This window comes from Pyrus communis, chromosome 3 (assembly GCF_041283825.1).
Source record: "Pyrus communis isolate YQ-2024b chromosome 3, ASM4128382v1, whole genome shotgun sequence".
Lineage (NCBI taxonomy): Eukaryota > Viridiplantae > Streptophyta > Magnoliopsida > Rosales > Rosaceae > Pyrus > Pyrus communis.
In genome coordinates, this window is record NC_142567.1 from 24498480 (window position 1) to 24642658 (window position 144179).

Genomic DNA, 144179 nt, shown 5'->3' on the forward strand with positions numbered 1-144179 from the left:
TAAGTTCTGTTATGTGCATCGAGTAGAAAAGGACTTAAAATTTAGTGTAACTTCAGTATGTTTGCCTAAACAGCAAATGAAAACAGAATGAAAACTAAAACTAGAAACAAAATGTAATTATTTTATGATGAAGTTACAAACATTCACAAAAGTAAAATCTAGGCTGATGGGCCGAGCTTCATAATTTGAAATGTAAATTAACTGGAAATGTAAAGAAAGTAGTAAAACTTAGCAAAATTCAGGTTATGAGGGACAAGATAATGCTAGAGGAGTCCACCGAGATCACTAGTGTTGGATTGGATTTAGTACAAAATATGCACCTCAAAGAGGAAATCAGGGTGGTTGGAATTGCACATCCACCGAATCATACCACGGATTGGCAGAGCTGTGAAAGTTTTAGATCTTAAGGATCATAGGCAGTGTTTACTTTGAAGAAAGGCTTTGAGATTGTAGTTGAATAACTAAGAGAGTTTTTGCTGAATAGCAATTGAGTTTATGTTGAAAAGAAGTTGGGTTGATTAATTGAAGAATCACTCATTTAACGATAGAGATTGTATTTGACGAAGGTCCAGAGCTTGAATGCCTCTGTCTCTATTTATAGGCAGGGGAGAAGAGTAACCTCGATCATATTACTGAGATAGATCAGGGTATATCGGTTATTTGACGGGGACATGGACTGTAATTCGTGGCGGGTGACCTTCAATTGTGCTTGAGGCGGTTAGCATGATCGCGATAGTAATATCAATGTGTCGATTGACGTGTACGTAGGCATTTAAGGGGCAAGATATTTTTGGGCTCTGGTTGCCTACAAGGCACATGCGCTTTGGGAAGGAACTTGTCCGAGCCCTCAGATGGGTCAAAGTCAAATAAGGTAGCCGTCGAGCCCCAATTTTAGACTTTGAAGTTGATAGGTTGAAATAGTGCGAATTTTGCTTAAATAAAAATAAACAGGTCTCATAGCAGACCTTATTTTAAGGTGGAATGATAATCTAGTTGTAAAATTGTTAAAAGAATTCCAAAAAAACATGTGTCAAATTATAAGTGCCTCGATACACGACTGATGTAGCGTAGCAAATACACCTAAGATTCCTCAAGGTTTATCATTGCTTTTCATGTTTTTTTTATCTTTTCAAAATTAGATATTTATCATCGCTTTCTGTACCCATTATTTGTCCAAAAAAAATGCCTACCTCTAATACTTCTACATGTGTATGCATACTCAACACCTACTTAGGCTTTGTTTGGTACGTCGGATAACACATCAGATAGGACTAATAATGCGAAGTACAGTGTTTGGTGTCCGTTTGTATTAAATAGCCACCAGATTAAATAATTCGGGCCCACCTCCTTTATACAGTAAACACCCGTTTCCTTATCCCCTCTAAAAGCACAGTACAATTTAATCGGAACACACTCTCGCTCTCTCCCTCTTGAGAACGCACTCTCGCTCTCTTCTTCCTCTCCAGACGGTACAAGAAAATCTCTTGGTCTCTCCTTCCTCTTCAAACGCACCACTCCCAGGTTTGTCTTCTCATTCTTATTCTTCTTCCTAGGTTCCACCCCTCCCTCTGTTCTTCCCCCTCCTTCTACTTTTCTTGCAATTTTCTTTCAATTGTTTGAATCTAGTTATTGTTTTCTCTGTAATTATGCAATTGATTATGTAATTTTGTGTTTTAATTAGAATTTTCGAATTTTAGGGTTTGTTGTTGGGGTCGAATTAGAGTTTGTTGGGGTCGAATTTTGGCACGAGAATTGTGCTAAAAAAATGAGCTGCTTCCATATCATTATTCTGCAAATTCTTATGTGGGTTTTCTTTGATTTGAGATTTGGTTAGTGGGATTTCGTCGAATTTTCAAGATTTTGTCTTTCGATTTTTTGTTGAGTGACTGATGCATGGTGAAAGTTTGCTTTGATTTAGCTATTATGTGTTTATTGTTGATATGATGTTAAAATAATTGAGTAATTAAATGAGTGGTCAAACGTTAATGGTAAAAAAATTTGAACTGAAATGCTCAGGTGAACAAGATTAGTAATGGGCAAATGGGATATTATACAAAATTTGTGCAGATTATTAACTCTAAAGGTTACTCTGTACTTGATGGGCAAGCTGCAAGATTGTCAAGAGCGGTTAAATAGAAGAAGAGATAATGTGGGCCAAAAGGAAGTGATTAAAGTGTGTTATATGGTATCTGTTTACATGTTAAAGTCGTTAGGCTGCATATGTTGGGGACTTAGTATGTTATATGGTGTTTGTACCATACTTGACCAATCCCAAAACTACTAAGCACCGGTCAACATCATACCGTCAAGGATCCACAAGACTTTTCCTCCAACCAGGAGGCCAATCACAACACGACACATGTCGGTATCAGAGGCCAATCACAGCGCAACACGTGTCAATATCAGAGGCCAATCCAACACGACACGTGTCAATATCAAAACAAAGCTAGAAACTCTCTTCTATAAAAGAGGATCATTCTCCCACAATAATCCCTAATGTCATTTATACTAAACTATTCACTAGAACTCACTAAAAGAGAGCTTGAACCTATGTATTTATGTAAACCCTTCACAACTAATGAAAACTCCTCTACTCCGTGGACGTAGCCAATCTGGGTGAACCACGTAGATCTTGTGTTATTTGCTTCCCTGTCTCTATTCATTTACATACTTATCCACACTAATGACCAGAGTAACCTAGCAAAGGTCACAAACTTGACACTTTCTGTTGTACCAAAGTCCTCGTCGATTTTGTGCATCAACATTTGGCGCCGTCTGTGGGAATCGCACTTATTCCTACTCTCTCCAGTTTTGTCAAACTGGTTTCCACCATTCGTACACTTTTTTTCGACCAGGAACCCCTCCCAACATGGGGAGTGAAGGGAGCCACAACATGCAGAACGACACCCTCCTCGTACTTAGTGCGAAGCAACGAAAGAAGTTTACTCTTCAGGCTAAAGTCGATAAGCTAGAGGCTCAGAACAACAAGATAGCGATAAAGAATGAGATCCTCCAGAAGCAGTATGAGAAGCTATTCGAGATGCTCCATGAAGCTAGGCATACTCAAACACACGAACTCATCGCCCTTGGGGAAGTTAACCACCACCTGGGCGCCCTCCAACATAGGGGATCACCTCCCTTCAACATGGATATCCCTAATGGGGAACGAGTTACTCATCAAGGTGTTGATCAACATTAGTCCTCTCTCAACCCAACTGCTTCGACCCGAAGCAGGAGAAGTGGAGGAAGGCACCTTCTTGCAGAATGAATAGAATGATCAAAAGCCGTTTATCGCGACTGTCGGGACTTCCTAAGGCAACGTCGAGAGAACCCCATCCACATAAGCTCAGAGGTCAATGACCCAAGGGTTTCTGAAAGATTCGGTCATCTCCTATGCCCCAAGCCAACAGCCAATCTAGGGAATAAGCGACATGTCCTAGAGGAATATGAAGATACGGGGGACTCAGGGGCGTTTCGACAGGCTCGCCCAGGAAGTCAGTACGGTGAGTCCAAAGAAAAATATCATGCCCTTGAACAAGCTTTCCTACTTCCAAGAGGATATGAAGACTTACGGAAGATGTTGGAAATGTGCCCTAAAACCAATCATATGATGATACTTTACGGACATTTCACAATGTTAAACTAATCTAGTTTAATATTAAGGGCAAACATTATTGTTTGAGCCGTCTCATATAAATGTTATATGCTTAAACGATAAGTCCAAGGAATATGTGATTGGGAGAATGCGATCTAAAGAAGTTAGATTCATGAGACCATTCTTTCGTAGATACATCCTAAACGTTCCTGATCATAGGATTGTCAATTGGGCATTGACAGTCCGTTAAGATCAGTACGTGCTATGTCTTCTCTCAGGGAGAGTGACTAGTCTCGAGTCATTGGTGTGTGTGACATCAAGACAAGCATGTAAGTGCTCAATAGAGAATGAGTTCACTGAACACGATCAACGAAGAGTTCTCATATTCATGTCACATGAGAACTCATGGTTGGGATAATGCAAATTAGTCTTTTGACCTGAGGCATCACAGTTGTCTTGTGGTTAGGTCCTTAATCTTTGATTATGTCAAAGTCACTCCATCAGGAGGGTGTCCACGACATCGTTGGGGTTAAGCCACTTAGCCATGGAGGCAAGTGAATGCGCAACAAGGGATCTCTAACCTTCAAACTGTTTGAGGGAGAATACTCTATGATATGATTTAGAATCTCTGGCCAGAGTATGAATGAGATGTTGGAATGCGTTCCAGATCACATTCAAGGTAATCATATAAGCACAAGATTCACATTGGATAGTAGACATGAATAAACTATCAAACCAAACAATGTGGTCAAGAGTATTGTATTAGAGAAAGACCGTATTGCATTTGTAATCCTAAAACTGAATAGGTTCTCCACCTCTTTTGATTAGCTTGGGTAACCATGACATGCTGCTAGGCGTCAACCATGGTTTGTGGAAGCCCTAAAAGTGTATTATCACTAACGGGAGAATTGAAAGTAAGTTTCAATTCACAATCGATTTGAAAGAGTTTGAATCGCCCACTGCCTCGTTAAAAGGAACCTAATGGATCGTACACCGTGTAAGGTAGAGATTGAAGATTCAACGGAGATGAGTAAGAATAATTAAATGGTTTAATTATTTATGGCAAGGATTAATTAATATGATTATTAATCAAACGAATAAGTTCGTTAAAAGACCTCGGGATAGTTTTGGACCTTAAGGCCCAATGGGCTTCGAACGTCAAGTCCATTGACTTAAGTTGTATGACAACTTAATGAATAATGATTCACAAAGGCCCAAATAGCCCAATAAATCCCATATGGCCGGCCATTTAGAGGAGGGTAGTGAACTTGGCTTAATTGCAAGTTTGCCACTCCATTGTGAGGTGGTATAAAGACATCTTTATAGCCATTTCATCCTTAGGGTTTTCTTAGGAGTAAAGATGAGAACAAAAACCTCCCTTTGCTCTCAAAGAGGCCGGCCACCCTAGAGGAAAACATCTAGCAATCTTACTTCCTCTAGGTCACTCATTTCTTCTACAATATGCCTTGGTGTGGAGACTTAGAGGTTCTCAATTTTGGGAACTTGGAGAAACCTTTTCATCCATCCAAATCCATGGATCTAAGATGCAAGGAATGAAGGCCCTCTCTTTGGGTGATTAGCCTTTGCTTATGCAAAGAGGAATCTACAAAGGTATTGATTTCTCAACTCACTTCGTTTTGAGTTGAGTCTTGGTTCACCTATCTACTAGGCTTTGAAGTTCATGGGTTAAGTTTTGTTTTTAAGTGCATATAAACATGATTCCGCCTTTTAATTGTTAATTGCATGTTGTTGATGTTGCTCAAATGAACTTGTTTTTCACAAATTTTCCTTCAAGTGGTATCAAGAGCCTAAGTCTAGTAGTTGGTGAATCCTTTTGGGTTTTGTAGTTCATAGTTTGTGATTTGAATGTTGTAATTGTTACAAGCTTTATTCTTGCTTCTTTGAATGTAAATTTTGTTAGAAAATTTGCCATCTCAAATGTTGTAGATGTAGTTCATATGAGCATGAATTTTGGAGCTAAATTTTGGTGCCATGTTTTTGGGGAAATTCGGCCAAATCCAAAGGGTGGATTTTTGGGTTCTTGTTTGACTTGTTAAAAGTGTTTTAAAGTGACTTTTGGAACCTCTATGTACCCTAGTATGGTTGTATGTTATTTCCCTTAAGTTTGAGTGGTTTTGGTATGTTTTTGGGTGAAGAATGTTCATGGAGCTCTTATGGGTTTTCATGGATGTTCTTCATTGTTCTTGATATGTTCTTGCCAAGAACAAAAGGTTTGGTGTTTTGATTCAAAGTTTTGATTTATTTCATAAAGTTTTTGTTTTGAAATATTTCTTATGTTTAAATATCTTAGATATTTGTTTTGAAAAATTAAAGAAATTTTAGTGGGTAGGTGTGTAATGATTTATTCCATTTCACCCACCCCACTTACAAAAACTTTGAAATTTTTTTTAATACTTTGCTTCAATGGCCGGCCACCCTACTCAATTAGGGTCCTTGTGGGGCTTTTATGCAATTACATAAAGTTTTGATACTTTTGTGTATTTGTAGTTTGACCCAAAAGTTTACGTTTTTACGTAAAGGTCCAACATCACTAAAAGGACAAATTGTTTTGCTCCTTTAATGAAGTTTTAGCTTTTGTGGAAATTTTTGGGTTCTAGTTGTAATTACATGAAGTAGTGAACTTTTGTGTTTTTACAAAGTGACCCCAAAAGTTTTTGTTTTAACATAGTGACCCAAATTGTTGTGGTCATTGTTTTTGGCCCAAAACAAAATGAGAACAAAAATTGTTTTGTCTCTTTAAATGAGAATTGGATTTTCATTTCATTTAGCTCTATTTAAATCAATTCTATGGATACAAAAACCAAATGAAAATGTTGCATTCAAGTTTAATTAGTTAAAGCGTTAATTAATTAAAGAAAGGGTGATTATGAACCTAAGCCTACTATAATTGAGCTATGTGAAAGGCCGTTTCAAATTTGTTTGAACCATGGGAATGTGTAGATTAAATTTTGGTTGTAATTTGATATGATCAATTGTTGTAAAAGAGTATAAGCTCTTCTTTACTTTAAAGTAATTTGATTTGATCAATTGTTGTAAAAGAGCATAAGCTCTTATTTACTTTGAAGTACTCCTTTCTTGTTTTATTCGATATGCATGAAATTGGAGTAGTTGGGTCCAACGCCCAATAAGACAACACACCTTAATGTGATTAAACACGTAACTAAAATCAATCACCATCCCTAGACCGAGATTCAACACTAGGCTCGTGTTGAATCGAATCAAAGGTTCATAGTCATCCTAAGGCCCTAAGGCAACTATATAGTCCATCAATGAATGCAAATCTTATGTTAGTAGTACCATATAGTCTTGCTTTAAAAACCGTTTTAAAAGCATAGTGGGAGTATTATATACTACTAAATCAATCATATGGACCAATAGTTGTAATAGGACCAAAATGTTTTAATTGGATTAAAATGTATGTTTATATGTGATGAGACCTAAAACCCTCAACAAACCATTATTAAGTTGATAAGCGAGAGATGCTTTGAATATCTCTTCGTGGCCTTCCACCGTGGTGGGCTCCAATCGTTTGTGACTTGTACACCGGCTTCACCCTATCATGGGGGAGTACAAAGTGCATGCTTACACTCAGGAGGAGTCCATAAACATATGATGAGGTAAGTGTAGGCAACGAGGATGGCCGATATCATATCATTGTGAGGCTATTCTTGAACCCCTTCATGAACTAAGCATGGTGGGAATAACTTAACTAAGTGCAATGGTGCTGATATCGTATCATCGTGAGGCCACATTCTCTAGAGGCCAAACTAGATGGGTAATTACAAGAGTTGTAAATGAGTAAAGTGTTATTCTCTCATCATTATTTTTGCTAACCGATATCGTATCATCGTGAGGTGGGCTTGGTAATGGTGAGTCTCCCATACCCCGCTAAGAGTTCAACAAAACTCTCGAATTCCGATGAGGGATATGGAATTTGCTAAAAATAGTGGGTGGTGCTATTTTGATTTAAAGACCCGGATCAAATAGCTTAAAATCAATCAATTTATATTCGTTATGTATTTGTTTACCAATATATTTGCAAAACGCTATCCAAAACTTGACAAAGAAAAACCGAACGCTTTAGTTTCCGAACTTGGTACCACAATCCCATAGATTGTCTTGAATGGATTGTAAAAGTGCCTAAGTAGTCTCATCCTCACAATCTTCCTATTGATAATGTATCAATGGAAGAACATGTTAGATAAGTCTACCATGAAGAGGACAATGCAAACTCTAGTGCTTGTCTCTTTGTTACACGAACAAGGAACTTGAGAAGTAAGCACAAGGGTATGGACACTTTATGTGCCATGATTCTTTACTTACAAATTGTTGTATGAAGAAATGAGAGTTGCCTTGAACAACTCTTGAAAGTTTGTAATTATGTTGAGAACATAATGGTTGGTTGACAAAAATAGTCCATCAACATGGACTTATGATGATTTTGAATCATTGAATGTTGAAGTGTCAAAACACTTAACGAGACGGAAACTAGGCAAGGACTTCACCTTTGTGTCCCTATCCTAATGGTTCACTAAGTTTATTGTAAACTATATAGTGAACAATAACCGCACGCTCTCCAAATCGTTTGATGTGTATAACACATTTGAAATAAGTTTCAAGAGAGATAGTGGGAGTTTAGGGACCATGACTATTGTAGTCAAAAGGGAAGTCAAATGAAGAAGGCAAAATAACTCCAAGGGAACAAACTTTCTTTATGAAAGGATGGACATTGGAAGGGGTATTTGCAAGAAATGTCTTGCAAGTGTGAAGAACACACCTTTCGAAGGTGTTGTAAAATGTTCTTGAATAATTCAAAACAGTTGGTTCTTCTACTTGAATACATGATTCTATATTAGCAACTATGTTTTACAATTGTTGTAAAAGTGTGCTAATAAAAAGTAGAAGATTAATGAGAGAAGAGAAAGTACTTCACATTCGGAAAGTGAATAAAATATAGATCCCTGCGAAAGCGGATTGTACTTACTTCCTCATATGAACTACCAAAGAAATTGGAAAATACTAAAGATTGTCTTTACATTCCAATTTTAAGGAACTTAAATCCGTCACTATAGTAGAGATGGATAAATGTTTTGTTTGACAAAACATTGTTCTTTATTAATCAATAATTAGATTATTGTAATTTAATTGGTTGTCTCTATAGTAGAGATGATGTGGTAGTTTAACTGTTTAGAATACGATGATGCTTAAAACCCAAAAGGTTGCAAGGTAGTGACTAATCCCAACTGAGTTGTGATACCTCTAAAACATAAGTTACGAGTTGGTCATAGATGGATGCTTTGGATCGTTAGATCCGGATCCAATACCTTCTTGTTAAAATTGTATAGAGGCGAAATGTTTGAATCTTTATTCTTTTGGAAAGAAGAAAGAATCACAAAGTTGTTGAGGTTAATTCACTTAGATATTAGTGGCACTTGTCCACAACATAATACTACTCATGCTGTATGACATTCACCGAAGATCACTCTCGGTTGGACTATAGTTTATTTTGAATAAACACAAGTCCGAATACTTTGCAAAAGGTTTCAAAGAATTCAAGAAATGTAAGTAGATGAGTAAGACATCTAAAGTATTTACCTCCTTAGATTTGATCCAAGGAAAGATAACACTTTAGATGAGTTTCCTTGAAAGATATCAAGGAAAATAGCATCATAAGATAATGAATTTCTCCATTAGGAGAAGAACGAACTTGAATAAAATTTAGTTCGTTGGATGTTATCTATTACCCATATATAGGATATATATATACTTCTAAAACAATATGATTGTCAATTAGAAGATCTTCCAAAATTTTCATAACTCCATAAGATGTAGTTGGAAAGAAAGACAAATCTTAAACATGTTAAGATTTGGGGTTGTGTGCTAATAAGCAATATTTGTTTGATATGATCAACAAATATAACAACCTAGTTCCTACACCACAAGCTCCAAGGTAGTCGAGAAGGATTTATAAATCGTCTCAGTTGAATGGTTTGAACTTTATGACTATGTCATAGAGTTACACCTCTTAATTCGAAAGAAATAAGAATGAAAATCCTTATGACTACACTTAGTGGGAGCTATAAGCATCTTATCAGAAAAAGGATCAAATCGTTTGATTTCTCATAAAGATGTAAATGAATCTTTTGTTTACTAGGTTTACAAAAGATTAGTGGGAGTTAATCATATTCCTAAATTTGAATATATATACATGATATATATTAATTTTGAAAATGAAAGGAATTCTTCATCGTTAAAGTTATGACTTTAAACATTCTATAATGATAGAATGTATATGGGAGATATAGTCTATGGGATGGAAATCTATAATGATATATTTCAAGATATAATTGGATTATATCAATCCCTAAAATAGACAAGAGATGCTAGGAAGTTTCTCATATGATGATAAACTTCAATTAGAATGACAATTCTAGTGAGACTAGGAAGTTGTTCTTCTCAAAGGGAATGTACCCTTTGACTCCCAAAGAAATAATGCGTAAATAGAATCCTTTATGCATACGCAGAAAGGTGATTTATGTATTTCATATTGTATGAAAACATTGATATAAGTTGTACCTAGAACGGTACAAGATGATATCAATGCGCCAGGATCAGAACCATGGCAACTGTCAAGTGAATCCTTAGGTATTTAAGAAATACTAAGGATGGATTCCTCAAGAATGAGGAAGAATTAGAGTAACGTAATGGAAGCGTAAATGTATTAGATTATGAATCTAATCCATCATAGAATATCTCTTCATTATGAATGAAGTGATAATGAGATATCTCTTTATTATGACTAAAGAGATATTTGGGTGGAAACGTTAAAAGTAATGACTTTAATGTGTTCCATCATGTATGCAAAATATATTGCCATATAGAAGCTTACAACATTGTTGTTTGGATGGGAAAGTTCATTTATGAACTTTCCATTCGGTTCCAACCAGAAAGTGTATGACACTAATGGGGCGATAGCTCAAGCCAGGGAATCAAGGTCTCATCAAGGTCCGAACTCAAATGAGAGACTGAACCACATGATTGAGAATCATGTATAATGGTGATGTCGTTATTCTCAAGGTTGCTTCTATGGATAACATATAGATATCCATTGTTTAGGCCTACTACTCAGCCATTTATGAAATGAATTACAGAAGAGGTATCATCACTGATGACTAAGCTGATTGGCTCTAGTGCAAGTGGGAGATTGTTGGAAATGTGCCCTAAAACCAATCATATGATGATACTTTACGGACATTTCACAATGTTAAACTAATCTAGTTTAATATTAAGGGCAAACATTATTGTTTGAGCCGTCTCATATAAATGTTATATGCTTAAACGATAAGTCCAAGGAATATGTGATTGGGAGAATGCGATCTAAAGAAGTTAGATTCATGAGACCATTCTTTCGTAGACACATCCTAAACGTTCCTGATCATAGGATTGTCAATTGGGCATTGACAGTCCGTTAAGATCAGGTGGTGCTATGTCTTCTCTCAGGGAGAGTGACTAGTCTCGAGTCATTGGTGTGTGTGACATCAAGACAAGCATGTAGGTGCTCAATAGAGAATGAGTTCACTGAACACGATCAACGAAGAGTTCTCGTATTCATGTAACATGAGAACTCATGGTTGGGATAATGCAAATTAGTTTTTTGACCTGAGGCACACAGTTGTCTTGTGGTTAGGTCCTTAATCTTTGATTATGTCAAAGTCACTCCATCAGGAGGGTGTCCACGGCATCGTTGGGGTTAAGCCACTTAGCCATGGAGGCAAGTGAATGCGCAACAAGGGATCTCTAACCTTCAAACTGTTTGAGGGAGAATACTCTATGATATGATTTAGAATCTCTGGCCAGAGTATGAATGAGATGTTGGAATGCGTTCCAGATCACATTCAAGGTAATCATATAAGCACAAGATTCACATTGGATAGTAGACATGAATAAACTATCAAACCAAACAATGTGGTCAAGAGTATTGTATTAGAGAAAGACCGTATTGCATTTGTAATCCTAAAACTGAATAGGTTCTCCACCTCTTTTGATTAGCTTGGGTAACCATGACATGCTGCTAGGCGTCAACCATGGTTTGTGGAAGTCCTAAAAGTGTATTATCACTAACGGGAGAATTGAAAGTAAGTTTCAATTCACAATCGATTTGAAAGAGTTTGAATCGCCCACTGCCTCGTTAAAAGGAACCTAATGGATCGTACACCGTGTAAGGTAGAGATTGAAGATTCAACGGAGATGAGTAAGAATAATTAAATGGTTTAATTATTTATGGCAAGGATTAATTAATATGATTATTAATCAAACGAATAAGTTCGTTAAAAGACCTCGGGATAGTTTTGGACCTTAAGGCCCAATGGGCTTCGAACGTCAAGTCCATTGACTTAAGTTGTATGACAACTTAATGAATAATGATTCACAAAGGCCCAAATAGCCCAATAAATCCCATATGGCCGGCCATTTAGAGGAGGGTAGTGAACTTGGCTTAATTGCAAGTTTGCCACTCCATTGTGAGGTGGTATAAAGACATCTTTATAGCCATTTCATCCTTAGGGTTTTCTTAGGAGTAAAGATGAGAACAAAAACCTCCCTTTGCTCTCAAAGAGGCCGGCCACCCTAGAGGAAAACATCTAGCAATCTTACTTCCTCTAGGTCACTCATTTCTTCTACAATATGCCTTGGTGTGGAGACTTAGAGGTTCTCAATTTTGGGAACTTGGAGAAACCTTTTCATCCATCCAAATCCATGGATCTAAGATGCAAGGAATGAAGGCCCTCTCTTTGGGTGATTAGCCTTTGCTTATGCAAAGAGGAATCTACAAAGGTATTGATTTCTCAACTCACTTCGTTTTGAGTTGAGTCTTGGTTCACCTATCTACTAGGCTTTGAAGTTCATGGGTTAAGTTTTGTTTTTAAGTGCATATAAACATGATTCCGCCTTTTAATTGTTAATTGCATGTTGTTGATGTTGCTCAAATGAACTTGTTTTTCACAAATTTTCCTTCAGAAGAATGATCCAGCAGTAACTGACCCCACTTAGGACCCCCTTGTTCTACAACTCCTTGAGGAAGTAAACAAGTTGAAGGCCAAACGTCAGGTTGAAATACCTGACTGGAACCAACCTAGGCCTGGCCCTCTTACAAAGAGGATCCTCGACACCCCCTCCAAGCAAAGACAAAGCAGAAGCTTGGCTTACAACTCTACACTGGAAGGGAGGACCCGGTTGAACACCTTAACCTCTTTGAGTCCACCATGGCATACCAGATGCACACCGACGAAAAACGATGTCTTCTCTTCCCCTCTACCTTCTCTAGCAGAGCTCTGAATTAGTATTGCCGTCTTCCACCTAAGACAGTGGACTCATTTAAGGAACTGAGGAAACTATTTGTCTCTCAACACATCTTCCAGAAAGATCGCTTACATTCCGCAGAGACATTATTCGCCAGAAGCCGAACGAGTCACTACGAAAGTATGCCGGCTGTTTCAGCCATGAGTATTCTTACTGCGCTGAGGCAGATGACAAGACCGCCCTCAAAGCCTTCACGGTAAGCCTACGTGATTGTTTCTTCAAGTACATGATCAATACCAATACTTGGAAGACTTACTCTGGGGTAATGGCATATCCTTACAACCACGTCTCCACCGAAGCAAGGACATACCAAGGGAACCCCCATATGGTTAACCCCTATCAACAAGTGGGAAGTGGAAGTCAAGTTTTACCAAGTGAGGAGATCTTGGCCATTCAGACACCCATTGCATCATCTCCTGCCTCATTTAGCTACTCGCTAAGTCATCAAACGTATTTGTCTCTTAGTAAGAGGAAGAATTTTTACTCTCAGCAAGCCTATTACAATAAGAGGGATAAAAGTTCGTATCAAGACAACCAGGGGTGAACGTACCGTTGACTATTATGACTATGGGGCCAAGCATCACTTTTTCAAAGTGGAAGACTGGGTACTGAAGGAAATGCTATTATAAGAAGGCATACACATTACAAATGTTTTGACTCTCAACGACTTGAGATCTTTTGTCACACAAGCCATTCGGCAAATATTTAAAGAATGGGGAATTCAGACAACTTCTTTTGAGTTTTTTGCATTCCTAGCACTAGAACACTTGGTATACGCTGACCTACCCTTATACTCCAACTCAGAGCTTCAACATGCGTACTTTGACACAAAGTATGTGATACTAAGTGTTACAACTAACATGGTTCACATATTGAAAGCATGGATCCCTTCATGCATAGCAAAACATTCATAAGCATCACTCATGTCAATCAACATAAACATCATACATTCCAACACATTCATACATAAACATCATACATTCAACACATCCATACATAAGCCAACTGTGCTTCGAAAGGGTTCAACATATTTTGTGTCATTCGACACTTGCTACAATGTGCCTCGACACCTCGTCCTTATTCTCACCAACCAAGTGATGAAATGTGAAGAAAGAACTCATCTTCATGCCACCAATGAGGTGATTAAATGTACAACCTGTACTCTCCTTCATGCCACCAACCAGGTGATAAAATGTACAACATGTACTCTAATATCATTTGGCAACTTGCCACTCATACCACCAACCAAGTGAAGAAGGAACTTATTTTCATGCCACCAAACAGGTGATGAAGTGTACAACTCTTACTCCCCTTCATGCCACCAACCAAGTGATGAAATGTACAACCCGTACTCTAATATCATTTGGCAACTTGCCACTCATGCCACCAACCAAGTGAAGAAGGAACTCATCTTCGTGCTACTAATCAGGTGATGAAATGTACAACCCGTACTCTAACATCATTTGGTAACTTGCCACTCATGCCACCAACCAAGTGAAGAAGGAACTCATCTTCGTGCCACCAACCAGGTGATGAAAGGTGATAAAGGAACTCACATTCGTACCACTAACCAAGTGATGAAAGCAACTCACCATTCATTCCACCAACCAGAAGACGAGTGGTACAACTTGTACATGTGAACTCCTAGCATTCATAAATAATCAAAAACCCTCAAGCTTTACAACTCAACTAGGGGAGCACTTATGCCTAACAAGAGTTATAGTCACCAACAAAGTCTTCTTGCAAGCCAACAACGGCTTCAGTGCATGGTATACGAAGATCAAGCTCTTCAACCCTCTTACATCTGCTTCAGACATTTCTCCTCTGTAACAATGCAAACACTATAGCTCGTAGAAAGCTTCACACACTCTTGATCAAGATTGTTCGAAGCAAATGCAATCTATATGGTTCATCCAAATCTTCGACTACTACAAGGTGTGACTTGCATCACAATCTCTTGCGCAACAGTGCGGAAGCAAAATTTGTATATGTTGTCTCTCTTCCACAAAATTTGTATATGTTGTCCCTCCCACATTTTCAAATTTCTAATTCCTCCCCCCCCCCCCCCCCACAAAAAAAAAAAAAAAAAAATTGGGAAATTCAACAGCTTCAACAAGTGAATGGCAACTACAATTCTCAAAAGCTTCACACACTCTTTATCAAGATACTGTGAAGCAAAATCAATTTATGGTGCCCAACAAAGCTTCAACACCAAAACTTCACCTACAAAGGTTCAACTCTTAACTACAAAGCTTTAACACAAAAGCTTTAACACCAAAACTTCACCTACAAAGCTTCAACTACAAAGCTTCAACACAAAAGCTTCACACACTCTTGATCAAGATAGTTTGAAGTAAAATCAATTTATGGTGCCCAACAAAGTTTCAACACAAAAGCTTCACCTACAAAGTTTCAACATCAAACAAAGCTTCAACAACAAAGCTTCAACATCAAACAAAGCTTCATCAATGAAGAGCAACTACAATTCTCAAAAGCTTCACACGCTCTTGATCAAGATATTGTGAAGCAAAAGCAATTTATGGTGCCCAACAAAGTTTCAACCCAAAAGCTTCACCTACAAAACTTCACCTACAAAACTTCAATACAAAAGTTTCACCTACAAAGGTTCAACTCTCAACTACATACAAAAGCTTTACCTACAAAACTTCAACACAAAAGTTTCACCTACAAAATTTCAACATCAAACAAAGCTTCATCAATGGAGAGCAACTACAATTCTCAAAAGCTTCACACACTCTTGATCAAGATAGTGTGAAGCAAAATCAATTCATGGTGCCCAACAAAGCTTCAACCTCAAAGCTTCACCTACAAAACTTCAACACAAAAGCTTCATCAAACAAAGCTTCATCAATGGAAAGCAACTACAATTCTCAAAAGCTTCACACATTTTTTATCAAGATAGTGTGAAGTAAAATCAATTTATGGTGCCCAACAAAGCTTCAACACAAAAGCTTCACCTAAAAAGTTTCAATATCAAACAAAGCTTCAACAACAAAGCTTCAACATCAAACAAAGCTTCATCAATGGAGAGCAACTACAATTCTCAAAGGCTTCACACACTCTTGATCAAGATAGTGTGAAGCAAAATCAATTTATGGTGCCCAACAAAGCTTCACCCCAAAAGCTTCACCTACAAAGCTTCAATACAAAAGCTTCACCTTTAATATAAAAGTTTCACCTACAAAGCTTCAACTCTCAACTACACACAAAAGCTTCACCTACAAAGCTTCAACACAAAAGCTTCACCTACAAAGTTTCAACATAAGAACTTTACCTACAAAGTTTTCAACACAAAAGCTTCACGTACAAAGTTTCAACACAAGAGCTTCACCTACAAAGTTTCAATACAAAAGCTTCACTTACAAAGCTTCAATACAAAAGTTTCACCTACAAAGCTTCAATACAAAATCTTCAACACCAAAACTTCACCTACAAAACTTCAACATCAAAACTTCACCCAAAAAAAAGAAAAACATTTTCGAAAATTCAAAAAATCGAAAATTCAAAAAAAAAAAATTAAAGAAAGAATGAAAGAAATGAGCCTAAGCCTCCCTTTCTTTGGGCCTAACAACTTTAATACCAAATATATATGAAGGAGGAGTTTTGGGCAACCACTTAGAAAGGAAAATGGTGAAGTTTTGTTTGGAAAATTGCCTACTAGCAAGACACCTCCCTCGACCGGAGACTTGGGGGACTCCTACCATATACCACTACACCTTGGTACTCAGAAATTTTGCGACTACTCAGTGCCTTGGATTTTTCAAGTCCCCAACCGAGAAGTTTTCCTCACTCAAGAAATTAAGGGAGCACTACTTCAACCTACAGGGTCCACCCACGAAATTTCAACATGCAAACTTCAACAAAATAAAAAATCCAAGCTTGGCATCATTGTTCTAATTGAAGAGATCGAGAAGACTCAACAACCTTTTGCTAACACCGTTGTCGAAGAACAAAGCTTCGCCATACCACATCTACTACTTTGTCAAACAGCAAAAGTATCCCATATCATCAGGATCGAACATACTTCAGGTTTGACGGACTTGTTTTGACCCTTAAATTCTGGAGTCGGCTCACTCCTTTGGAGGAAACCAGAAAACCCTCCAGTCCAGTTCAAGAATACACCTGTGGAAAGTCAAGTACAACAAAGCACGTGCCAATTCGTCCGTCTTCTCCAAAAACAAGAGTACCTCATATCATCTCTTCTCCCTATTTCTTTCCTTGTTGCTGAATGAGAGACAGGGAGAATGAGTACAATCAGCCGAAACCCAAGATCAACCTACCGATCTGAGACTGATTGCTTCGAACCCTGATTGTTTACCTTGTCTGTCACCTCCTTCGGCAAATCTCCTCGCTTAGAGACTTGGAGGACTCCTACTATATGGTTTGTATCGCACTTGACCAAACCCGAAACTACAAGTAAGCTTCAAATGAAAATGATACACTACCTTGTGCGTCAACGCCAACTAAAGATACCACTCCTGGATGAAGGAAAAGTACTTCCAAGAGAAGATGCCATATCTATTTACAGGACAAAGAAGGCAAGTGAAGGCGACACCACACACTCGGTACTTAGAAGTTTCGTGATTACTCAATGGCTTGAATCTTGCAAGTCCCCAACCAAGGAGCTTCCTTCACTCGGGAACTTAGGGGAGCATTGTTTGTACCATACTTGGCCAATCCCGAAACTACTAAGCACCGGTCAACAACATACCGTCAAGGATCCACAAGACTTTTCTTCCAACCAGGAGGCCAATCACAACACGACACATGTTGGTATCAGAGGCCAATCACAGCACAACACGTGTCGATATCAAAGGCCAATCACAACACGACACAAATCAATGTCAGAACAAAGCTAGAAACTCTCTTCTATAAAAGGGGATCATTCTCCCACAATACTCCCTAATGTCATTTATACTAAACTATTCACTAGAACTCACTAAAAGAGAGCTTGAACCTATGTATTTGTGTAAACCCTTCACAACTAATGAGAATTCCTCTACTCCGTGGACGTAACCAATCTGGGTGAACCACATACATCTTGTGTTATTTGCTTCCATGTCTCTATTCATTTACATACTTATCCACACTAATGACCAGAGCAACCTAGCGAAAGTCACAAACTTGACACTTTCTGTTGTACCAAAGTCCCCGCCGATTTTGTGCATCAACATATGGAATATCTTGTATTTGATGCTTGTACAAAATTGTTGTGTTTTTTGTGGTAGTATTTTCTCATAAGTTTTATATGTTAACTGAGAATAACACACTGTCTTGGTTCATTTTTCTGTTTGTAACAGAAGCTATAAGCTTCTGTGAAGGAAATGCTGGCTAGTTTCACTTCAGTGGTGTGTTGATCCTTCTATCGCACTTACTTCAGTGGTTTGTAACTGAAGCTTTGTCTTCGTTTTGTTGTTTGTCTTGTTAGGCATTCAAATCTTTTTCCTTGCTTTTTTAGTTATTTTATTCATTGCATTTATCAGATTTTTAGTGGGGTTGTCTTGGTTTTGTTGGTTAAATTTCTCTTATTGGTTGTTTGGACTTAATGTTTGCAATATTAATGCATCTGGCCTTTATGATTGCAGGAAATATTTGTTTTGTTGATGCTCCCTGTGTTTGTTGGTGTTTAAGGAGAAAGCAAAGCAGAGGGAAGAGTTTGCAAAGCAGCAGCATGCATATATTTTGGCTATCTGGACAAACTCTTTCTTACTGAAACCAACTTGCATTTATATATTTTATGAACTTGGATATGTGGTTGGATTAATCTATATAACATAATGACTGTAGTTGTATTTTGTGAACCTTCTTTTATGTTATTGGAAAATATTTTGAATATGAAGATTTGTCAAATTTTTTTCCCTTGTCCTATCTGGTTCAATATCAAACACATTATAAATAATACGGTCATTAGTCCGATACTGCACCAAATGCCCAACTAATTTAGTCAGTACTATCTGGTGGCTATTTATCCTATCCGACAGAAATAGTCAGTACAGTCCGAGCTGCCAAACTAGGCCTTAATCCCAAAACTTAACGTTTTATCTAATATTGGAGGTAGGCATCGTTTTGGAACAGAAGATTTGAAGCCGTAGCGTAGTAGAAGACCATTAATTCTTGACAAAATGTAGTTCTTTTCTTAGGTAGTCAGCTTAACAATTTGGAGTCTCCTTATTCATTTTTGTCAATGGATTAAGAATCAGAGTTTGTAATCAGTTTCTTTTTCCTCATCCTTTGATTTGTTATTAACATTTCATTCATCCAGGATTCTAACTTCTTTAAAAACAAAAAAATCTTGTAGGCAGAAAGAGACCCTACTCCTCTCCACCGTGCTGCAAAGCTGTTAATCAATTCTCAGATGGAGGATGGTGGATTCCCTCAGCAGGTTGCGTACCGCTTTCTACACCTAGTTTTCAGAAGAAAGTTAAATAAATAAAAAAATACACTAATATTGAATAGTGATGCTTAATATAGCTTCCATTAATTTTTTCAGAAAATGGCTTCCTTTGTATGCAATCGGAAATTAATGGGAGAAGAAGAACAATATCATCCCTACAGAACACATAATTAACCTTTTATTTAACTTCGATTTTCATGTTCGCAGGAAATGACAGGTACTTTCTTTAAGGGTGGCATGTTACACTATGCAGCATATTGCAATACTTTCCCCTTGATGGCGCTTGCAGAATACTGCATGCATGCTCCGCTGCAGTCCAAAGGCGTTTAGTACAACCCAAGATCAATAAATCATGATTCATGACTGATATAACGAAGCAAATAAACTTGTAAGAACAGTCTGCATGATGCTTGAGTGTGTAACAGTTTGATAAGGGTAATTCTATTTAATAAGCTTGTGCATTAAACATTGGATGATTTGAGCTGGGTAGCTACCTTAATTTGTGATTTCGTGTTGTTGGATTATTGTTTGTCTCAACGACGTTTGGCTTTGTGTTCCCCTTGTCTATATTTTGTTTTTATTTTAATAAGATAGGGGATGATCGCTGGCCCATCCTTTAGGGAAAAAAGAAAAAAAACCTCCTCAAGGAATTGCGTCCTTTGCTTGCTGAGTTTTAGGGCTGTTCAAGTTGAAATTCGTCCGATTTCTGAGTTTTTTATAAGTTTCTGATTTATTAAGACTAGAAATAAAAATAATATCACGATAGTTTGGTTGAGAAATTTTGAAATAGTAGAGTTTGATACAAGATCTTTAGAAAATATTATTCTGCATAATGAAGAACTATTTCTCATTGCTCAAACAATTTTGAACTAGCCGAGAAAGAAACAAGGCTCCGCATAAGTAATTCTTTTGGTATTCTTTATAAGGAAAATTAATGAAAAAAGTTTGAAAACTTTGAGTTTTAACAATAAAGACAAAATAAAGGATAAAGTGAATAGTATCAAGGTTGACTTTTTAGTGTAAAAATATGATTTTTCGTTAAAATGAACAGTACGATGAGCTTTTCATTAAAGTTCCATTCTTTATATGGTTTCTATTTCCTTGATGTTGAAGTACCATAACGTTTTAATTATGGGTAGTATTATTCACACTCTCAATTTTTAATCATCGGATCGAATGAGTTGAAGAAAATCAATGGTAAACACTTAACGAAGGTGTGTGAGAGGTAAAAAAAAATGTGTGTTAATAGCACTCTCCCTAATTAGGTTTTTTTTATCACAAATTGTTGGTCCTAGAAATTGACCTACACCTTCAAGATGATCCTTAAAATTGAAAATCGATCAATGTACTCCATAAAAATAGGTATCAGTCAGAAATTTTGACCGAATTGTAACGGAATGACCATATTGATTTGTGACACCTATTTTCAAAAACTACATTTATCGATTATCAATTTCAGGGTTCATTTAATAGTGTTAGTCAATTTCAAAGATCATTTATAATAAAAACTTGTTTTAATTAATTAGCTTTATAGTTCTATTTATGTCGGTCACTTTTTAACTACTTGAAGCCACCAGTCCCTGTCCAGACACGATTGATCCAAAGATCAATTCCTATCCTTATTTGAGAATTAATTTGTTAAATTTTGATTTGGATAGTATCTTAATTATGATTAGGGAACTGCTTCTGCTTTTGTCTTTATCCATTTAGAATTGTAATGGTTATACTTCGCTGTGTACAAGTGAAGAAACTGGTGCTATTGCCCTTTGAGAATTGTAATGATCATCCTCTTGTACATTTATTATAAATTTGGGTACTGTCGATAAATATTTCAAGATATATTTCTCTCTCTTTTTCTCACTCACTACGCATGATGACTGAGTACGTGATGAGGAAGAAATTAGGAAAAGATATTCTCCGAATAAGAAATATATTTTTTTTCCCTGTAAAAATCATGGTTTTATTTTTTTTTCGACCTACCAGAAAATTTGGGGATTACAGATGGAGCCGATGTTTTCCAAGACAAGACACATCTATATATATTTAGATCAGGTTCTCTAAGAAAAGGAATCTTCATTTTTTTTTAAATGATGATTAGTTGTGGGTTCACATCACATCGAACTTCAAACCATTTATTTTTCAAGTTACACCTTATAAATCATCATTACAAAATATTAACTATCGGAAATATTTGAGTCATCTAATTGAGTTCAAAGAAATTGACAAATATTATGTTCGAAAAAATATTAAAATTTTATCGTGTCAATTAAATGGACAAATTGTTTCGGATTGATTTGAATTTTTATATAGATAATATATGAATCGACACTTACAAGAATAGATGGTTAAAATTATTGAAATTCGATATAAAATGAGTCTGACAACTAATTCCATTTTTTAAGAAATGGAAATCCTTTCTAAACAAGGCATGTATTGAGATAACGATGACCTTCACTTTAACATAATCGGATCCCCTCCTGACCCAAATAAACAGAACCTAAGAATCAAAAGATCCGGATAGTTAAAATTTGATTCAACGGTTACAATTATTATAATTTGTAGAGGGTCCTTGTTTGTAACCGTTTGATCAAATTTCAACGGTCTGAATTATTTGCTCAAGAAGCTTATTTTATTTGGGTCTAGAGGGATCCGGTTCCACTTTAACAATAATAGTTAACCAGAATGTTTAGGTACGTAGAATTGGGTCAAATGGACTTGTCTTATGGAAGAAAATTCGTCAGTGTATACTGTATACCATGACAAAAGTTTTTAAAAACAAAAGAAAGTCAAAGGTGCAAACATGTGATGTTTACTTTTGAGTACCTAAATTGTCAACAGGATCCTCTTTGTTTAGTAGTTATCATAGCATTTTAGATCTCAACTGTTCTATGACTGGTGTCTCACATGGTAACAGCATCAATAGACGTATGGTACTGAGATGATTTTATAAAAAATAGGTATAAAAAATTTGAACTAAAAAATATGTTTGGTAAACATTTAAAAACAGCTTATTTTTATAATTTTGGATGAAAAAAAACTGAAAATGTGAAGCAACAAAAATGAGCTTTAAAAAAAAAAGCTGAAAATGTTAAGCAACATAAGTATTGGATTATATGTTGAATGTTGGATTATGATTTCTTGTTAAACGTTAGATTATGATTTCTTGTTAAACGTTGGATTATATGTTTAAGATAAAGTTTATAAATAATTTTCTTTTAAAAATAAAGTATATTTAGTAATTTACTTTTATTTGTTAAGAAAATTAAATTAATGGCATATCTAGTATTATATCATTTTTATCATTTCACACAGTCACAGCTGTTTCACATAAAAGTTTACCAAACACTATAATATTACTTTTTTTTTTCTTTTTTCCAAAAACACTTTTACAAAAAATTTTACCAAACACTATGCTGCTCTATTTCACAAGTGCTTATTCTCACAACATATCAGAAGCAGTTTTTTTTTAAAGCACAACAATATCAAACTAGCGCTATGTGCTACATCGATAAGCTAGGGTAACAATTGGTGACTATTATTAATGTGTTTTTCACAAATTACAGTTCGCTGTTGCTCATTCATTAACCGAAGTTGAATATACATCAATCGTTCGTCCACGTAAGCATGTGTAAACAACGTATTGGCTTAGACAATTACTCTGTGATAGTGTTTATCTTGATAAGCTTCCATTGCTTTGGAGTGACAACATTTATACATTTGCTCTTGTTTCCAACCATATTTTTCACAAAAGAACGAAACACAGTGAACTGTATATCCATTTCAGTAGAGAACTAATTCAAATAAAAAGAGGATTTGGTTATCCATCATGTTGCCAGTTCAAATAAAATTTATATATACTAAAACCCAAACTCAAATGTTACTGTTCATTAACAGTAAAGTGACGAAGATACCCTCAAAATAAGAGTGATGATAAACCCACCTCATCTCACGGTCTTATTTCTTCACCCACCTTGTAATAAAAAATTTAATACCAAATTTATTCTCTTGTAAAATTAAATCTAAAACCAAAGAAAAGAAAAACCTATGCTCTCTAGGTTGACAGGTTTGTTCTTCCCTATCTTCTAGAACAACCCACCCCTGTAAATGTTCAAAAAATAAAGTCCCCAATACCTTTGGCCATTTTAATTTGATCTATTTGTTTTTGTTGTTAGTACCAGCAAATAGCCTTGAAAACTAGGATAAAGGCTTGTCTGTCCACAATCCACAATCCACGTACCGATTATTGTGGGAGGCGCAGATGAAGTGGAACACGGTGTTCTCGGGGCAGGTGGCATGCTGGAGGATGGAGAAGACGCCGAGAATTGTGTAAAATGTATTGTATAGATGTGATCCTCGTTGTGCATCTTAATCAATTGAATCGTGTCTTTGTAGATTTTGTTTTATTCAATAAAAATAAAAATAAAAAGAATTTCAATATACAGGTTATTCTAGGAATAATAGTTGGTGGGAAGATTACATTTCAAGTTTTTAACATTTTGTGGTTGGTAGGATTATAATGTGGACGGGGAAATAAGACATTAGGTGGGTCTAGTGGCATTCCAAAATAATTGTTTCATATCTCTTTATCTCGGCTTCTGTACAGTGAAAGTGCAGTCTTGCCCTTTCGATTCCTCCATCATCGGAGGATGTTTTGGCTCTAGTTATTCTGGATCTTTCGTTTGGTTTCGGCTATTCTCTCTCACGTATCTCCAATTCCTTTGTTTTTCGCCGTTCGTTTTTCTCCGCCTTGACTTCTGTTTTCTTCATCGTCTTGCGTCGTTGTTGAAAATATTGACCGTTTTCCTTAGTTGTTCTTCGATTAGTAGTAAGGGTTGTTAATTTCTCTGCTTTTTTGGTTTGATTCCAATAATTTTTTTCTTGCTACTGGAGGTTGTTAAGCTTCCTTGAAAATCTGCATCTTTGCATTTCTTATGTGCTTTGTGTTTGTGGTTCTATATGGTTTGATGACCTCTTCTGAGAGGCTAGAGGTTTCTTGAGCATTGCTTTTTTCAAACAAGTAGTAAAAAGTACCACAAATATTGCTTTTGAATGTTTTAATTTTTAAACACTAATTGAATTTGTTGGGGACTTTATGCAGGCATCTAATTGGAGGAGGATGCTCGAGTTCGTCTTCTGATTCTCACGAAGATAAAGAAAAGTTCCAGGAAAAATCTTGGTAGTTCTGGTGAGAATTTTACACCTATAGGCTCTCAGCTAAAAACCCAATGCTGGTAAGAATTCTGGTATTTCTGATGTAATATTATCATTGTTTTATGAGTACAAGAGGGTTTTCTAATGCAACTGTTTTTCTTTAACGAATGGTTAGGTGATTATCCATTTGTTCTCCAACCTGGAAATGGTCAGAAATCAGAATGGCGAAAAATGAGGGAGAAAGGTGCTTTGTTGCTGGAAAAACTACTGAACCAGTAGAACTTTCCTCGGTTCTTCAATTCAATTCGAATAATTTTTTTCACCCAGAAACGCTATCGTTTCCTGGTGAGTTTTATAGCTTTCTCAGTGTGGGTGTTTCAATTTCGTTTATGTGATTTTGGATTTGCAAATTTGTTTTCTGTTCAAATTTCCTTTTGTGATTTTGGAGGGTTTTGTTTATCGATTATCTCACTCAGCTCTCTTTCTCACTTTTCTGCTAGATGTCAATGTTTTCAAAAGGAGTAATGCTACTATTCATATGTTTTTGTACATATTTTTATACTATCGTAGCTAGTATTTAATGTAGACAATCATATTATTTGAATTAATCAGATGTTTAAATTGAATTCATTATTTAATAAACTAATAATTAATAAAAACTAATTACTTAAATGATAATTGTGGAATACTAAAAATTTTGCTCTTTCTATTTTTTAAATTTTGTAAAGTTTTCAAATGAACCTCAAATGTTATTTAAATTAATATATAACGAATAACATTATTCTTTCAAAAGTGGTCCAAAACTTATCACTTTTCTTATAGATGTCAATGTTTTCATAAGTGCCAGAAAGCAGAGTGTGACAGAAGGCACAGTGTGACGGCCGTGACAGCCTTCTTCCCAGCCGAAGGCTCTGTGTGTGTGTGAGCATACAAATGTAGACTTGTGTGAAATTGCCAAAAGTTGAAGTGAGGATAATTCTTTACCGTCTTAATCTTTATATTATTTCATGCTTTTTTATTTGAACGATCACAGTTAAATTATATCAACATCTTTATTGATTTTTTTATAAAGATAATAAGATAAAAAATAATTTGTGAGATGAAGAGATAGAAGGGGATAAGAATAGAAAGATAGAAAATCCTCTTAAGATGAAGATTTTTGTTCACCTTTCTTTTTATGTTTTTGCGTGTATTAATCTTTGTGTTTTACATTGCAGGCATCATTTTCCAATTATTGTTGCCTATTCAATTTATTTGATTCATAAACATTAGTGGACATTTATATTATTGGACTATCTGTCATAGGAAAATTGTTGTCCGGCAGAAACTACTTAAATAAACTCACATCTAATCTTTTTGGCATTCGTAAAAAAACCAATCTGCAATCTTTTTTCTATGTAAAAATCTTCTTAATGTTTTCAAAATAAATAATATTAATCTTTTATATTTTTCAGACAATCTTTCATATAATTTTTGATCCCGTAACAACGCATGGGTACCAATTTTTAGTAAATACTAAAGGGCTCCATTTTCCCTAGTTATTATGTTTGCGCAAACAAGCTCATGCTACAAAACCCTAACATGAGGTTGAGGGAGCTTTATCATTCAGCTTTTCTCTCTTCTCTCTCACTTCATATATTAATTTTTTGAGTTTACTTTATGGAGATTGCATATTCGATTGAACTGAATCAAATCTTACACTCAAATAAAACAAAATACTACTATAGGTGAGAGAAAAAAAAAAAGAAAAGTATGCCTACACAGTAGGATTAGTGACAACATAATCAATATATTGTTACCTTAAAAAGTTTACTTAGTCAATCTTCTATTTTTTTGTATTGCCAGTGTATAGTTAACCCAAATTTAAGATATAAAAATTACAAAATAGAATAATATATATATAATAAATATTATCTATTTTATATCTAATTGAGAGTTGCGACCGAGGGTCTAGGTGAGTTAGGCGGATCCGTAGGTAGATTTATGCGTCTTTTCTTAATTTTCAAACGCTAGCGCTTAGAGCAACTCCACCGTGGTGGATTGCTCGGGGGACAGGCTAGAGAAAAGGGCCCGAGGCCTTGTGGATTTGCTCCAGCGTGAAGGAGTCCGAGTGGAGGTGGAGGCCCGAGCTCAGGGCCTGTGAAGAATTGCCAGCCCGAGAGCCCAAGTGGATGTGACGCCAGCCTGGTGTCAGGCCCTTTTTTTATTTTTTTTTCATCAGGCGCGTGCACCCTACTCGCGTGTGGGGATGTGTCGCCCGACATAATTTCAGAAAAGTTAGCCCACTTTTCAGAACTTAAATGTTACCGTTGGAAGCCACATGGCTTCCTACAGTCCGTTCAATCTCAACGACTCTTTAATTTGGACCGTTCGATCTCAACGGTAAAAAAAATAATAAAAAATTTATTTAATATCAACCGTTCGATCTGAGATCGACGATTGATATTAATATGCTTTATAAATAAAAAAATAAAAGAAAAAATAGTTTTAAAATTAAAAAAAGTTATCGTTGTGACACATGGCACAATCTGGAGTGTTGGAATTCAAATTTTTTTTATATCCAATGGCAGAGATTAATTAGTTGAATAAAAATTTAAAAAAAATTATAAAAAATTCGAAAAAAAATCTGAATTTTTTTTTTTAAAATTGTTTTTACTTTTCTATAAATACCTTCTCATTATCATCTACCTTACACCACAATTTCATATTTTCTCAACTACTTTCAATCACATTCCTTTCTTTCTTTCTCTCAAAGTTTCAATCCATTTTTTTTCAACAAAATGACTACTGATGCAGGTACGAATTGGTCACTTCTTGAAGATGTTGCGTTGTGTACTAGCTGGGTTGAAGTTACTCATAGTTTGCTTACAGGTAATGAGATGCAGTTGCGAGAAATGTGGAGTCTTATTCATACCAATTATCTTGAGAAAATTGGTGGGAAAAGAACCAAAGAATCGATGTCCAGTCGTTGGAAATTACTTAGCCAATCGTTTAGTACGTGGAGAGACGCATTGGCACAAGCTAGTACTAATATTCAAAGTGGGGAAAATTACTTGGATCAGGTAACAATATATTATTTATTTGTTTGTACTATACCCAAATTTACATTATAATTATTTGTTTGTATTATTTATTTGTTACCTACTTAAATTATAATTATTTGTTTGTATTATTTATTTGTTACCTATTTTCATTATAATTATTTCTTCTCCCACATTGTGTAGAAACTTCAAGCACAAGCTTGGTACGGTGCCAAAACCAAAAGCAAAAATAAATCATTCAATCGGTGGGGAATGTTGGAATATTGTCAAAGATTGTCCTAAATTTAGAGTTGTGCCTATCGGTCCAGAAGTTTTCATGAACATCACCCCTCTACACTCTACACCCAATCATGGTTCGCATGTTCATGAAGATGATGCAGAAGAAGTGCCCGAAACGCCATTCCCTGAACAAGCGTCGGGTTCGACCCGTTATCCAATTAGGCCTCAAGGTAAGAAGGCTTCAAAGAGAAAAGGGAGTGTTTCCAAGAATGATTATGCAAAGTTCATGGAAGAACTTGCTCGCCAAGGTGAATTGACTTTGGCGAGGGAAATGGCGAAATATGATGCTGATAAGGCTAGAGATGACGCAAAAGCTGCAGCTATTGAGAGAGAATTTCATGCTAATGAGAGAGAAAGAGAGCTATTTAGGCAAGAAAGGGAACATGTTAGAGAAGAAAAATAGGCTCAACGATATTGTGAGATTATGAACACGCCTTTAGAAGGGAAGTCTCCAAATTCTAAATTTTTTTGGCAGTCAGAGAAAGCGGACGTGGTGCGAATGAGGCGTGCAAGAGAAGCGAGAGCAAGCCAAGATGGTCCTAGCGCCACAAGAGAAGATCATCCTAGCACCACAAATTGGTTAAGTGATGATGAATAGAGTAGTTTTTGTAATCGGAGCCCATAATTTTCCAATCACTTTGGATTGTAATTTATTATTTATTGAATATAGTACTTTATGTTTTTTTCCAATTTATTGAATGTTTATTCAAATGAATTTGGTAAGTTATTTATACTAAGAGAATATTTATTCAAATGACAAAAACACACCAAATAAAATTACATAAGCATACCGAATAATAAAAAACTCACTAAAGCTGAACTAAAAAAATTACATAAACATACCAAATAATAAAACACACCAAATAAAATTACATAAACATACCAAATAACAAAAAACACACTAAATGAACTTAATTATCTTCAGCTTGTTTCAATGCCCGTTGGTGCTCTATCAAGTCATTTTGCAGGGCATTGCGCATGTCTGGCATTTGAAATGCAGTATATCGTTGAATGACTCTTTCATTGTAACGTCCATCCCTTTGTAATGGTTCATGTTGCACGGGCTCATCGGTAGCATCATGAGCACAAAATATACGTGTTCTTGAATTGTTCATCGTGTCTGGCTCATATTCATCAACGACTTCATAATCATACTCATCTTCCACAATCATGTTGTGATGAATGATGCACGTCATCATGATAGATCAAAGCGACTCTACATCAAACAATCCTGGCAGCACCCCTGACGATCGCCCAGCGAGCTTGGAGGATACTGAAACAACGCTCCACATTCTTCTTGCACCCCTCTTGACAGCTTGCAAAGTGTTTTTCCTTTGCACTTTACGGACGTGGCACTGTTTTGACAAATGTTGACCACCTTGGGTAAATGCCGTCAGCTAGGTAGTATGGCCCGTTGTACATACGTCCGTTGACCTCATACGTGACTTTTAGTGCCTTTCCTTGCAGGACATCGTTGAACACTGGGGATTGGGCAAGGACGTTGAGGTCATTTTGAGCTCCCGGAACCCCGAAAAAGGCTTGCCAAATCCATGTATCAAAAGATGTCATCGCCTCCAAAATGATACTTTTTGCTCATTTTCTGTCCCCATAAGCACCTTGCCATGCATTTGGACAGTTTTTCCATGTCCGGTGCATACAATCAATGCTTCCAATCATCCCAGGAAAACCACGCATCTCGGCCTTCTTCAGAAGCCTTTGCAAGTCCATGTTTGTAGGTTTCCGGAGGTACTCTGCGGTGTAGATAGATTCGATTACTTCGCAAAACCTCATCAAGGACTCAAGAATGGTTGATTTCCCCATCCTCGTTATCTCATCCACTTGGTCTGTAAATGCTCCATATGCAAGCATCCGCAAGGCGGCAGTAATTTTTTGCTGAGGAAGGAAACCCATAGCACCAAAAACATCATTCTTTTGCACAAAGTAAGAATCATGGTTGCAAACAGCAATCACGATTTTGTTGAACAAATGTCGTTCCATTCTAAAATGATGTCTAAAGTACGTATCAGGGAATGCATTATTACGGACAAAATAATCGTCCAAGAGTTCCGTACCTCGTCGTTGCCTGCTTCTATCAAGGTTTCCGGAACGACTGGGCTTGCAGATCCAAGGCACAGCTTGGATGACTCGACGGGAATGTAAGGCTCTGCCTATTCTTGCTTCGTCATCTCTCCTTCTACGCTTTTCATCCTCATCCCTCTTATTTTTTGCCACCTGGAGATTGAACATTCCTTCTGATTGGTTAAACAATTCTTCCTCTTCTTGATCGAGTTCCCACATCATCCTTGAGGAAGAAGAATACATTGTAAGAAAGAAGCAAAAACTATGAATAATGATAGAGATTTTTGTGAAGAAGGAAACAGAAACTATGAATAATGATAGAGATCTTGAGAAAATTGGTGTGAGATTTGTGAGGATGGATGGTGGATTATATAGAGGATTCAGAAAGGATTAGGTTGTAGATAATGCCACATGGCATGTCGTCATTCGTTAAAAATCTGATGGAAATCTATCCTCAAAGATTGTAAACAGATTATGACACATGGCGCGACGTGATTAGTTAATAATCTTATCAGAAATCCATCACCAATAATTGTATTTTTGGATAATGACACGTGGCATGCCGACATTCGTTAAAAATCTGATGGAAATCTATCCTCAAAGATTGTAAACAGATTATGACACGTGGCGCGATGTGATTGGTTAATAATCTTATCAAAAATCCATCACCAATAATTGTATTTTCTGATAATGACACGTGGCGTAACGAGTACGATTAAAAATCTTATTGGAAATCCATCCCCAATAATTGTCTTTTCGAATTTTATGACAAGTGGTGCAATGAGAACAATTAAAAATCTTATCCGAAATTACAAATAAAATTATTTTGTATTATTTAATAATACTTCGGATAATGACACGTGGCGCAACGAGAACGATTAAAAATCTTATTCGAAATTACAATTAAAATTATTTTGTATTATTTAATAATACTTAAGTTAATGACAAATGGCGTAACGAGAACGATTAAAAATCTTATCCGAAATTACAATTAAAATTATTTTGTATTATTTTATAAATAAAACAAAAATATTAATATTTTATTGCCTATCCCCATGGCTATTGAAGTGTAACGGTGGAGATGCAAAAGACGATTACTGTTTATTAAGGGTAGTTACTATTCATCAAGTGGATTGAATAGTGAATAGTCTGAGGGGAGGGTTCCTACACTGGAGTTGCTCTTAGGTGGGGCTTAAGCGGCGTTAAGTGAGCATTTTTTAAACAGTGCATAAGAAAAAATATGGAGTTTTTAGAGAATTAATGGAGGATTTAGTGCAAAACCAAGTAAGGTGGCGTTCTAATATTCATACATATCCGACCGAAGTTAGAGGAATGAGGCTGGGTTGTTGTGGTTGTCGGTGGCTGACTTTGTCCAACTTTACTAAGCCCTTTCCTAAAAGAGTCATTGCCATAAAGATCGATGGATCTCCAGCCATTGGTGTAGCCAGGAATTATTTGTTGGGTAGGTTAAACTAAAATTATTACTACAAAATTAAGTGGTTAAATTTTTATTGTTACTTACATAAAGTTACACAATAATAAGCCTAAAAGCAATAATTTGAAGTAAGAAATTATATTAGATGTCTGGTGAGGATCATAAGGCTGCTCAGTTGATACTGGTGCGATATCATTAGATGCAAAAGGTATATCACTCTCTAATTTATCACCATCATCTCTTTTTCTAAAGAATGAATCAATAGTTCTTAACCTCTTCATTGAACAAACGTTGACCTAACAAATTGAAAAACAATAAACAAGTTTACATAATAAATTATATTTCTAAGAAATCTATCCAAAAAAAATATATAGTAAATTTGAATCTGAACTTTTCAAGTACAAACTCTTAAAATTCAACGCAAATAAACTCATCAAGAATTAAGAATAACGTAGTCAAAAACGTACCTATTGACGAGAAAAATCAATAAACTTTCATAATTGTACACGAATGTCACCAAAGCTTTCTAAAAAGTGAAAAAAATCGGCTACTGTTATAGTCTTCAAAAGTTGAAAATACAGTCTTAAGAAACGTGTAAATACTCATTAAAATGAATAAAATAATAAAAGTTAATAATTTTCCTGTTGGCGTGTTTGCTGATTTGTCTGGATCAAAATACCTGTTTCCTGATTTGTGCAAAGTCTGAATCTTGCTATCTGTTTCTGGGTATTTTTCCCACTTGTCCAATTGGGTCAAGTTCTTATCTGGTGAGTTTCATGAACCAAGACTCCATTTTTCATTTCATTTTCTAAGTTGTCCATAAATTCTTGGTTATCTGTTCTAAAATTTTATATCCCAGGCCAGTTGGGTTTCTTGAAATTTGAAAAATCTGACTTGGGATTGTTGGAAAGTTGAAACTTTTATGGATACCCTTCTTGAAAGATGTGATGTTTCCATGGAAAGATTCAATTTTGGGTCCATCCTCATCAAAATCTTGTAAATGGGTTCAAAATGGATCATGAGTCCACCTATTCAATTTTCCCTCAAACAAATGTGGACCATAATTCTAGTGATTCAAGTCCTCCTTTGAACACTGGTTCAGATGGAGATTCTACTGACCCTGGAGATTTCAATCATCCTGTGCTTAAGTACATAAGCGATATTCTTCTGGAAGAAGATTTGGAGGGTAAGCCCTGCATGTTGCAGGACTGTTTGGCCCTCCAAGCTGCTGAAAAGTCTTTCTTTGATGTCCTTAATCCAAGGGGTCCTCCTTCGCCAAACCAACCCCCTTTGTCCCATAGCCTTGAGAGTCCGGATGATGATTCCACCCCGAGTTCTCATAGCTGTAATGGCACCTCTATTCCTTCAGAAACCTCCCCTTTCCAATCTTATCTTGTTGAGTCTCAATCGGATAACGTTTTGGTTTCGGATCGTCTTTCTGAGATGCAAAGTTTTGGGCATTTTGGAGGTGTAGGGGAAGCATGTAAGTTCCTCCCAAATGAAAGTTTTGGAACTATTGACCTGGAGAGGTGCCACTTAATGTCTCCAGGTCCTGATCCGTGCCCTCCGGGCATTCGCACACTGATGAGGAGGCCGGAGAATGATGGGCACAACTCAACAAATATATTGAAGGGAAAAAAGCATCATCAAAGGGAGGATGGTGATTATCCAGAAGAAGGGAGGAGCAGCAAGCAGCCAGTTGCTTTTGCTGATGACTCGGAGCCGCAAGAAATGTTTGATGAAGTGTTACTTAGTCATGGGCGTCATCATTTCGGTAACAAGCAGTCAAAAGGGTCCAAAACAACACGTTCAAAGAAACAGAATAGCAACGCAGAAATAGTAGATTTGAGCACATTGCTAACTCAATGTGCACAAGCCGTGGCAAGCTATGACCAACAAACTGCACGTGAACGACTCCAGAAGATACGGCACTACTCTTCCCCCCTTGGTGATGCAAAGCAGAGATTAGCTCATTACTTTGCTGATGGCCTAGAGGCACGCTTGGCTGGCGCCACAACCCCGTCATACTCTTTTCTTGTTGGTACGCAGTCATCAGCTGCTGAAATATTAAAAGCCTTTCAGGTATCTGTTTCCTCATCCCCTTTCAAGCACACGTCACATTTCGTGGCCAACAGAACGATTATGAAACTCTCTGAAAACGCAACAAGGCTTCACATTGTTGATTTTGGTATTGATTATGGTTTCCAATGGCCTTGCTTTATTCAACATCTCTCGGAGAGACCTGGTGGGCCTCCTAAGCTTCGTATCACAGCAATTGAGCTTCCCCAACCAGGTTTTAGACCTACAGAAAGAGTTGAGGAGACTGCACGCCGTTTGAAAAAATATGCTGAGAGATTTAATGTTCCATTCGAGTGCAATGTCATTGCACAAAAATGGGAGACAATCAAGTTTGAGGATCTTAAAACTGACAGAAATGAGCCGACTGCCGTCAATTGTATGTTCCGTTTAAAGAATATACCTGATGAGACGGAGATGTTGAGCAGTGCCAGTCCAAGAGACATTGTGCTAAAGTTGATCAGGAAAATTAATCCAGACGTTTTCATTCATGGGATTGTCAATGGTACATACACTGCACCCTTCTTTGCGACACGGTTCAGAGAGGCACTCTTCCACTACTCTGCATTGTTTGATATATTTGAGGCCACTGTTCCACGCGAAGATGAAATGCGGCTGTTGTTTGAAAAAGCAGTTTATGGTAGAGACATAGTGAATGTCATAGCTTGTGAGGGACTGGAAAGAGTAGAAAGGCCTGAGACATACAAGCAGTGGCAGTTTCGGAATGTGAGGGCTGGGTTCAAGCAGCTTCCACTAGACCAAGAGCTTTTGAAGCAAGTGCGGAGAATGTCAAAATGTTATCATGATGATTTTTGGATTGACGAAGATGGGAACTGGATGCTGCAGGGATGGAAAGGAAAAATTCTCTTGGCGATTTCAATTTGGGTACCGGCCTAGAGCTATTACAATCTTTACTATCTTTGGTGTTGGGTTTTTTCTGTAATCTTCCATCCAGGAACAAAGGTGTTTATACTGCTTTGTACTTGGTTTTGTGAGTTTATTGTTTATTTTTCAATTAATTCATTGCTGCCAATGAGAGCTTGATCGTGGATTTGTAAAACATAAGAAACCCAAATCTATGGAAACAATGAAGAAAATTGCAACTTAAAGAGGAAAAAATCTAAAAATTGTTGTACTATGAGGTTGCTGGTGAACTCATATGGTCAATCTGTCTTAGCTTTAGTAAACTGTGACTAATTAGAATTTTTTTCAAGTTTTACTTTTTATGTTCTTATTTTTATTTAGTCGTTCTTTATTGATTATTAATTTAATTTTAATCTTTTTATATATTTTATAATTAACATGGTCAGCCTTCACTGCAAAAACTTTGTATAGAAAATTAAATTATGGTGGGAACCCAGGAAAGGTATAATAGTCAAAGCATGTACTTCTGAACTTTGCTGATTCTCTTGACTTCCACCCACCGTTGAAGTTAAAGCTGATGTTTTGGTAAAATTTGGCAACTGACTTTGTCATACTTTTTGAGTTCAGACCTGCCCAGAAGTCCATTAAATGCAGTGTGAAGATGTTTCTGCAGATTTTATTGCAAAAGAGTAAAATAGCATCTGTCTGATCATTGTGCTTTTCCACAAGTTCTCAGGTACTCTGCAATTTTTCCCAGTTTTTCCTTCATTAATTTCATTTTTGGTTATCAGTTCCAAATTTTGGTTTTCACCAGTTCCAAATTACATCACTTTTGAGTCTTGAAAAATAAGAATTCTGAGCAAATCCTGCTAGATTGGTTGTTTTTATGGATAACCCTTTTGTTGAAAGATTATATGCCCCCATGGAAGGATTTGAATTCGGCGATGGCTCAAATTTAGTGTATTCTGATGAGAATCTTGCAGATGGGTTCAGAGAGAATCATGAATCCACGAACCCAAATTACTTTACATCTAACTTAGATCATCCTAGTGATTTAAGCACTTCTTTGATCCCGGGTTCGGATGCTGTTACTATCGACACTAATGACTGCAATCAACCTGTGCTCAAGTACATAAGTGATATTCTTCTGGAGGAAGATTTGGAGGGTAAGCCCTGCATGTTGCAGGAATCTTTGGCCCTCCAAGTTGCTGAAAAATATTTTTATGATGCCCTTAATCCGGAGGACCCTCCTTTACTCAACCAACCCTCTTTTTCTGTGTGCCAAAGCTTTGAGAACTCGGATGTCGGTTGTCATAGCAGTGATGGATCTATTGCCAGTTTTCCTAGCAGTAATGGCTCTATTTCTGCTAATAGAGGCTGGGTCTGGGATTTGTCACAACCCTCGCATGGAATCAAGTTCCTTCCAAATGAAAGTTGTGAAACCATTGACCTTGAGAGGGACCAGTTAGTGCCTCCATGTTCCGATCAGTGGCCTCCAGGTCCTTACACGCTGATCGGGAATTTGGCATCGGAGAATGATGGCTACAACTCAATAAATGGACCAAAGGGAAAGAAGAATCATCGAAGGGAGGATGGCTATGATGCAGAAGAAGGAAGAAGAAACAAGCAGTCAGCTGCTGCTTCTGACAATTCTGATCTGCAAGAAATATATGATACGGTACTGCAGAGTGTGAACCATGAACCTGACTCGTGTTTGCATGATGAATCTTCAAAAACTAAGGGAAATAGGATGTTGCAGCATAAGGAGCAGTCAAAAAGATCTAAATCATTACGTGCAAAGAAACAAAACAGCAACCGGAAAGTAGTAGACTTGTGCAAACTGCTAACTGAATGCGCAGAAGCTGTGGCAAGCTATGACCAACAAGCTGCAAGTGAACTACTCAAGCAGATAAGGCAGCACTCTTCGCCCTATGGTGAGTCAACCCAGCGACTAGCTCATTACTTCGCTGATGGCTTAGAGGCACGGTTGGCTGGTGCCAGAACCCCGTCATATTGCCCTATTATGATGCACTCACCAGCTACTGAAATCTTAAAGGCTTACCAGGTGTATGTTACTGCATGCCCTTTCAAGAAGATGGTGCACTTCTTTGCAAACAGAACAATTATGAAAACAGCAGAGAAGGCGACAAGGCTTCACATTATTGATTTCGGTATTTCTTATGGTTTGCAATGGCCCTGCCTTATCCAGAGTCTCTCAGAGAAAACTGGCGGGCCTCCTAATCTCCGTATCACATTAATTGAGCTTCCCCAACCAGGTTTTCGACCTGCAGAAAGAATTGAAGAGACGGCGCGTCGCTTGACTAAATACTGTGAGAGGTATAATGTCCCATTTGAGTACAACGTCCTTGCTAAGAAATGGGAAACAATCAGACTGGAGGATTTTCGTATGGACAGAAATGAGGTGACCGTGGTTAACTGTATGCACCGGTTGAAGCACATGCCGGATGAAACAGTGATGGCGAACAATCCAAGAGATGCTGTCTTAAATTTGATCAAGAGTCTCAATCCAGACCTTTTCGTGCATGGAGTTGTCAATGGAACATACAATGCACCCGCCTTTGTTGTACGGTTCAAACAGGCACTGTTCCACTTCTATGCGTTCTTTGATATGTATGAGGCCACTGTTCCGCACGAAGATGAACAAAGAATGTTCTTCGAAAGAGCAATATTTGGGAGGGACATTATGAATGTCATAGCGTGTGAGGGACTGGAGAGAGTTGAAAGGCCTGAGACATACAAGCAGTGGCAGGCTAGGTATGCGAGGATCGGGTTCAAGCAGCTCCCATTAGACCGGGAGCTCTTGAAGAAAGTGAAGACCATGTCGAAGGTGATGGGGTATCATCGTGATTTCCGAATCGAAGATGATGGCCAGTGGATGCTGCAGGGATGGAAAGGAAGAATCGTCATAGCTCTTACTGCTTTGAAGCCTGCATAGGAGTTTCACTCTGTGATGCCTAAAATCTGCATTTTCTTGTATCTTCAGTATTTCCTGTAACCCTTTTTCAGTCTTGTTTTCGTTCCTAACTATACGCCTCGTTTGGTATCTGAGATTGTACTAGATTGGATAACTCACTAGATTCAATGTACACGTTGGATGAAGAAACGGATGTGAACTTCCAAATCTTGGCCAAGTTGAAGGAGATGCTTTACTTTTACCTGCTACTAGTAAGTACGGAGGCTGCTATTGTTGTTTACTTTTTTGGTATTAAATATATTCGAACTTTGGTTCTCTGGTTTACTGTAAATGTTAACATATTGCAAGAGGTTTGTAGCTAAAATGGATGAGAGAATTTACCCTAATGTGTCGTGTTTTATTCGGTTCTCCGCTCTCCAAATATCGCTTGTATAAAAGAAAACAAATTAGCATGATCAATGTTCAGCGTCACAATCACAATCAAGAAAATAATAAACACACAGGCTTACAAATTTTGTTGATTAGCCCAAGTGCAGTTCATCTTTATGCAAGGTCGTCTTCACAAGAGATACTCTCATGTAACTAAAGACATCATGTGCCAAACATTTATCGAACGAGTAGTGTAGTTTTTTAAACACTTGGCAAACATTTATTGAACAAGTAGTTTACTTTTTAAACACTCAGTAAACATTCAGGTAACGCCACTGAAACAATATTTTAGTTGCAAAAGAGAATCTCTCATTCTTTTTACCTACACAATACGGCATTGATATCAGACCTAATTGGAAGGTGGCTGCTGATTTTGTCCCACTTCAAGAGTTAGGATTACATCTATCAAGGACCTCCCCAGAAGGAAGGTTCATTACTATGAACAAGTAGATTTATAATTTGATATATATACCTTCATCACTCTCTGATTCATTTTGATTTTAGACATACAGACCAAGAGTGAAGGGGTCCTCTGCTATATTTGTTACCTTCTTTAAAGAGTTTCAGGTTTTATTTTTCTTTCGAGCGACATTCTAGCTAATTTAATTTAAACTACAGAGAAGTGGATTCAAACTTCGGTGCAAGGAGGGAGCACACTGCCTCAACCAACTTCTCTAAGTTCAGGTCTGCAAAGAGTTTCAGCTTTCATTCAATCTTTTTTTTCTTGCTCAATCTTGTTTCTGCTCATAACCTGTTTTCTGATACTCTCTCTCTCTCTCTCTCTCTCTCTCTCTCTAATTCCAATATCACAGTTGAGTTTCTTGGAAACTAAGAAAACAAACCTGTTCCTGCTAGATGGTTGTTTAGGGATACCCTTCTTTTGAAAGATTTTCTGTTCCCCTGGAAAGATTCCCTTTTCGCCATTGTTCTACTCGAAATCTAGTAAATTATGATTCAAGCTAATCCCAAAATCATGTAAATGGATTCCAAGTAAACCATGAACATACCATTCCACTTTTCCTTCCACCCATCTCAGATCATCCAAGTGATTCTTTGTTTTCGAGCCCTGGTTCGGATGGAGATATTATTGACATTAGTGATTGCAATCATCCTGTGCTCAAGTACATAAGTGATATTCTTTTGGAAGAAGATTTGGAGGGTAAGCCCTGCATGTTGCAGGACTGCTTGACCCTCCAAGCTGCTGAGAAATCTTTCTACGATGTTCTCAATCCAAAGGGCCCTCCGTTCAGTCAATCCCCTCTTCCGGTGCACCAAAGCTTTGAAAACTCAGATGACGATTTCACAGTGTTGTCATAGTAGTAATGGCCGTGTTGCTGCTAGGACAGACTCGGTATCGAGTTCAGAAGCCTCTCGTGTCCAATCTTGTCCGGTTGAGTCTCCTTCGGATGCATACAACTCAACGTATAGATAGAAGGGAAAGAAAAATCACCTGAGGGAGGATAGCGATTATACAGAAGAAGGGAGAAAAAACAAACAGTCAGCTGCTTCTAATGATGGCCCTGAGCCACAAGAAATGTTTGATGAGGTTTTGCTCTGTCGGGATGCGAATCACGAGTTTGAGCCTTGTTTTCATGATCAATCTGTCAAAACTGATGGAAGTGGGAAGTTGCGGAGCAACAAGCAACCAAAAATTTCTAAAACAGCACGCTCAAAGACAAAGCATAAGAACAGGGAAGTAGTATATTTGTGCACAATGATGACTCAACGCGCACAAGCTGTGGCAAGCCATGACCAGCGAACTGCGAGTGAACTGATCAAGAAGATAGGGCAGCACTCTTTTCCCAGTGGTGATGTAAATGAGAGATTAGCTTATTACTTTGCTAACGCCCTAGAGGCGCGCTTGGCTGGCTCCAGAACCCCCTCATATTCTCCTCTTTTAAGTACGCAGACACCACCTACCGAAATCTTAAAAGCTCACCAGGTGTATGTTACTTCATGCCCTTTCAAGAAGATGTTGTACTTCTTCGCCAATAGAACAATTATGAAACTAGCAGAAAATGCTACGAGGGTTCACATTATCCATTTTGGTATTTCTTATGGTTTCCAATGGCCGTGCCGTATCCAACGCCTCTCTAAGAGACCTGGTGGACCTCCTAATCTTCGTATCACAGCAATTGAGCTCCCGCAACCAGGTTTTCGACCTACTGAAAGGGTTGAAGAGACAATGTGTCGCCTAATATGCTAAGAGATTTGATGTCCCATTTGAGTATAATGTCATTGCTCAGAAATGGGAAACTATCCGATTTGAGGATCTTAAAGTTGACAAATATGAGATGATTGTTGTTAACTGTATGCGCCGATTAAGGCACATACCCGATGAAACAGTCGTGGTGAGCAGTCCAAGAGACACTGTCCTAAACTTGATCAAGACAATAAATCCAGACCTTTTCATTCACGGAGTTGTCAATGGGACATACAATTCCCCCTTCTTTGTCACGCGGTTCAGAGAGGCGCCCTTCCACTACTCTGCGTTGTTTGATATGTTTGAGGCTACTATTCCTTGCGAAGATGAACATCGTCTAATGTTCGAAAAAGCAATATATTGTAGAGATATAATGAATGTCATAGCGTGCGAGGGACTAGAACGAGTTGAAAGGCCGGAGACATACAAGCATTGGCAGGTTAGGTATCACCGGTTGGGGTTCAAGTAGGTGCCCCTGGACCAGGAGCTCTTGAAGAAAGCGAAAGCCATGCTGAAGTTGATGCGTTATCATAACGATTTTCGAATAGATGAAGATGGCCACTGGATGCTGCAAGGATGGAAAGGAAGAATCGTCATTGCTCTTTCTGCTTTGAAGCCTGCTTAGGAGTTTCACAATGTGATGCCTAAAATTTGTACTCTCTTTGAATTATCAATATCTCTTGTAGCTTTTCTTTTTTCAATCTTAATTTTCTCTTATCCATCTCCGTCTATGGAGCTTGATCAAATATCTTCTGCAATTTTTTAGTTTGGGAATATGATCATGATGATGTCGGATTTTCTACGTGTGTATTTGATGTGCAAATTACACCATAACACTGGTGTACTAGCATACACATAGTAAAAAAAAGTATGTTAAGAACTATGACTTATCTTAAGAATTGTGATTTGTCGACAAGCAATACGACATAATAGAAAAAATGTGGCTCATCATAAAAGAATGAGTCCGTTCATTCTCCTGTGAGATTACATCTAACGTTAACAAAATCTTCCATTCCTTTTGGCTTATTTCTCACTTAGCAATCTGACATAAATTAATAATTTAACGACATTAGATTCAGAAACAAGAGAAATTTCTCATGAATTTGGGATTTAACTTATCCATGCAAAAAAATTCATTTTCCAACGTGAGTTAAATATTCTCAACACAACTCTTGACGTTAGTACCACAAAAATTAAACACGTGAACAACATTTACTGGGTTACATGGGATCACAGGCTAACTTTAAGCAGAACACATGATTAACCTACAAAACAGACAACAATATACAGTAATCACGCATGGACTTAGAAAAGTTACAGTAGCCCACGCATGGACTCGGAAAAGTTGTTTGCCCATGTCGGTATGATCGTTATGTTTGTGGTCCTTATTCACTTATACACACACACGTACGCGCTGATGGTGCACAAGGTGGCTGGTGACTTTGTCCAACTTGAAGATGAGATTAAGACTTAAGATCTTCCCAGAAGGTTAAGGTTCATGTATGTATGTATGTATGTATGTATGTATGTATGTATGTATAAAGAAACAAAAAATCCTATCACTAAACACACATATATATATTTGGATATACTTGCAATCATATCTTCTGTCCCACTTATGTTTTTATCTTTTTCAGGTGTGAAGTATTCTGCAACACAAAAGATCAAGAGGTACTCTGAAAATATTCAATATTTGTAAGTTCAAATCTTGATTCTGTTCATAACCTGCTTGAATTCCACAACCACAAATCTGTATGTTTGTGAGTATTTCTGATTTACCCATTTGGCTTGATTTCTTATTTGGTGTGTGAATTGCATAAAATAAGATTGAAATTATATCACTTTCTTGTTTTGCCCAATTTTTCTTGGCCATCAGTTCCAAAATTCCAATATCTCAGTTGGGTTTTCTGGAAAAACCAGAAAACTCTTACCAGTTTCTGCTAAATTGGTTGTTTTTATGTGTACCCTTTATGAAAGATTATAAATTTCCATGAAAAACTTTCAGTTTGTTTCGACTCAGAATCTTGTCAATGGATTCCAAGTGAATCATGAACCCACCAATCCACTTTTCCTTCCAACTACCACAGACCATCCAACTGATTCCGGGCTTTCGAGCTCGGGATCAGATGGAGATTGTTTTGACATTAGTGACAGTCGCCCTGTGCTCAAGTACATAAGTGATATTCTTTTGGAAGAGGACTTGGAGGATAAGCCCTGCATGTTGCAGAACTGTTTGGCCCTCGTTGCTGCTGAGAAATCTTTTTATGATGTTCTTAATGTGAAGGATCCTCCTTCGCCTGACCAACCGCCTCTTCACGTGTACCATAGCTTTGAGCACTCAGATGATGATTCCTCACAGAGTTGCCATAGCAGTAATGATTCTAGATCTGCTAGGACAGACTCGGTTTTCGATTCTTCAGAAACCCTGTTGGCTTCAAACTCAATTTCTGGGAATTTTGGAGGAGTTGGGGAAGCAAGAACTCTCATTCCAAATGGGAGATATGGAATCATTGACGTGGAGAGGTACCAATCAGTCCCCCCGGGAGGTAATACACTGAGGAGGAATTTCGCACCTGAGCCAGAGAATGATGGCTACATCTCAGCAAACAGATTGAAGGGAAAGAAGAATCGTCAAAGGGAGGATGGCGATTATGCAGATGAAGGGAGAAGCAGCAAGCAATCAGCTGCTTTAGGTGACGACGCTGAGCCACAAGAAATGTTTGATAGGGTATTACTCTGTCATGTGAATCATACGCATGAATCTTGTATTCGCGACAAACCTTTGGGCAGTGAGGTATGTGAGAAGTTGCAGCCTACCAAGCAGTCAAAAGGGTCTAAAACAACCCGCTCAAAGAAACAGAACAACAACAGGGAAGTTGTGGATCTTCCCACCCTGCTAACTCAATGTGCACAGGCCGTGGCAAGTTATGACCAACGAACTGCGAGTGAACTACTGAAGCAGATAAGGAAGCACTCTTCTCCCTATGGTGATGCAACCGAGAGATTATCTCATTACTTTGCTGATGGCCTTGAGGCACGCTTGGCAGGAACCAGAACCCCATTATATTCGCCTCTTTTGAGTATACAGACACCAGTTGCTGAAATCTTAAAAGCCTACCAGATGTATGTTAAGTATTGCCCTTTCAAGCACATGTTACATTTCCTTTCCAACAGGACAATTATTAAACTAGCTGAAAAGGCAACAAGGCTTCACATTGTTGATTTTGGTATTTCATATGGTTTCCAATGGCCCTGCCTTATCCAACGCCTCTCGGAGAGAAATGGTGGACCTCCTAATATTCGTTTGACAGCAATTGAGCTTCCCCAGCCAGGTTTTCTTCCTACAGAAAGGGTTGAAGAGACGGGGCGTCGCTTGAAAAAATATGCTGCAAGATTTAATGTCCAGTTTGAGTACAAGGTCATTGCACAGAAATGGGAGACTATCCAACTTGAGGATCTTAAAATTGACAGAAATGAGCTAACTGTGGTTAACTGCATGCACCGGTTAAAGCACATACCTGATGAAACCGTGGTGGTGACCAGTCCTAGGGACATTGTCCTAAAGTTGATCAGAAAAATTAATCCAGACCTATTTATTCACGGAGTCGTCAACGGGGCATACAATTCACCCTTCTTTGTCACACGGTTCAAAGAGGCGCTCTACCACTTCTCTGCAATGTTTGATATGTTTGAGGCCACTATTCCTCGTGAAGATGAGCAGCGGCTGATGTTTGAAAAGGCAGTATATGGTAAAGACATAATGAATGTCGTTGCGTGTGAAGGACTGGAACGAGTTGAAAGGCCTGAGACATTCAAGCAGTGGCAGGTTAGGTATCATCGGGCTGGGTTCAAGCAGGTGCCTTTAGACCAGGAACTCTTGAAGAGAGTGAAGATTATGCTGAAGGCAATGGATTATCATGATGATTTTCTAATAGATGAAGATGGCGAGTGGATGCTTCAGGGATGGAAAGGCAGAATCATCTTCGGTCTTGCTTTCTGGAAACCTGCTTAGGTGCTGGATCTCATGTTATCTAGGCTAGAGTTTTAGTCATGGATGACTATTACAATATGCAATCTTTTTGTTCTCTAGTTTTCAAGTTGTTTTTACTATACTGTTCTAAAAATTCTCGTTTAGTGTCACTTAGGCCCTACCTAAGCGCTTGGCGACTAGCCACCGTTTCAATTAATCCCTATACGTTTAAAAATTAAGGAATAGCGCCTAGGATTCCATCTAGACCCACCAAGGCGCCCATCTAGGTCGCAACTCTCAAATAGACAAAAAATAATTAATTATCATTTTGCATTTTATTTTTTCAATAAATTGTTAGAAACTTGTTGATTAATTAGATGAACACTCGTTCTCCATGTTTTCAATATATTTTAATACTTTATAATTTGAATGTCATTCAATTTTGGATAACTAAATTAAATTAAAACTAAAAAAACAGCCTAGGCGGGAGCGTCTTGCCCAGTATCAAACTAACGCCTAGCGTCTTGTAGAATCTCATGCACTATATGTAGTCATGGTTTATGATTTCATTTATTAAGTTTCCTTTATTCATTTCAGCTTCTTGACAAACAGCTCTCTGATCAAAATGCAGCTCAACTAGAAGAATTTAGTCCGGAAAACCCTCTAAGCGCGGTCACTTGGCTGCGGCAGCCTCATTGCAGATTATGCGCGCGATGTAACTTCTAACTCGTTAGTTACATTGGAAGCAGGGATTAAACTTGAAAAAATTTAATATGGCTTAACAGATTTAAGAACTTGAATTAACGAATCAAAGCGTGAAATGATGAACTCGAAACTTAAAATTATGCAGTGAAAATCATGAATTTACTTCAAACACACATTCGACTTGTAACCTTCAAGAAGCTAGCCGAAGAGGACTGTCACGAAGAACTCATTTAACCGCTGAACAAGTACCAGGCCATTTTGGACTGCTATGCATTATTGACAGTAAACCTAATATACAATGCATGCAATTCAAGTGTGTGTGAGAGAGAGAGAGAGAATTTGGACTAAACAACGCTTGAGGAACAAGGAGTGGACTCAGTCGAGCTTCAAGATTCTTATCTGGTGTTGCTGCTGCTATTTTGTTCCTTCTACTGTTGCCTTACTGTTCCTTCTACTGTTGCCTTATTGAGTCAAATGCCACAAAAAAAAATCTCCATGCATTGAGTCAAACCAAATAGGCAAAAAAAAAAAAAAGAAAAAAAAAGGAAAATCAAGGCTTTTCTCTGAAAAATTCAAGAGATTGTTCTGGTCCACATCACATCAAATTGGATGAATCTGAACCCACCTCAAAAAAAAAAAAAAAAAAAAGTCAAAGGTTGAAGAGTGTTCTGGTTGAAAAAAAATACCCCACCACATCTTCTGTGTTTCGGTTGAGGTCCACATTTTGGATGAATCTGAGCCAGTTTATTAAAATGCAAGGACAAATTGGAACCCCCATTAATATTACTTTTCTCTCTCATCTTATGAATCAAGGGTTTGAATTGATTGGCGTCCTTGTTGCTGTAGTTAAAGGTAGCCGCCCCACTGCACCATATCATGGATAATGCACCAAAGTTTGGTACTATCTACACATCTTTTTTTTATCTTCTACATACACCTTTTAATTTTCAACCGTCGAATCGAATAAATTAAAGAAAATCAAAAAATAAAAATAAATAGATGGATTGTGAAAAGTAAAAACGAGTGTATGAATAACACCATCCTAGAAAAAACCATCTTTTGTTTAGTAAAGCACATAGTTTATGCATGATTATATGGTACTGGAAATTGTCTTGCTAGACTGTTTGGCATCAGAAAATACTTATGTTACTAGACTATGAATTTGATATATTAATTAGGTTGATTCTTGTTTGAATATGTCATCTGCATTCATAATACGATATCATAAGCATCCAGGTGTAAAAAGAGAGCTTTGCCTTATATATTGGTTCTCCAAGTTGTGTCATGTGTCTCATAGCCTCGTGGCTAGTGCAAAAAAAAAAAGCTCATACAATGTCCGTCTCTTCACCAGATTTTAGGGCATGTTTGGAAGAACATTTAACCAAATATAATTGCTTATATCATATTTGACATAAACACACAACATGACACCGAATTTAAACTCACAGTACGATTTCACCAAAAAAAAAAAAAAAAAACTCACAGTACAACAATATAAACATTTGTATGAGAACGTAAGTTTAACAAGAAAACAATACCTTAATAATGATACTCCAAACTGTGTTATGTAGTGTGTCCATAGTCTCATAATGCGGCGTTGAAGTATTTACCCCTATAGTCAAAGCGTGTTTGGAAATACTTTAGTTAAAAAACGATTGTTTATACCACGTTTGAAATAAATAGACAAACAAACTTTCTTCATTTTAAAACACTGTTTCTTCCAATAGAAACAAAAAAGAAAAAAACAGAAGAAAACAAAACAAAATCAATTCTTCTCGTGCAATAATCTTTGGTTCCCCAATTTTACACTTCACACATTTGCATCCCGATGTATCTGGTTGTCCAAACCAAACAACTAGTTCAAAATTGTTTTTAACTACAAACGATATTCTACGCTAAATTTATCATATGAGAAAGAAAAAGAAAATTCAAACTTAGAACGCAATAGGTGAAGAAGAACTAACCATGACGACAATTCAGCACTTGCATCATTAGTCTAAGAAGCTTCTTTTTAATCAATCATCATAATACACAACATTATCGGTCCATTTAGTACTAAACAATGAAAGGTTTCTCCAATCAAGTGTAACCTTTTGCCTCTGGTGATGGCAATCAAAACTTAATATAATAAAGTAGTGAAAGCAAAAGCAAAAAGGAAATGGAATAATATTCCACTCTTAATATAAAAACAAGCAAATCAATTTTGTTTACTAAACTAATCCAATAATTGTAGAATTATCTCTCATTAGTAACCGCTAATCCCGCATAGGGTTAGATTTGGCACCAAATAAGTCAAGCTGAGTTCTGAGTCAGGTTCACATAATCTGATCATGAACTGGTACTATATTCATATTTAATAAAGAATTATTCAACAGTGTAAAGAAAATATAATGCTTTTACATTTTGATAGGGACATACACCAGAATCGGTTATAAATTTTTAATCAAATATAGAACCATAGCACATAAAATAAAAAAATGAACAGCACTAACAATGACCGAAGCACAAACAATAAATTATAATAATTTGTGATTTAGGTGCAGGTTATTACATGTTTAGTGACCTTCCAAGTTCTAGTTTCTAGTAAATGTTTGTAATTAAGTTAAAAAGTGCTTCTATTTGGAGTACATCTTTAAGAAAAATGCAAGTGCTTTTTGAAAGAAGGACACAATAGGTGCTTCTTTCAGAAAACACATCAAATGTATTTTTTAAATCCAACACAATTTTTTTTTTCCGCCAAACGCTACTAAGAACACTTTGGTAATCCAAAAATGCTTTTAGTTACTTTAAAATAACTTCCATGCAGGCCCGGTAATTTCCCTCCAACACATATATTAATCAATTTCCCATTTCCAGGAAGGTGTGATCAGATAGACTTTTGGTAGCAGATCAAGATTCTTTGTTCATAAGATTTATCATCATTCCTCTTTTAGTAGTTTTAGGATTTTTGAGAACTTCATCCAACATGATTGGTTGAAGCCCTGAAATATTTTAAGTTGGCTGCTATTGTAATAGAAGTGCAGGCTTAATTTGATCTTGTTCCAACCTTGAAGCCGCATTGCCTAACATTTATGAGTGCTAAAGTCCAACCATTTTCATTTTGTACTTGTATAGTTTAATTTCATTTTGTTTTTAAGTTTTAAATATTAATTTATAAATTTTCGTTTGTGTTTTAGTTTCTTCTATTGTTTTACCCAAGTTTATGTTGAAGTTTCTAATATATCCCTGGATTTAACGGAAAGAAAGACGATGTTAGTGAACATGGCCAATTGTGCCATACATTGTTAAATTCAGAGACAAAAGAAACTAATATGAGAGTTCACTGAACTATTGCTACAGATAAGCCTACAAGTATATATAAAACTAGAAGTGTTCATACACTTCCTACTCTCTTCATCCGCTCAGATTTCTCATTTGCTTCTGAATCCCGTTAGATTATGGATACCTTTGAGGATGAACTTCCCAGTCCCATGAACAAATCCGTAATCGAGCAAGTCGACGACTCGAATGCGAATCCTGTTCATGAGTTTGAAGCCAGCCATGATTTCACTGATCACAATTTCTTCCCTGTCAATTCAGACCCTTCTGATAATTTATCCTCGTTGCCGGGCGTGAGCACGGAGGTGAATTTTCCGGAACGCAGTGAAGCATCCAATGCAATTCTCAAGTACATAAGTGAGATGCTTATGGAGGAGGAGGAATACTTGGTGAACAAGCCCTGCATGCTGCAGGAAGGTTTGGCACTCCAAGCTGCCGAAAAGTCATTGCATGATGTGCTTGTTCAGGACCAAAATCCCTCTTCAAGTGATCCACTTCTTAATTTCATACATCGAAATGTTGAGGCCCCGAACGAGGGCAGTAATCACAGCAGTACTGGCTCTATAGCTGCTGGAAACAGGGTTGGCTTGGATTGGGGTTCTGTTCAAGATGTTTTCGAGTCCTCTCGTGCCCAAATTCCAAACCCTTTGGTTTTGAGCGGTGAGGGTGGAATCACGCATCTAAAACACAATTCATCGTCTGTTGTGGAGCTGAGGGAGCTGCAGGGAAACGATGTGAGTTTCAATTCGGACAAGGATGGCAGCGACTCATCAAATGGATCAAGGAGTAAGAGGAGTCATCAGAGGGAGGACGAGGATTCTCTAGATGACTGGAGGAGAAACAAGGATCCAGCGGTTTATGCTGACGAATTTGAGCTACCGCAGCTGTTTGATGAGGTACTGCTCTGTCAGGGTGAGAAACAAGAGTCCAACTCATGCTCTCCCAAGGAAAGCGAGAAGTTGCAGCTCAACCGGAAGTCAAAAGGATCGAAGGGCAAGAAAACACGCAAGAAAAAGCTGGATGACAATGCGGGGATGGTTGATCTATGGACGCTGCTGACTATATGTGCACAATCTGTTGCAAGCTATGACAAAAGGAAGGCAAATGAACAACTCAAGCAAATAAGGCTGAACTCTTCTCCCTACGGCGATGACACGCAGAGATTAGCTTATTACGTGGCAAATGGCCTCGAATTGCGCTTGGGTGCTGATGTTCCCTCGAACGCTTCCCTTCCCAGGAGTGAGATGTCAGCTGCTGATATCTTGAAAGCTTACCAGACTTACATCACGGCATGCCCTTTCCAGAAGATGTCGAATATCTATGCTAACCAAACGATTCTGAAACAAGCAGAGAAAACGACAAGGCTTCACATCATTGATTTCGGTGTCCTCTATGGCTACCAATGGCCTTCCCTCATCCAAGACCTCTCCAAGAGAAACGGCGGACCTCCCATGCTTCGCATAACCGGAGTAGAGTTTCCCCAGCCGGGTTTCCGGCCTTCAGAAAGGGTCGAACAGACAGGGCGGCGCCTAGCGAATTACTGCAAGAGGTTTAACGTCCCCTTCAAGTACAACATCATAGCAACAAATTGGGAAACAATTCGGTCTGAGGATATCAAAATCGACAGAGATGAGTTAACTGTAGTCAACTGCTTGTACCGGCTAAAAAACCTACAGGATGATACAGTGACAGACTCTCCTAGGGATACAGTTTTGAAGCTGATCCGAAGAATTAGCCCAGATTTGTTCATCCATGGGGTAGTCAATGGATCCTACAATGCACCCTTCTTTGACATACGCTTCCGAGAGGCACTCTTCCATTTTTCTTCCCTGTTCAACATGTTTGAGGAGACTCTGCCACGAGAAGATCCACAGAGGTTGCTCTACGAGCAAGAAGTATTTGGCAGAGATGTTATCAATGTGATAGCATGTGAGGGTCCAAGAAGGGTCGAAAGGCCGGAGACATACAAGCAGTGGCAGACTAGAAACAAGAGAGCTGGGTTCACGCAGGTACCGTCAGACCAGGAGATCTTGAAGGAAGTCAGGAGTATGGTGAAGAGAGATTACCACAAGGATTTCTCCGTCGACGAAGATGGAATGTGGATGTTGCAGGGATGGAAAGGCAGGATATTCCATGCTATTTCGTACTGGAAACCTGTTTGAGAGTTACAAAAGGCACCAAGGCAATGCCCGAAAAGTGTGTGCTAGCAGTCTGGCTCATATTCTGCCGGTTTTCGGACTTCGGGAGAGTAATTTTACGGGACTTAGATTAGCTAGTACTGCGTAGAACTTGTAAGCATGATTTGTAGTTATGTACCCTCTTACAATCTGATTTGGGTGTACTAATAGTTCAGTTTAATGAAAGTTTATCGTTATGTTTTGAAGACCGGTCGATGAATGCATCGGAGAACCCTGAAAGCCGATATTAAGGCCGTCAACCATAAGTATTCTCCTGTGTGCTAAACATGCTGATAAACCTAGGAGCCATAGCATCTTCACCACAATTATCAAGATTCCAAGGTAATTCTCTTATAACTCCGGTAACCAAATCGTTGAACCACAAACAAAAACGCAATGTCATAAACCATAGATTGGAGCATGAACTTCTTTACTATACTTAAAACTCCCGAGTATAATAGAAATTTGTGTGCGGAAAAGCGAGCATTAAATATTTGACAAGAAGATTACAGATTTAAATGATAAGGCTTGAAAGCAGTTAAAAAGTGAAGTACACGCAACTATAAGTGAATCACCTAGTTTTGCTTAGCCTCTTTTGTTTTGACCCTTTGATGGTCTAAGAACATTCCAGTTCAGGTTTTCACCCCTTGGTTTCCTGAAGGAGCCCTTACTTGTATTTGGTGACGACTGCTGACCAACTTGATTAAGTTTGGGTGACTTGTTCGGGTGTTGTTTCCCAGATCCTACTTCGGACTGTTTTCTTTTATGGTCTCCATTAGGCTCACCGTTCGACTTATCAGTATTTGAGCACTCTGCTTCATCCATCGAGGATCCATTGTCTCTGTTGAAATGCAAATAGGAGAAAAAAATATAGGAGAGCAGAAGTAAAACTTCGGAATCAATTTTTGCCGGCATATATTTCTTAGTCATCCAACAGACCAAAAATTTCCATTTAAAGAGACAAAAGAGCAAAAATTAAGTATTGAAATGTCAAATCACCCACCTAAATGACACCTTTTCACTTTGGATGCTAGAAGACGTGGCAGCAGGCTGACCAGGGTTTTCCGATACTTGATTCAGTTTCTATCATGGAAACACTTTTATGTGAGGTGAAATAAAGCCAATCAAGAAGCACACAAGATGTCAATAGCCATTAGAAATCTTAAGATCCATGAACCTTATACTCACATCAATCGATGGATTGAAACTTTGAAACGACATCCGCCCTCTAACTGCTTCAGGTTGAGGGTCACCTTCCATTATGACCACACTGCCCAGCCGTCCACATGAAGCAAGTAAAATTTGAACAACAGGAGGTGGAGCAATGTAACTAATGAATAACTATAGCAGGTAGTCGCAGTCATCTCTGGTTCAATGCACGGATTTATTTTAACTTAGGCCTTAGGGCATCCACGTTGGGACATTAATGCCTTTGCATACTAAGGGATCCCAAAAAGGGTTAAAACCCTATGAATGCCAATTAAGTAAAACTCTCTCTTGGAAGTTATAGCTTATAGTTAGGTTCTACAAACTGGTTCTCTAGGAATCATCATTCACAACCCATATCCAATTTTTCGATACCAATAAATCCAGAATTACTCCAATTCCTCAGATACTACACCTACTCTAGGTCACAAAAAAATCTTTCCCATTGAAAACCATCATGCAACAAACAATTACGAAGCGAAGATCCACAGTAAACCTTCAAATATATTCATTTCAGTAATTTAATCCAAAAGGCGAAACAGCTCAAATACTTTAGATAAACATTAGAACAAGAAACAAAGATGAAAAAAAAATCTACCACTTTCGTATTTGGTGGGAAGGGAAAGCAAAATCCACAGCAGGTTTGACATCTTCTTCTTTCTTCACTTCTCTCTGAGTTGCTCTTTGCATAAACTACAGTAATTAAGAAAAATTAACCCATACGTTAAATTAATCTGAAAAACTAATTACAGGTGCACCAGAAAATTATAAAACTCAAAATTTAAAAACCCCAAGATGAATTTAAGCAAAACCCGGATCAGATTCTAAGCGGAATTATAAAAAATAATAATAATTAATCTGAAATTAACACTGAAAATAAATCGAAAACCCCAAAAAGAATTGAAATTTCTTCGTTTCTTTTTACCTTTAAGTTCCTGAGAGTGCTGGAAAGCTCTCGCTTCGCCATATTAGCCTTCTGGGTTTTCACTCTGGAATCCAATTGAGAATTGAAGTCGTTAACTTTAAGCGGTAATTTCTCTGCGGAGGCTCCGCCGTGAATGAAGAAGCTTTCCTTTATTTGTTCTGCAACTGCGGGAAGAGAAGACGAAGAGGGAGGAAGCAAGGGTTCTTTCGGGGACGAGCACCGAACGAAAAAACAAATTTGACGCTCTCTAGCGATGGGCTTCTTTTGGGCCAGGGTTTGGGCCAACTAGGTCACCAAGTCCACGTCAATTCCAAATTAGCACCCTAGGTTTTTGAGGTTGTTAATCCTTTGATCTCTAAATTTTTTGTATCCGGTTGGTCGCTTGACTTTTGAACTTCTATTTAATATGATAAATTTCCTATAGAATTGTAGTTCATGTTGAGTAGGACAAGATAGAGATCGATTAAAGTGGAGAAAATAAAATAAAATGGAAGCGGATGAAGTAATAATATGACGATCATAATCATTAGTTCTATATAGTCACCTGAATTTGTTTCTGGAAATTTTGGATATCATCTACTGAAATTTCTCGTCTATTAGACTAAAGGAAAAGATTTTTTAACACAAGATATTCTACATTAAAGATGAGATAAAGCTTTTGAACCCAAGACAGGATGAGTTTAAAAAAAAAATACACTAATGAACTTTTAAACTTTATTTATAAATCATGTGATGAAAAATAAACACGTTAATTCACACTTAAATAATAATTCAATCATCAATAATCATATTATATAATTTACAAAAATATAATTCAAATAAATGAGTCGTTTGATTGTTGAGTTCAAATAGAAGACTATCTGAAATCTGTACCTATAAAAACTCGGAACGCACCCATCTCACATAAATCACTCTCTGCTCTGACCCAGCTAGCAAGAAAGAAACCCAGCACTTCCAATCCATCATCCATTACAATCGCAAAGGTGCCAATCAAAATCCACACTTTCTGTTCTAACACCATTAACAATTCAGCAACTTTTGGTTCTAATTTCTTCTGGGTATTCGGTTTTCAATCGTTTTGCTTGAAATCAAATAGTGGGTTTCTTATTCTTCTTCTTATCTTTGTTCCCTTTTTCTGTGAACAGAAATGGGTATCTTTGTTTATAACTGTATATCTGAAATCTGTATGTTTTGATGGGTATTCTGAATTTTTTTTTAATTGAGAATTGGGTTCTTTTCTCACTGTTTTTGCTTATTTGGCAGGATATCGGTAATATTTTGGCCAGTGGCAGCTTGTTGGACCCAGTGAATATGGTAAGTTGAATGACCCATTGTTCTGTTCCTTTTAGTTTGTGCTTTCTAAAATTGGAATATGAGAATAAAGTTGTTGACTTGATTGTGTTGGTGGTTTAGTTTCTAATTCTGTTGATTATAGAAACCTTGAATAGTGATGTTGATGCATGTTTGTAGGATGAAGGAGGTTTAAGATTTGACCAAAAATAGGAGGTTTTAGATTTGAACGGTTTCGGGTCTCAGTTGATGAGCTTGGATGCTTCTGTTTCACATTTTATCCATGATCTAAATGTTTGGAGTTACTTTGACTGAAGAATTTTGTTAAATGATCTGATTATTTTTATGTAACAGGCTTATGAAGACTTTCGCACTTCAGCGTTTGAGCAAAGTTACCGTTGTTACCCTGTCTCGTTTATTGAGAAGGTTTGAATTCTGAAACCCAAAAAATTAAATTTCACTAATGAAGTGTGCTCCATAAATGAGGGCAACACTCTGAAATCTATCAATGGAACCTATGCTGGAGTGGGAATGCATCTTCCAGTATTTGAGTTTTGTGAATAGTCAGAGTGATGTATTAGTCATAATTGAATTTATTCATTCAGCTTCCTGTTTGTACTGATTCCCCTTTAATCTTGGCTTTGCAGCCACATCTGGAGAAGGGTGATAAAAGTATGTTTATCTGCTTGACTAGTTCGTTTATACTATCTGCGTGATGCTTTCTTTTCGATAGAACATGGTAGTACTGAATGCGTGTCTAATTATACTTTTTTTATATTTGTCCCTCCAGTTTTAATGCCTCCATCAGCTCTTGACCGCCTCGGTAATTGATCATTCTGTCTCTTATTTGTCCTGCTGTTGCGAATTGAATTTCAATTTATCTAACCCTGTCTTAATATATGACGATGTCAACTAAATGAGAACTTTTCTTTTCCAGCATCTTTGCAGATCGACTATCCTATGTTGTTTGAACTTAACAATCCTACTGTTGGACGAGCTACTCATTGTGGGGTTTTGGAATTTGTTGCTGATGAGGGTCTAATATATTTACCATACTGGGTACACATCTTTCCCTCGCAAGTTGTAGCAGCAGCATTGCAGATACGGTCGTGCTTCTAACTCATTTATGTTTTTTTGTTCCTTTGTAGATGATGCAGAACATGCTCCTTCAAGAGGGAGACATTTGTCAAGTAAAAAACAAAAGCCTAGTAAAGGGAACATATGTGAAGTTGCAGCCTCACACTACGGACTTCCTTGATATCTCAAACCCCAAAGCCATGTTAGTTAATCACTTTGAATTTTCATTTGGCTAGTTGGATTGCAGTTTGATATAACTGTGAAATTATTTTTAATCCTAACTGCTCTTGCTGTCGCAGTTTGGAAACTACATTGAGGAGCTACTCGTGTTTAACCACTGGTGGTACTATCATGGTTCCTTATAACAATAAGCAGTATTACATTAACATAGTTGAAACAAAACCCTCCCCTGCAATCAGTATAATTGAGACGGACTGTGAGGTTGATTTCGCCCCTCCTCTTGATTATGTGGAACCTGTAAAACCTGCACCACCTACTTTGTCTAAGAAGAGACCACAAGAAGGTGCTTATGTTTTATATATATAAATAATTTGATAAATGGATTGAAGTTCTAATTATTGGCCTTAAATGCATATTAGTCTTCTGCCTACCAGACTGTAGAATTCCTTTCTATCAACTGACGTTGATTTTCCGTTTTTAATGGGTATCTTTCAGCTGAAGAAGTACAACCTGAAAAGATACCAAAATTCAATCCCTTCACTGGTTCAGCAAGACGATTGGATGGAAAACCGATGACAGAATCAGTTGCACCAGTTTCTGCTCCTATACTGAAGCAGCACCAACAGGAGAGTGAAAATGGAACCAAGGATTCAAAGTCATCGACTTGTGCTGCACGTAAATCTGGAAAGCTCGTGTTTGGTTCAAATGGTAACCAACCCACGAAAGAAACCCCAAAAGTACGTCCCTCATTGTTTGTGATTTTAAACAATATAAGTATAACACCATGCTTATCTGTTGTATCTGTACTTGTAATCCCAGGTTGCCCCAAAGAACAGCAAGCCAGAGCCATCTAAGAAGGTAGAACATACACCTCAGAAGGCAGAAGAGCCGAAGTTCCAAGCATTCACGGGAAAGAAGTATTCACTGAAAGGGTGAACTTAAGGGCATAACTTCATCGAAAACAAGGAAAGAAAAGAGGCATTTCTTCTATCAATTCTGTTTTGAGAGATGAAACATTCAAGTTGTTTTGGCAATGGAAGGTCCAACCCCAGAAAGCGCCCTGCACTTGAATGATGTTTTTCTGTCATATGTAAATAGGCACATGAACCAAAGGTTGGTATAAAGTGGCGACTTCCATGTCATACAGATCAAATGGAACCATGTTCATATATTTATAATTTAAAATATTTCTTGAATTTTGTTGATTGTTGTTAGGCCATTGTGCCTTGCTTCTCTTCGTTCTTCGGAAATCGTTACCTAGAGTAAATTATGCAACCTACCTCGGTCCTTAGGGTTCGGTAAATTACAGTGTTTGATAATATCTGAAGTGCTTCTTCAGGAAGGCATCCAAGTGAAAAGCACCTCCCATAGAAAGCAGTGGGAGAACTAAATGGTGAACCAGTGGCAATAACAGACAGGTCTTTTACTGTACTAACACTAGTATTCAACTCTTAACACGGTTGCGAATGCGCGGTTGAATGTTAGTTTGTTGCTGTATAGCAATATTATTTTTCCATTATATTTTGTATTTAATATCGTTCATGAAATTTAAACTCAGCATCTCTTTCAATAGATTATGTGCCAAATTCGCTTTTCTCGTTGTGTGACATCGACATTTGGTCCTTCATTTTGTTGATTTCATCGTGATGGATGCAAACCATATTTCTGTACCAAATCTCAAATGATGTCATTTGCTTGATATAAAGTTCATCTCCCTGCGGCCCTGCCATTTCGCAAATTGCTGCTTCTTCGTTCTCTTTCGGAAACCCAAACCAACAAATTCGATCGCAATTGGATTCTGGAATTGAAGGAATGGAGATTTATTTTTTAATTTATTTTAGATTAGTTTTATATTTAAATTGATTTTATTTATTTTTTATTCGCATAATGCAAAGTTGGGATCCACATCAACAAAAATATGGGCCTGGATTTGTCATGTCATTATGTAAGGGTTAATTTGACAGTTTGTTTAACAGAGGTCTGACATTGTAACGAATTCGTAAGTTGTATGACATTACAATGTTCAAAAATATGATATATGAGTTTGTTATGTGACCCAAAGTTGAGGTGATAAAATGTAATTTACCAACGAAATTAATTAAAGGCAATATTATTAAGTTGATTAATGTGCATTTTAATGGCACGACACTACGTGATTATGTGACCACAATACGGATTAAATTCTCATAATTAAGGTGTAGTAGTTGACATGATTCTCCTGCACACGTTATTTTTCACAAATGAACGGTTGAGATTTAACAAAATTTTATTCAATTAAATCTCATCCGTTCTTTATTGCTTTTTTATGCTCAGGAGATCAGCCAAGCTCGGAGTAACTAGTAGTTGCTTAATTTGAATAATCCTTACGTTTAATTAAAAGGAGGGAGGTGCAGAGATTTAAACTCAAAATCGTTGTAATATTAAGGAAAAATAAATAAATCAATGTTTGCTAGGATAAAGATGCTTGGAAAATTTTCAAAAGTGACATGAAGTTTATTATGTATTCAAAATTCACATTTCCATGCATTTTCTTTTTGTCGAAATTCCATGTATAATATCATAAACTTTCATATGAGAAGAGCTTAGCTAGTTTGGAGGAGTTCCTTCTCAAAATACTTATTGACCTATTCATAAAATTTCGTGCTTATAATCAGAACTGTTTATATTATAAATTAAGGAAAACTAATAAAAAGGGCTTGAACATTTTGAGTTTTAATGATAAGGACAAAATAAAGGGTAAAGTAAATAATATCAGGATTGACTTTTTAGTGTAAAAATGTGGTTTTTCGTTAAAATGAACAGTACTGTAGGCTTTTCGTTAAAACTCCCTATAAATTACTTTGTAAAGATCATCATTGTAAAAAATCAATTAAAACAAAGGTCAGTTAGTCAATCAATTGTAGCAAACAAATAGATGTTTTGTAATGCTTTTTAGTAGGATTCTTTCCCCTCTTTTTTTCCCTCCCCTTCCCTCCCCTCCTATTTGAACGGTCACGGTTAAGCCACGTCAACATCTTATATTAATTTTTTTATAGAAAAAGAAAGACAAAATAGAGAATGTGAGAGAAGGGGATGAAAAAAAGGGTAGAGAATCATTGTCCTTTACTAAATTCGTAGTCAAATGTATTCAAGTAGGGTTTTCTGGAAAATATTAATAAGCTAGACCCATATTTCGAGAAGAAACTTAGAAAGAAGAAAGGAAGTGACTTAGACAAATCTTTTTTGTCAATAACCTCATACCAATCAATCGAATATTCATTAATACATAAGAGAAGAACAAAAGTCATACAAATTCACAAAAAAACCGTGGGTAGGAACTCAAAAAGAGATATTGAAGTTGTCAACTATAACCCCAAAAGAACCAGATTCTGCACAGAGGAAGAATGCAAGGAATATCTTATCGAGGTAATCGTACTTGCTTCGGTTATATACTTCATTTGTTTTTATATAGTTTGATGACTAAACGATCTTAGTTTTAATTAATTTTTTGTAGAAATGATCTTTACAAATTGACTTATAATATAAATGGTTTTGATCAAGAAAATGAATTATGTGAATAGCCCACGAAGTATCCTTTGAGAAGCAAGTCTTTCTCTTTTCATATACGAGAAAACTCTGTATTTCATACAAAGAAATCTAAAACACTGCTTAAGCTATTTTATCACATAAACATCAAGTAATGTCTTATGCGGCATACAGAATTTACGTAGTTTACTAGCTAGTTGAACTATAACATGCGGCTGGAAGCGTGGAACACTAGTAATAGTTATCAAAACCGGCGGGTGGAACCTCTCCCGACCACGGCCACGGGCACTCAACGTAGGGATTTTCGTCGAACGTCGATAATGTCTCGTACGTGAGTAGAGCTGATAGCACGAAGGAGAAACATGAGTCCAGACCAAAAATAAAGGAAAGACAGGTGGTGATCATGGCTGCCACTGCCATGGATGATGATGTATCTGAAGCTTGTTAAGCTGGCTAGTTAAGATCTTCGTTGTTGTAATTTTATAAGTAACAATTGTCGATCGAGTTAATTTGATCGACTTAAACTTTGGATGGTCCTAAAACAACTCGAACAAGTGCTTAAATAGTACTAAAGCATAAAAGTACCTTAACTGCCTAGGAAAACATAAATTTAGTTGCGATAATATTAACCTTAATTGATTAGGAAACTTTATGCACGAAGGTTTAAGCTGCACAAAGATGGGATGGAAAGAAACAAAAAAAAGGAAAGAAAGCGGCATACATTTGACAGTAACAATTGTGCCCGCCCAATTGGTGCACCGCTGTGTTCCTCCATTTGTAAAGTTTATTTTCGAAACCGCTCATTTTCTTAGTTATCATTTCTTAGGTTCGAATATCGTGGATGGCGAATTCGATACCTAATTAGATTGTCCATTATGTGACGTAGCCGAACTCCCCTTCCTCTTAGTGTAAAAATATTGATGTATTCAAAATCAAAAATCAAAAATAAAAATCGTTTGTACCAAAAAATCAACCAAATTGTAGATCATTTAGTCTTTTAAGTAGATGGACAGTTCATCTTTATGTTGGTTGTTACCAAAATCATGCATTTAATACATACAAATGGATGAATTAGCAATCTACAAGTTGATTGATTTTTTAACAAACGGGGCCTTTAAGTGATGACTAAATGATGTATAATTTTGAATGCTACTAAACCCACCCACCGATCCTATTTTTCTGTTCTCGAATTAGCTACGAAACCCTTCACCACAAATGCATACAAAATGTATTTGAAAATAAGTTAGCACTAATCACTATTCATCAAGCAGGTTGGTAGCTCTGAAGTACAATCGAATTAGGTTGGTAGTTCTGAAGTACAATCGATCAGGAAATTACTTAATCCTTGAATTATTGTCAAAATTGTGATCAATATAAACATGGTAAATATAATCTTATTATAATATAAAGAAGGGTCTTTCCAGCATGATTTAGACAGAACAATGCTAAGTAGTGCAATATCAAGCTTACCATCTAAGACACTTCTACAATTTTAAGGTAAAAATTACGTGATAATATCGACAACTCATCAGCCGTTTGGTGTTTCTGGCGCTCCACTACAAGCTATTTCGTTTTCTATGCTTGATATGGTAGAACGTAAGAAGCTGTGTGTTGGTAATCAACCGTTCAGATGACTTATAGGTAGGCTAAGCTTCTACCAGTTGCTCAATTGCAATCTCTCGTGAATTCCGGACATTTTCAGACTCCCCGGTGCTGGTTTCCCAGAGTTCTGGCAGTGCTTCCTTCATATTATGGATGCTCTCAAGTGCATGGTCCACGCCTTTAGTTCGGTGAGAGGTGCCAACCTACAACGATTTTGATAAACGATATTTTGTGAGGATGATATTCCAAGATCATTTTTCAATAACTGCGATATTACAATTGCTCCAATTTCATATTTGCAGCTTACCAATACTGTGTGAAGGCCACACTGCTTTGCAGTTTGTAAATTCCGAATGCTATCGTCGAAGAATAACTGGAAACCGAAATCATAAAATCAATACAGTGCGGAAAACAAGTAACTGTAGACATTTAGAAAACTACTTAATAAGTAAAGCTAGAATAAATGGCGATAAGAAACAGAATTACCCCACATTATGTTAAAGTGTAACCTGCCAACTTATGAGACATATGGATCAGTCAATTTCCCTTGGTAAATAGGTAAAAGATCTTACCGTTCTTTGAGGGTCGATGTTTGCTATCTTAAAAGCTTCTTCATATGCCTGTTCAAATGGTTTGGAGACAACTGGGGTCTTTGGAATTACCGCACCAGTATCTGGTTGTTCAATGTGTTCAGCTACACCTGCACCCACAGAATCATCAGCACAGTTGGTGGGATTCAGTGTCTCAAAGCATATAACCGACTCAAAGCAGTCCTCAATTCCAAGCCTTTTGAGCACAGTAGCCGCATGTGCCTTATCCGAATTCGTGAAAATCTACACAGAATAACCAACATAACATGAGAAGCAAGCATTAATGTAATGAAATTTCCCTTTTCTTTTTCCTCAAAGAGAACATCTGAGTGCATTTCTGGATTAATAAAAACTTACGACTTTCCGGACAGGCAGTCTAAGTAAAAGACCCCTCAGAACAGGATCAGGATGAAGCAATTCATATGGCAACCTCCCATGAACAAAACTGCAAAAAGTAATTATTGCAAAAAATTAAGATCGAGCGATTGTCGTAAATGACAGGAGCACAAACTAAGGTGAGGCATTCGGTACCTATGAAAGTCATCATAGTCGAAGTTATAGCCCTTCGCCTGGAAATCAGGAATAAAAAAACAAAAACCATGTTCAATTGCCATTCTGATATGCCTTAATTAAGTAATTTCAGAAACTATAAATAAACGTTGAAGGGATCGCAATCACCATACCTTAAGACCAGCCATTGTTGTTCCATAATCCTTGTACAAAGAAATACACAATTCCGGAACTTCACTTTCGTCCATGCCAAGCTTTTGAATCATATATTCTACAGCAAAAATTTATAAAACTTACACTAAAACAATGAACATTTCACAATGAAGTTTTAAAATCCAGAATCATAAAGCCCACCTCACCTTTAATATTCGTAGTGATTTGCACTGAAATTCCAGAACTCAGAGGGTAAAGGGTGTCATCTAGATCTGGAAATCAAAGCAACTAGTTCTTATATCCGCCTTCGAAACCATAAATTTCACATAAAAAAACCTGTGTTAAAAAATAAACTTACCAAACAGAAGGCACTCATATTGGTGATACTGAAGCTGATTTTCCATCTTTATCCACAAAGCTTCAAACAAGACGAATCGAAAGAATCATTAAGCATATAAACAATTACATAACAACAAAACATTAAAAAGCAAAAGGCAGTTTCCATTTACCAAAAACACAATCAAAGCAAAGCAGATGACTAAAATCCCAGGAAGTGTAGCCATTTAAGCAAGATTTCAACGGACAAAACAATCCCAAATTTTGATTTCTCCAACATTAACCATTCTAAATTTCTAAGTGAGAAAACAATGCTTCATCAGAATCAAAATAGAAAACCCAATATTTGGTTTCTCCTACATTAACCATTAATTGCAAATACAAAAAGAAAAACATCCAATGCAAGAAAACCCTAACAAAGTAAGAATAGACTAGAGCAATGAGCGTTACCAGATCCGCTTGACCGACGTTGCAGAGCCACAGAGAGAGAGAGAGAGAGAGAGAGAGAGAGAGAGAGAGAGAGAGAGAGAGAGAGAGAGGAGGGGGGGGGGACTTTAAGTAGGGTAAAGTGAAAGAATAGAAGAAGACTCGGAAGCGTGGAAGTGTGTTTAAACAGGCACACAACCGTTTTTTAAATATTAATTCAATTTATTCAACCAAAGCCAGTAAAAGATCTGACCTCATTACGTGGCCCTATTGGAGCCTAACACGTACATATGTTACATGAGCTTCTCCCAGAAATCGCGTTTAACTGGTTAAGTGTCGCGTATCACCATGGACGTTTTAGTTTGTTTAATTTTTATCATGCGTTTTTTTTCTCGTTGCATGTTAGCCACGTCCCATAAAAAAAGAAGAGAAATATGAGAAAAATAAAATAAAATACATAGTTCACTTCTAGGTTTTTGGGGCAGCAAGGAAACCATTTTTATTTATTTTTCTTGAACACTTGGTTCCTTCGAAAGTTGATAAATATAAAATATCTTACCTATTTTTAAAGAATGGACTTCAGACATCAGTTTTTAAAAGTTGTCTTATTGTTTTTAAAGTTGTAGATTACTTTTAAAAGTTGTTTTTATAAAAAATAAGGTTAAGTCTTTAATGAATATTTTTAATTTTTGTAACGCACTCATTAATTTTAAAAATCTCCTGCATACATTTTCTCCCTTGAAAAACAAGGTGATTGCTATCACTTACCACTTCAACCACTAATCTTTCATCACCACCGTCATTACCACCGACATCGTTGCCATCAACATCACAACAATCATCACCACCCCCAACATTGTCATCGCCACCGCCACAATCGTCGTCACTACCACCACCATTGCCGTTGTCACCCACTATCACAACCACAAACTGCCACCACTATCATCACAACCACAACTGTCATTAGTACTACCATTGTTGTCGTCATTGTTGCTATAATCATCACCAATGCCACCGCCTTTACCACAATTCTAACTTATGGATCCCAACCACCACACCTCACTATGCGCACCACCACCTTACCCTTACAATTGGCCACCACTGCTGGCTCGCCATTGGTACAACCACTGCCATCACCACCATCGTTGTCGCCACCATCTACAACTACATGCCACCAGCCTTGTACCATTACCGCCATCACAATCACTGCCAAGAATGTTGCAATCACCACCACTATCACTGCCACCACTATTGCCTCTACAACACAATCACCATACCTTATTATTAGCACTACCACCACACCCCCACTATAGCCGCCATGATCACCGCCACTATCCTCACCACCATTGTCATTACCACCACCGCACTACCATGTATATTTTTTTCATTACATACAAGTATATCATTTGTACATTAAAATGTACCAAACTCTTTGACACTACTTTTCATACTCACAACATTTTTAAAAATACAGTTTATCAAACACTTAACTGTTTTATTTTACAATTGATTATTCTTAAAGCACAGCAAAATTGTTTTTTTTAATTTTTTTTAATTTTTTTTTTAAGCATAGCAATCCTGAACCGTCCTAAGAAGTATTTGGCACTTTTTTATGGAAGAATCGAGAATCAAATAATATTTTCTTGTTTAGGCATTGCAACACCTTGTGAAACTTAAATATCCTCTTAAAAATAGAAGGCTTTTTTCAGTAGAGATTAGAACTTAACACCTTACGAAATTTGATAAAATTAAAAAATTAAAAAAAAAAAATCCTCCAGCAATAGAAAGATTTTCTTCCAAGGATTCTTACCACGTTGGGACTTTACCTTTACGAGAGTATTCCATCAACTTTTATAGATGAGTAATGTTATTCATACCATATTTTTGTACCATATTTTCATATCACCTTAAATGACATTTGATGTAGACAGCCACTTCATTTGAATTAATCAGATTTTTAAATTTAGTTCATTATTTAATAAACTAATAATTAAGGAAAATTAGTTAATTAAATGATGATTATGGTATACGACGAGTCTTTCTCCTTCATTTCGTTGGGTTTTGCAAATTTTTCAAATGATGTGGTTGTCCACATTAGATGCCACCTAAGGTGGTATAAAAATATGGTATGAATATCATTACTCTTTATAGATATAACATGACGATCTTAATGCCCATGTTGTTTATGCTTGTACGGAATTTATATTCACTTCTTGTTCATTTTACATTTTTGTGAAACCATTTTGATTTTGTGTATCATCTTCGGTCTTTCACGTAGTGAAGGCCAGCTTTATACACAAATTTTATATATTAAGAATAATGTTAGGTAAACTAAATTTCTAGATTCAATTTACAAACCAATAAAAAATAAGTACGTTAATCAACATTTAAGTAATAATCTAATCATCAACTTCATGTCATTTAGTTTACAAAATATAGCCACCAATAGAAAATTATGTGTAGATAACTAAATAATGTGTCACCAATAGAAAATGAGCACGTTTATCAACGCTTAAGTAATAATTCAATTATCAACTTCCATATTATTTAGTTTACAAAATTTTGTTTACAAATTTAGCCCTCCCAACATTATCAAATTACTTAAATATTATATCATGATGGATGCGCCCTTTGTTTAACTGTACGTTTTAAGTTTCTTATTAACTTTGACAGACAAATAAAAAAAGGAAAACTAATGAAAATGGTTTGAAAACTTTGAGTTTTAATGATAAGGACAAAATAAAGGGTAAAATGAATAGTACCATGATTGACTTTTTAATGTAAAAATGTGGTTTTTCGTTAAAGTGAACAGTACCGTGGGCTTTTCGTTAAAACTCCCAATAAAAAAAGGTGTCTTCATTTAAATATGGTAATGTACCATTAGTATATTTACAACAACTAAGTATGTTTCTCATTAAGTGGGGTCGGCTGTATAAATCCTAGAACCCAAGTGTACTCAGTTTTACGCGAAGTCTCTGTTAACTCCAAGTACTCCATGTCTTTTTTTAGAGTCTCTTTCTAAGTCTTCTTAGGTTTTCCTTTACCCATTTTGGCATATATAAGCATCTGTGTCACAATCGCATCCTCTAGTTGGAGCATCTGTAGGTCTTCTGTTAACATGTCCAAACCACCTTGGTATTAGTATATTATAATATTAGTAAAATTCTTTGGATACACAAAATTGACACACTCGTAAATACATACGAGCCTTACCATTGCATGTGAGTCTTAGTACTGGTTTGGTACTGCGGTCATTTTATAAAAAGTGGGTATAAAAAAAAAAACTAAGCTCTAAAAAGTGTTTGATAAATACTTAAACACAGCTTATTTTCATAGTTTTAAATGAAAAAAAGCTGAAAACATAAAGCAGCAAAAATGAGCTTATTCTCACAGCACAACAGAAGCAGTTTTTTTTCAAAGCACATCAATACCAAACCAGCCCTTACTAGTAATTCGACTGTCAAATTTGTGTTTTCAAATAATTTCACCCTTACAATATACCCAAAGTTTAATTGTTAGAAATAAAGGGGACCAAAGGATCGATAATAAAAAAATTCACATCAATTGTTATCCAGGTTTTTTTAGATTTATTTGGGTAGGTTTATGTATTATTTATTATTCAGTGGCTGTGGGATTTATTTTAGTAGCTGTGAAAAAGTTTACGAAAGAAGCTTGATTTTTATCATTGATAATTTGATCATACAATTATTAGGATAAACATATTTCTAAAAGTATACAGTCAAGTGCTAGCCTCCATGCTTTTCCATTTGCTCAAAGGAGCTTTGAAATTGAAGCTAAAAAGCTAAGCCCTGGCAGTCACTGATTTCTCCATTGCCAGCTCCCCTGACAAAGTTCTAGCCGTGTCTGTATTTTTATTGTCGATTTCCCAAAGTTCTGGAAGTGCTTCTCTGATATTGTGGATGCTCTCTATTGCATAATCCACACCCTTTGTTCTGTTGGAGTTGCCCACCTATACATATATATATATATATGTATGTATATGTATATATATAGGGTTTAGCAATGTTAGGAATGTTTTATATTAATTAGCAATTAAGATGAACTGAAAAATCTTATTTTGTGTTTACAACTTACCAATACAGTATGGAGACCCATGTTCTTTCCAGTTTGTATGTTCCTTAGGCTATCATCAAAGAATATCTGCAAAATTAATCAAAAAATTTCTTTGTTAGAAGGCTTTACTCGAGTCGCTTGTGTTCGAAGCACTTTGTTTAGAAGCACAAGAAGAATTTTATCACAACTCACTAAAAAAGCTTCTGATTGTCTAGTAGCACTTTGGGCACTTTAAATTAAAGCACTACCAAACAGACTTTACATTAGTTTCTTACAGTTCTTTGAGGGTTAATGTTGGCATTTTTAAGGGCTTGTTCATATGCATTTGCAAATGGTTTGCAAACAATTGGAGTCGCCGGAAGCTCTGATATTCCAGCATCAAATAAACAAGAACGATAAAAAACACTTGTGCTGCATCCTTCATCATCTTTAGTGGGATTCAGAGTCTCAAAGCTAATAACTCCTTCAAAGCAGTCATCCAATCCAAGCTTGCTTAGGGTTTTTGCCACGTGGACGTTATCCGCATTAGAGAAAATCTGTTTCATGCATAAAACAAAAAAAACATAATCAGAGAAATATTACATATAAAAGCTAATTAGTAATTCATTAAAATTAATTTCTTATTTAAAGGTGACTTGTATGTAGCTTACAAGTTTCCTATATGGCAGGCTCAGCAATAGAGCCCTTAGGACAGGGTCAGGTCTTAGATTCTCATAGGGCAATCTTCCATGAACAAAACTGTAATATTTGGGAATTTGTGAGATTATTGCATCATATAATGATGGAAAATTAAAAAATTAAAAAAAATTAAAAACAGGTGATGAAAAATTTTGGTACGAAGACTTAAAGTAAAAGAGGTAGAGAAAGACCTAAGAAGACTTTGAAAGATACTTTAAGAAAAGATATGGAGTATGCTAACGGAAAACTTGACGTAAAACCGAACATAATAATATTGTAAAATTCATACAGACGACCCACTTAGTGAGATATAACTTGGTTTGTTGTAATGAAAAAATTTGATACCTATGATAGTCCTCGTTATCAAAATTATAACCAATGGCCTTGAGACCAGCTATTGATGTTCCATAATTCTTGTACAGTACTTGATTCAACTCAGCGACTCTTTTTTCCTCGATGCCTAATTTTTGAACCATGAATTCTGAAAAAAGATAATTAAGAATAATCAGATAAATATTCAATTTCACTAAATAACTGATGAGATTAACTGATGAAAAGTGCGTGTTTGGATGGAGGCATTGATGGATTATGGTGTACCTTCAATATTCTTGGTGCATTGATCAGACAATCCAGAACTCAAGGGATAAAGGGTATCATCAACGTCTGCGACAAAACAGATTTTTTGTTATTGTTTCTTTTTCCTGTTCGAGCCATATTACAATCTAATTTATACTACGAGGGGAATTCAAACACAAGTGCACAGGGGGACACCACACTGCTAATCAACTTGGTTACATCCAAGTTAACAAGCTATTAGATCTGGTAACTTAAAGGGCATGATATATGAGACTAAAAAGGGAAAAGAATTACCAAAGAGAAGGCACTCATATTTCATCTGATCAGCCTCCTGATATTGGTTTTGGAATTCCATTTTAGCACTAAAATCAAAGCTTCAAAAGAAAGCGAGAAAGTTCCTCAGAGAGAGAGAGAGAGAGAGAGAGAGAGAGAGAGAGAAAGAGAGAGAAGGTGCAGATGAGAGGTTTGAGTTGAGAAAATATTGAAGGTCTTGAAGCATATTTATGGTGAAATCCACAGGAATGTCACAGCATGCCACCTTCTTTGACACTCAACGTCCAGAAAGTAGAAACATATATGCTAAATATCTCCATTATATATATGGATAGATGCCACTGGCCACCACACACAATTCAAAAGTTGACAGCTAAAAGAAGGAAAAGAATTTTTGAACAAAGAAAAAGAAGGGAAAGCGTTTCTCCGTGTACATATATCAATGGTGAAAGCGAGAGAAGCATCGTATCGGAGCCTCAACAATCAGCATATAGAATAAAGTAGCGTGTATGTCACAATGAAAGCTTTTTTGGGTGCAGTTCACGACGGACGTCGCAAACACAAGGATGCATTTTTCTACTGGAATACTCTCGTAGGATTCGAACACAGATGAAGTTCTACCAATTGTCCTCACGAGGTGTAATATTATCAATATTTATTTTATGGTGTAATATTATATATGCATGTTGTAATATAAACAAATTTATAGCATTACGAGGCTGTGTTACAATCACGTTAAAAACTTTTCACTTACTCAACTAGAGTAGAAATGTAGAATCAATGGCATTTTGCATTTTAACTTTAGTGAGGTATTACAAGTAACTTTAACAACGATGGGAACATTTTAAATTACTCAGGGACATTATGGTTAACGTGAGAATCTGGTGTTTGTGTCACAATCTTTGATCAACTAAACTACAATTTACATCCTAATGGAAAAAGAACTCGAGCATTTAGTGCCAATTTTTTAGCCCCTGAGAAGGCAGAACATGAGGTTCAAGGGGCGATGAGCCATCATCCTCGGCCCCAACCAGCGGTCTCCACTGTTTTCTCATCACCTTTCCCTTCGAAACCTTCCTTAAATCTATCGTAGTTGGTCACTTCAGCAGGTTTATGTGGTCTTCCCCCCAACGCCTTGAGCAGGTCATCATGGTGAAGAACTTCCTTTTCAAGCAACAGTTCTGCAATTTGAGCTACTTGCTCTTTGTGTTCCTCTATGAGTTCAACTGTGCGTGCATACGCCTTACCCACCCATTCACGCACTTCACTGTCAATAAGGGCTCCAGTCTTGCTGCTGTAGGGCTTTGACATCTCAAATGATTCTTCCCTTTGAGGGAAAGACAGGAGACCCACCTTGTCACTGAAACCATACACTGCAATTTGGGCGGATGTCATCTTTGTCACTTTCTCCAGATCGTTTTGGGCTCCCGTAGATATTTTTCCCAACATAACCTGCACCCCAGAATATGTTAAACAAACAACATCATTAGACGACTAATGAAGTTCCAGGGAACTTGAGAATGACGATTGAAGAATGAGAAGAATTAAGAAACATATATAATGCATCATTAACGTATTCAAAAAATAAGACTAATAAAGTTTCTTGGATACCTGTTCAGCTGCTCTACCACCGAGGGTCATGCAGGTCATATCAAAAAGCTGCTCCTTGGTCATGAGGAGGTTTTCATTTGGAACATACTGGGCAAACCCAAGTGCTGCAGTAGCTCGAGGAACAATGGTCACTTTCAACAACGGTTCTGCGTGTTCTAAGAACCAGCCAGTAACAGCATGCCCTGACTCATGGTAGGCAACAGTACGGCACTCGAGCTTGCTTATAACATGTTTGACAAGCAAAAGGATGTCAAAATTCCAATCATATAGAACAAAGACAAAGAAAAACACTTAAGGTTAAAAGTCAAAGCATTCTCTTCTAAGACATAAAATCCCTTTCAGCTACCTAAAAGCTTGATCTGGACCTTTATTAACACTACTGAAACCTGCATAACGGAAGGTAAAGTGGGATCTACAAGGGCCAGATCAATGGAAAGAATCTGTTCTAACTCAACATAAAGGGCCACCTATAGCCGCATAAGATCCAAACCCAATACTCTAGTTTTAGAAAGATGGATAACAAGAGTTTGCCTTCCAAGTATTTTCTTCTTCCAAGGTATGCAATGATTATCTCCAAAGGTTCCAATCAAATCTCTACCGGCCCATGTTATGCAGCATTGCTCTTTTCAAATTTGGACAATGAGGAGATGAGAGGAGAGGGGAGGGAATGGTAATTTACTAAGAAATTAAACAAAGTTATCATATTCCATGAAACTAAAGGAACGAGCCAAAAATGACTCACCCTGTTCTTCTTCTCCAAACCACCAATAATTCTGTCTATAGCCGCCTCAAAATGCTGCATTGTGACCAGCTCACTCTCATTTCTTGCAGCAATTAGAGCACCTTCATTGCAAACATTTGCAATGTCTGCCCCAGCAAACCCTGGAGTCAGGGCTGCAAGCCTTTGAGAATAATATGATGGTTCATGATCAAGTTTGATCTTTTTCAAGTATATCCGAAATATCTGATCACGACCTTTAATATCAGGTTTATCAATGGAGACTAGGCGATCAAATCGACCAGGCCTTAATAAGGCTTTGTCCAAAATATCAGGCCTATTGGTGCCAGCAAGAACAACTACTCCAGCAGTTGTTCCAAAGCCATCCATTTCTACCAACAACTGATTTAGAGTACTCTCACGCTCATCATTGGAACCTGACAAGCCACCAAGTCTGATCCAGATATAGATAGAAACGGAACACCAGATTCCCCTGCAGTTGCTTTTGCTAGAAGGGTCTTTCCAGTGCCTGGAGGGCCTACCAACAAAGCACCTTTGGGAATTTTGGCTCCCAAATCCTCATATTTCGGAGGAGTCTTGAGAAAGTGCACAAATTCCATGATTTCCTGCTTCGCTTCGTCGCAACCAGTAACATCTTTAAAATAGATCTGTACCAATTAAAAATATCCGGTAGTGCTGAAAACGTGCAACAGAGTGCTTAAGAAAATATATTACAACAGATTAATGACAAGAAAATACTAGGGAAACAAAAATCCAACCTGGTTCTTTGCATTTTTATCTACTTTCATAACTTGGGCTTTTCCTATATTGAATATTCCGCGGGCACTTCGTCCACCAATACCTCGTCCCAACTGCACTAACAAGAAACTTCCCAAAAGCAGTAGTGTAGGTAAAAATCTCATCACTTCTAGGAACCAAACCATATTAGAGCCATATGTAACAGGGACGAAATCATGACTAGCTATTCCCAATGCTTCCTGGGCATCCCCCAACCCTCCTCTCAAAGGATTCAATACTTCCAATAATTAAGTATTTGCACCGGCCCCATTTTGCAGGAACACTGGTATCAGGTCCTTGGACAACTTCCTCACTTGTCTGACCGCGTGGCGAGCTACGCACATACACGAATGCAATTAATTTATCAAAGACAACTATATTATCCACTAAGCCCGGTTCCAGAAGTTGGTTTTTAAACTCTTGGAAACTTATCTGCATCTCTTGCACACTTATCTGCAAAGAACAAAATTGCATCATGTGAGTAGCGAACTTCTTTCTGGTATAGAGAAACTACCGTAAACATTAAACAGAGCGATACCAAAAAAGCGATTACAAACAGACTCAAATATTTCACAAGATTCGTACACAGATACATTTTAATGAATTGACTGATTTGGAAGTGATCGGGTATTTTCTCAGTAATTAGGGTCACAAAACATGTTGGCTGAATCTAGCTCAAGACCAACTTCAACTCAATCTTAAAGATAAAGGACATTCATTCCACAGTAAAGCTAATCTGAATCAAAATGGGCCAAACTGTTGAGAGTTGTCCCACATCGGTGAGGGACAAGATTTGCTATGTGCTTATATGATCTTGGGCTACTCCTCATATTGCCAATTGGTTTTATGGTGGAACCTCAATTTCATCACAAACTTCTATGATTTTGAACAATTATCTTCTGGAAGATGTTAAGCAACCAAACGACTTTCCCAATTCTCTCTTCGCACGTAGGGGATTCAATGCATGTATGGGATTCAACGTGGAAATAGTTGGACTCTAAAACATTTTCCTTGGAGTCGACTCGGCTTTGTATCACAACAAAACAAGAAATCATACAATGCAGAATCAAGAAATTGCGAGCCTGCCTCAAGAAAAATTCCCGATTATCCGTCTTTGATTCGTCTGAAATTGAAATAATATTAAAGTTAATAGAAACGTAAGACATTATAAATGCAGAATCAAATACTAACATAGAACCTAGACTTTTAAATTTGACACTATTTTCTATCAGACCCAGACGAGTCTCGTATGATCAAGTTTTCATACAGAAAAACTGCGGTAATTTAGCAGTGTCAGTGACAAACTCCTACTAAATAAAATGTCCACCTTACTACAAAATGCGTCTTGTTTTTTGATAAACATTCAATTCAACCGATAATAACAGTGAAAATGTATCGAAAATAAGCCCCGATTGGAAGGCACTTTCTTCCTTAATTCAAGGGATTAATCATCTCCCTTAATTCAAGGGGATGTTATTTTATTATTCCCGCACTTTCTTCCTTAATTCAAGGGATTAATCATCTCCCTTAATTCAAGGGGATGTTATTTTATTATTCCCTAAGCCAGACAACTTCAGTAATTCAAGAGTGCTTTCTTCCTTAATCAACTCCCTTAATTCAAGGGGATGTTATTTTATTTTTCCCTAAACCAGCTGTTGTGGTGTAAAGCAAGAGGTTAATCCTCTTATATATTGTTGTACAATTGTAAAAGAACACACAAGTGAAATATAATTCAATCCTTGAAATTCAATAGCCCCGTTGCAGCTGAAAGGACAGCAACTTAACCTTTCGGCTTCGTTTTCTGCTCATCCCCTTTCGGAATTTCCTTCTTTTCCTTGGGATGGAAGTTCTCATAACCTGCAACACCAAGAGCAACAAAAGCACATACTCAATCAAACCACTATATTTCTCCACAAATCACAGCAATTATTATATTCATTTAGCTGAAACAAAAATAACTAGCAAACCCACAATACAAGGTAAAAAAAAAAACTGCAAATTGCTTACTCTTTTTCTTTGGGGTTTCACTCGAAAAGTGTAGGCAAAGTTTAGGGTTTGCAAGAATGCAACTGAAATCCGAAACGCGGGCTTTGTGGGCTGCTATTGACGCAGCAAAATACGACCTCAAAAACCCTAATTCCCCATCGACCGGACCAAGATACGATCCACCACGTGGAACTCCAGAAATCCCTCCATTCCCATTTAGACCCGCCGATCGCCGACTTCCATGCAACAAATTCTACCACCAAAACAAAAACCCAAAAACTTAAACCAAAAATTAAATTAAAAATCGAAAAAAAAAAAGAGATTGGGAAGCTTACCGTGAAGCGAGAAGATCGAGAAACGGAGCGACCAATCCGAGAAAAAATCATTACTTTGATGTCTCAGGCGGGGAGAGAGACTGAAATTTTGCTTCCGAGAATCGTTGAGAGCCAATGGAAACTTACTTCTCGAGCTGATTCGATGAACCCATTTCGAAAAATCCGATTTTTCTTTGTTTTTTTCTTTTCGTTTCGTTAAATTAGTTTGTGCGTAATTCCTTTTTGGTCAAATGATATCCATTAATTTTAACACAGGGACTTTGAGGTGCCTGGGACGGACGGCAAATGCTGGCAAAATCCGATACCGAACTGAGAGTTCTATGCACGACGGCTATGGGATTGGAAAACTCCTACAAATTCCATATGGATTTTTAAGGATTTCTAGATGGATTTATAAGGATTTCTGTTGATTTGGTTTATGATTTTGGTGGATTTTTAAGTGTTAGATCCTAATTCAACCTTGACCTCTTTATGCAGGTGAACCATGGCGTTTGCATGAGTAGAGGAGAAGGAGAACAAGCTCAAGTATATTTTTGTAATATATTTGTTTATTCATATAGCCGTTAGGCAAAGCACTTATACATTGGTCCATTTATGATCGAAAAAAATCATTGCCGGATCCTTTTCTTGGGATCATGTGATCATGATCGTTTATTTTACATCGTACGGTCAGAAATTATTTAAATTTTAAAATTAAATATAAATAATATCTAACGAAAACTGATCGCACAATGTACGATGAACAATCACGATGATGAGATCTCCAGAAAAGGACACTGCCAGCTGGCATATTCTAACAAACTCTCCCTAAATACAAGTAATCCCTTGCTTAACTAATAACCAATAGTAACTCCGTGATTAAGATAATCACGATTATAACGTTAAGGCAATGGAGATGGTAACCCAACAGACAGACGAGAGCAACCATTGCTCTTCAGCACTTTTGCACTCCAACCGCCATCGCCGCCCTTGAGAAATTCACCATTACCCAACACCATCATTCCATGAAATTAGAAATAAAAAATAAAAATAAAAATAAAAAAACTCCGAAAAATCCCCAAAGATTAGTGGAAAAAGGATAAAGAACAAGAGTTGATCGCCGTGCGGGAAAAAAAGTGAAGATGTGAAAATTGGGACCCAGGTACACTATATATGAGAAATGATGCGACCCAGCATCATCTTTCAGAAATAATGTGACCCATCAACGAAAATTGAAGAAAAAAATGCAGAGATGAAGGAAGAAGATAAAGAAAACAAAGTGGCTGGCAGACAATGAGAGGAAGATGGAGTTGGAGGTCGTTGGATTTGAAATCTTAGAGGGTGAGTTGGGATTCTATTTGGTCTTAATTATACATACTTGTTGCTCTTAAACCTCACAAAATCCATAACTTAATGAAAGCCTATAAAATCTTTAATTTTTTAATACACATGGATTTGGATGGATTCTGAAAATGTTTATCAAAATCTCAAGTGACTACACTAAGATTTTAAAATCTTTTAAAATCTTTTTTGTTGAGTACACTAGGATTTGCATGAATTCTAAAAATCTTTTAGTAGCCTACGAGACCTCTCAAATCCGAGTTTGACTACACATCCCTAAAACAAGGTAGATGCTCGATTGATTTTTCATGTTCCTGACAGAGAGGACTTATGCGGTGTGCAAGTAGATGCCTACAAAAATATAGCCTTGTAGGAAGAGCAGAAAAGAGAGTTGAGGACACGGTTATTAAAAGGTTTTATAGTTAAAATAGTTTTTGGGATTGGCATGACTCCACACCTTGATTCCTGATATTTGAAATCAATGTAAATGGTACCTGAGTTTGTCACTCATCAATTATTTTGGTTATTTTGTAAAAATATTCATTAAACAATGATCAAAATGATAAAAATACCCTCAATTTTTTGTCAAATTATGTTGATCCATTGTTTATTAAATTGATGGCATCATTTTGGTCCTCATATAACATAATTTTTCACTAAATGACAAAAATGATTGATGGTGATCAAACTCAAAGACCACTTCTATTAATTTCAAATCTTAAGGACCAAAATGATAAATTATGCAAGTTTCAAAGACCATTTTGACTAAAACATCATTTAGCGGGATGCCACGGGAGAAAGGAGTACGAGAGATTGAGTCCAATCTCCATGGTAGCAGTATCCACTTCAGCCAAATAAGTCAGTTGCTTTCCGGCCGAAGGCAGTTGCTTTCCGGGATAGGCAACCAATTATCTTGCCAGAACGTGAGCAACTAAACAACAATTTACATCCAACTGTTTGAATCTATAATTTTTGTATGGAAAACGCGTGGTCGTTGTCACCAAATAACAAATAAAGTATCGTACAGATTTCGACCATACATGAAATGTGTGAAATAGTTAGCACAGAAGTTCCAAGGGAAAGCAATTACAATGTACAAATTACAAACAACTTTCACAATAACTAAGTAGGCAGAACCTGGGGCTCAAGGGGTGATGAGCCGTCATCCTCGGACCCAACCAGCGGTGTCTCCACTGTTTTTTCATCATTTTTCTCTTCGAAACCGTCCTTAAATCTATCATAGTTGGTCGCTTCAGCCGGTTTATATGGTCTTTCCCCCAACACCTTGAGCAGGTCATCTTGGTGAAGAACTTCCTTTTCAAGCAACAGTTCTGCAATTTGAGCTATTTGCTCTTTATGTTCCTCTACGAGTTCAACTGTGCGTGCATACGCCTTACCCACCCATTCGCGCACTTCACCATCAATAAGGGCTCCAGTCTTGCTGCTGTAGGGCTTTGACATCTCAAATGAATCTTCCCTTTGAGGGAAAGAAAGAAGACCCACCTTGTCACTGAAACCATAGACTGCAACTTGGGCGTAGGTCATCTTTGTCACTTTCTCCAGATCGTTTTGGGCCCCCGTCGAGATTTTCCCCAACATAACCTGCACCCCAGAACATGTTAACCAACAACATCATTAGATGACTAATGTAGTTCCAAGGAACTTGAGAATGACGATATAATAGAAGTCTTCCAAAAATACGACTAATGAAGTTTCATGGATACCTGTTCAGCTGCTCTACCACCGAGGGTCATGCAGGTCATATCAAAAAGCTGCTCCTTGGTCATGAGGAGGTTTTCATTTGGAACATACTGCGCAAACCCAAGTGCTGCAGTACCTCGAGGAACAATGGTCACTTTCAACAACGGTTCTGCATGTTCTAAGAACCAGCCGGTAACAGCATGCCCTGCCTCATGGTAGGCAACAGTACGGCGCTCGAGCTTGCTTATAACCTGTTTGACAAGCAAAAGGATGTCAAAATTCCAATTATACAGAACAAAGACAAAGAAACACTCTGAAGGTTAAAAGTCAAAGCATTCTCTTTGAAGACAAATATCCCTTTTAGCTACCTTAAAGTTTGACCTGCACCTTTGTTAACACTACTGAAACCTGCATAATGGAAGGTAAAATGGGATTTACTAGGTCCAGATCAATGGAAATAATCTGTTCTAACTCAACATAAGGGCCACACATAAGATCCAAACCCAATACTATAGTTTAGGAAGATGGATAACAAGAGTTTGCCTTCCAAGTATTTTCCTCTTCCAAGGTATGCTTTGATTATCTCAAAATGTTCCAATCAAATCTCTAGCTAAAGTGCACATCACAAATTCCACCATAGAAATGACCAGAGTCCTAATTAGGGAGGACACAATGCTGTACCGGCCCATGTTATGAGCATTGCTCTTTCATTTTTGGACAATGTGGAGAGGAGAAGAGGGGAGGGAATGGTTATTTACTAAGAATGAAACATAGTTATCATATGCCATAAAACTAAAGGAACAAGTCAAAAATGACTTACCCTGTTCTTCTTCTCCAAACCACCAATAATTCTGTCTATAGCCGCCTCAAAATGCTGCATTGTGACCAGTGCACTCTCATTTCTTGCAGCAATTAGAGCACCTTCATTGCAAACATTTGCAATGTCTGCCCCAGCAAACCCTGGAGTTAGGGCTGCAAGCCTTTGAGAATAATATGATGGTTCATGATCAAGTTTGATCTTTTTCAAGTATATCTGAAATATTTGGTCACGACCTTTAATATCGGGTTTATCAATAGAGATTTGGCGATCAAATCGACCAGGCCTTAATAAGGCTTTGTCCAAAATATCAGGCCTATTGGTGCCAGCAAGAACAACTACTCCAGCAGTTGTTCCAAAGCCATCCATTTCTACCAACAACTGATTTAGAGTACTCTCGCGCTCATCATTGGAACCTGACAAGCCCCCACGCCCCCTTGCTCGACCAATTGCATCAATCTCATCAATAAATATTATACTAGGAGCACATTGCCTTGCTTCCTGAAACAAGTTTCTGACTCTTGACGGTCCAACACCAACGAACATCTCCATGAAGTCTGATCCAGCCATAGATAGAAACGGAACACCAGATTCCCCTGCAGTTGCTTTTGCTAGAAGGGTCTTTCCAGTGCCTGGAGGGCCTACCAATAGAGCTCCTTTGGGAATTTTGGCTCCCAAATCCTCATATTTCTTAGGATTCTTGAGAAAGTGCACAAATTCCATGATTTCCTGCTTTGCTTCATCGCAACCAGCAACATCTTTAAAATAGATCTGTACCAATTAAAATATCAGGTACTGCTGAAAACGTGCAACTGAGTGCTTAAGAAAATATATTAAAACAGATTAATGACAAGAAAACACTGCGGAAACAAAAAGCCAACCTTGTTCTTTGTATTTTTATCTACTTTTGTGACTTGGGCTTTTCCTATATTGAAGATTCCACGGCCACTTCGTCCGCCAGAACCACCAATACCTAGTCCACCCTGCATTCTCCGCCCCATAAACAAGAGGGATCCCAAAAGCAGTAGTGTTGGTGCAAATCTCATCAATTCTTGGTACCAAACCATCTCAGAGACATATGTAACAGGAACAAAATCATGACTGTCTATTCCCAATGCTTCTTGGGCATCCTCCAACTTCTCCTCAAAAGATTCAACACTTCCAATATTGAAATAGTATTTGTACTGGCCCCCATTTGCACGAGCAGGGGTACCAGGTCCTTGGACAACTTCCTCACTTGTCTGACCTCGTGGCGAGCTACGCACATACACTTTTGCAACTGATTTATTAGAGACAACTATATGATCCACTAAGCCTGGTTCCAGAAGTTTGTTTTTAAACTCTTGGAAACTTATCTGCAAAGAACAAAATTGAATAGCATGTGAGTAGAGAACTTTCTGGTATAGGAAATTTACCGTAAACATAAAAGCCATTACAAACAGGAATCAAAATTTTCACCATATTCGTACACTGATACATTCAATGAATTAACCGATATGGAAGTGAACAGGTATTTTCTCAGTAATTAGAGTCACCAAACACGTAGGTTGAATCTAGCTCAAGACCAACTTCAACTCAATCTTAAAGATAAAGGGCAGTTTTTTTCATGGTAAACCTAGTCTGAATCAAAATGGGCCAAACTTCTGTGATTTTAAACAATTATTTTATGGAAGATGTTAAACAACAAAACTAATTTCCCAATTCTCAGCTCGCATGTAGGGGATCCAATGTAGAAATAGTTGGACTCTGAAACATTTTCCTTAGAGTCGACCCCGCTTTATATCACAACAGAACAAGAAATTATACAATATGGGCCTGTAGTTACATAAACACCTTTCAGAAAACCTAAAATGGAAAAGCATATATAGCAAGAGAATTGAAAAAAAGAGATCACATATTTGTGTGCACACTAACCTGTTGTTGATCAGGAGAACCAAAGGAGAAGGAGGAAAGAAATAGCCCAATGACCAATAGCGGGGTAATTAAATTTTGAAACTGCCTCAAGAAAGTTTCCTGAAAACTCCCCTGATCATCTGTCTTTGATTCATCTGAAATTGAAAAAATATTAAAACATATTCCTAAAAGTATGGGTGATGAAAGAGCAATCATCTTGGAAAGGGAGAGAAAAAAAATAGTGAGGAAGAGAATTAGAGAAAGGAGAAAATGTTTCAGTATCAAATACTGAATACTGAACACTGAACAGCTTTCAACATCAAATACTAACACAGAACCTCGACTTTTAAATTTGCCACCATTTTCTATCAGACCCACATGAGTCACAGATGAACAAGTTTACAGACAGAATATTGTAGCCATTTATCAGTGTCAGTCACAAACACCTACCAAATAAAACGTCCACTTTACGATGAAATACGTCTTGTTTTTCAGGTATCCTAAGCCTAGGTAGGGAACAGCGAGAGTCGAACTTTAACTGTGAGTGTGGGGATAGTGCTTTACAACTAGAACCATGTGTCTCCACAAAAATGCTTGCTTATTGTAACCGGCAAATAAAATGTCAAAAGGGTATCACTTCGAACTCCAATGCTTCAAAAACACATTATCTTTTTTCCTGACAACATTAGTTATGTAGCCAAAACTCCAAAACATCTGAGCACCCACGAGACTCTGATAACGTAAAAACACTAGTCTAACATAATTAAAACAAACAAAAAAATCCAACATTTTTCCACTTCTATGATAAACAATCAATTCAAACAATAATAACAGTGAAAATGCATTGAAAATAAGCCCAGTTGCAGCTGAAGGACAGAAACTTAACCTTTCGACTCCGATTTCTGCTCATCTCCTTTCGGAATTTCCTTCTTTTCCTTGGGATAGAAGTTCTCATAATCTGCAACACAAGCACATACTCAATCAAACCACAATCTTTCTCCACAAATCACAGCAATAATTACATTCATTTAGCTGAAAAACAAATAACTAACAAACCAACAAATAAAAACTGCAAATTGCTTACTCTTTTTCTTTGGGGTTTCACTCGAAAAGTGTCGGCTAAGTTTAGGGTTTGCAAGAATGCCACTGAAATCCGAAACGCAGGCCTTGTGGGCCGCTATTGACGCAGCAAAATACGACCTCAAAAACCCTAATTCCCCATCGACCAGACCCAGATACGAACCAAAACGCGGAACTCCAGAAATGCCTCCATTCCCAATCAGACCCGCCGATCGCCCACTTCCATGCAACAAATTCTACCACCAAAACAAACACCCATAAATTTAAACCAAAAAATATATTAAAAAAATAAATAAATAAAGAGATTGGGGAGCTTACCCTGGCGCGAGAAGATCGAGAAACGGAGCGACCAATCCGAGAAAAAATCATAACTTTGATGTCTCAGGCGGAGAGGGAGACTCAAAATTTTGCTTCTGAGAATCGTTGAGAGCCAATGGAGACTTACTTCTCGATCTGATTCGATGAACCCATTTGGAAAAATCCGATCTTTTTTTTTTTTCTTTTCGTTTTGTCAAATTATTTTGTGCGTATTTTCGGCTGTGTGTGAGCGTTTGGGAATTGGGGACGGGGGAGGGGAGAGAGAGACAAACAAAAGGAAGTGTTTGGTTGTATAGATATTTTCATTTTAAAAAATAAATAAATACAGATTGTAGTTTTGACCCGACAGTTTATCTTTTCACGTCGAAAAGATTTACAAAAACACTTCAACTTTTTCTGGCAATCACGATTTAATAGCATTGGGAATTAAATCAAAGTTGTATCATGTTAAATATGATTCTAAAATTTGTTCTCAACTATTAAGTCTGCTCGTAATTGGTTGTGGAGATATTTGGTGGTCAAAAGGGTGTTGCATAGTTTATATTTATTAAAACTACGGCTGTCTTCCCAAAAAAAAAAAAAAAAAAAAAACAAAACAAAACCTACGGCTTGGCAGACAAGACAAGACAAGACGTTCCACAGAGTTTGGCTTTGGCTGTTGAAAATAAATAGTGATTTGACGGAACCTTTAACGAACTTGGAACCTAATTTGAGTTTTAAATAATTAAGCGCTAGTTTGGGATTTAGGGTTTAGGGTTAACAATAATTAATTGTAAAATAAAGTAGTTTATAGTTTGATAAGTTGTATTTTGAAAAGTATCATCGGTCTAAAACTAAAAGAGTGATGTAAAAGCATTTAGTAAATTTTAATGTAAAAAAATAATATAATTGTATGTAGTGACAAAAATGGACATGATAGTTTGGGTGATGACAACGATAACGGTGACAAGGGCAATGGTTGTGATTATGGTGGTGTCAATAAAGGAGTATGGGGGTCGAGTTGCAGAGGTAACAATGGTGGTAGGGCGTCGACAACGGTAATGGTGGCAGTGGCAGCAAGGATGGTAGCGGTAATGGTGGTTGTGGTAATGACAATGATAGTGTAAGAGGTTAAGGTTTGTTGTGGTATGTAGGGGTGGTATTGGTACGATTACCGTACCAATACTCATGTACCAATTACTATACCAAACTTTTGGTATGGCAAAATCTATTACCATTACCATGCCAAACTTTCGGTATATCAAATTTCAGCATGCTAAATAGTTCGGTTGACATAGTATGGTAATTGTAATTACCACTTTGTTTTGGGCCACTCTTTTGGGCCAAAATTTGGTTTTTTTTTCTAACCCAATTCAAGGCCCAAACGTGTTTTTGCCACTCTCTTTGGGTTTTTAAAACTTTTTTAATTAATTATGAGAATTTTATAGAGATTCATTTAAGAAAAAGAAGTAAATAGATGGAAGAATTGCTGAAAAAACTCAGCATCCCTAAAAAAATAGTACAAAGATTCCTAAATTCCATCTCTACATTCTTTAAAATTGTACAAAAATTAACTTGATATACGAAGCCAGGGAGAAAGACAACCCAATTTGATGAAGGAGAAGATGAGATGGACTGTGAAGAGAGAGAGTCGCCAAAACGGGAGCAACAGAGATGAAGTCCATGGTAGGATGAATGAAAATATGAAGTCGCAATAGAGAAGGCTTAGGTTTTTTTTTATTGGGAAATTAGAGGTTAGAGGGTGAGACGATGATTTTGGATAAATGACTACGAAAAAAAATATAGAAGTGCATATATAATGATAATAATACATAATTACATGTATAAATGAATAAATAAATGATATAATATTAATAGGAGTGGTACGGTACAGTATACCATTGGTAATGGTTTTGAATACCATTATCATACCGAAAATGTATGGTACGGTACAAATATCATACCAATGGTAAATAAATTTTTTGGCACAACTTTGTTATGGTACGGTTGGTATGGTAATTTGGCAAAAAAAGTGATAAGTGGTCATGGTCACTTTGTTCTTCAACAATAAAATGTGTTTAGAAGGATAAATAATGTCATTTAAAAAAATTAATTAATAAGTGTGTTAAAGGAATTAAACATACTCAATAAGGGGTCAACTTCGTTTTTTATTAAAGCAGCTTTTAAATGCAACCTGCATCGTATTTTAAAAGTTGCTATCTTGAAGTTATTGCTTTTAAAATAAGCGAAATATTTTATTTTTACAACCACTTTTTTACTGCTTACTCTAAAGTGAAACAACTTTTGTTAAAAAAAACAATACCAAATTGAGTCTAAATGATAAAATTTAAGTTCTATTGAGTTAAGTTAGATCCAGTTTGAGTTTCATAAGGTGTTTACCGCAAATAAGCTTTAATTTTAGAGAACTTTAACGAAAAGCTCCTCCTACTGTTCATTTTAACGAAAACCATATTTTTACACTAAAAAGTCAATCCTGGTACTATTCACTTTACCCTTTTATTTTGTTCTTATCGTTTTCTTTTAATTTTATTGGTCTCATAGTGAATATAATGATTTTTAAGTCTTAAGTTGAATGTAGTATGGTAACAATGTCAATTTGTGATGCAATTGGCTTTAAAGCATGTTAGATAAATTTTTAATCACACGTGGGATTGTTAGAAATATGGGCTAAAAGTCAAATCATATAATGAAGAATTTGACGGATAATCCACACGATCGATCTAATTAAAAAACAAGATTCGTGCTAAAGGTAGTTTAATTATAGTTATGTAACTAAATATTGAATTCCAAGGATAAGGAATATGAGAAGAAGCAATCCAAAGAACTTGGATTCAAGAAAATCAATATACGAGTACTCACAAAAGAAGAGATTGAAAAGGGTAATAAATAAATGAGTGAAACAAAGGAAAGATAGTGTTGTTTTGACAAAATTAGATATGAACAAATTGAGCACAAAATTTAAAGAATTTTAAGGAAAAGATCACATTTATATGCAGAACAAAACATTTAAAACGACATTGATCAATTTTGAACGATAATGATCAAAATAATGACAAGAAGTGTAATCTTGGACCATAAATTAGTGAAAAAAAGTTATGGGCCATGCAAAAGCAATCTAGGCCCAATTAATCTTTAAATTAATTTCATAGGATAAGAGCCTTTCGGCTCCATCGTGCACACAATGTTTCAATAACACACAGAAGAATGACAGAAGCCCTAATTTTCCCATGTCTCTCTTTGGATACTCTCTTGACTAAATTTGGATTGGATTAGCCAAATTGTGCATCCTCACCCAGCCATGGAAGCCAAGTCAATGTTCCTTCACTCCAAAACAATCCCCTTCTGTTCCACCTTCACAGACAGACCCAATTTCTCTTTCAGGCATTTCAGCAAACACCTTTCGTGCAATCCAATAAACCACAGCCCTACCTTCCGCCATTGCCTTAAACCCCTCAAAACCCCAGCAAGTTTATGTCTTTCACAAAACCCATCATTCTTATCATCCCCAACAAGAACAGGAAGATGCACCCATTTGTTAGCTCCACTCAAATGCTCATTTTCCAGCACCTCAAGCCACCCAGAATCTCAAACTCCATTGCTGAAGCTTATCAGTAACCTCTCATTTGATTCATTGAAAACTACCCTTTTGAAATTAACCCCATTTGATGTGATTAAGTGGTCTGGGATTTTGTCAATTGCAATTGCAGCCACAAAAGGGACTCTGAACTTGCTATTGAGCCCCTTTTTCTGGATGTACTTCAGCTGGACTTGGATGTTTTGGCCTTGGTTTTTGGCTGTATCGGTTGCGGTTTACGGGTTATACTGCTTTAGGAAGCATTTACGCGGTGAAGCAAATGTATTTGAGCAGCTTGCCATTGTTACTTCAGTGTTTTCTTGGCTCACACTTGTCCCACCTGCTCATTTCAATGGCTTCCTTGAAGGTTGGCCTTATGTATTCTTCTTTGTGTACCATTATTTCTTTTTCTTCAATGTTAGTGTGAGGAAACGGTTATATGGGGATTACTATGCCCGCCCACATGATCCCAAGTGGGATGTGAGCCCACCGAAATGGTTGCGCATTTTGTTCTGTGTTGGGGTCATGGCTGGTCACTGGCTGGCTGCATTTGAAGGACCCGAGCTTCATCGCATTCCTGGCAAGTGGAGCAATGTTCCTATTTGGATTTTGATATTGGTGACTCTGCTAATGCAGTATAACTCAACATTGTATCTTGCAAAGTATTCAGAAAAGGTTGTGGTGCCAACTGCTGTTGTGCAGTTTGGGCCTTACCGGTGGGTGCGTCATCCAATTTATGCGTCTACAATGCTTCTGTTTGCCACGTATTTCATTGCGCTTCGGGCACCTTTGAGCTTGCTATTCATTGTAGCGGTTTGTTCGTTGTACTATGATCAGAAGGCCAAAATGGAGGAGGCTTTGATGGTTGAGACTTTTGGGGAGAGGTATACGGATTATGCAAGTAAAGTTAGGTACAAGTTCATTCCTTTTATCTATTAGTTGTTCACGAGGTATGCAGTTATTAATTTTGTATTATGGAGGATATAATGTATTGTACTAAGTACTTGAGTTTTGAAATCAATATGAGAATGTTAGATTACATAGACAAGTTGAGCATTTTTATTTGCTGATTAGGTTATCTTTCATGTTGGTTTTTTTGAGGTCCCTTTTTATTGGTTACCTTGTTACATTTGTTTTATGTCTTCTCTTGGAAAAAAAAAAAAAAAAAAAGTGTTAATTAGTTTCCCCACGGGATGGTGAACATGGAATTATGGATTAATACAGACCCAAACCTGAATGGTAAAACGTTTGAGTCAATCTGAGTTCCTTGAGTCATGTACCGAGGCCGTTAAGGGAGCTTGGAAGCGAGTACCAGACCAGAGAAATATCTAATATTCCAGATAAAGGTGTGAGAAGAAATATGATAGGTTCACATTTGACAGGTAGTTTCATTGAGAAAAAGTGTGAATTGGTTATCCTACATGGAACTGAAAACAGAATTGTTGATTATTATATGCATATGCATCAATAGAATGGAAACCTAAAAAGTTTTACCTTTTAGGTCAAGTTGAGTTCCACATGTATGATAAGAATATTTGGTTCTTGACCCCAATTTCTCCAAATCCTAGCCCCTTGTGTTCACTTGTCTGAGTGGTTTTTTATATATAGGCTTTAATCGTGAGGTTTTGTTTCACCATGATTTGTTGGAACACCATGCATGCTAGGATATATAAAGCAGCACCTCTTTGTTCTCTTTGTTAATCTCAAGTTATTCGTTGTTATTTGTAAAGATCACTTGATTGAAGTTTTCACATTTACTTTTAGATGACTTCGTGTAAGTATGCAAGATTTGTGTGTGCTGAAGTAATGATATAGAGACACGATCAACAAGGTGTTACAAACTTCGATCACTTTGCTCAGTCTGAATCCTGGTTTTGGCATTCTCCATCAAGCACGTTGGCATGATTTGACCGCAATGAGTCATGCTGTATTCAGATGGCCTGGGGATAATCTATCCTGAGTTGGTCTTGGGCTTGTTGCTGACCCAACTGAAACTGGTAGTTGATGTTACGAGTCAAAGTTAACGACTGATAAAAGCTCTAAAGTTATGTCACCACTTTAGTTAATTGAAAATTGCAGATAACGCTTCCTGAAAAGTTAGGTCAGATGAAGTTGAAACTAATCTGAGCATTTTGCAAGAGTGTTAAAAATGTACCAAGCTGAAGAAGTATGTTAAACTAAAGGTCATTAGAAGTGAATAATAAGTGAAAACTACAAAAAAAATCATTAGCAGGTGGGCACATAAAGAAAGGTTGTCGCGAAAATTACTTTGAAGATTAATTCAGTGCATGAGGGAAGGCCAACTATGCTCTTGAGATAGTTCCTTTTTCTGGGTTTAAGCCATAACTCTAGGAAAGAAAGCATTTAGATTCTGGGTAGATTAAGTCTGACTCAATCATGTGTTTTGTTTATTTATTCTTTTTTTTTTTTTTTTTTTAACCTGGTGTTACCTTTTCTATTTGTATGTCTCAGTAATGGAATCAAGAAATATCCGTCAATGCTTTTTGTTTCTGTGCTGAGGCATATGAACTTACCGAGTTTTGTATCCGTATTTTGTTATCCCTAAACCACAACCTTGTTAATTAAGCGGGTTTACTGCTTTGTTTGAGATGCATGTAACTAGCTGGTCTCTTGATCTTGACACATCCTCATCTTCTTGCTTGAATTGGCATGTTTCATTCCTTCCAAATGTTGTATACTTACTAGTATAATTAGATAAGCATAGCAAGAATGTTATCTTAGATCGAAGTGAAGCATTATCTGTGGCTCTTATTACTAGGAATGTTTGTGTTTCCAAGGTATAGTAAACTATTTGAAGAATTTTACATTAGTATTTCATTAGATCAAGAGTTGCTGAACTTTAGGCATTGACAATGTGTGGTCTTGCTTTCTGGAAGAGCACGTACGCAAGCCAATTTTGTAGCATTCCCTCTGGTGCATCGAACTTAGAATGTTTGACAAGGTCTATTTATTGGCACGTGACACTCCGCGTCATGAACACGAGGGTCTCCTCATCAGATGTGAGATCTATCAACTTATATTTGATTTGCGCCACAGAGTTTCTCAGGAGCACTGGGAAACTGCCGAGTGTCTAGCATTTTATCTCTTTGAAAAATTAGTAGGGTCTTTTTCTTCATCAGCAGTCAAACAGATCACTATCGTTTATGTCTTTTCTGTTTTTTACAATTTCATGCACTTGAGAACAGAGATCGTTTGGACATTTTCAAACTCACATGTTTTTCGTCTACGATGTTCGGTTTCCTCTTTTCTTTCTTCCACTGTTTTTTCTTCTTGTAACTGTATGTACGTGGGGGGCCGGTTAGCACGAGTAAAGTTTGCTCGTGTTTCATGTTGTGAATTTTACTTGTGCCATTTCCTTATCCATTTAGATTAAGAACCTGTTTCCACCCTCCCAAGCTGTATGTGATCGGGGAGTTTGTTTCTCGTGTTACACCTCCGATTTTACTTGTTATTTATCGCATCAGTTCTGGTTTTCGACTATGGTTTCAGAAACTTCAGACAATTTCATGGTTAGGATATGGAAACAAAACTCTCTCACTTTTGTTCATACCTGAAAGGTCGTGTACCAGATTAGGATCTGCCCGTTGTGTTCGTCTTTTAGATATATTTTCTGTCGGAAATCGACATGCTGTGGCCCGTGTACAAGCTTTGCCTTTGCAAAACTTTAAGTGAATGCCTGATGCAGTCATAAAATATCCCGTTACACGCGTGCATTAAGCATCTTTGATCGTAGTAAGTGTGTTGTTCGCTTGTCCTCTTCATGTTTTGGGGTGATTTTATTTCTTTTAAACTTTATGGAGGGATTTTACGAGATAAAAGCATCTCCAACAACGTTAGTTAAATTTGATGTCAAATAATACAAAAGTTATTTACAAGTAATACAAAAGTTAAATACAACTAACCAACTTAACGATACCACTCCAACAATGCTCTCTAATTAAAATTACCAACACCATTGTCATTGTCACCGTTCCATCACGACCACCATCACCACCATCTTCCCATTAGGGTCGTTGTCATTGCTCCACCACCACCACCACCTTCCTATTAGCATCGCTGTCATTGCCACATAACTACGTGTCAAAACTACTCACCACTCCCACCGGTGCCATCACATTCATTGTCACCATTACTACCGCTTACTATCACCATCTTTATCGTTGGTCATCCGAACATACAAGTTAGAAATTGCACAACTGAATCTCATTGCTTGACGTCGAAAATGTTACAGTCAGTTACAAGTTTAAATGGATTAAGAGCCACCCACTTTTGTGGGGTGACTTTCGCTTGTGCATAATTATCAGATCCAACACACCGTATTGTTCCATCGTCAACTAAATTGAATTTCATGTAAAAATTGAGAGACATATCTTATTTAATGTCCCTAAACCTCAATAGTTATACCAATTGAACAAACATGATTAATTTGTAGTTGCATTGTCTTTATAGGTTAGTAAAAACAGTCATCTGTCTCTAATTAAGTAAATAGATGTTTTTCTTGTAGTGCAGAAAGATGTTTTCTAAATATGATTGTTTTAATCTTAACTATATATAATGGATAATGCTATGATCAGTTGTCCATGCACTTTTGCGGGGTGACTCACGATAGCCATGCCCATGTGTAAGCATCGGATCCGAAACATCGCATTGTTCCGTCGTCTACATTTTTGGCATCACAAACATTGTAACCTATTTGATGTGATCAATTTGGAGGGATTATTGGTCAAATTTGTATCTTTTTGGCACAAATTTATTGTGTGCACTCGAAAGGCTCAGCAAGCCAAGACAACTGGAATCATCAATTAAACATCCCTCCCAATGATTTTCTTGGACAAATACCATCCCTCTCAAGCTCTAGTTTTCCTTAAGTTATAACATTTTGGCCTTATATTTGACCAAGTTTCCTCCTCCCAGCACACCGGTAGTTCAACTGGAATTACTTAGTCTTCCACGTAGGCTTCAATGTTATGTGCTGAGACACTGCCCGACGTGGAATTCTAGCGTGCACACCCTCCATACCCATGCACATTTTGTTAAATGTCCCACATCGGTGGGGATGAAGTCCCATAATGGGTTTAAATAGGATTACCCTACTCTAATTAATATTGAGATTTTTTATGGTAAAACCCCACACTTGACAAATTTGGTAGGTAGTAAAGTTGGAGACAGTATCGGTGTCGTTAAAGTAGGACGAGCCCGGCGATCCAAAATTCCAACAGGCTATCAAAGCCCACAGTTTCGGGCCCGCTCAAGCCAATGAGCTTGTCATCCATAAAGAAACAAGTCTGAACTCTTAATATAGAGACGACCGTTGAGTTCCATTGAAAACAAGTGGGCCCAACATGAGTCGACCTCTGAGTTTCAATTACCAATGTGGATCTCCACGTGTAAACCACTAAATAGGATTACACGTGAGGGGGAGTGTTAAATGTCCCACAATGGGTTTAAATAGGATTACCCTACTCTAACTAATACGAAGGCCCTTTGTGGTAAAAATCTCACACCTGACGGATTGACCAGATGGTAAAGTTTAGGACAGTATCGGTATTGTTAAAATAGGACGGGTCAGTTGGTTCCTGACTGTGTTAGGGTTAATAACACATGGGCCAGACCTCCAGCTTGGCCTAGTTGGCTTCAGATTCACAGGAAAAATCAATGATAACTGAAAGTTACTTCATCCACAATCCAAAACCACACACATCTGATCTTCCCTCTCATCCTTTTGTTATTCACACGTTCAACAACATATCTTACCATCCATCTCCTTTGTTTTTTCATCGAGAATTGCCGTCCATGAGAAATGTTGTGCTGCTAAACCAAATAATAATGCACACATCTTAATTTGCGCTTTGAAAATTTTCTTATGCACAGAAACACATTTCTATCACACATTTAGATTCACAGTTCGACACTGACAGATCATGATCTTATGCTAGCCAGCAAACCAGACAAATTCACGTACCCAAGTGAAGTGAGGTAGGAGAAACATAGGATTCCTAACGACAGATTTGAAAAAGGAAAAAACAACATGGAATTAAAGTAAAAAAGGCTCAATGGGGTATGCTTGCTTTTGGCCCCATTGGAAAATATTGGATTGACGTCGAGAACTCAGAAGCTTAGCTTGATTAAGTCGCCTTCTTGTTTCTTGGGACTACTTTTATTGGTAATCCCTGTTTGGGTACTGGGAAAGGGCCATACTGTATCCCTTCCTCATCTCCCGCCACCTGCCATCTGATCAATACCAATCATACAAAACTTAGCCAAAGCATTTTCTGTATTGTCAATTCATAGTTTGATATATATATATATATATATGAAGAAACTATTTATGTTTCTAATCACTACTTTAGTAAATGTGTCATCGTGTAAGAAGCATATGGCTATTTAGTTGGTAGCCATCACATCGCTAAATATCAGTGTTATTGTCAGCAACAACGTCAAACTCATTTGTTTAGCCAAAGTGCTGTATAGCTTTGGATGCTAACAAAATCATGTGCCTAACTAATCATATCTGCATGCATGTTCTTGTGAGATATTTGATGTGGACACACTTGAGCATGATGTTGTGGTGCAGAACATGCAGAACAGAGCTATGGTGGCCACCCGTGTCAATAGCTGGCACAACAATTGTATCATAGCCATTCCATCTAGACAGAGTACAGCTGGCCAATTGTATGACATGTTATGAAATCAAATTTTAATCAGCTTGAATATTAATGATTATTGGTGGAGTCACCATTCTATGTTACGGAGGGCTTTCATATATGGAGAGAAAATTTTGACCTTATAACATGGGCCATTGAAGTAATCATTACAAAATTGAAAAACCAATTAAATTTAATAGAGTGAATCAAAAGAATTGTACAGTACAACTAAGTGGCAGATAGAGAGGAGATAACCACTAAAAAAAATTTAATATTTAAAGAAAATAAAAAGAAATATGGTTTAAATTGTTTGATAAAAAAAGGAGGGCAAAGAGGTGTGCAAATAATAGTTGATTACGTTGAAAAAAAATGATTATGTTGCTATGGGAATAAATTACCCCCACCCCTAAACTCACTGTTCCACTAAACCGCAAAAAGAAAACAACAAAACTATTATAATAAAAAAAACGACCACGTCGTTTGACTCAACTTCATCACAAGAATTCAAATTTTGGGCCACCGGAGAATCTCTTACACCGTTGTTAGCATGAGCCCGAAACTACTCTCATCCCTTAGTGGCTCCACCCTTGATTGGTGATATATCAAGTAAACTTTGTTTTGACATGTGGACCTGTGGTACGCCAATCTACAACGTAGAGGATACCCTATGAGGCCTAGACTCCTCAAATGAGACCAGAGATTTATGAACGGAAATGGCAGATGTCTCACGATCTGTGAGATCTAATATCACTCAAGAGTGTCTCTATCCTAATAGTTGATTAGGGTTAGAGGAAGGTCCTACCTGTAGCTGTATGATACAACTGATGGCTACGTACATCATAGTAGAGATCACTATTCAAATCTATTGGCTCATATGATTTCTGGAAAATAGCTAACTATTTTTGTGTATGTACGGAGGGAGAAGGAGAGGAGAATGTTTCAACCCCTAATGGAAATGGGACGAGAAAGGACATGAAAGAGAGACGAGAGAAATGGAAGACTCGAGTTTCGACCGGCGATAAGAGGAGCTGCCGGAGGAGGAGAGTTCAAAGATGGACAGTTAAACAGTTGGAAGGATCTAGTAAGAAGGCAAAGATGGACGGTTAAACAGTTGGATGGGTCTAGTATATATTCGTTTAGTATTGATGTTATTGTTTTAATTTTTTAAATTTTACTTCAATTTTAATTACTCAAATTTGAAAAAGAACTTGAAAAGATATGTAACTACCCGAGAGAATGTTCATTCTTTTCGTCGTGTGAAAATTTTATTGATAATTGATTAGATTCATGTTTGTCTGTATTTTATTTTATTTTATTTTTTTTTTTTTTTTTGTACAACTGATAGTGTTAGTGCATTAAATTATTTGTTATTTGGAAGAAGAGAATTAATGAAAATCGAACTCACATCAAAATACATAAACTTAATTATTTTTCGTCGATACAGCAAAACGCTACATCTACAAGGATCCATGTTACGGATCTCAGGGGAAAAAATTCAAAAGTTGGTAAGAGTTAAGTTATGTTTAACTAGTTAATGCTAGGTGCATGCATGCCACGTGTTGAAGTAAACATGCAAACTGAACGAATCTAGTTTGGGATGGACATATATCATAATAGGATAATATTAGAAAGATTAAAATTTTAAATAAAATTTTGAAAATTAAAAGATATAGAAGTTTATGATTAAGTTATTACTTAAGGATTGATACACATGCTCATTTTTGTTAGTAACCCATCTTTTAATTTGCAAATTTAAATTACAATTTAGTTTTCTACTAAGAAACCCTAGTATATAATGTTAATGCCCGGCCACTCGCCCTCAGTGGAGGAAGGACCACTTCCACAGCCTAAGGAAGGACCATTGGATTGGACCACCAATCATCTCCCGACCCCTGCCCTCTAGGCTCTGGTCAACTAAGAGGGGACAAATCACTTTTACAATTAAAAGAAAACGAGAACATTTTTTCGTTTTATTTAATCGTATAAATGTCATAATTAAAAATATTTTATTTAATCTTATAAACGTCATAATTAAAATTATTTTATTATCATTAGTAATAAAAAAAATTAGTATACTACTTAAAAAAAAAAAAAAATTAGAAATGCTACAGAGAATCGCCTAGACTCAACTAGACATCTGAAGTTTAAAAGAATGTTCGGACTGAAGAGCAGATAGAACCGTGGATTTATCGAATGACGTTGATGAAGAATTTTTTAGTGTTTATAATTGTGTTTTTGGTTGTTGATGAATTTTCAAGTATCCCATGATGCGGTTTTCGGCACGGTGGCAATGCTAATGGGGTTTATGCCGAAGAGAAGGTCCAGTAAAAACTGAGTAATGTTATTCATATTATGTTTTTATATTATATTTCTATATCACCTTAGGTGGCATCTGATATGGATAACCACATCATTTGAAAAATTTGCAAAACCCAAGGAAAGGAAGGAGAAAAACTTATCGTATACCACAATCATCATTTAATTAACTAGTTTTTTTTTAATTATTAGTTTATTAAATAATGAACTAAATTTAAAATCTAATTAATTCAAATGATGTGGCCGTGCACATCAAATGCCACCTAAAGTGGTATGAAAATGTGGTACAAAAACATAGTATGAATAACATACATGTGTCACTTTATATAATGAATAAATTTGTATATTTTATGAGTAATGCTATTCTTACCACAATTTTATACCACATTTATTTACCATCTTAGGTTGAGTTGGACAAGATACATCATTTAATTTCAATTTTTTTATTAATTAAAACACTTAGATAATCTTAGGTGGCAGAAGAAGATTTCTCATATACCACAATCATCATTTAATTAACAATCTTTTTATTAATTATTGATTAACATTTTGAAACTAAATGCTGATTAATTTAGATGATGTGACTATCCACATTAGATGCCACCTAAGATGGTATACAATTGTGGTACAAAAACATGATTAGAATAACATTGTTGATATTTTATTTTCTACTTTTAGAAATGGGCCTTAACTGATATGGATTAAGGCATAAACTCCAGATGGCCCACGAGTCTGGGGGGAATGGCTTTTGGGGTGAGTCTCCGTAGGAATTCTCATCTCATTATTTTTCACAGATTTGTCACGTTATAAATATTGTTGGCAATGCTATTAGAAGATGTGCAGAGAGAGGCATAGAGAGAATTACCTGTAAGCAGTGGTGAGGTGATGGAGGAGGATGAGCATCTCAAGCTTGGCCAGCTCACTGCCTGGACAAGAATGCACGCCATTTCCAAACGGCATGAAAGTGTTTGGTCTTGGTGGAACCTGCACCATCACACAATCACAAAAACCCAAAAACAGATAAATACATTAAAGCATCACTTCAACCAATAATCCACGACAATTTCTAACAATAACTTAACTGAATATTCTCAAATTTCGTTTACCACATATAGTTTTAGACTTCTAGCAAGTAAACAAGAATGAATACAAAATTGTGGATAGTGTCGATGAATATATGATATTTCTTTTCAACTCACTATATATGTTCTGCGTTCAAGTTGTAATAAAAAATAATGACTAAATATATATTCAAATTTTTAATTCCTAAGTGCCTACAAAAACAAAACAAAGTCACGTGACCTGAAACTTAGAAAGATATTCATGAGCCAGACCCAGATCCTTGTAAATAGAGAGGAAGATTCATATAAGAATGAAAAGGACATGACCAGGATAATCCTCCAGCCATTGATAACCTTATGTTTCTGGCCAAAATAAGATAAAGTATAACAGTCTACTGCATGAGCATATGACCCACTTGTTGAATATTGCCCCAGAGACACAGCACTGGTCACACAGACGATGAAGAGATCCAAGGGATATTATAAATTCATTATCTTGAGATTATATAATTTATTTGTTTCTTTGGCTAAGGTTTTATTACCTCAAATCTTGAAGGGTCAAACTTTTCGGGCTGAGGGAAGAAATCATCACAGTGATGAATGCTTCTGAATAGAGGCAGCACCTTCCAACCTTTAGGGATAAAATAACCCTCGAACTCCACGTTTTCCACTGCTTCTCTGAATGTGAAGGACAGTATACTTGCTGTTCTTAGAGTTTCTTGAATCACCTGATGAGATATTTCATTCATTTTCACACCCACTTAAATCATTCTGATAAAAACATATAATCGTAAACATACGTACTTATCTTATCAGAATGAGATTCTGGACTATTAATCATATTGTCAAAAAAAAAAAAGGGTGGTCCAAATACCCAATCTTGCAGCACAAGCATCTAGGTTAAAACATGAATATCCTAAGAGATTACTACTAGGATAAAGTCATTGTATTGTTGTAAGACTTGTCAACTTCAAAATCTAATTAATTGATAGTGTGACAATAGAACATATATTCCGTATAGAATTTTATGAAATGATTATTTTACCCTGGTAGTTAAGGGCATGCGCCTAGTATCATCCCACGTAAGCCCACGATTCTCATTGACCAATTGGCATCGAATTCCTTCTTGTTCTCTCTGAAACATCAAACTAGTCAATGTCTATATGCATGTGTATATATTAATTAAAACGCAATATTGGTATTTTTTTTTTCTTTGGGAAGATTAACTAATGAGAGAAAAATTACAGTAACAGCTTCTAGGAGATCGGCATTGTCGTGGAGATATTTAATGAGCCAAGTTAGGACACTTGCAGTGGTATCGTGAGCAGCAAAGATTACCCCAATGATATTGTCAGCAATTTGAGAATCACTAAGCTGCAAATTAAGCTTATTATTCTGGTCTGTTGCTCCCAGCATTACTCTCAACAAGCCACCACTATCTTCTTTATGACTCTTCCTTCTCTCTTCTATCATTTTTTTCAATGTCTCATTGAGAAGCTTCCTTGCCTGTTCAACATTAGTTAGCAACTCCATACTCTATTCTCTAGTAGTACTAAGTAGACCATTCAAAGGAGTAATTCCTCAGCTGCAAATTAATAAAGTCTTGACATATATCATTAAAAATCTTAAAAAGAAAACTTTATTTATGCAAGCCAAACTTTGATTTGTTTGCAAGAAGAAATTAGTTCTTGCATATCAATATTTCTTGATACATGTGCATAAATAACGTGTTCAAATTTTTTGCATCCAATTTGTGTGGCATTTTCGTGACCTCCATTGTTTAATTAACACGTGTTAATAAATTCAACATTTTTTTATAACTTTATTGTTATAAACTTAATATTTGTCAATTAATAATAAAGATCGTAAAGAGGTCACATACAAAATAAGTACAAAATATTTGATCTCATATATAACTCACCAAAAGTATAAAAAATAAAAATAAAAATAAATAATTAACTGGGTCTTGACACATGCATTTACATGACTAACTCATTAAAAGTAAAATAATAATTTCTTTCACACATGTCAGAAATCAATAAAGGTCAAATGTTTCGAGATAAATTAAGAGAAGCTTATGATGTATGTATTAAAGTTGAATGCGCAAGAAACTAAAAAAAAAAAAAAGCCAAATCTCCAATGATATTTGTTGAATTTGGAAAATTGGGTGGACCACAATAGAGACAATCACAACATATACATAAATACCTTCATGGCTTTGTGAAAGGGAGTTCCAGGTAGATCAAGAGGCATGGAATTGTAGCCTTTCTCAAGGCATTGATACAGATGTTTAATTCCTTCCATTTCAAACTCCCTTTTGTTTCCGAAGGCTGAAATCATTGCCACATCAAAAGCATACTGACATGCCAAGCCCAGAAAAGGAACAAACTTTAAGATTCCAATGCTCAGAGACATGCAAAAAAGTCAAAAAAAAGAGTCGATGAACTGACAGATATACCCTCTTCATCTCTTGCAAAGTGTTGATGGTGTTGTTCTTCCAAGTGGGGAGAAGATTGATAACAATTTGTTCAATCTCTGAGACCGACTCTTTTATTGCACTAGGCAAAAGGGAAGCCTGAACCATCTTCTTCAACCTTGAATGGTAGGCCCCTTGGTGGAAAAATATTGCTTCCGGTCCTATCATTCTCTCTTTGCTTCTTGGATAGGTCGGCTTGAACAGATGTGCCCTGCTCACAAGAACCATTCTTGCTGCTTCTGGGCTTGTAATCATCACACAAGGACACCCCAATATATGCGTCTTAAAAATATTTCCATACCTACAACAAATCAATAAAAACAACCGTTGTGTGTCATCTCTTTCTCATATTAACTCGTTATATATATATATATATATATATGTTTAGTTTTCCAAGCGAGACTATATATTGGACTTGTGCTTAGCTAAGTTTCCTTCAAGTTCGAATCTCCTCTTTGTAGTTTAGATTAATATAGTATAAATTATCACGTGTATAAGTAAAAAGTTATATATGTATATATACACATGTTGTATGCAAAAACTGTATATATACTCTGTAAGCGCTAGTGAATATGATACAACCAATTAAGAAACTTGTTTGGAGAAAAAGAAAAGAGAGAAAAACTAGCTACGATGAGGAGAATTCCCAGGACAACATGGGGTTCTTGTGATATGAGTTGTGTGTACCGTTTTTGCCTGGTAGAGAAGAAAGAATTTGGGTTTTCAGTATAAAGCTTGAGGGTCTCTCCTATGTAAGGCCAACCCATTGAGCCAGGGGGGAGGCGTTTGTGCTTGGGGTGGCGCCATTGGAGGACAAGGCCTAAGAGCAGCAGGACTGGAATCAGAAGAAGAACAAAATCAGAATGCAAAAAAGTTGATGAAGCAAAAAGTTGCATGGTGGTGGAAGTGGTGATGGGAGGGATTGAGAGGTGGCGTTGGGTGGCTTGAACAAGTAGCTATGCTAGTGGTGAGTGAAAGAAAGGATGAATAAATCGAGTGGTGGGTTGGGTTTTATAATAGTGGTATGGAGAAAGAGAGGTTTGTAGGTAGGAGGTGTTTGGGACAGGCGTCAGTAGTTTTATGGGAACACCTTGCTTTGGTCCCTTTTTCTATAGGGGTCATCCCCACCTTCCTTTACCCCCACCTCGTCCATATACATCGATGGGACATTTACAAAAGAATAATAATAATATTACACTTGCTATATATTTGTGTCATTTTTTGTATATTTTTTTTAATAAAAATAGAGCTTACTAATAATGCGAATCATATCTTTATTAGAAAGATTTTGATACAAAATCTAACTAAAAATATCATGTTGCTCAATTGGTTAAAAACATTTCTCTTTCCTGAGATTCCGTGTTCACATCCCCTTTCCCCTAGTTTAAAACAGATATTCTATTGTCTGTAAAAAAAAGTTCTAAATCTGATTATTCAACGATGACTATACTAATGTACAATACCTAAGGGTGTACTCAAATTATAATACTGTAAATTCGTATATCCGATACCAAACAAAACATTATGAATGTGAATTTCACATGGTGAGGCCAAGTCCAGGCCTGTAGGTGATACAAGTGTAGCCACAAATCTTGTTTGGGCAACTCGTGGCCTGATACGTGGAAGAATCTCAGGTTAGTTTGCGCTACTGAGCCATCAGTTCCGTACAAATTTAGCACCATGCTGAGGGCCACATTTCTCCTCCGCCGCTGAAAGTGTCGTGTATTTGGCTCCTTTCCCTCTCCTGAACCTTGTTTTCTGGGTTCCTCTCCTCTTTTTTCTTATGCCATTTTAGGCAAAAACCCCTCTCTCTCTCTCTCTCTCTCTCTCTCTCTCTCTCTCAGCCAATTGCTTTGCCCTCACTCTCGGTTGACATGTCATTGTTTCCTTTCCACGTACACCAAAACCACCCCATTTCATGATGCAATGCAACCACAGGTTTCAACACATGGACATGCTGACATAATTGCCAATGACTTTTGTTTATAACCTCAACTGATCAAAACAGTTCACGATTTTCATCCCTCACCCAAAATAAATTCCTAAACCGCTTACTCGTAAGTGATTGTTAGTCATTGATTGATGTAAAACTTACTGTAATCCTCAAAAATTCATTAAGTCGATTATAAGAGAGTTAGTAAACCCTAATCCAAATAAGCAATTCACGTGGGTTGGGTGGCAATCTGGGTGATACAGGGTTACAGCTTCCTTAAACCAAGTGCCTTGTAAAACCACTGTATGAGAGAGAGAGAGAGAGAGAGAGAGAGGCTGTTCTGTTGTGGATGGCGCCAGCTTACTGCTAGCTCCCTGCTCAGGGAATTTTTTTTTTTTTTTATTGTGCCTGGATTACGGTTTGTAGAAATTTTTTTTATTATGATTGGAACACGAATAATATACTATTTGTTTTTATATAAGTGGTGGAAAACTGTATTTTTTAAGTTATTAGCTTTTTAACACATATTTCACCATTTGTATAGTAATATGTGGTATACCATCTGTGTTTTGATCACATTAAAAAATGGGATGTGCTATCCACACACCCATTTTTACTTTATACATACCCTCTTAATTTACAGCTGTCAAATCGACTGAATTAAAGAAGATCAAATGGTAAAAATTAACAAAAGGATATGTGTGAAGCAAAAATGGGTGTATGAATAGCAGAATCCTAAAAAAAATCTCTCCTGCTCACGTTAGTCTCGTTCCCATATTTTGACACTGTTCACACGTGTTATCCCACGTCACAGCTGGCCTCAGCTGACTCCATCCACACGTGCATGCCACATCTCCCACATTCATAACTGTCTATTTTTGGAGAAAAAATAGAAAAGAAACAGAAACCAAATATTAATATTTGAGAAAAATGTGGTTGAGTGAATTTACAAAAACCCAGTTTTTTCCACCGTGCATGTAAGTTGCGTCAATAGTCTCTGTCTTAATTACTATGGTTCAAATGTCAATTTATTTTCTTTTATATTGGGCCATATGACAATTCAATACGAGCTCAAAATTTGAAATCTCACTCTCTTAATTATGTCATGTTTGAATGACCAAGATAAGATTGTAGAGTCAGAAACTAAAAGTCAACTGCTAAGTTTTGTTGAAAGGAGAAGATGAACAACGCATGAAAAGAGATTTATTCATTTCAATCCACCATAAAGCATCAACTTAATGACTTACTCTCAGATTTGTCTCATTCATACTACTATTGGCTTATGTGGTATGTCTAGCAGATGAATGATGAATCTTACCCCTGACTGGAATTGGATATTTTCTCGGTTTCTAAGAAGTGTCTTAACGGGTGTCTGGGTGTCTGACTGCCTTCTTGCATGTATGATGGCTATCGCGGCCTTCTTGGGTTGATGATCTCTAGTGACGTAAGAAATATTGAACCTGCATGGTTCCTTGCACTTAGTTAGGATTTACGTGCATTAACTTCCTGAGAAAGCGAAACCCTCTCTTCGTGTGCAAAGATCTTTAAGCACATGAAGGAATTTGCTTGATAGCATTAGAAACCAACGCAATCAATCCTTGCTTCATAATTTTATCTTGCTCTGGTAAGGTGTGCTGGAATCTCGTGCATTCAATGAATTTAGGAGATTAGGAACATTCACATAGTTATCATGTGTTGGAAGAGTGGATTCGATGAAATAGGATGACAAAGATCTTTAACTATGAACATTCGCATAGTTAATAGATATCATGTGTTGTACTTTGAATCTACAAAGACGCTCGTACACTCCTCTTCAGTGATCAGCCATAGTTTGTCGTATTTCTCTTTCCCTTAGTTACTAGTCAAATTTTATTTTTCTGATAGATGGAATCACTATTGAAAATTTAAAATTTGAATTTGAATTTTAAGAATATGTTCAAATTGTAACTTTGAAGTTTAAGGGCTTGTTGAAATATGGATCAGATATTATTTAGATTGTTTTAACAGTATCTATAAAAATCAAGAAATCCGAACGACGGTGTTAAAGCTTTGCCTGGTTTCGATATTTGTTTTAATTAGGTTAGTATGTAAGATCAACCCATTCGGTTTTAAGATGCAAGCTCTGTCACTGCCTCAATGCTTAAGTTAATAACTTTACAAATAATAGTTAGGTCTGGTTTGGTGAAAAAAGTTAGTATAAAAAAAAGCTGGGAGCTGTTTTTGTATTTGGTAAACATTCAGCTTCAGTTTTTTTTCACAGTTTTGGATGAAAAAAAAAAAGTAAAAAACAAGAAGCTGCAAACCCAGCTTTGAAAAACCGGCTTTTTTTTTCACAATTGTTTTACATAAAAGTTTACCAAACACTATAATACTGTTTTTTTTTCAAAAGCACTTTTACAAAAAAGTTTACCAAACACTCTGCTGCTTTATTTCACAGTTATTTATTCTCACAACACAATAAAAGCAATTTTTTTCTCAAAATACAGTAATACCAAACTAACCCTTAATCTCTTTAGTAATACTCAACTCAAAATAGTAAGTTAATGTTCGAATGATCTCATAAATTCACGAAAACGATTTGACTTCTTTTGCTGTGCCACGTAGGCAAAACTCTTCTCCGAGGAACTAGGCAGAAAAGCCTTGGTGGAATTTGATAGGGCTTTTGCCTAGTTGAAATGGCTTGGGCAAAACTAAAATAGTTAAATAAACATAAGATGTTTGGGATCCAAAAGTTTGGCCATTATCTTATAAAGGAGTACTTTGTGTTTTCAGTATCTTTAAGGGCATTGGAAACTGAAAGATCCTATTGTAGTTGATAAATGGTAATGAGACTCTCCAAAAAATGGGATTTTTTGTGTGTTCTCCGTCACTTTATGTTTTTGCACAGTTTTCATGCTAACATTATAAAACTTTGTGTCAAAAACATTAGGGAAAAATCAATACAGAGTTCCACTTTGAGAGAGTTTGCTTAGCATTTCTCATCATTGTTGGCAGTACAATTCTTCAACTTATTTAACCTTTATTTATTTATTAGAATGACATATTCACACTAAACTTTCTACAGTGGTTCATGTGAGTGATATTTATTCATATAAAAATTCGGCATCCTGAGTTTAATTTCTATAACATTATTGCTACACTAGTGTGAGTGTACCACACTCATGAGTTTGATATATTGAACTTATGAGTCTAATATATTGAACTCATGAGTTTAATAAATTGATATCACAATCAAATTTTCTGGCCCATTATAGAAGTGTGAATCCTATACAAGTTCAATGTATTTATATCACATTCACTTTTTCAGCCCTACTGTGAGATTAGAGATTTCTCATAAGTAACACAATGAATTAGTTATAATAATCTGATATCAAACTCGTTATATACGAGATTTAAACTTATGACATCTCACTTATTACAAATAAAGAATACTAAAATACTAATTAGACTTCTTGAACTTATTATCCATCTTTGATTATTAGAAAAACTAGTTTAGAACTGTAACTAATCATTATCAAGATTCCATAAAGGGGCAAAGAAAGAGACCGGTATTAGCATATTCAAAATAGGTTGAGTTCGTCTCAGTCAATTGCACATGGGATGAATCATGAAAAATGCATAGAAATGAAATGCAGGCGGCCGCAAGAAAAGCCCAGCACGTCTCAAATATGGACTATCCAAAGAACCTCCATGTTGCACCACTTGGGCCCTTTGGATTTGCACACGTACCCATCTCCTTGAGATCATCTCCCTTGCCTTGATTCTCTGCTTCCTCCAATACATACGTGGTCTGCTCTAATTGTTTTCATGCTTGAGAAACGAAGATTTTGACATCGATTGCACCGTAGATGTCAATGCACTCGTGGCCGGCAACAACCGTGACCGTCTCAGCATGGTTTCACAGGTCCCACTCTTTCTTTCTGTGTAATCATGGTCAAAGAACATCTTTTATGACTCGCAAACGTGTTATCATAGCATTCAATATTTAAAATAAGAATAACAGTATGATCGTGACATAAAAGTCTTTGGTATTTAATAGAGTACCGGTATATGATGTGCGTTTTGAGATATCAATTTCATGAGGTCTTGTAATCTTGTTTTTAGGATATGGAGATTCATAAACCACTATTGCCATGTGTCAACCTAGGAGATTGGTTGGGACCTAATATCTTTTAGATGGAATATTCAGTGGAATGGACGGCCATTATCGGTCATAATCATTGAATTATAGTTTATTAGCCTCCAAGTTCGAAGTTCAAAGTTCAAAAGATCAAAATGATGTGCTTCTTATTGACCTACCACATTATATATATATATATATATATATATATATATGTTATAAATAGGTCAAAGTTAGAGATATAATCTTTTAGTGGTAGGTGCGAGATAAATGTAAAATGTCACACTGAAACTATAGCACAAGAGAATAATAAATAAAAGACCGATGAATAGATGATGTATCGATTGATAGCAGTTGGAGTGCTCTATTTATAAAGCAACTCCCTATTATTACATTTTAAATATTTACACCACATCTTTGACAAATGATCTCCACATATCAATATTCTACCAACGTTTTCATTGTTGTGACAAGGTTTTCAATACTGTGGCAATGTTTTCAATATTGTGGCATTCATTACCCACTAGTATTTTCAATACTCCCCCTTGAATGCCCACATATCAACATCAATTCCCTCTTTAAAACCTTACTTGGAAAAACCCAGTGTGAAAAATCATAGCGAAAGAAAAAGGGTACAACTTTTCCTGGATTGTTGATATAGTGTTAAGTATGCTTATGTTGCCTCGTTAAAACCTTGATAGGAAAAATCCAGTGGGAAAAATCCCAATCGAAGGAAAAAGAGTACAATAAGCATGTATCATGGATGCTCCCCCTGATATGTATCTCCCCTGATTTCACATTCTCCAAATTTAGCTATTTGGTAAGTCGACGTAATCCGATACTTTGCACTAACTTCTGAAACGTGCACTTTGGTAGAGATTTGGTGAACAAGTCTGCCAGATTTTCATTTGAACGAATTTGTCTGATTTCAATAACTTTAGCCTTCTGAAGCTCATGTGCACTGAAAAACTTTGGAGATATGTGTTTAGTCTTATCGCCCTTGATTAATCCTTCCTTCATTTGGGCAACACAGGCTGCATTATCTTCATGGATGATAGTTGGATTGTCTGTCTTCAAAGTTAGACTACAAGAATTCTGGATATGATAGATCATTGATCTTAACAAAGAATATTCACGACTTGCTTCATGTAAAGCAAGTATTTCTGAATGATTTGAAAATGTAGCAACTAATGTTTGCTTGGTTGAGCGTCATGAGATTGCTATATCTCCATTCTTAAACACATATCCAGCTTGTGAGCGGGCTTTATGCGGATCAGAGAGAAAACCAGCATATGCATATCCAATAAGGACATGGTCATTTGTGGAGTTCTTTAAGTAGAAGAGACTCATGCTTGTTGTCCCACGAAGGTATCGCAATACATCTTTGATACCCTTCCAATGGCGAATTGTTGGAGCAGAGCTATACCTTGCTAACAAATTAACTGAAAAAGCTATATCTGGTCTAGTACATTGTGCTAAATACAACAAAGCACCTACTGCACTCAGATATGGTACTTCTGGACCAAGGACCAGTTCATCATCTTCTTTTGGACGGAATGGATCTTTCTTAATGTCCAAAGAACGAACGACCATTGGCGTGCTGAGTGGATAAGCCTTATCCATACCAAATCGTTTTAGAATTTTTTCAATGTAAGCTGATTGGTGGACCAAAATTCCACTAACACAATGCTCGATCTGCAGGCCGAGACAAAATTTTATTTTTCCAAGGTCTTTCATTTCAAATTTGCTTTTCAGATATTCAGCAGTTTTAGTGAGCTCTTCAGGAGTTCCAACTAGGTTCATATCATCAACATATACTGCCACTATAGTGAATTCAGAATTGGATTTCTTAATGAACACACAAGGGCAAATGATATTGTTGATATACCCTTCTTTGATCAAATACTCACTGAAACGATTATACCACATTCGTCCAGATTGTTTCAGCCCATATAATGATTGCCTTAATTTGATCGAGAGCATACCTCGTGGTTTGTTACTTGTTTCAGGCAACTTAAGTCATTCTGGGACTTTCATATATATGTCAGTATCTAATTCTCCATATAGATATAGATACGCTGTGATGACATCCACTGGGACTTTCATATATATGTCACGTATATATGTCAGTATCTAATTCTCCATATAGATATAGATACGCTGAGATGACATCCACTGGGACTTTCATATATATGTCAGTATCTAATTCTCCATATAGATACGCGGTGATGACATCCATAAGTCGCATGTTAAGTCTTTCTGAAACCACTAAACTTATTAAGTAAGGGAACGTAATTGCGTCCATTACAGGAAAGTATGTCTCCTCATAATCAATTCCTGATCTTTGAGAAAAGCCTTGTGCAACGAGTCGTGATTTTTATCTTGCAATCTCGTTTTTCTCATTACGTTTCCTTGTGAATACCCATTTGTAACCCACATGGTTTACACTAGGCGGGGCTTGGACTACTGGTCCAAAAACATTCCGCCTTTCCAAGGAATTTAATTCTGCCTGGATTGTATCTTTCCACTTAGGCCAATCCTGTCTCTGTTTGCATTCATCAATAGAGCAGGGCTCAATATCATCACTTAAGATGATTTCAGTAGCTACTGCGAATGTGAACATATCATCGATGATTATTTCATTCTGATCCCACAATTCATTTGTACATGCATAATTTATGGAGATTTCTTTGCTTTCATGTACTTCAGTCTCTTCAGGGACATGTGTCTCATCAAGGACATTTTCTTTTTCTGGAAGTCCAGAATCATGAATTATGGATTTATCATTCATTTTCTCTTCCTGAATGATTTCATTTGGATTCAGTTGTGCCCTCGACTTTCTTTTTCGAGGGTCTGAATCTTTTGAACCTGGGGATCTACCACTCTTCAGGCGTGCACCAGATGAATCATTTGCTGCCACTTTATTTTGTCCAACTGGGACATCAATTCTTGTAGGTGCATTTGCAGCTGGTATATGTGATTTTGTCACTTTTATAGCATCATTAAATGCATATGGCATTTGATTGGCAATGCTTTGAAGATGAACGATCATTCTCACTTCATTTTCACATTGAATGCTGCGAGGATCAAAATGAGACAATGTGGGAACAACCCATGTCAGCTCTTTCCGTTCTTATGGAGCGGTATTTTCTCTCTCTAACGACAGGAAAACTGTCTCATCAAAGTGACAATTAGCAAAACGAGCTGTAAATATATCACTTGTCAAGGGTTCCAAATATCTAATGATGGATGGTGAATCAAAACCCACGTAAATTCCCAATCTACGCTGAGGTCCCATTTTAGTGCGTTGCGGCGGTGCAATAGGGACATAAACAGCACAACCAAAAATTCGTAAATGGGAAATGTTTGGTTGATGTTCAAACACGAGTTGTACTAAGGAGTATTGATGGTTGGCTATAGGTCTCAATCGAACCAATGATGCAACATGTAAGATGGCATGTCCCCATGCAGAGACTGGCAATCTGGTTTTCATAAGCAAAGTGCGAGTTATTAACTGAAACCGCTTGATCAATGCTTCTGCTAAACCATTTTGAGTATGGACATGAGGAACAGGGTGTTCAACATCAATGTCCAATGTCATGCAATAATCATCAAGGGTTTGAGACGTAAATTCACCAGCGTTATCAAGTCTGATTGACTTAATGGGATAATCCGGGAAATGTGCTTGTAACCTAATTATTTGAGTAAGAAGTCTTGCAAAGGCTACATTCCGAGTAGACAAGAGACAAACATGTGACTATCGTGTAGATGCATCAACTAAAACCATAAAATATCAAAATGGTCCACAACATGGTTGAATAGGCCATCAAATATCCCCTTGAATTCTTTGTAGAAATGATGGGGATTCAGCATCAATATTTAGTTGTGATGGTCTAATTATTAACTTCTCTTGAGAACAAGCTTTGCAAGGGTTATCATTTGGGATAACAATGTGTTTGCTCACTAATGGATGTCCATTAGAGTTGGTAATGATCCTACGTATCATGGTAGATCTTGGATGACCCAGACGGTCATGTCAAAGCATGTAAACCTTTGAATCAATGAACTTCTGGTTTATGACAGTATGTGATTTAATTCTCCTTATGTATGTATAATACAATCCACTCGACAGACCACGCAACTTCTCCAATATACGCTTCTGGGTATCATTGGAGGTAATGCATAGATACTCCATATTTTCTGCATTTTTTGTTTCAATGTGGTATCCATTTAAGCGTATGTCTTTGAAACTCAACAAATTTCAAGTAGATCGAGTAGCATACAATACATTCTGTATGGACATTATTGTTCCATTTGGTAACATAATCTAGGTTTTCCCTGAGCCTTCAATTACATCTGAAGGTCCTGATATTGTTGTTACCCCTACTCTTGTAAGTATTAAGCTTGAGAAATACTTTCGATCACGAAGTATTGTATGTGTGGTTGCGTTGTTGCAAGACAAATATCTTCGCCATTTCTCATGTTCTGAGAATAACCACAATTTTTATCCATGTTTTCTGAGTAAATGGAATCACAGTTAACAAACAATTTATAACAGGAAATGCCACTTTTATTGAATTGAAATGCTAGTTTTTAGCATAATAAAAGTACATCAAACATAAATGATTTAGTCAGACCGGTATACTTCATTCCCCCTTTCCACAATAAATTCTGAACCATCTAGGTGGGTTGTGTTCAATTGCCCTGATAAGTCAAACACCAGATCAAGTATATCCATTGGTTTAGCCTAGTCGAGAAAATTGGTCTCGACACCCTTCTCTTTGAGGGAGGCTTGATACAGATCCACCAAATGTTTTGGGGTACGACAAGTATGCGCCCAATGCCCATTGCCACCACACCTGTAGCAGGCTCCTTCAGAGTTCCTGGAATCATTGTTCATACGAGCTTTGTCTTTGTGGCGATTCACATTTTTGAAGCTCGGACCTAAATTATGCCTCGGAACCTGGTTGTGAAACTAAACTCCATGGTTCTTGCCTTTCCTATTCCACCGACCTCGCTTGTGACCACGTCCTCGTTTATAATTATCACCACCAGAGGATATGGCTTTCATTTCGAGGGAAGCATCATTTATTTATGGGAATGGTGCATATCCAGTAGGTCAGGAATGATGGTTTTTCATTAGGAGCTTATTGTTCTGTTCAGCTACTAAAAGCACAGATATCAGCTGGTTGTACTCAGTGTAGCCTCACGCTCTATACTGCTGCTGCAGGAGCACGTTCATCTGAGATGTAATTCTGAACAACGCAGAATTGTACTCTGCCACTGACTTGAAGTCCTGGATCCTTAGATGAGTCCACTCATAGCGAGCTCTTAGAAGAATCACCGTTGTTTGGTGATTGTATCTATTTCTCAAGGCATTCCAGAGAGCTAACGGATCTTTAACCTTTAAATACTCACTCTTTAGCGCCTCATCAAGATGACGACGAATGAAAATCATGGCCTTTGCCCAATCTTGAGAGATGAGCTGCTCTCTTCCCTGATGGTATCTCCAAGATTCCCTGCTTCTAAATGCATCTTGGTATCCAGTACCCAGGTAGGTAATTCTTCCAGGGCAGCAAATTCAAGTTTCGCCAAGTTCGCCATTTTCTTTTCTGAAAGAAAATGAGATTGGTAAGAACTTGCACTAATATGTATTCCTGGAGGAATATAATGTTAAAACTTCTGGTTTTTATAAATTTTTCATTTTGATCTTCAGGCCAAAATGATAAGCACTCAAAACTTCTGGCTCGAGATTTTCAGGGTGAATGAGGAGGGCGATTGTACCGCACCATTCTCATTGAAATAATGTAACATAGAATGGGCGATTATTCCGCACCACTCAAGTAGCTGGAAAATTTAAATACGCAGAACAGTGCTGGCGATTATACCGCACCACCTAAAATTGCAGTGAAATTAAACAGCATGCAAATTTAAATATGCAAGGTAGGGTGGGCGATTATACTGTTCCACCTAAAATTTGCAGTAAAATTAAATCTGCAGTCCAAGATAGGCAATGATGCCACATCGTCTTGGATCGCAGTAAAAATAAATTTGCAGTTCAAGATGGGCGATTGTACTGCACCATCTTGGATTGCAATAAAATTAACATAAATACTGGGTTAGTAATCAATCTCTACACCAAATAAGAAATCAAAGATGTATGTAACCATTAGGTTGAGAACTAAGAGCAGGCATGGAGTAAACAGTTCATCGCAACGGTATACCGCGCAGTTGAGGCAGAGGAAGAAGACAAAAAAAACCTTAAGGGAAACATTTTCTTTCTTTCTTTCGTTCGGCGAAGAGAAATGAGAGAATGATTATATATTAGAGACTCGTGCTGATAACGTGTTATAAATAGGTCAAAGTTAGAGAGATAACCTTTTAGTGGTAGGTGCGAGGCAGATATAAAATGTCACACTGAAACTATAGCACAAGAGGATAACAAATAAAAGACGGAGGAATAGATGATGTTATTGATCTTTTCTCTCGTTCTCTTCTACTATATCGATTGATAGCAGTCGGAGTGGTCTATTTATAGAGCAACTCCGTATTATTACATTTTGAATATTTACACCACACCTTTGACAAATGATCTCCATATATCAATATTCTGCCAAGGTTTTCAATGCTGTGACAATGTTTTCAATACTGTGGCAATGTTTTCAATACTGTGGCATTCATTATCCACTAGTATTTTCAATAATATATATATATTTTTAGAAAAAAGTTTAACTGTAGCAAAACTACAGTCAAAACTCCCTCAGCTTTTATTAAAACAACAAGCCCAAAAGTACAAGCAAACCAAAGACCCAACTATAACTATACACAAACAGAAAAGGGCCGAAACCAACAGAAAAAAGGAAGAGGCTCCACAACAGTGAAACCCAAAAAAACACCCAACAACCAATCGAGAAGCTTCTACTAAAAACTCCTCCACCGACAAAGATCCAGGCCAGCCACAGGAAACGTCATCCACCACCAAGCAACGCCGTCTCAGACACTACCGCCAACCCCGAACAGCAATCAGATCACAGCCATTAATAGGTGATAGTTGGCACCAAAGAGGGATTAGCCAACTACCGGGAAGAAGCTCGGGGAAACCCACGAGCAACACTGCCGAAAACGGCAGACGGCAAAGAGAACGTGGTGGTGTGGGAAACACCTGAGCCAGGAACAACACCCCAGCTCTACACACGAACTCAAAAGGAACTATGGCTGAAGATTGGACTGGGGAAGAGATGGGGAAAGGAATACCGACGGAAGATGAAGAAGAGGACATGCCAGAGGGAAAAATAGGAAGAAGCATCAAAAGAAGAAAAGGAAAAGAGAAGAACACAACAGAGAAGGCGAGAAGAGATGAAAACAAAAGAAGAAAAGGAAAAGAGGCAACCGACTCCAGCCAAAACCAGAGTCAGCGCCTGAGAAGGTGGACAAGATGAAGACCCTCAGCAAAAGGGGAGGAAAACTCTCACAGAGGAGAGAAGGTCTCTCACTGAATGAGAGACCTACCACATTATATTATCATCAAGATTCGAGAGTCTGAAAGGAGATTTTAATTTTTTTTTTTAACAATCCGTCGTCATGTGTACGTGGGATATTGACACTTATTGGTTGGTATGTCCTGATAAGATAATCTATAATGTGTAAGTATTCATAATTTTTGTAAATTCATTTAATCATACGTTTATTTGTGTGATAAATCGTTGTTTTATTTCAAGAATTAGTTATGCAAAATAGAAAGTTATATAAAGTTCGTAATCGATTGCACGCATGTGAGCAGCTGACGTAATCATTATTTTTTTTAAGATTAATACAAAGATGGTTGGTATGTGCCCTACAAGATATTCTAGATATTCTATAACACGTAATTATTCTCAATTTTTGTAAATTCACTTAATCGTACGTGTATGTTTGTATGACAAATCATTGTTTTATTTAGACTCAAAAATTAGTTATGCAAAATAAAAATATAAGTTCGTAATCGATTGCATAGCTGACGTGATCGTTACGTTTTAAAGATTAATATAAAGAAAAACCACCATACTAAATACGGATGTATAGCCTTTAGTGATTCCAATCGTCAAACAACAAACTTATATTAAATCTAGTTCCTCGAATTAAAAACACTCGTTGCCAAGATGTATACGATCAAAACGGTGAACAACTCCGTTAACTTAAACAACAAATAAAACAAGAAGAAACTCCAATCATGGATAGCCTTCAATTTTCACACGTCAAACAACAAATTTGATATTAAATCAAGTAGTTCCTCTAATAAAAAAAATAAAAAAAAAACTCGTTGCCCAGATATAAACGAGCAAAAGGGTGAACAACTCCGTTAACTTAAATGACAAATATAACAAGAAGAAACTCCAGTGTGTTGTAGGCCTAATTGACTGAATTATTCTTTGGGAATAGAGAGGAGGAGGCCCATGGCAAGAGAGAGAAGAGAGATATTTAATTGTGAGGTATGTTATATTTTACGTCATTTTGCCTTTATTTATAGTAGTAAGATAAGTTAAATCTTTACCCTAATAGAATTACAACTCTAATAGGATAATATCTACTAAAGAGAATATTCCAAGGTATCCCTAGATACACTAGGATTTACACAATCACATTCCTATTCTTGATATGACTACAATACTCCCCCTTGAGTGTGTAAATACTTTAACAAAACTTCGCATTAGATCTTCAACAGTTGAGGTAGAAATCGTTGGCACAACAGTCGAATGCGAGTCTCAAATTTAAAGAAAGTATGCATTGGTAGTAAAACTCACAAAACATCGCTATGGTAAAACCTAAGGCAGGTAAAAATCCATAGACTAAGAAGAAAAGTGAGAAGTATGTATAATGTCTAAAACAAACGTCATACGAGACGAAAGTAGTGAACTCAACGGAGTATGATCATCCCAGAATGGGTACCTTATCAAAACCTTGTTAGGTAGCAAAAACTAGTAGGAAAAATGCTCCTAATCGTAGGAAAAAGATTACACTAAAATCAAGTGAGTATGCTTTTGGATACTCCCCATGAGCTAGACATAACTTCCAAATAAGAGGACTACAAACAATTCAACTCAGATAATTTACGAATACCGATTCCTTGGACGAGTTTCTGAAAAGTAGATTTGGGCCATGACTTGGTGAAAAGATCAGCTAGGTTGTCCCGGGAATGGATTTGCTTGACTTCAATGTTCTGATGATGTTGTTACTGGTGAGAGTAAAAGAACTTCGGCGCTATGTGCTTGGTGTTGTCTCCCTTGATGTATCCCTTCTTTAACTGCTCGATACATGCTGCGTTGTCTTCAAAGATTGTCATAGTAAGGTCAATGACGGAAGTAAGACCACTAGTGCTTTGAATATGTTCCATGATTGCTCTCAACCAAAAGCACACACGCAAGGCTTCATGCAAGGCGAGAATCTCAGCATGGTTCGAAGAAGTCGAAACTAGGGTTTGCTTGGTAAACCTCCAAGATATAGCAATGTCTCCAACGGTAAAGACATAGCCCGTTTGAGAACGTGCCCTATGTGGGTCAAACAGATATCCAACATCTGCGTAACCAACAAGGTAGATATCAACCCGAGGACCGAGGGGGACTGCGGTTCCTCTCTTAGTGTAATCATCGTCAAAGAGCATATTTTGACTCGCATACGTGTTATCATAGTATTCAACATTTAATATAAAAATAACAGTGTAATTGTGTCATAAAAATCTTTTGCATTTAATAGGATATCTATATACTATGACACGCTGCAGTGGATCACATCATATTAGGATGTACGTTTTGAGACATCAATTTCATGCGGTCTTGTAATCTTGTTTTTAGGATATGGCGATTCATAAAACTCTATTGACATGTGATAACCTAGGGGATTGGATGGGACCATAATATCTTTTAGATGGAATATTCAGTGTAATGAACGGCCATGATCGGTCATAATCATGAATTATAGTTTATTAGCCTAAAAGTTCAAAGTTCAAAAGATCAAAATGATGTGCTTCTTATTGACTTACCACATTATATTATCGTCAAGATTTGAGAGTATGACAGGAGATTTTAATTTTTTTAAAAATCTGTCGTCATGTGTATGTGGGAGATCGCCACTTATTGGTTGGTATATTCCCTATAAGATATTTTATAACATGTATTAATAGTTTTTGTAAATTCACTTAATCATACGTGTATCTGTGTGACAAATCGTTGTTTTATTTGAATTCTAGAATTAGTTATGCAAAATAAAAAGTTATATAAAGTTTGTAATCGATTGCACGCGTGCAGTTGACGCAATCATTATAGTTTTTTAAAGATTAATACAAAAATGGTTGGTCTGTGCCCTACAAGATATTCTATATAACACGTAATTATTCATAGTTTTTGTAAATTCACTTAATCGTATGTGTATGTTTTGTGTGACAAATCGTCGTTTTATTTGGACTCAAGAATTAGTTATGCAAAATAAAAGTATAAGTTCGTAATCGATTGTACGCATGCGAGTAGCTGCCACCATACTAAATACGGGTGGATAACCCTTAACTTAAATGACAAATATAACAAGAAGAAAATCCAGTGATCAGTTATTTATTTATTTTAAGCATGGTTTTGATGCTTCACAAATATTATTTCTCTTTACATAGTTTACATACTCTCTTTTCATTTTGGATTTGGAAATAATGTAATATATCAATCGAATTTGACTTTGTTTGCGGGGAATTGTATTTTCTCGTAGGCTTTGTCATTAGCATGTCGGATAAGATAGGTATTGATGAAAGTCATTGCTGTTGATGCTGTCTGGTTTTTCTTTCATATTGAATGAATGAAGAATGACTTAATGCATTTGTTGTTAAATATCATCCACATTTTCCCTTGTGTATTTCTGATTCCTCCACCTGTAAGCAATGGCTGTATAACATGTATAATATACGAATTATTTGATATGATATTCCTTGAGCATATTTGAGTCGTAAATATCTTGTGACGCAATCTAATTAAATTTAGAAAAAAAATATTGGTGGCGTATAGTTGATTTTTTTTCTTTAAATTATTTAAAAAAATACAATTATCAACCGTACCATTATGTGATTTACAAAATAAAATCTTTGTAGGCGGTCTCTCTATTATCACCTTTATATTTATGGAGTTTTAACGAAAAACCTACGGTACTGTTCACTTTAACGAAAAACCACATTTTTATATTAAAAAGTCAAATCTAGTACTATTCACTTCACCTTTTATTTTGTCCTTATCGTTAAAACTTAAAGTTTTCAAACCCTTTTCATTAAGTTTCATTTAAATTTATATACGAAGAGTTTCAAATCGTTTTACGTGTGTTTTGATTATTTCTAGGCAAACTCATGACTTTCAGTTCGCGTTATCCAACTCTTTTAAAAAAACAAAGATAATGTTCAAAGTATAAAATTAGTCATTTTGGTCGTGCTATCTATGGAAAGAGGATCCTCTCCTGAGCATAGGATTGGGATCCTCCTGATCACGAAATTCAGGTCGTTCAATTTTAATCCAACAGTTCTAAAACAGGAGTTCTTTAAAGTTATAATAATTACAATCGTTGAATTAAAATTGAACAGTCTTGATTTCGTGGTCAGGAGGATCCTCATCCTATGCTCAGGAGAGGATCCTCTTCCCTATCTATGCATCTAATCTTGATTGGTGCGACATGTGGTTATGATCCTATAAACAAACATTCTGTTTGGTGGTGACACGGAAGTAAAATGTTCTTTGATTATTAACTAGTTTAATGGATTCTTTGTAAGTTTTGGCAGAGTTTGTTGGATATTTTTCTTTTACAATGATTTGAAAGAGATACTTAATGAAACGATGACATTGGTTGTGCTTGTAGTTTTTTTTTTTTTTTTTTTTTTTTTTTCGATTGAGGGATTTAATTTAGGACATTGAACATTTAAAGAGAAATTTTTTTTTAGTACATCGATATTTTTACACTAAAAGGAGAGGGAGTTCGACTAAGCCACACAATGGGCAGCTTAATTTGGTATCGAATTCGCCATCCATGAGATTCAAACCTAAGACCTCTCACTTTCAAATGAAAAGGAATACCACAAGACCGTAGTACCGAGTGACTCTACATAACTCATTGTTATGAAAAAGAGAAATATTATTAGATCAAAAGAGAAATTTAGGATATTTTAAACATTTTTTTTTTTTGGTATATAATATGTAATGCTTGATTTATAACAGACCGTCCCTAATTTTACAATTTTATTAATTTTAAAAGAAGTGAATTGACAAAAATGCCCCTAGAGGCGAGATTGTTGACCTTCGTTTACCAATGTGTAGTGAGATGTATGAAACATTATTTTAGCGTATCCTTATAGTACTTGACGACACGAACTCGTAGACACAAGCAGAACCAAATTCAGAGTCTTAGTGTGACATCTCACATCGCCCAGGGGAGTGATCCTTATATGTATATTCTCATCTCTACTTAGCACGAGGCCTTTTGGGAGCTCACTGGCTTCGGGTTCCGTAGGAACTCCGAAGTTAAGCGAGAAGGGGGCTAAAGCAATCCCATGATGGGTGACCCACTGGGAAGTTGCTCGTGAGTTCCCAAAAACAAAACCGTGAGGGCGTGGTCGGGGCCCAAAGCGGACAATATCGTGCTACGGTGGTGGAGCGGGCCCGGGAAGTGGTCCGCCCCGGGTCGGGATGTGACAATTTGGTATCAGAGCCAATCCCTGGCCGGAAATGTGCCGACGAAGACGTCGGGCCCCTAAGGGGGGTGGATTGTGACATCCCACATCGTCCAGGGGAGTGATCCTTATATGTATATTCCCATCTCTACTTAGCACGAGGCCTTTTGGGAGCTCACTGGCTTCGGGTTCCGTAGGAACTCCGAAGTTAAGCGAGAAGGGGGCTAAAGCAATCCCATGATGGGTGACCCATTGGGAAGTTGCTCGTGAGTTCCCAAAAACAAAACTGTGAGCGCGTGGTCGAGGCCCAAAGCGGACAATATCGTGCTACGGTGGTGGAGCGGGCCCGGGAAGTGGTCCGCCCCGGGCCGGGATGTGACAATTTGGTATCAGAGCCAATCCCTGGCCGGAAATGTGCCGACGAGGACGTCGGGCCCCTAAGGGGGGTGGATTGTGACATCCCACATCGCCCAGGGGAGTGATCCTTATATGTATATTCCCATCTCTACTTAGCACGAGGCTTTTTGGGAGCTCACTGGCTTCGGGTTCCGTAGGAACTCCGAAGTTAAGCGAGAAGGGGGCTAAAGCAATCCCATGATGGGTGACCCACTGGGAAATTACTCGTGAGTTCCCAAAAACAAAACCGTGAGGGAATGGTAAGCCCAAAGCGGACAATATCGTGCTACGGTGGTGGAGCGGGCCTGGGAAGTGATCCGTCCCGGACCGGTATGTAACACTTAGTTACGCTTCTTTTTAGAAGAAATAAATTCGAAATTTGCATTTTTCTACCTATTGCTATAATTAAGTGGTGGGACCCACGTTTAATTTTTATATGGGATTGGAAATCCAAACCGTGATTTCCTTTTCTCTGAATGTTGAAGACTTTTCTTGTTTTTATAATCATCATAGTCATTTCTTTTGTTATTTTAACTATCACATCCATTTCTTTTGTTTTCTTTAATCTCCACTTTCCCCATCTTTTCTATTATCTTCTCTCTATCAGGCACTATCCCTCACTCATCTTTGTCATTATCACTCTTTTGCCTCAACAGACTAATTCCCGCACTCTCTCTCTTTTCACTCTCTTTCTTTCTCTATAAACACATAAACCCGCCATCACCACCACACCTCCAACGAGCTTCACTGAACCGCCACCTTAAGGGCACTACCTGTCATCCTTTCCAAAACTCAAATTCAAGGGGATCAGACTCCTTCACATCTCTATTGGACTCCCTACCTTTCTCACTCACTCTGTGCTCGCTGCACAGAAGCAGCCATGGCGATCGTTGACGCCCTGTTTCAAGACCATCGTTGTCCTTATCTCCAACCACCACGTCCCCCCCACCCCGGGTCACTCTCCCTTTATCTTAATCTTCTGTCTCCCTCACTTTCTCTGTGCTCACAGCACAGAGGCACCAAAATCATCGTTGACGCCATGTCTTTTGGCAACTCCTCATCATTTCTGTGGATCATGTTTTACTATACGTTTCTAGTGTTTCTTAAGGATTTTGGTGACATTTGAAATAGATACATCGAGGAGTCTTCCCCAGTTTTTTGGGTGGTGTATACCGCAAGTTACAGGCCTTTTTAGGCCAACTCTGGCCACGACTGACTCGGGGAAAGGTATAATCCTAAACCACTTTCGTTTATCTTCATTTTGGTAGGAAGAGTGTAAAAATGGTTGAGTTTTGAGCTTGTTTGGAGCTCTGGAATCGCTGCCCAAATTCCGGCGACTGGACCCATAACAAAGACCGGGTCGACCTGATTGGAGAATAAAAAAGAGAAGAAAGCCCAAACCTGGAACTAAGGGTGGAAAAAAACTACCGAAACTTCCAAACTGAACCGAAAAAATCCCGAAACCGAACCAAAAAAATCTCAAACAGAAAATGTCGAAAATTTCTGTACCCAATCCCGAACCGATCCTGAAATTTTGGTATGAGAATCGGTCTCACATTTTCATTCGTTCAGTAATCCCAAACCAAACCGAAATAAAAAAAATATATTATTTAATTTTAAATATATATTTAGAATTGTAACAGCTGTCGGATTTGGTTGAGATTTAATCTCAACTGTTGAATCCAAATAAAACCCTCACTTAGTCACTTTCTCTTCCTACCTTACCTCACCCTCCTCGCCAATTTCTCTTGATCGCTCTCCTCCTTCTTAGCCGTCTTCGAATTCAGCCACACCCACATCACACAAGTGAGAGTGACTTGCCTCTCTCTCGACTTACCCCTCTGATCTCTCTCTCTTTCTCTCTCTCTCAACTTTTCATCCCTCACTGTGGGGCCTTCCTTCACCACACAGAGCCACAACCACCGTTTTCTCTCTCTCTCATGATTCTTTCTCACGCGATTATGTCTATCAGACTCTCAAAGTCTAAGAGTCTTCTTCTTCCAATGCACTATGCTCCTATTCTCCTCCAAATTAGGTAAATTTTGGAATTAATTTAGGGTTCGAATTGTAGATTAGGGTTTGTGAAATTTATTTATGTTTTGGATTGGATGTTCATGATTCCAGCCCTAACTTAATTTCTATATTTATGTTTACCATTAGGTTAGGGTTTATGAATTTTTTTATTTTTATTTTATTTTTATTATTATTATTTTTTATTTAGGAGTGAATCTATTTTATACGTATGAGAGTGAGGCTATTATATACAATTCTAATTATACAGTATTAAATTGAAAGACTTCCTTCTAGTGACCTACTTTGTATGTACGAGAGTGAGGATATTATGTACAAGTTATAACTGGACTTTATAGTGTTTTGAATGAAAAGGATGCTGCTTGATGTGCATAGGAACTCTTTCTCGAAAAAAGAATAAAAAGATAGAAGGGTGATACCAATATGATACTTTACTGAAATTTGGTTGACCCCAAAGTTACAAGATGATCTGCATAGGTTAATAATCAGCTTTTTTTTATTTCTTTTGGGTGAGATAAACGATGTGTAGTTTGAAATTGGATTCACCAATTATTAGATATGGTTTCATAAACCCTGATGCTCTGATGGGCGGTTGGAACTCAAATGAGCTGCTGCAACATCAATAGATTTACCACGGAAGCTCCACTGTATATTAGCTAGCCATTGCTGTTTAGAGATCTTAGGTTCACATAAACAGAACGTCTCCTTGTATTCTATTGCAACTTTAGCGTTTATCGTTAGAATGTTGAATTTAAATAGTTTGATAGTAGAATATATTCGAAGAAATTGCGGATGGAATTTAGTAGAATATATTTGAAGAAATTGCAGATGGAATGTTGAATTTAAATAGTTTGATAGTAGAATATATTTGAAGAACAATTTATAATTTCATATTTCAATTTGGGGATCCTGATTTGTCCCGAAATCCCAAAAATATTTTGGGATTCTTGAAAATTTGGTTTGGGATTGGTCTTTAATTTTCCGTCCCGAAACATTTTGGTTTGGGATTGGGGATACTAGTTTTGGTTCGGTATCTTATACCGAACCAGCCCTACCTGGAACTGGCCCAAGCCCACAACTTGTTTACCCCAACCCGGATCCGACCAGGGTCCATTTCAGATTTTGGAGGGAATATTCTATCAACGTCCTAGTTAACTTTAACTATTGACCATTAGTTGACTTTTATTGACTTTTTTCGAAATTTTCTCGGAAACTCTACTAGGCTAATTTCGACATCCCGAGTCCGTTTTTGACATCCATTTAGTGAAATTACTAGGTTTTGACATAGTTGACTGCCGGGGTGTCTCAGTTGACTTTTTAAGGGTTGACCGTTGACCTTTACAAAAATTACGCGAGACCCTTCTTAGCATATTTTGACACTCTGATTCCAAATCCGCACTCCATTTTCTCAAATTTGATCATTTAAGTTAACGGGCCAAAGACTCTAAAGGAAACGGCCCAAAGGCCTTTAATTTAAATAATTAAAAAGGGTTTCGGGTTTAATGGGTAACAGACCTAAAGCCCGACTTCACTACGGCCCAACGGCCTTTAGAATTAAATAGGAATAAAAATAAAACAAAACTAAAAAGAAATGGGCTTGGGCTTAGTGATCCAGCCCAAAGGCCTGGGTTTGGATTTCAGACTTGGGCTTGGGTAATTGGGTTGGACCTTGGGTTAATGGGTCGGGTTGACCCATTTTCAGGCCAAGGTTTTGGCCGGTTTCTGGGCAAACTTCAAACGCCCATAACTTCTTCGATACTCAAGAAAATTGGGTGAAACAAAAAGGAAAGTTGTAGACTCAGCGAGAAGAAGAGATTGATACCTTGCATGCTGGCCAACTCGCCGTGGTTTGGCCGGAAATTGCCTCGAAAGGGGCGGTGCTCTCCAGAAATTTTTGAAAAGCTACTCCGAGCTATTTTCTGCGATTCAAATGTATACACAACTTAAAACAAGCTTCGATCTAACCCTAAAACACATACCAAGGGTTTTTAGAAGCTTACCAAAGTTGAAAAATACGAAACACGACAGAGAAGTTGATGAACAGTACCGGCTGAAAGGAAGAGGAGGGTATGTGGTGTTCTTTCTTTGAATCTTAGTTCGTAGGGGTGATGGTGATGGTGTTTTGTTGTTGTTATGGTGATTGGTGATGAGGGAGATGAGGGTGTGCAGGGAGGGAGAACAAGGGTGAAAAGGAGTTGAGAACTGAAAGTGAGAGAGAGACAGAACGGGGACACAAAAGCAAGGTGGGGCCCTTGGGCATACATATTAAGGCCCTAAAAACAATTTTTAAATAAAAAAACCCAAAACTACCTTTAAAATTAGGGGTGGGGTGTAACAGGCCACACCCCTATAAATACCACCTCATTTCTCCAAAAACCTAATTCCAACTCTTTTGCCGAATTCTACAAAATTCTCTAAACACTTTTCCCTCAAATTCTAACTTTGGCATCGGAGGTTTTTCGGCCAAACCCCCCCCCCAATTCATCATGGGTGTGTGAGGCTCTTGGCCTTGACCTAAGGTGTTAATTGTTTTGCATGTGCATTTTCATCCAAGAAGAAGAAGGCGGAAATTTGCATCCGCATATATTATGATGTGACATGCCATGTTTAGCCTTACAAATAGACTTTTCGTACACTTTATGTTTTTAATATTATTTGTGAGCATAAACTTGTGGCATGACATCCTTGCGTTTTATCTGCTCATTATTACATGTTTGCATGATGTCTCTTAGTTATTTGTATTGTCCTGGGCCAAGGACCAACTTCACTTGTAGTTCACATGCACCGTTTACATTCGCTTTGGATCCAAAGTTAGGTGCCAGCTTGTCCTTTTGTGTGATGTTTTGGACTCATATGTGATGCGACTAGTGCAGCTCACGTGCTGTAGTACTAGAATGTAAAACCCACACCCTGTCTCATTGTCTTAATATCTCTGCAATGAACTTGTGTGCCTACATAAATTAATGAGCATTGATTTCTTTTAATAATGAATTGAGATTTGATGTTAAGATACCTTGTTGTTGTGCCAACATTCTTTAACTCACTTGTGTTGCAGGGTACCTATTACATACTATCATTATAACATTTTTGGGAAACCATATACTTGTTTTACAGCGATGGGTTATACTTTTCGAAAAGGTTTTACAAAACCTTATTTTCAGGCTCACTTAGGGGTGGGCACGGTGCGGTTCGGTGCGGTTCCACCCCTAAATTGGAACCGGAACCGAAATATATTAACGGTTCGATTCGGTGCGGTTCCACTTAAATTTATGACTAGAACATTACGGTTCGGTTTACACCGGTTCCGATTCGGTTCTTGCCGGTTTACGGTTCCTAATAATAAATTATTTGAACACCAAATCATTATGCATTCAAATACATCTTCTAAAATTGATTACATAAAGTTTCATACAACAACAACACATCTTTTTTAATGCAAATGTCTTTGGTAGTGGCACCAAGTCAACAAAAAGAGACAACTAAAATACATATGCACTGGTCAATCAGTCAACAAACAAAAAAATGATGAAACAAATTGCAAGTTTTCAGACTTCAGAGAGCAAGCAAGAAGCAGCAGCTCCTGTACACAATTTTTCAACCTATTTTTCAACCTATTATACCATGACATGTGTGTGTATATATAATTTATTTATTTATTATTAATAAAACGGTTCGGTTCGGTTCAGCCGGTTCTTGGTCATTCGAAACCGGAACCGGAACCGGTTTGAACGGTTCAGTTCGGTTTTTCACTCAAAGTTGACTTTTCCGGTCAACACGATTTTTTTCGGTTTTTTTTTCTTACGGTTCGATGCGATTTTGCGGTTTGGTGGTTTTTATGCCCACCCCTAGGCTCACTCACCTTGTTTTTCGCCCCTCCAGGATTTTAGTGGTCGAGTATTGTTGATAAAAGCTGTTATGTAGGTGACTTCTCCTTTCGGTATAAATGTCCTTGCTCTTCTTTCACTGCAATTTATCTATGATCTGACATCACTTGTGTGATATGAGTTCAATCCCGCTCACATGTGCACTATAAATTAGTCACTTTTAGGTTTAAATTTATTCACATTTTCATCATCACTACACTTTATGGCTTCGTTACCTTCCAGGTGTCGGCCAACACATTGCGATTCGGGTGTCCAGGCAGACATTCCGGGTTGGAGTGTGTCATGGTTGCTTATCTATAAATGCACTTGTAAAGAGTTGATATTGATGTCAATAAAAGAAAGAAATTTAGCACAAACTATTCTGCTCAATTGACTATCTAAATGAAGTTCGCGGGTTTGTTGTCCCTGATTTCATATATGTTTCTTTTTTTTAATTTAAATTTAAAGAATAGCTAAAAGATTCAACTGTATATAAACACTCTTGTTTTTTCTCTTAAAATAGCAAAACCTCTAAGAACTTATAAAATGAGGTAGAGATAAAGAGAATCCCAAAAGCTCCTTTATTATTAGGACTCCTAAATAAAAAGCATTGTTAGAGTATAAGCTTTATCATAAGGAGCTTCTATCATATTAAATTTTGAGTCTTTTTAACTAAGACAAAAATTAATTTGAAAATACGGTGTATTGTTGGAGATACTCTTGATTTTTAACACTCATCACACATGAATTCTTGAGTTTTCTTCACATTGAATGCATTGTTCTAACAAATAATTGTAATCTTGTATAGACGGTTCCACACATATCAAAATTTGGAAATGATATACTTACTGCTATTTCTTCGGCTAAGGCACTCGTGCCATGAGTTCGATATATACAAGTGTTGTTTTCTTAAGCTCTTTCCGTAATTCAGATATATTAAAGTACGTTTGTAAAGTCATTCTGAGATAAGATACTTTATGCATGAAAAACTTAATTAGCTCCTTATTGTACATTGAACGTGTTTGAAGCTTTTAATACTTGCCGTTATTTCTTTGGCTAGAGCACACGTGACAAACTTTTTGGTCGGTTTGTCAGACGTCGGAACAAACTCGACCTCTGATTGGACTCTAAATTTTCACATATGCCATAAGCTCAAGTGTTATTCCTTAAGAGCAACTTTAGCATTGTAAAGGTTTCTACGGCAACTCACTATTGAATTCATCCAATGAATAGTAACTTATTTTAATGAACAGCAATTGCTTTTTGCATCTTTACCTCTAAACAGAATAGTCATGACAATAAACAATAAAATATTAGTATTTTTTTCCTCGTCCAATCCATCAGACATCCCCATCACCCCTTCCCTTTTTTCCCCTCATTTGACCGGTTCTTCCTCTCTCTCTCTCTCTCTCTCTCTTCCTTTTTCTTTCTTTCTCTCTTTCTTTTCCAACTCATTCTCGTGAGCTCTCTTCCTCCTTCCTCTTCAAACCTTCAACAAATCAAGCTCAAAAATAATATTTTTGGAATCCCTGGAACTCAAGGAACCTAACCATGGCCTTGCATGCGGCATCAATGCATCGTGCGAGGTCCTACAATTTAAGCCAAGAGCTTCAGCTCTCAATTTCGAATCTAGGTGATGTTTCTATCACTATCTTGTGTTCTTGCGCTTTAAATCTTGTTATGTTGCAATTCTTGTCGTTTAATTCAAGGGCTTAATTCCCTGCATGCATCCCATTTTTTTTCCAGATTCTGACAAAGGAAAACGGACGAATTTGAGTTGGGTCACCCTGATGTTAGCCACACATCACACAACCCTCAGTCTCTCGAGCCACCAATTCGAGCCAGGCCTCTCACTTGGGCCCCCCCTCAGCCTACACGCCCGCATGGGTTGGAGCTATTGGGATGGGAAAGTCGCCGGTCCATCGGGCTAATGGTCCCGGTGGAGTTGCTCTAAGCTCACACATGTTTCTCAAATATATTAAGATACATCTGTGTTTAAAAATAAAAAAAAATAAAAAAACACAAGAAGAAGATACATCTGTAACATCATTTTGATATATGACATGTTTTACTCATGAAAAACTTAAATTAAATCCTTATATTACTTTAAACATGTTCAAAACTTGTTGGCTCAGCTTATTCTGGTGCCTTATTTTTTTTTAATTTATCTTGTTCCCACCTATATTCCAAAATTGACGAATGATACCCTTGGCGCTATTTCTTTGGCTAGGGCACATGTCGTAGGTATAAGGGGATTAATGTCGGATTCACAAGACAAATGATTCATTTATCTATTCAAAGTAATTTATGTGAAGGATTGTACGCTCTCTAATAGATTTGATCAGGGCTGTTTACTTTCACTAGGTCGCTCGGTATCTTGAAACTTCTTTGCTTTCGAGGATAAAAATGGAAACGTCTGAGAGAGTCGCGAAGACGAACTTTTTGGTCAGCTTGTCAAATGTCATAACAAACTCGACTTTTGTTTGGACTTTGTTTTTTCCGCATAAGCGATAAGCTCGATACAAGTGTTGTTTCCTTAAGCTCGCATATTTCCATAGTTTAGATAGATAAAGATACATCTATAACGTTATTTCAAGATATGATACGTTTCACTCATTAACAACTTAAATTAACCCCTTATATTACTTTGTTCAAAACTTTTTGGCTGACATGACATTGGTGCTTTATTTCTCAATCTATCATTTTGCCAACCATATCCAAAATTGGAAAATGATATACTTGCCGTTATTTCTTTGGCTAGGGGTCGGCTTGGCAAACGTCAGAACAAACTCGACTTTTGTTTTAGACTTGGTTTTTCCACAGATCGATACAAGTGTCGTTTCCTTAAGCTCGCACATATTCCGTAATTCAATCATATTTGAATTATTTGAAGATATGATTCACTTCACACCTCACACTGGTGCTTTATTAGTCGTTTCCTTAAGCTCGCACATACAAGTGTCGTTTCCACAGATCGGTACATCTGTAACATTATTTGAAGATATGATTCACTTCACACCTCACACTGGTGCTTTATTAGTCGATCTATCCTTTTGCTACCCATATTCCAAATTTGGAAAATGATATACTTGCTGCTATTTCTTCATCCAGGGCCCACGTGGCAAACTTTCTGGTTGATTTATGAAATTTCCAGAACAAACTCGACATCTGGAATATGGTTTTCCACTTATGCCACAAGCTATAAGTGTTATTTCCACAAGCTCCTCCCTAATTTTGGGCAACAAACCCTAAAACTATTTGGGCTCCTAGGTTTACTCACGGCACCACTTCATGTACAGAACTTGGCCCATATTTTCAATATAGTTTCCCGCGCTTTTCACCGACGTAATTTGGCGCTTGTACTAGAGACCCAAAGAACTCCACAAAACACGGTCTTAAGTCGGTCACGTGTCAGCACTAAAAAGAAAAAAGCACTACAAACCGGCGACACGTAGACGTCACGGCCTGCTTAGCTGTCCGTACAGCAACCACAAATCCAATTAAAAGGGCACTAACCCTAAACCAGTAAGAAGTAGCGTATTCCAGAACAAGCTTTCCAAAGACATTACTGTACTTCCACAGCAAGCCATTAAAAGATAACACCCTTTATTAAACCCTTTCTCTTTTCCCTCTCCGTTTTATATTCTCAGACTTCAGAGTTTAATCGACAGTAAATACGGTGGTGAATATGATGATGGAAGTTGAAGCGGAAGTTGATTACGAGAAGGGATGCTGTACCCCGAAACGCAGCGAGTTTCGGATTCCCGAGGCGGTGGCGCCTCCTCCTGCTCCAAAGAAGAAGGCGTTTTGGGTTGGGAAGAAGAACAAGAAGCCGCCGCAGCCGCCGAAGAACGGGTATTTTAACCCGCCTGATCTCGAACTAGTGTTTGCAGTGACTCCAGTACAGCAAGCTTGATCTTAAACTAGTTTAGTGTCTTAGGGTTATTTAGGTTTCTTCCTTAGCTTGCAGGTATTTTGGCTGGTGAAGTAGATATTATCAGCGAATATGAATGTAACATAGCTAGTGGTTTTTTGGGTTTGCTCTTCTTTTTCTTGTACACTCAAAACTACTGGGACGAAAGGGCTTTTGGTTTTGGAATGTCATGTATTGAAGTGAATATATCGCATATCATATATGTGGAGTTTGACGGAAATTTTTTTAGGTGTTGGGTTTTATGAACAGTTAACCTATTTGCTTTTTGGGGTTTCACTCCAAAAACGCGACAAATTATAAGGAATAATCCATGAATTCAAACTGGTCACAAATTGGTAACGAATGATTGATTGTACCGGTTTTTATGTTTGACTTAAAAGCCAAGTCCCCAAAAAGATTTTTTCTTTTTTCAGATGATAGATAGAAGTTTTGAGAATGGAAACGTTTTGGTCTGAAGTATTAAACAACCACTTCAAAACGGTACCATCTATGAATACTAAAACAAAAGATGCTACTAGATGTACCAATGTATTACAAATGTGAAAACAAAAGAAGCTATTAGATGTACTACTGCCGTATTACAAATGAGCTGTAAAGAATTTTCACTGATCTCAATTGCAGTTGTAAACACTGTATTTCATGTAAAGAAACCTTCAAGCATAACTTCAAATTGCATTGCACTAGTAATCGTGCCTGCAAGGTATCTAGAATCTGATTTACACTGGACCTTCAAAATGTCTTTCTAAACGGGCAAAGACATTTAGAATCTGATTTTTTTTAACTAGACCTTCAAAAAGTCTTTTTCCACGCATGCCGCCCGTACCGCATTAGCTTCAGCCATTATTGTACTTTATTCGCAGGGAAAATCACCGAAGCCACCAGCCCCCTGAAAGATGCCTGCAAAATCCTCATTACAAGGTCCATAAATATGGTTTAGAATGAGAACCGCATGAGAACCGCATTACCTTCAACCATTATTATACTTTATTCGCAGGGAAAATCACCGAAGCCACCAGTCCCCTGAAAGATGCCTGCAAAATCCTCATTACAAGGTCCATAAATATGGTTTAGTCCTTCTCACTGTTTCTGTGAGACTTTTAGATCTAAGCATCTCCTGTGGCACCGGCCCTAGCTTCCGCTGGGGTCGGTTGCTGTGTCCTCTTTTCTCCTTTTTTTCTTCTTTTCTCCTTGCATCTATTGGTGGTTCTTCCAATTTTTCAATCCGGACTGTCCAATTCCTCAACCCCGGGGATATACCTCTTCCATGCTCTTCCTTGCTTCGATCTTCAACCATGTTTCCTGTTGAATTTGTGTGTAAAGTCCCGGCACTTTCACCGGCTCAGGTGTTTCCAACACCACCACGTTCTCCTTGTTGTCTGCCGTTTCCGGCAATGTCGCTCGGGGATTTCCCTGAGCTTCATACAGGTGGTTGACTTCTCTCTCTTGGTTGCCGACTATCTCTTGCTTATGGTTGTGCGCTGGTGATGTCTGAGGAGGTGATGCTCGGCAATGGACGGAGAATTGGATGGCTGGATGCTTCTCAGATCGGTGGTGGAGAAAGCAATGGATGCTTCTCGGATGTTCTGTTGTTTTTGGGTTTCACTGTTGTTTGGGCTCAATTTCTGTTTTTTCTTTGTTTTTAGGCTTTTTTGTTTGTTTGTTTATAGGTGTAAGTTGAGCCTTTATTTTTTTGTAAGTATGTGTTTGGTGTTTTAATAAAATCTTCCCCTTGACAAACCAAAAAAATAATGGTCCATACGTATGTTTACGAAACCTAATTTTAAGGTTTACAAGGTCCAGACAAAAAAAAAAAAAAACCCTAGTTACAAGGCTTGTCGCTTATAACCTGCAACCTAGGAATTTTTAGAACTTCAATTTTGTGGTCAACAAATCTTATGAACCTACAACATGGGTGTATGGCCCTATATGTCTAATGAATCTACAACATGAATTTATCTAATTAGCAAACCTGCAACCTGGGTTTATTAACCCAAGATGAATTTGCTAGTTTACAACCAATCTATTTAGCAATGCAAACTCGCAAACCCAACTGCCTATCTTTAGGTTGGTGGAAGAGGATTCTCTCCCCTCCTAATCTCTATTCTTTTCTCTCCCTACCTACTTGAACAGTTACGGTTAAGCCACGTCAACATCTTGTATTGATTTTATTAATAGAGACAATAAGACAAAAAGTAATATGTGAGAGGAGGGAAGGAAGGGGATGAGAATAATCCTACTCCATGTCCATTAACATGAAACATTCATGATTTGTGTGGAACCTTAAAACTCCCATAAGTAGTCGTTGGCCAAAATCAGTGGCTTCCAATGAACTAGGCTGAAAACGTTTATATTTTTCAAAACAATTCCAAATTGAGAATATAAGCGGAAAGAGATCCTCTCCGGATCTCTTCCTTCAAAGTCCACGGATTAAGTGATCCAGACTCTTGAAATTTAATCCAACGACCAAAAACAGAGAAGTTAGTAAAAAAATTTAAAGTTATAATAATTTTGGACCGTTTGATCAAATTTTAAGAATCCGGATCACTTGATCCATGAGCTTTGGAGGAAGAAATCCGAAGATGGTCTCTTTCCAATATAAGCTGCTTTTTTGGGATAATGGGATTTGGCGAAATTTTAAACAACAAAATACCCTAAAGATAGTCTACATGACATAAGTGTTAATGCAATGGACCACAATTATCAAACATAATTTGGACTTTCCTAATAATTACTACCAATAAATGGACCCGGTTCTATAAGCCCCTTTTTTTTGTTTAGAAAAACTAATGGAAAGAGTTTGAAAATTTTGAGTTTTAACGATAAGGACAAAATAAAGAGTAAAGTGAATAGTACCAAATTTGACTTTTTAGTGTAAAAATGTGATTTTCGTTGAAGTAAACAGTACCAGGAGCTTTTCATTAAAGTTCCCTTTTTCTTTTAATCAACTCTTCGACTGCCTAAATTCAAACAAAGTGGATAGAGTCTAATGAGGAGGCTCTCTTTTGAATTATGTGTTTGATTTTGTTTTCTTTTGAGAGGGGAAGCAATGAAATGAAAATAGCTTTTGAGAGGGGAAGCGACGTAATGAAAAAAGATAATCGCGATAAAGCGTCATTTGCGTGTATTTGTATGTTAATTTGAAGCAAAAACGGTTAGACACAATAGTGAATTGTTAATAATTATATATTTACCATCTGACTGTCGAGATAACGGTTGTATTGAATACATGTAAGTATTATAGCGAAATTCAAAAAGGATTATGTCATTTTTAAGAAGTGACATTAAATCTTACGAGTGTATTTTGTAATTAGCTAAACAATTTAAAAAAAAAAAAGGCACAAACATAGAATCATAGATCCATTTCTATTGCTAATTTATAAGTTGTTGTTTGATAGATGAGTGTAATATTTTAAGTTATGCATTTCTTTGATGAGTTCAAATCTTCTGCACAAAACACTCTGTAATTTAAAAGAATAAATAGGTGTCAACAAATGGAATAGGTCACAAAAAGATCACAAAGAATTTTAGGTGCAGAAGATTTAAACTCTTCTTTAATATTGCTATTTAATTGTGCCAATTTAATTATTCGGCACTGTCACTTAGTATTACAGTCTAGTGATATTCTTCTTCACTTGTAAGTGAGAGGTCTTAGGTTCGATTCTCGCCAAAGAAAATTTGAACCATATTATTGCTAGTCCATTATGAGACTTAATTAGCCCACTCCCCCACTCTTTATTGTAGATAACATCGTTTGTTAAAAAAATACAAAATTTACCCATATTAATAAGTTTACCCAATCCTTTTATATTAAAACATAAAAACTTGTAAGTACACCCAAAAGGTTCCAAAACATTAGAGTAAGGTCATTTATTATTACGGTCTAGTAGTATTCATCTTCACTTGTAAGTGAGAGGTTTTAGGTTCGATTCTTGCCAAAGGCGAATTTGAACCATATTATTGCTAGCCCATTGTGAGGCTTAGCCAAGTCTCCTTCGCCTTTAATGTAGTTAATATCGTTTATTAAAATAAAAATGTTCCAAAACGACCTCTAAAAAGCCAATATGATTTATTTGGTAAATTTATAAGTGCACCCATTTACACCCACTGTTCTAAAAATCCCCGCATGGCGCCGCCTAGGCCTTGCCTAAGCTAGGCGGCTAGTCACTGCCCTGATTAATTCTTAGGCGTTTGAAAATAAGAAAGGCACTAGACCTACTTAGGCACCCGCCTAGACCACCTAGGCGCTCGTCTAGCCCTCCCAGCAAACCTACCTAAACATTGACATAGGTCGCGTCTTTCACTTAGGCAAAAAATAGATAACTTTTATTTTGCATTGTTTTTTTTAAAATAAATTGTAAGGCACTTGTTGAATATTTAGATAAACATGCATTGTATGCTTATTCCCAATATTTTCATTATGTTATAATACTTTATTATTCTATATGTCATTATATTTGCAATTTATGTATACCCCAATGAAATTTTGTATTTTCTAAGTATAACAAAACACATTTATATATACGATATATAATAAATTTACTTAAATCCGTCTGGATCTGCCTAGACGCTAGGCTCCAGTTCGTCGTCCGACTAGTGCCTACCATTTTTTAGGGCCTTGCACCACAGCCATCGCCATCACTAGATTCACCATAGCCAAATTATTGACCTCCACCACCATCACCAAACGCAAAGCAGGAAATCGTCACTGCCATCTCGACCGAACCCAAAATTAACCTGCTACTCAAATGTAAGACGACTAGCGAAGAACGTAGAGAAGTTGTTCCTTTTCTTTATCATCATTGAAACTTTTGAAATTGATGCACTGAAAATACTATAGAATCACCATCATCCTATGCAGACCACTGCATTGAGATATTAATTGACTTTGTTGTCATTACAACTTTGAAAGACGATTGAGCAGTTGGACTTTAATTTTTGGTCTGGGTAGTGGGTGTAGAGCCTCGAAGGTCTAGAAAACTAAACATCACACCTATTGTGTTATTAACTAAACATCAGAGAGTGAGGAAAAAGAAAGATATTAGGACTTTTTTTTTTTTTTTTTTTTCTAGACAAAAGAAAAAATTGGTTAGTTGTGTTATTTTTTAATCAATTATGTCCTTTATCGTCACTTAAAGAAGATAAACTAAAAGCATAAAGTTGATTTTTAAATTGGGTGTACTTATTTAAAATTAGGTGCCTACAAAGGCACCCTTGCGAGCGGCGGAATCTATATATTATAAATTTATCATCAACCCCTTCAAACTTTTATTTTATTTGCAAAGGCCCAAGCGAAACGCTAAACAAACAAGAAACTTCAACTTTACACAGATAAGCTCAAGTCTGAACAGCTCATGGGATATCATCTAGTATCAAGTGAACAATCGAATTAGGTACAGCATTGTTCATACCCATGCTATATTTTCCCTTTTGTGTTGTGTCTTCTTCGTGTCTCATGGTGGGGTTGGTGCAGGCTATCTATCAAATGCAAATGGTAGATTCATTAGTGATTTTGTACGCATAGTTTTTATTATAGCGGCCACTGTTTGTTTATGTTGCAATTTCTTTCGGAGTAGGCATTATTTGTATTATAAGAGTGTTCTACTACGAGTTTTTTTTTTATGTTTTCGTGCACAAAATCTTTCATGTGATAAGTTATGAAGTGATTGAATTCTTTGCTGGGATTGATGCTCTTTTGACTTTGGAGTGGTTTATGTGTTTCTTTGTTACTTCTCGTGCTTATCACCAATACTAAATTGGCCAAATTGACCTTATCTTTTTGCTTTCAAGTCTTTGGTTTGAAAGATCTCTCAGATTTAATTTACAATATTCTCCTTCAAGTTCGCTCTAGCGTTAACATTTTAGTAAAACCATAATTAATGATATTCAAGTTTTTCTCAAAGATATCTCTCAGACGAATCTTTGCCATGGCAGACATAAGGCAAACCAGGTGGCACACATACGTGCTAGTATTGGATGCACTTAGAAGTTAACTTTGCTTGAGGAACCTCCAGGGTTAGTTATGGATGCTCTATTTGATGATGCGTCCAATTAAATCATAATGGTTTCTTAGCTATGTGAGGATAGCTAATTCTTAGTTGTTTGTTGCATGCAGGATACTTTTCTTCCCTTCGACCGGATTGAAAGTTCCGGCAAATTTTTTATCGAGGTCCATGTATGCATCACTATTCTCCTATAGTACGTTTCATCTCTTATCAATGTATATCGTACTTTTACTCAAAAAATAAAATCATTATCGTTTGGTGGCAAAAAAAGGAATATTCTCCACCTATTCACCAAAAAGATGTAATTTTATAGTAAAAATCAATTTCGAATTTATGGCTCATTTCAAAATTTTATTTTATTTTAATTACAAACAATAAGATTGAAGTCAAGATTTAAGTAAATTGAAGAAAGAAAATGTCATATCTATTAGAACAATTCACCATTTACGCAAATTAATCGCTATCATCTAATTGATTCCGTTTTATTGCGCAGATTAAACTGGTTCGATCACATTGATTGTTGAATAACATCTACTTAGCAAATGCTTGTCACTTTCCGATGTGTAGTAGCTTTACACGTAGACCTCACGTGGCACTGTCTCCTACTATGACAATTGGCTGCTGCAAATTATAATCATGATGATTTGTAATTTTGTACTATAAAGATCGGTATGTGTCAGATGCCACTTGCCCATATGAAAGTTAAAACAGGATTACACAGTTCTGATCGATTTTACCCTTAGGTTACACAACTAGTTTTGATGACATGAGTACACTGTAACTATGATGATTTATGTAAATGACTATATTTTATGTAGAAGAAAATTTGTAGCATATTATATTATTAACATAAAGCGCTAAGATGGCGTTAGGATAAGAAAATATATGTGTCATAAAAATTCTTCTCCTAACCTATAATAGAATCACTCACTATGAGTGTACGGGTTTATGTCACATCCCGGTCCGGGTGGGGGACCACATCCCGGGACCCGCTCCATCACCGTAGCACGATATTGTCCGCTTTGGGCCCCGACCACACCCTCACGGTTTTGTTTCTGGGAACTCACACGAGAACTTCCCAATGGGTCATCCATCATGGGAGTGCTCTTGTGAGCTACTCGCTTAACTTCGGAGTTCCCATGGAACCCGAAGCCAGTGAGCTCCCAAAAGATCTCGTGCTAGGTAGGGATAAGAATAAACATATAAGGATCACTCTTTTGAGCGATGTGAGATGTTACAGTTTAGTTTGAATTATAACTCATAAAAATATTAAACCAAAAAAAAATCACTATTGGGCATTTTATGTGGTTGCATAGGATGATCTTCTTTTATTTCTATTTTTTCTTTTCATTTTCCAAAAATTGCATTTAGAGAAACATTTTAAAACTAACAAGTATGTGAGACGAAACACAAAAATTTTAAATTTGAAAGCAGCAACAAGCCAATCAAATATTTCTATTTCTTATTATATTATCTACAAAGAATATTGACATATAATATCTAAACAATTTCAGAAGGGTGGATCGATTTGTATCTACTCTTGTCAGTCACCAAAAAACTGAATTACACACTATTGATTAGGTGGAGATTCAGTGGACAAATATCTTCTTCATTTGAAGACTATTAAAGATCAACTGAATGTTCCAGGGGAACATGATCAAATTGTGATTTGATTATTGCTGCACTCATTGGTCGACCTGCTGAATTTGACATGACACCTAATAGTATATGGCAAGTATCATATACAAAGTAAATATAATTGAAAATTAGAGTACGTAAAACAAATGAAGAAATAGATTAATTGTTTACGAATATTACTCATCTAACGGAAACAATTGAACGAAAGAAAAAAGAACATTACATATTTGCCAAAACAGCTACATAACTCGTTCGACTACATTGTAATTGAATTATATCTTATTCTAAATTACAAGCTATATTTATAGAGACCTAAACCTTAGAACCTCTAATACATAAAATACCAAATTTACCCAAAAAAGATAAATAAACATAAAATATTAATATTTTCCAAGAAGTATTATGGTTTGTAGTGCAACCTTTCAATTTCTTAATCTCTAATATATCCTACCAACATTATCAACTTGATCAAAAACCAAACAAACAATCAAAGCAGATGACACTTTGTCGCAGTGACGAAAATCAATTATGTTTATACATTCTAGTGTGAATTCGATCCCCATCGGCCTCATCCACAACAACTAACAATTAACCCCACTAACGCTATCGTTTATCAAAAAAAAAAAAAACAATCAAATGTTTTAATATAATAAATAATCCAATGACTTTTATGTTGATATTAATGCATTTCGATGAAATATAAAAGTAGATGGTGATCACTAATAAGAAAATTTCAAGTAGATAAAAAATAGAGGTACTTGGCTCCACACATGTGCGACATAACTCATTCTATAAACAATTTGTAGTTGATTCATAAAAATTCATTCTTACAATTAGAATTGTTTATATTATCAAATACTTTATAAAGATTATCACTACAAAAATTTAATTAAAACTAAGATCGTTTAATTAATCCAATATAGTAAATGGGTAGCAATTCGTAAATTTTTGACCAATTCAAGCCACCTATTTTTATATAGTTCAATGACTACACGATCTCATATTTTATTGATTTGCAAAAATAATGTTTACATAGTAATTTACAATATAAAGAGTTCTGATCACAAGCAAGAAATCTAATATCGATAGGCCACACTAGACCGAGCGAAACTAATTGTGGTTAGATACAGGGACGAAGCCAGAGATTTGCATGGATGAAAGCATTCTAAAACAATAAAGTCACAAATTAAAAGGTTCAAGAATGTATTAAACAAAACACTTATATATTTAATTCATAAAGTTTTTCATACAACATATTATAATATTTCCCGACGTATTTTTATATATGTATTGAAAGTGTTGCATGAAAATTTCATTACTAATACCATCAAGCATCTCTCTTTATAAAAATAACTTTGTTATCATTCATCCGTTGATCTCCCATCCAATTTCTCAATTGATCTTCATAAATTTTACGGTAAAAAATGCTCTTTCAATGATGCCAGTAGCACATGAAAAAAGTTAATGCTAATGTCACAAGCAATTGGAAGAGTATTTTTCTTTTCCAACAAAAAACTGAGTGGGGGCATTCGCCCCCGCTCAGTCCAATATTGCTTCATCCATGGTTAGTTAGTTTGGTTAGGTTCAAGTTTACAATTTCTTAGTTGTACATATGAGTAATGTTGGGGAGGCTATGTTCGGTGAGCCACATTACCACATCTCTAATAGAGATAGGGCTCACCAATACAAATAGATCACACTTCTATTAAAAAAAATTTAAAAATGTGATCTCTCTAACATTTTCCTAAACAATTATATATGGCTTTAATTTCCTTATTTTGAATTTACTCCAGCAACACACTTAACATGCTCCTTAAAGATTTTATTTTTTCTGTTCTTAAAATGGGGGCTGAAGGATTATTTTGGAAGATGACATGTTCATTTAAGCAACATCATTAGCATGCAATTAACAAATTAAAGGCGGAATCATGCTAGCATGCACTTAAAAACAAAACATTACCCATGAATGTTCAAAGCCTAGTAAAATGGTGAACCAATAATCAACTCAAAACAAAGTGAGTTGAAATATATACCTTTGTAGATTCCTCTTTGTATTTAAACAAAGGCTAATCACCCAAAGAGAGGGCCTTCATTCCTTGCATCTTAGATCTATGGATTTGGATGGATGAAAAAGGTTTCTCCAAAGTTCCCAAAATTGAGAACCTCTAATGATTCATCACCAAGGCATAATGAAGAAGAGATGAGTGACCTTGGAGGAGTTTGATTGCTAGATGATCCCTCCAAGGTGGCCGAAATTTTAGAGAGAAATGAGAGCTTGTGTTCTCATCCTTTCCCCAAAAACAACCCCTAATGAATTTTAGGCTATAAAGTCCTTTATATAGTCCCTTCAAATAAGTGACCTAATGGACCAAAAGCCCTATTCTTCTAACATGGCCGGCCTATAGGGTTTATTGGGCTTTCAAGCCCTTTGTTTATTCAAGTTGTCATACAACTTGAGTTAATGGGCTTGACATTCAAATCCCATTGGGCCTTGCGGCCCAAAACTAACCCGAGGTCTTTAACGAACTTATTCGTTTGATTAATTAACATATTAATTAATCCTAGCCTTAGATAAATAATTAAACCATTTAATTATTCTTACTCATCTCCGTTGTTTCTTCAAACTCTACCTTACTCGGTGAACGATCCATTAGGTTCCTTTTAGCGAGGCAGTGGGCGATTAAAACTCTTTCTAATCGATTGTGAATTGAAACTTACTTTCAATTCTCCCGTTAGTGATAATACACTTTTAGGGCTTCCACAAACCATGGTTGACGCCTAGCAGCATGTCATGGTTACCCAAGCTAATCAGAAGAGGTTGAGAACCTATTCAGTTTTAGGATTACAAATGCAATACGGTCTTTCTCTAATACAATACTCTTGACCACATTGTTTGGTTTGATAGTTTATTCATGTCTACTATCCAATGTGAGTCTTGTGCTTATATGATTACCTTGAATGTGATTTGGAACACATTCCTAAATCTCATTCATACTTTGGTCAAAGATTCTTAATCATATCATAGAGTATTCTCCCTCAAACAGTTTGAAGGTTATAGATCCCTTGTTGCGCATTCACTTGCCTCCATGGTTAAGTGGCTTAACCCCAACGATGCCGTGGACACCCTCCTGATGGAGTGACTTTGACATAATCAAAGATTAAGGACCTAACCACAAGACAACTGTGATGCCTCAGGTCAAAAGACTAATTTGCATTATCCCAACCATGAGTTCTCATGTGACATGAATATGAGAACTCTTCGTTGATCGTGTTCAGTGAACTCATTCTCTATTGAGCACCTACGTACTTGTCTTGATGTCACACACACCAATGACTCGAGACTAGTCACTCTCCCTGAGAGAAGACATAGCACGTACTGATCTTAACGGACTGTCAATGCCCAATTGACAATCCTATGATCAGGAACGTTTAGGATGTGTCAACGAAAGAATGGTCTCATGAATCTAACTTCTTTAGATCTCATTCTTCCAATCACATATTCCTTGGACTTATCGTTCAAGCATATAACATTTATATGAGACGGCTCAAACAATAATGTTTGCCCTTAATATTAAACTAGATTAGTTTAACATGTGAAATGTCCATAAAGTATCATCATATGATTGGTTTTAGGGCACATTTCCAACAGGGGCTTCCTTATAAGAGAAGTACAAATATACCGGATTGTGATCACTTAACTTCTTGAGCTAAAAAGTCCTCTTAGTTATATTTTAAAATATAGCGGAATTTTGATCCATGTTAAAAAAATTGAGCTGTTGTTAGATTTAGTCTAGTTTTTCTATTTTAAATTTGAATTAGATTTCTTGATTTATTCATCTTTACTCAATTTGAATATTTAAATATAAAAATCTAATCACTTTCAATGAAAATAGTTATAATTTTTTTTTATATATATAGGTATCATATTATACCATATGGTAAAATACATTCAACTTGTGATAGAGGTAGATATGAAAATAAACAAAACTTAATCTATCTATCATCCATGAAAATAGTTCAACGAAACATTTTCATCTATAAATAAAACTTAATCTTACTATATATGTGTGTGTGTGTGTGTGTGTGTGTGTGTGTGTGTAGTACCTACAACATAGATTAATTAACATAGTTAACTTGTGATGAGGTAGAAGAAAAAATTAAGATAATTAGGAGAAACAATAGTTATTTCTTATATTTAATCCCAAAATTAAGTAAAAGATAATCATATAAATAAAGGGTATTTATCACAATTTAATAGAAAGATAATAAAAACTAAGTTGATGTGGATAATCAGTTAGTGGACCTAATCTAACAAAGTATATTACAACCAACAATGACTCACAAAATTAGACTTATATCAAGTTTACTCTAAATTATATAAGTGGCGCCTGTCCAATTCCTCCCACATGAAGAGAGAGAGAGAGAGAGAGAGAGAGAGAGAGAGAGGGAGAGGGGGGGGGGTGTTAGGGAAAGGCTCACTACACTTCACAACCTTTTTGTTTAGAGTGGTTTTCAAATATCCAAAAGGTGTAAATTGATATAATTTTAAAAACTTTAATCGGCAATGTGAGAAAATTGAACCTCACCACCCATTTTAAAAGTCACCTCATACTTTGCGGGGGTAAAATGTAGTTATCCCGCAAAAAAAAAAAAAAAAAAAAAAAAAAAAGGACCTGGCTTTGTATAAATAGTATTGCTTGTATCAGCCTAAACTCCAGCCTTGGAACAAAAAAAATTCAAACGTACAAGTGAGCTAGCTTAGGTTAGCTTTTGTGTACTTCTCTAAAGATTTTTCATACTGTCTTTAAAATTAGGATGCAACTCTTTCTCTTCTTTAACCATAGGCATATTAGCTCTCCCATTAATCGTTTTTATTTTCATTGTCTCTCTTAAATCAGGTGGATGGTTAGCTTCTGTACTTCCATACTGATATTCATACGAGAGGATATATGGATTATTTTTCGTTTTTTCTCCAACTTTATGGGTCCACTCCTTCATTCATGGGTAAATTGTCTTCTTTTTAGGGTTAGCTAGGGTTTCTGCTTTTACAGTCTGCATAATTGCATGAGGAGATCTCAGGACCATCAGTCGGAGTGAGTCAGTATTCGCGGGTGCAGCATCATCAAGATTCACATACCTTAGCAAGGGGGCTACCTTTACCGATCGAATAAATTGGTACCACACAAATATGAATATTCCTTCAACTTCCTTTTTGAAAGGCAGTTCCTTCGAGTGGGAATCTTGATGATGCTGCATCAGCTGGTACATGACTATTTGGAATCGGTGCCGATGATCCCTGTGAAGAAGGTGGGAAAGCAAGCTTTGAGGTGCCAGAGACGATTGATTTTTGGGATTATTTTAGCTTTAAGTTCTTTGAAGATTAGTTATAAAGTGATAGTATTAATCATGTCTTTATCTTCTACCATATGTTGTTTGCTTTCTAGAATTAAGTTGACTAATGGATGGAACGTAATCAGTAGGTGTATCCTACGACTAATTTTGAATTTTAACCATGGATTGTAGATTAGTTGTGCTTAGATTTGTGAATCCATTCACAACCTGGAAATATAAACTTGTTTCGGACGAGAAGTCTGACAAATGAAGATTACTTTAAATTTGGATTTATGTTTTTTAATTAGCTCTTTACTAAGTTCTGCACTTCTACTAGTGCTGCCTGGATTCAAACGGACAGGTGAGATGATATGATCCAAAGCACCATCTCTGCTCAATTTTTTTTTATTGTGTATATATTTATTGATTTTCTAGGCATTTTTACACCACGAGACCACCAGAGCACCTGATGGATCTTCGGATTGGCCACCAGCAATGCACGAGGGCAGGGTAATACTTTAATCATAATTAGTAATGCTTCATATACTTTGTTGAATTCCATTCTGTTGCAGTGAGTGCTATTGTTCTTTTGATCAACTTTTTACCTCAATACAACTCAACGGGTTGTAATTGTTTAAAAATCTTTCTTAACCAACCCAGGTTATTACTAGTTAATCCTTTTTTTTGTCGGAGGCGTATCATTTTGTTGTTATCGCAATATTCTTCTGTAGTTTAGGAATTGGAGCTCTGATGTTTATTTGATTCTCTTTGCTTAGAGACCCTTTATTGATCTCTAAGGGAGTTAGCTAAACAAGAATATAATGTCAGGAATCTGATGTTTTAAGTTTTATATCTGAATCAGCTTTTAGTTTATACACGTCCTATGCCAATTCATGACATATGAAATCCCTTTTGGCCTCATAGGATTGGTTTGGGTAGGAGTATTCACTATATATAAGGAATTTTAAAGAAAGAAATGGATGACAAATTCTTTATGCTGTCAAGTTGATACTCATGAAGAAAAGATACCCTACTAATTCTCACAAAAATGGTAGAATTAAACTAAGGGGACAACTATCCTTTACGAGTAATCTTCAACTTGAAAAAAAATAAAAAATTTGTCATTCATTTCTTCCTTTAAAATACTTTAAAATATAGTGATTGGTTATATCCAAACTAATTCTCTCCCTCAACGAAGCCTTTGTGTAATACATAAACAAATATATATGAAGTATATTGATCTGTGAGCATCATAAAGTAATATGGTTGGATAGTGAGTGGATAACCAAATTTATTTCTCATCAGTTGAATAGAAAGTAGATTAATTTTTGTGTCTTATTTGAAGGCAGGACTTGTGCAAGTATATAAAATCACGACCCCTGATAAATCCCCTCTCAACATAATCAAGCTTTCACTGAGTAAAGGCTCAAGACCAGTGTCTGACAAAAGTTGCTAACCCTAATTTATTGAAGATCTAGATCCATTAACTCTGCATGAAAGCTTGAATCTGCCTTTATTAGGTGATGTTTTATTTGTTTTCAATTTTGTATTTTTTTATTTTTGGTTTTTAGTTTTGATTTTGGGTACTTTCCTAGTAAATTTCTTCTATATCTCTCCCACCAACCCTCCTCCACTCTTTTATATCCTTCATTTTCTCCAATGCAAATAGCTAACAAGTAATTAAAATTAAAATAATTATCAAACGGGTTCTCAAGTGATCCAGCAAAATGTTTCCTAAGAGCTAGTGTTGTTATTTTGTTTGGTAGGATAATAAAATTTTGCTGAAGAAACCAGAGTGCGCGATACTCTCGATCTAAAACAAGACTGTAGGAAGCTATTTGAGCATTAAATATCAAAGCCTGAATGCTTTTTTCTGCAGGTAAAGGATTTAGGATACACAATGCATGATCCCAGATTGGAAAGATACAATCTTGTCTCCAATTTAATTCCTTGACATAGTTTTTATTGGATAGTTATGTTTAGGATAACGCTAGAGAGATTAAATTTGTAGACAAAGTTTTAAAAACTAAATAACATGGAAGTTGATGATCGATTTATTACTTAAACGTTGATAAACATACTCATTTATTTGTAACACATTATTTAATTTTTAAATTTAATCTTCCTAATATTACTCTTACAGTTATTTTTTGAACAAGAGGTGTACATTAAATATTGGTCAAATAACGTTATTAAAATTATGAATTAGTTGAACGAGAGAATCCACGGGCCAATCACCTTCTTTGCAGCAATCAGAACACGTCTGCAGCTAGCTTCTAAAGTGGTCAATGCTACATGAAGTATCCTCTTTTATGCTTTTTATGTGTTTGTCGCAAAATATTCTATTTACACAGTACTTCAAGTACGTTGCATATGGTTTCAAAAGTTGCGAGTCTTGAGACCACTTCAAGAAAATCTAGGAGCTGTGCATTGGGAATAACTTTACAGCAATGCCGATCGATTTTCAGGAATTGCTATGAGTTGCTTGGACTGTGTTCAAGAAATTAATAAATAAATACAAGCTTAATTGACATGGTTGACATTGACAATATCTCCAATTCTTTTGCTTTCCTTGTGCATGCATGAATCAATATAGGCTATAACATAATAGATATTTATATTTTTTCCACTCAAATTAATCTTGTTGTTACCTACCAAATACTATTTAAAATTGAAGCTTTAGTTAAGCTTGGATTATGTGCTCATACTCATTTGTCTTTTAGAATGAGATAGATGCTCCTAGATAAACATATCATTAATCTAAAAGGTCATATACTTGGATGGTGCTTAACCCGTTGGACTCCAAGCAAGTATGGTGCCACTAAAGGCTTATTTACTAGCTAACTGTTAGGTATCGGAATCAAAATATAGTTTATCTCCGCCTAAATTGTGTTCAATCGTCCAAAATCGGAATCAAAATTAGTCTGATTACCAAATAGAATAATTCTATTTTATATTTTATTACCTATTGCTAGTAAATATACAATTTTAGCTAAACGTTCAAACTAAAAAATTGTTCTATTTTGAGCAATGTATTTAATGATTGTGTTTTTAATTTTTCCTTTTAAAATTAAACTCCTTAGAGCATCACCAAAGAAAATGTCAAAAAATTCACATCAATAATAACAGTAAAAAAAAAAAAAAAAAAAACAGAAGACAATACTAATATTTTCCAACCGAAATGTCAATTCCTATGTGACATGATATGGAATGGCAATAGAGGGGTTGCAGCTTCAAATAATTTTTAATTAGTTATTAAATATTTTTTTATTAACTTTTATTGGTTTAACATTTATTATAATTAATTGTTGATTGTATGACTGTTGCAATTTGTCTTCTATCCTACCTCTTTTTTTTTTTTTTAAAAATTTTAATCAACAATTTTTGTTTTTTAATCAAGGATTTGCTTTGTGAATATATATCCTACAGTGCTTTGTGAACATCTTATGGTGCTTTATGCTTAAACAGAAACCCTATAGTGCTTTGTGAACAAAATTATTCTTCGATCGAGGTGATGATTTTTGAGTTGGATTTTTTTTTTTTTTTTTTTTTCAATTGAGGGGTTGTCTTTTGTTGGATTATTTGTATCAGTATATGTTGTTAATTAATATGAATTTTATCATGAATTATATATATATATATATATATATATATTTTTTTTTTCAAATATAAAACATAAATAAAGAAAAGAAAATTATGTAATAAAATAATTGTTTAATTTGACATATTGAGTAGAGAGCGAAACTTTAAAAGATGTCAAAGTGCCAAACCCGGACAATCATTTTATCCTCCTCCTCTTTCTCTCTTCCAGCAAATCCATCATTGTTATCATCGTTCCCAAATTCAAAGATCTACAAATTCGGTATGAAGGAACTCGACGAAATTTTGCAGCAGAGGCAGAAAATACGTATAGTAATTTGGATACAAAAAATTTAATTTCAATTCAGCCTTCCCCAATCCGACCTCCCTACTCCAGATTTCAATTCCCCAAATATCAGGATCGAACTCCTGATTTTATGTGGGACTAGCGTTGCTATTAAATCTGCTTGGTTTGGTAAACAACGAAGTAGTCTGGAATGGGAATGACACCCATTCTACTCATTTTGTTTCCACGTATATAAACACGGCCATGTTTACTATAAACCTTTTGTTTATACAAAATAATATTCTACAATAAAAGGATGGTACACTACTCAAGTCAACTTGACTACGTTTAGACATGTAAAAGTTAAGGAACTACATTTTGATACAAGTGAAAGTAAAGAGTCAAACAAAGTATTTCAAAATTCTACACACCATCAAAACTTATTCTTATCCATAAAGAGGTATGTATTTATAAGAGTATTAATTAGCAATAACAGGAAATAAATTCAAAACAAACATTTGTTAACGCTTAAAATTGGAAGGTCAACAAAAATCATTATAGTCAACCTTTGGTGGGCTCAGAATATAAAATTAGATTGTGAACAAAAGGATTTAAGTGGTTCACCACTAAAAATGGGCTACATCTACTGTAGTGATCTAGTATATATTTGATGTGGATTACAATAGTTCTCAACACAATGTAATTCTCATACCATCCTATCATTTAATGGATCGAACACGTAAATATGACCCATTATCTACATGATACATGGGGAGGAAGTGACATTTATACAGAGCTACTTGCATGATTTCTCAGGTCGATGCTTCTCGAGCCCATCGCTCATTAGAGAGTGGTTGAAGAGCACTTTACTCGAGTGCTAGGCCTGACAACATTTATGTCTCTTCATAGACTTCATTCGCCGTCAATGGCCAACATGTGTCTGGAGTTGACGTCAGGACAAACCTGTCCTTGGAGCTTCATGCAAGAAAGTTGTCATGTTTGTCAACTGGCTTGAACAGTCAGAAAATACTTTAAGTTCTACGCACATATCTTCTTATCAGTAGACAATTCAAATTTACAAGCGGTTGTCTTTCGTTCTCGTGGTGGTGTCCATCATTTGGATTCCTTGGGTTGACTTGCAGGCCCAATATCTTGATCTTCTCATCTTCAATGGGCACTATCTCCAAGCCCATGAATTGGACCCAAAATCAACTATATATTATTTTAAGGGATCTAAAAAGCCCTGCATTAACAACCTTAGTCCACTAGGACAAGGAAACCTAGACCTTAAAGTAATAATAAAATCTCTAAGTAAATAAAATGTTTCCCTTTTTCTATATTTTCCAGCACCTCCCTCAAACTCATAATGATATAATCATGAGTTTGCCGAGTAGCAAAACCAAAATCATTAGCAACATGTAGACAACGGTTGTCATCAGCTTCATCCAAATACAGAGATTATGACAACCGTCTCAAGTAGTCACTAGTTTAAACATTCAAATTATCAACTTTAAACAAATCAAAAAGAACAAAATCATGACAAAACAACGTCATGGTAACCAATATTTTCTCACTATCAACTCAAGTCACCCAACTACAACTCAACACGGATAAGAATATATGGAGCATATCTGTAATTTCACTCCATCCTATTTGCATTTTGTAGCAGTTGCAGTATTTAGAATTGTGCTTTTGAAGCAATGTTATACTTGCATGAAAAATAAAGACCCTACATCTTTTGCTGATGTAGATGCTAAATTTGCCTACATCCTATCTACTAAAACTCAGTTTTCGGAGGGCATTGTTGATGACCAGTGGGTGGACCTTTTTTGGCCCCTTGGTTTCTTCCCACTCTCCTGATGTGGAGAAAATTTTCATTATGATCGGAACACATATGGTACATCACGTGTTTTTATGTAAGTGGTAGAAAATTGTATTTTTTTAAGTTATTAAATTTTTACCACAAATATCCTACTATTTGTACAAATAACACATAATGTATAATCCTGTATTCCGATCATATTGAAAAATCTCTGTGCGACGTGCAAATTGCTTCCTGCAGTGGAAAGACGGTTTTGCCTGTTCTTTCCACGCATCTGTCACCTTGAGGAAGAGTTGCAAGCCTTTCCCACGTGTCGATAATCGATGGACCTACTTTTGACTTCTTCTCTGCTTTCGCTTCTCTCTATCGCCGTTCTCAGTTTCTGCTATTCTTAACTCTAGCTTTCTTTGTCTCCAAAATGGTGATTTTTCTCGCACTCC

At 36.7% G+C, this 144179-nt stretch overlaps 8 protein-coding genes, 1 long non-coding RNA gene and 6 pseudogenes across 20 annotated transcripts in view; 9 read left to right on the plus strand and 6 right to left on the minus strand.

Moving 5' to 3' along the window:
• Positions 1-23937: 23937 nt before the first annotated feature.
• Positions 23938-28574, plus strand: LOC137714865 (uncharacterized). 3 transcript variants are annotated; one of them, XR_015960932.1, is made up of 5 exons: positions 23938-24213; positions 24487-24619; positions 24715-24884; positions 27336-27601; positions 27764-28574. It is a non-coding gene; the product is annotated as an uncharacterized LOC137714865 (long non-coding RNA). The 3 variants fall into 3 exon arrangements; XR_015960933.1 differs by lacking the exons at positions 27336-27601; positions 27764-28574 and adding an exon at positions 25387-25537; XR_015960931.1 differs by lacking the exons at positions 27336-27601; positions 27764-28574 and having other exon boundaries at positions 24715-25088.
• A 3389-nt stretch (positions 28575-31963) lies between these two features.
• LOC137714938 (scarecrow-like protein 14 pseudogene) lies at positions 31964-34668 on the plus strand (annotated as a pseudogene). The gene has a single exon (XR_015960936.1). The product of XR_015960936.1 is annotated as a scarecrow-like protein 14 pseudogene (transcript).
• A 145-nt stretch (positions 34669-34813) lies between these two features.
• On the plus strand, positions 34814-37572 carry LOC137714936 (scarecrow-like protein 30 pseudogene; annotated as a pseudogene). The gene has a single exon (XR_015960934.1). The product of XR_015960934.1 is annotated as a scarecrow-like protein 30 pseudogene (transcript).
• Positions 37573-38646: 1074 nt separating this feature from the next.
• On the plus strand, positions 38647-40601 carry LOC148698188 (scarecrow-like protein 30 pseudogene; annotated as a pseudogene).
• Positions 40602-41301: 700 nt separating this feature from the next.
• LOC137714262 (scarecrow-like protein 30 pseudogene) lies at positions 41302-44004 on the plus strand (annotated as a pseudogene). The gene is made up of 2 exons (XR_015960935.1): positions 41302-41380; positions 41518-44004. The product of XR_015960935.1 is annotated as a scarecrow-like protein 30 pseudogene (transcript).
• Positions 44005-47809: 3805 nt separating this feature from the next.
• On the plus strand, positions 47810-50256 carry LOC148698189 (scarecrow-like protein 30 pseudogene; annotated as a pseudogene). The gene has a single exon (XR_015960937.1). The product of XR_015960937.1 is annotated as a scarecrow-like protein 30 pseudogene (transcript).
• Positions 50257-50463: 207 nt separating this feature from the next.
• LOC137714933 (uncharacterized) lies at positions 50464-52413 on the minus strand. The gene is made up of 5 exons (XM_068454096.2): positions 52182-52413; positions 51855-51949; positions 51239-51320; positions 51054-51133; positions 50464-50891 (listed from the first exon to the last, which is right to left on the minus strand). Exons 1-5 carry the CDS (start codon positions 52221-52223, stop codon positions 50636-50638), a joined length of 555 nt encoding a protein of 184 aa, XP_068310197.1. The 5' UTR covers positions 52224-52413; the 3' UTR covers positions 50464-50635.
• Positions 52414-53037: 624 nt separating this feature from the next.
• On the plus strand, positions 53038-55927 carry LOC137715310 (ubiquitin fusion degradation protein 1 B). 2 transcript variants are annotated; one of them, XM_068454592.2, is made up of 10 exons: positions 53038-53164; positions 53445-53495; positions 53826-53897; positions 54119-54143; positions 54262-54294; positions 54409-54530; positions 54620-54750; positions 54848-55071; positions 55224-55465; positions 55548-55927. In XM_068454592.2, the coding sequence occupies exons 2-10, from the start codon at positions 53493-53495 to the stop codon at positions 55662-55664; spliced, it is 969 nt and encodes a 322-aa protein (XP_068310693.2). In that variant the 5' UTR covers positions 53038-53164; positions 53445-53492; the 3' UTR covers positions 55665-55927. The 2 variants fall into 2 exon arrangements, with proteins under 2 accessions (XP_068310693.2, XP_068310694.2); XM_068454593.2 differs by having other exon boundaries at positions 53135-53276.
• A 3709-nt stretch (positions 55928-59636) lies between these two features.
• On the minus strand, positions 59637-62058 carry LOC137715722 (uncharacterized protein C24B11.05). Its single transcript, XM_068455063.2, has 9 exons — positions 61895-62058; positions 61467-61526; positions 61315-61380; positions 61129-61226; positions 60977-61014; positions 60803-60890; positions 60428-60688; positions 60163-60228; positions 59637-60058 (listed from the first exon to the last, which is right to left on the minus strand). The coding sequence occupies exons 2-9, from the start codon at positions 61510-61512 to the stop codon at positions 59900-59902; spliced, it is 822 nt and encodes a 273-aa protein (XP_068311164.2). The 5' UTR covers positions 61513-61526; positions 61895-62058; the 3' UTR covers positions 59637-59899.
• Positions 62059-65528: 3470 nt separating this feature from the next.
• On the minus strand, positions 65529-67713 carry LOC137715309 (uncharacterized protein C24B11.05). Its single transcript, XM_068454591.2, has 7 exons — positions 67493-67713; positions 67220-67285; positions 66968-67103; positions 66595-66682; positions 66220-66480; positions 65966-66031; positions 65529-65840 (listed from the first exon to the last, which is right to left on the minus strand). The coding sequence occupies exons 1-7, from the start codon at positions 67551-67553 to the stop codon at positions 65673-65675; spliced, it is 846 nt and encodes a 281-aa protein (XP_068310692.2). The 5' UTR covers positions 67554-67713; the 3' UTR covers positions 65529-65672.
• A 530-nt stretch (positions 67714-68243) lies between these two features.
• Positions 68244-73470, minus strand: LOC137714261 (ATP-dependent zinc metalloprotease FTSH 10, mitochondrial-like; annotated as a pseudogene). Its single transcript, XR_015960938.1, has 8 exons — positions 72920-73470; positions 72606-72837; positions 72384-72455; positions 71639-71721; positions 70580-71051; positions 69825-70468; positions 69083-69298; positions 68244-68923 (listed from the first exon to the last, which is right to left on the minus strand). The product of XR_015960938.1 is annotated as an ATP-dependent zinc metalloprotease FTSH 10, mitochondrial-like (transcript).
• A 1738-nt stretch (positions 73471-75208) lies between these two features.
• On the minus strand, positions 75209-80503 carry LOC137714976 (ATP-dependent zinc metalloprotease FTSH 10, mitochondrial). The gene is made up of 8 exons (XM_068454163.2): positions 80049-80503; positions 79735-79966; positions 79537-79608; positions 78672-78805; positions 77639-78112; positions 76761-77528; positions 75964-76191; positions 75209-75841 (listed from the first exon to the last, which is right to left on the minus strand). Exons 1-8 carry the CDS (start codon positions 80097-80099, stop codon positions 75362-75364), a joined length of 2439 nt encoding a protein of 812 aa, XP_068310264.1. The 5' UTR covers positions 80100-80503; the 3' UTR covers positions 75209-75361.
• A 2709-nt stretch (positions 80504-83212) lies between these two features.
• On the plus strand, positions 83213-84670 carry LOC137716100 (protein C-terminal S-isoprenylcysteine carboxyl O-methyltransferase). Its single transcript, XM_068455494.2, has one exon. The coding sequence runs from the start codon at positions 83347-83349 to the stop codon at positions 84559-84561; it is 1215 nt and encodes a 404-aa protein (XP_068311595.2). The 5' UTR covers positions 83213-83346; the 3' UTR covers positions 84562-84670.
• A 4814-nt stretch (positions 84671-89484) lies between these two features.
• On the minus strand, positions 89485-97220 carry CYP707A2 (cytochrome P450, family 707, subfamily A, polypeptide 2). Of its 2 annotated transcripts, none has more exons than XM_068454845.2 (8): positions 96828-97220; positions 96123-96441; positions 95873-96022; positions 94910-95170; positions 94710-94799; positions 94207-94392; positions 93469-93587; positions 89485-89874 (listed from the first exon to the last, which is right to left on the minus strand). In XM_068454845.2, the coding sequence occupies exons 1-8, from the start codon at positions 97034-97036 to the stop codon at positions 89769-89771; spliced, it is 1440 nt and encodes a 479-aa protein (XP_068310946.2). In that variant the 5' UTR covers positions 97037-97220; the 3' UTR covers positions 89485-89768. The 2 variants fall into 2 exon arrangements, with proteins under 2 accessions (XP_068310946.2, XP_088547578.1); XM_088691452.1 differs by lacking the exon at positions 89485-89874 and adding an exon at positions 91992-92201 and having other exon boundaries at positions 96828-97149.
• A 45319-nt stretch (positions 97221-142539) lies between these two features.
• The window catches only part of LOC148698190 (uncharacterized), a 5549-nt gene continuing 3909 nt past the window's right edge, over positions 142540-144179 (plus strand). For all 3 annotated transcript variants that reach the window (XM_088691453.1, XM_088691454.1, XM_088691455.1), the window contains exon 1: positions 142540-144179. This exon is cut by the window's right edge and continues 83 nt beyond it. In XM_088691453.1, coding sequence (XP_088547579.1) covers positions 144158-144179 — 22 coding nt within the window. In that variant the 5' untranslated portion in view covers positions 142540-144157.

Coding starts and splice junctions, on each gene's coding strand:
- LOC137715310 (XM_068454592.2), top strand. Junction 54,531..54,619: donor TAATATATTTACCATACTGG/GTACACATCTTT, acceptor GTTCCTTTGTAG/ATGATGCAGAACATGCTCCT. Junction 55,072..55,223: donor TAAGAAGAGACCACAAGAAG/GTGCTTATGTTT, acceptor GGTATCTTTCAG/CTGAAGAAGTACAACCTGAA.
- CYP707A2 (XM_068454845.2), bottom strand. CDS start 97,036: ATGCAACTTTTTGCTTCATCAACTTTTTTGCATTCTGATTTTGTTCTT. Junction 96,023..96,122: donor CTTTGCAAGAGATGAAGAGG/GTATATCTGTCA, acceptor TTGGCATGTCAG/TATGCTTTTGATGTGGCAAT. Junction 95,171..95,872: donor CCTTTCACAAAGCCATGAAG/GTATTTATGTAT, acceptor AATGTTGAACAG/GCAAGGAAGCTTCTCAATGA.
- LOC137715309 (XM_068454591.2), bottom strand. CDS start 67,553: ATGGAATTCCAAAACCAATATCAGGAGGCTGATCAGATGAAATATGAG. Junction 67,286..67,492: donor ATATGAGTGCCTTCTCTTTG/GTAATTCTTTTC, acceptor GTTTTGTCGCAG/ACGTTGATGATACCCTTTAT. Junction 66,683..66,967: donor GATAACGAGGACTATCATAG/GTATCAAATTTT, acceptor CAAATATTACAG/TTTTGTTCATGGAAGATTGC.
- LOC137716100 (XM_068455494.2), top strand. CDS start 83,347: ATGGAAGCCAAGTCAATGTTCCTTCACTCCAAAACAATCCCCTTCTGT.
- LOC137715722 (XM_068455063.2), bottom strand. CDS start 61,512: ATGGAAAATCAGCTTCAGTATCACCAATATGAGTGCCTTCTGTTTG. Junction 61,381..61,466: donor ATATGAGTGCCTTCTGTTTG/GTAAGTTTATTT, acceptor TTTGATTTCCAG/ATCTAGATGACACCCTTTAC. Junction 60,059..60,162: donor GTGGCCTTCACACAGTATTG/GTAAGCTGCAAA, acceptor AAATCGTTGTAG/GTTGGCACCTCTCACCGAAC.
- LOC137714976 (XM_068454163.2), bottom strand. CDS start 80,099: ATGATTTTTTCTCGGATTGGTCGCTCCGTTTCTCGATCTTCTCGCGCC. Junction 77,529..77,638: donor ATAAAAATACAAAGAACAAG/GTTGGCTTTTTG, acceptor TAATTGGTACAG/ATCTATTTTAAAGATGTTGC. Junction 76,192..76,760: donor GTTTGGAGAAGAAGAACAGG/GTAAGTCATTTT, acceptor CTTGTCAAACAG/GTTATAAGCAAGCTCGAGCG.
- LOC137714933 (XM_068454096.2), bottom strand. CDS start 52,223: ATGGCGAAGCGAGAGCTTTCCAGCACTCTCAGGAACTTAAAG. Junction 51,134..51,238: donor GTTTCAATCCATCGATTGAT/GTGAGTATAAGG, acceptor TTTCCATGATAG/AAACTGAATCAAGTATCGGA. Junction 50,892..51,053: donor AGTGAAAAGGTGTCATTTAG/GTGGGTGATTTG, acceptor GCATTTCAACAG/AGACAATGGATCCTCGATGG.